This window comes from Perca fluviatilis, chromosome 4, assembly GCF_010015445.1.
Source record: "Perca fluviatilis chromosome 4, GENO_Pfluv_1.0, whole genome shotgun sequence".
NCBI classification, from domain to species: Eukaryota; Metazoa; Chordata; class Actinopteri; order Perciformes; family Percidae; genus Perca; species Perca fluviatilis.
In genome coordinates, this window is record NC_053115.1 from 38,246,653 (window position 1) to 38,365,745 (window position 119,093).

At 39.6% G+C, this 119,093-nt stretch overlaps 18 protein-coding genes and 1 long non-coding RNA gene across 19 annotated transcripts; 11 read left to right on the plus strand and 8 right to left on the minus strand.

Annotated features, from left to right (window-relative positions):
• The first annotated feature begins 650 nt into the window (after nucleotides 1-650).
• Nucleotides 651-1,668, plus strand: LOC120557055. The gene is made up of 3 exons (XR_005638933.1): nucleotides 651-818; nucleotides 1,270-1,338; nucleotides 1,539-1,668. It is a non-coding gene; the product is annotated as an uncharacterized LOC120557055 (long non-coding RNA).
• Nucleotides 1,669-2,334: 666 nt separating this feature from the next.
• On the minus strand, nucleotides 2,335-10,066 carry LOC120557054 (histone H3-like). Its single transcript, XM_039797071.1, has 2 exons — nucleotides 9,683-10,066; nucleotides 2,335-2,698 (listed from the first exon to the last, which is right to left on the minus strand). The coding sequence occupies exons 1-2, from the start codon at nucleotides 10,031-10,033 to the stop codon at nucleotides 2,381-2,383; spliced, it is 669 nt and encodes a 222-aa protein (XP_039653005.1). The 5' UTR covers nucleotides 10,034-10,066; the 3' UTR covers nucleotides 2,335-2,380.
• Nucleotides 10,067-10,400: 334 nt separating this feature from the next.
• LOC120557043 (histone H2A-like) lies at nucleotides 10,401-10,823 on the plus strand. The gene has a single exon (XM_039797060.1). It carries the CDS (start codon nucleotides 10,414-10,416, stop codon nucleotides 10,795-10,797), a length of 384 nt encoding a protein of 127 aa, XP_039652994.1. The 5' UTR covers nucleotides 10,401-10,413; the 3' UTR covers nucleotides 10,798-10,823.
• Nucleotides 10,824-11,885: 1,062 nt separating this feature from the next.
• LOC120557050 (histone H2B 1/2-like) lies at nucleotides 11,886-12,504 on the plus strand. The gene has a single exon (XM_039797066.1). The coding sequence runs from the start codon at nucleotides 11,893-11,895 to the stop codon at nucleotides 12,265-12,267; it is 375 nt and encodes a 124-aa protein (XP_039653000.1). The 5' UTR covers nucleotides 11,886-11,892; the 3' UTR covers nucleotides 12,268-12,504.
• A 5,023-nt stretch (nucleotides 12,505-17,527) lies between these two features.
• Nucleotides 17,528-25,403, minus strand: LOC120557026 (keratin, type I cytoskeletal 50 kDa-like). The gene is made up of 7 exons (XM_039797039.1): nucleotides 24,921-25,403; nucleotides 24,306-24,388; nucleotides 24,042-24,198; nucleotides 23,129-23,290; nucleotides 22,521-22,646; nucleotides 21,520-21,734; nucleotides 17,528-17,737 (listed from the first exon to the last, which is right to left on the minus strand). Exons 1-7 carry the CDS (start codon nucleotides 25,320-25,322, stop codon nucleotides 17,662-17,664), a joined length of 1,221 nt encoding a protein of 406 aa, XP_039652973.1. The 5' UTR covers nucleotides 25,323-25,403; the 3' UTR covers nucleotides 17,528-17,661.
• Nucleotides 25,404-36,335: 10,932 nt separating this feature from the next.
• On the plus strand, nucleotides 36,336-38,960 carry LOC120557034 (keratin, type I cytoskeletal 50 kDa-like). Its single transcript, XM_039797050.1, has 3 exons — nucleotides 36,336-36,620; nucleotides 38,473-38,555; nucleotides 38,791-38,960. The coding sequence occupies exons 1-3, from the start codon at nucleotides 36,354-36,356 to the stop codon at nucleotides 38,942-38,944; spliced, it is 504 nt and encodes a 167-aa protein (XP_039652984.1). The 5' UTR covers nucleotides 36,336-36,353; the 3' UTR covers nucleotides 38,945-38,960.
• Nucleotides 38,961-54,442: 15,482 nt separating this feature from the next.
• On the plus strand, nucleotides 54,443-56,122 carry LOC120557052 (histone H1-like). Its single transcript, XM_039797069.1, has 2 exons — nucleotides 54,443-54,699; nucleotides 55,801-56,122. The coding sequence occupies exons 1-2, from the start codon at nucleotides 54,461-54,463 to the stop codon at nucleotides 56,120-56,122; spliced, it is 561 nt and encodes a 186-aa protein (XP_039653003.1). The 5' UTR covers nucleotides 54,443-54,460.
• An 889-nt stretch (nucleotides 56,123-57,011) lies between these two features.
• On the plus strand, nucleotides 57,012-57,709 carry LOC120557049 (histone H2B-like). Its single transcript, XM_039797065.1, has one exon. The coding sequence runs from the start codon at nucleotides 57,028-57,030 to the stop codon at nucleotides 57,403-57,405; it is 378 nt and encodes a 125-aa protein (XP_039652999.1). The 5' UTR covers nucleotides 57,012-57,027; the 3' UTR covers nucleotides 57,406-57,709.
• Nucleotides 57,710-60,173: 2,464 nt separating this feature from the next.
• On the plus strand, nucleotides 60,174-62,332 carry LOC120557029 (histone H1-like). The gene has a single exon (XM_039797044.1). The coding sequence runs from the start codon at nucleotides 60,883-60,885 to the stop codon at nucleotides 61,507-61,509; it is 627 nt and encodes a 208-aa protein (XP_039652978.1). The 5' UTR covers nucleotides 60,174-60,882; the 3' UTR covers nucleotides 61,510-62,332.
• A 2,869-nt stretch (nucleotides 62,333-65,201) lies between these two features.
• On the plus strand, nucleotides 65,202-65,835 carry LOC120557035 (histone H3). The gene has a single exon (XM_039797051.1). The coding sequence runs from the start codon at nucleotides 65,265-65,267 to the stop codon at nucleotides 65,673-65,675; it is 411 nt and encodes a 136-aa protein (XP_039652985.1). The 5' UTR covers nucleotides 65,202-65,264; the 3' UTR covers nucleotides 65,676-65,835.
• Nucleotides 65,836-66,383: 548 nt separating this feature from the next.
• LOC120557042 (histone H2A-like) lies at nucleotides 66,384-66,832 on the minus strand. Its single transcript, XM_039797059.1, has one exon. The coding sequence runs from the start codon at nucleotides 66,817-66,819 to the stop codon at nucleotides 66,436-66,438; it is 384 nt and encodes a 127-aa protein (XP_039652993.1). The 5' UTR covers nucleotides 66,820-66,832; the 3' UTR covers nucleotides 66,384-66,435.
• A 1,244-nt stretch (nucleotides 66,833-68,076) lies between these two features.
• Nucleotides 68,077-93,763, minus strand: zgc:163040 (uncharacterized protein LOC100038789 homolog). The gene is given in 6 exon segments (XM_039797070.1): nucleotides 68,077-68,778; nucleotides 79,640-79,652; nucleotides 80,083-80,421; nucleotides 83,952-83,970; nucleotides 90,274-90,283; nucleotides 93,460-93,763. Coding segments are annotated over 6 exon segments (987 nt in total). The 5' UTR covers nucleotides 93,753-93,763; the 3' UTR covers nucleotides 68,077-68,465.
• On the plus strand, nucleotides 78,891-79,338 carry LOC120557038 (histone H2A-like). The gene has a single exon (XM_039797054.1). It carries the CDS (start codon nucleotides 78,903-78,905, stop codon nucleotides 79,284-79,286), a length of 384 nt encoding a protein of 127 aa, XP_039652988.1. The 5' UTR covers nucleotides 78,891-78,902; the 3' UTR covers nucleotides 79,287-79,338.
• LOC120557032 (histone H1-like) lies at nucleotides 81,919-82,662 on the minus strand. The gene has a single exon (XM_039797047.1). The coding sequence runs from the start codon at nucleotides 82,645-82,647 to the stop codon at nucleotides 82,048-82,050; it is 600 nt and encodes a 199-aa protein (XP_039652981.1). The 5' UTR covers nucleotides 82,648-82,662; the 3' UTR covers nucleotides 81,919-82,047.
• LOC120557046 (histone H2B 1/2-like) lies at nucleotides 84,723-85,417 on the minus strand. Its single transcript, XM_039797063.1, has one exon. The coding sequence runs from the start codon at nucleotides 85,374-85,376 to the stop codon at nucleotides 84,999-85,001; it is 378 nt and encodes a 125-aa protein (XP_039652997.1). The 5' UTR covers nucleotides 85,377-85,417; the 3' UTR covers nucleotides 84,723-84,998.
• A 2,027-nt stretch (nucleotides 93,764-95,790) lies between the features above and the next one.
• Nucleotides 95,791-97,599, plus strand: LOC120557028 (histone H1-like). Its single transcript, XM_039797043.1, has one exon. It carries the CDS (start codon nucleotides 96,024-96,026, stop codon nucleotides 96,735-96,737), a length of 714 nt encoding a protein of 237 aa, XP_039652977.1. The 5' UTR covers nucleotides 95,791-96,023; the 3' UTR covers nucleotides 96,738-97,599.
• An 80-nt stretch (nucleotides 97,600-97,679) lies between these two features.
• Nucleotides 97,680-98,332, minus strand: LOC120557033 (histone H2B 1/2-like). Its single transcript, XM_039797048.1, has one exon. It carries the CDS (start codon nucleotides 98,238-98,240, stop codon nucleotides 97,731-97,733), a length of 510 nt encoding a protein of 169 aa, XP_039652982.1. The 5' UTR covers nucleotides 98,241-98,332; the 3' UTR covers nucleotides 97,680-97,730.
• Nucleotides 98,333-99,380: 1,048 nt separating this feature from the next.
• Nucleotides 99,381-99,804, minus strand: LOC120557041 (histone H2A-like). The gene has a single exon (XM_039797058.1). It carries the CDS (start codon nucleotides 99,789-99,791, stop codon nucleotides 99,408-99,410), a length of 384 nt encoding a protein of 127 aa, XP_039652992.1. The 5' UTR covers nucleotides 99,792-99,804; the 3' UTR covers nucleotides 99,381-99,407.
• A 350-nt stretch (nucleotides 99,805-100,154) lies between these two features.
• Nucleotides 100,155-100,591, plus strand: LOC120557037 (histone H3). Its single transcript, XM_039797053.1, has one exon. The coding sequence runs from the start codon at nucleotides 100,172-100,174 to the stop codon at nucleotides 100,580-100,582; it is 411 nt and encodes a 136-aa protein (XP_039652987.1). The 5' UTR covers nucleotides 100,155-100,171; the 3' UTR covers nucleotides 100,583-100,591.
• Nucleotides 100,592-119,093: the final 18,502 nt, after the last annotated feature.

A 119,093-nucleotide genomic window follows, 5' to 3' on the forward strand; every position in this document is an offset into this window, starting at 1 on the left:
CATTTATTATACTACATACAGTAGCATAAACTAAGCAATGTATAACGAAAAAAAAAAAAGTGATGTTATTCAGGATTGAGACCAAGTAATCATAAAGTACAGGGTCAGATAGGTCTAAATCAGGTCCCAGACAGCAACCCAACATTGAATAAATATTGATTTTCCATCGGAATCATCATTATGGTTGATATTGAAATTTCAATGCAAAATAAATGTTGAATCACCATTACAATATCGATGAAACCTGACGTTATTAATTTATCAACAAAAATAAAAACAATTTCTTTTTTTCTTTTTTTTTTTTTTTTTTTTCCCCTTTTTTTCCTTTTTTTTAAAATTTTTTTTTTTACCCCAACCAACCCTTTTTTTAAAAACAACCCCAAAAAAATTAAAAAAAAAAAAAAAAAAAAAATTTTTATAAATATTTAAAAAAAAAAAAAAAAAAAAAAAAAATAAAATAGTTGACCGGGAAATATGATTGAAAATGCATTGATTTATAGTTGACCGGAAATATGATTGAAAATGCATTGATATATAGTTGACCGGGAAAATATGATTGAAAATGCATTGATATATAGTTGACCGGGAAATATGATTGAAAATGCATTGATTTATAGTTGACAGGGAAATATGATTGAAAATGCATTGATATATAGTTGACCGGGAAATATGATTGAAAATGCATTGATATATAGTTGACCGGGAAATATGATTGAAAAGTCATTGATTTTTGGTTGACCGGGAGATCATCGGGTGGTAGACCAACGTACTGCACCGGACACATCTCATTTCTGGACTCTTGGGGCGAATACGATCAGGTAAGCTTGCTTAATATGTAATGTTCGATATGAATAAATTGTACTAGCTAAATCAAATACTGTTACTCGTTAACATGATGGTTAGTGTCCATTATGCTTTTGGATTCTGCATCAGACAACTTTTAAAAACAGCTAATGTTAGCTAAGCGCATAACGTTAGCGTTAGCTAACATTCGTTAGCGTTAGCTAGCAGTAACAGTCTTAGAACATGGTACAGATGAAGTTGGAAATGTTTTGGCAAGGAAATTATTGGATATGACTGAATTTCCATTTGTAGTTGCATTATAGCTTTTGGGTTTTGCTGAGGACAACTTTTAGAATTCGGTCATGTTAGCTAATGCTAGCTAACGTTAGCTAGCGCTAGCCTTAGCCTAAATATCCATTTTGAACTGATGTTTGGCAAGGATGTGACAGTATTTGTTGCTCTAATTGTGTTGTAATGTGTTTGTAGAGAGGAAAATGCCAGGCGGAGAGAGAAGAAAAGAGATCACCTGCCAGAGGGACTGAAGCAAGTAAAAAGGTAACCTTCAATTTTGAAAAGTGATTTGAATGTAGGGAAAACATGATAGGCTAGACTACAACACTGGACAAATTGCCTTATATCCGATCATTGAAAAATACTAGGACTAGTGAATTTGTTTCCAAGTGTGTATATATGTGGGTATTATGTTTAACTTAAAGGCTAATTTGTTTGCATTGTGCTTGTATTTTCTGTTTTAGATGCTCATACACAGCAGATGGGGACAGCCAGCGTCACCCAATTTACTTTTGCCCAGGCTGTGCAACAGTTGCTGCACTATGCGTCAGACCGGGCAGGATGGACTGGACAACAAACCAGTCAGACGTCAGAGGACCATGAACTGTAACTATGCTAAAGAGGACAAATAATGAAATAAGAGGCTAATAAAATGAATTTGTTTTTACCTTAAACAGTGTGGTGTGGTCAGTGTTTTTAGGCTAGGCTATAGGCATACAAGCTTTCAAATGTTCAATCACTTTTTACCTTCCTGGCTGTAGATAAAGCAGGATATTCATTATAGGTTATTTAATTTAGGGCATTACATTTTCGTATGCCTAGCAATACTTTTCTATGGCTTAATAATGATTGAAATTCCATTGAAATCACGTTGATCCTTAGTTCAGTTGAAATTTCAACATTGTTTCAATATTCCTGATAATTGAAATACCATTGAAATTCCGTTGATCTATGGACAGGATTTCAACATTGTTTCAATATTAAAACAGGGTGCAAAATGATGTTGAATCAACATCAGAATTTGATGTTGTTTCAATGACTTAATGTTGACAACGCAATGTTGATTTAACATAGTTTCAATGACTGTTTGCTATCTGGGGTGTAACAGGCCCACATGGACGGATAACAGCTTGTAAAGGTCTGAAAAACTTTAAAACGTAACCGCAGTTTTAGATTGGGTGACGAGGAACTATGATTTAGAGCATAATTAACAATAAATAAAATTGAGATCAGGAAATATTTCTCTCTAGAGGTATTGTGGGTGGCTCTTAAAAGAGCCGTTGTGTTTTTGTATAGCCGACCAGGTTTAACCTCCGAAGCCGTACAGGGTGCGACCCTGTCTCTTCAGAGCGTACACCACATCCATGGCGGTCACAGTCTTCCTCTTGGCGTGCTCGGTGTAGGTGACGGCGTCACGGATCACGTTCTCCAGGAACACCTTCAGCACACCGCGGGTCTCCTCGTAGATCAGACCGGAGATACGCTTCACTCCGCCGCGGCGAGCCAGACGGCGGATGGCGGGCTTGGTGATGCCCTGGATGTTATCACGGAGAACTTTACGGTGACGCTTAGCGCCTCCTTTGCCGAGTCCTTTTCCTCCTTTTCCGCGACCACTCATTTTCCACTAGCTGTCGTTAAAACGAATGATTTCACCGCCGTCGACCGGCAGTATTTACATCTTATCTGCGGACGTAAGAGAGGACAGGTGGCGTGAGCTTCTGTGGGCGGAGCCAAACTCAGCAGCCATTTCAAAACTGAATGATTGTTATTCATTTATGTAGGACTATATTTTAATCCTTCGTGTCTACCTGACCTTTGGTTAAGATTTTATTTAATAATATTCACAAATACATTTCTGAGTGAAACGCCAGGGCATCTTTCTCTGTAAATAATTCTTAAAAGTCATGTTAATAATATTTGGACTGGTTTGGGTTATTTTCTAAAATCAATTATTTATTTTTTTCTTGACTGTAGTTCACAGCGACCTGCCATCTTCAGTCTAGTTGCAGGATAAAGACTTTACTTTATATCACCATTGGAATCCAATCAGTTTGAAATGTCTCGATATTATCCAGTTCACACAGAGGTTGATGATGGCTGTAATGTGTTACGTTGGTGAACACCAGATGGCAGCAGGAGATAACATGATGGTGAGCTGGGAGGGAATCATTTCCTAATGGAACAAATCACAGAGAGGAACTCTCACTTTATATGTTGGATCACATCTGAAAGGATACAAACTAAATACTGTAGCCTACACTTACAGTTACAAGTCCTGATAGGGAACACCTAGCTCAATTCAATTTGGTGATTTTAATCAAAGTCAAAGTAAACTTTATCAGTTTGTGACAAAGAAGTAAATTTCCCCGAATACAAACGTTTGACTGCAAGTCTTCGGCCAGTAGTCAGTGGATGGTAAGAATAAAGATAAAGAAGGACATTCAGAGCCAGAGATGATCTTTTTATACCCAATGAAATCACGAGAGTGGGTTTGACATTGGTGTGCAGGGACTAAAGGGCAAAAGATAGTGAAATGTTGTTAAAAGCTCAGAAGACAGCACTATACCCTAAACATCACAGCCAGTGGAAAGGGACCTTAAAACAATTGACAAACTGTCCAAAATGAATGTTCCTGCCACATTTGAACTCCCCAAAATACATTGTCAGAAGATGATATTAGGAACACTGTAAATATACATATATTTAATTTGTTTTACTGATAATTTGTTACACTGCTGCACAACGTTTGAAGACTGAGTGTAACAAGTCATATAGCTGAAAAGGCCAGAAATTATAGAGGCTTAAGTGGGAACATATTTATATGACAGGTCAGTTAGCAAGGTAGATGGCACATGACCATTTTATTAATGTGAATGTTCAATAATATTGTCTTTGTTTTAGTTTTCTTTATTTTTGTCTTTTTAAAATGCATTTGTATGGAGATAAGTGTTGTATTTGAGTATAACACCGTTGTATTTACAACACATTAATTGACTTCCCTTGAAGATCACTTTGCCATTTCATACCCGATTTAAGTTATCTTGTTTCTAACTTTTCTTTATAAAAGAACTGAAATTAGTCAACTGTCAGCAGGTACCTTATCTAGCCTGGTTGGTTAGTGCTCCTGCTGTTGTAACGACAGTCGTTGTGGTCGTTGGAGATCAGTTCCACATCAGGCCAAATGGGAGCGTTTGTTTAATTTCATGTCCCACGCCCAAGTCTGTATCCTTTTGTTCGTGCTGATGGGCCATTTGTCATCAACATCAGTCTCCACTTAGACTGCGCCAACGTTTCCATCTCTATAGACATCTTAGCATAGGTATAGCCCCCACAAACACAGCTAGATAGCTTATCTAACAGCTGGTACAGGCGAAAAACTGGTAAACTCTTAGCAGTCAGGATTCAGATAATCCCATTCCACTGAAAGCTGCCTTTTATATTTAACAGGCCGCATCAGAAAGGAAGTTGATGCAGGTAAATGCTGTAGAATGGTTTAATTGGACCTTCAAAAGGCCTTTGATGCTGTGGATCATGGTATCCTGCTGTTAAACTGATGTTATCATTTTTAGATTCAAGAGTCCAATGAACAAAAATACATTTTTCTACACAGCTGCAGTTGAATGGAACAAACTTCCAGTATTTCTAAAACTTAAAAACTAAAACTTTAAATATTCAGGAATGATATCAGTTAAAACAGTGGAAATGTATCCAGTGGAGAAGTGAGCAGCCTATATTAGGTAGATCACTATGGAGAAAGGGGATAGAACATACTACTATTTAATTCAACAGCTTTTTTGGCCAATGGGGATTAAACTGTACAAAGAGGAAAAGAGGTGGATATGTTCCATTTTGTGATCATTAATATAAGAACTATTACCTATATCTATTAAGCAGAGGAGCTGTTGACGGCAGCAGTTCTGATAGGAAGTGTGGCTAAACTGCACCAGTCTCGACCATCTTCAGTGTGTTTGCTGCCACCAGAAGAACTTCCGCGTCATACAGACTCATCAACAGCAGGTGGTTGCCACCATGGATGTGGTGTACGCTCTGAAGAGACAGGGCTCTACGGCTTCAGAGGTTAAACCTGATCTGGAAAAACAACAACACAACAGCTCTTTTAAGAGCCACACACTTCATTTGAAGACCAGCTTCCTCTTGTCATAATAATAGGCAACATTACAGTAGCCTATAATAAAATTCTGTGTGTCCTTGTACCGGTTCTTCTCTATGCAGACATGAATAAACTGTTAAAATATGTGTCCGTGTGTCACAGTCCACCTGATTTCTTTCTGATTTAAGATACATTGATTGTCAGGTGCCCTGCTTGTTCTTTATTCATAATTTCATCTAATATGTCATTTAATCTAATACTTATTGTGGCACCTTGATAAAAGGACCTTGATTTGACACAGAGAGGAAGAGGTTATTTAATTGGTAAAACTCAGTGGGCAGATCATCGGGACTGACTTTTACCATTGTTTAGTTGTTGATGGCCCCCAGCACCTCATCTATTCTTCTATGACTTTAGGTTCTCCACGCTTCCTACTGCTTCTCCACGTATGTGGAGGGGGAGGTGGACTTCATCCTTTGTTTTTCTGAAGTCAATCACCTCTTCTTTTGTCAGAGACGTTAAGGTGTTCCACCTCAATCCTGGAGCCTTATTGTCTGAAATCAGCCCAACTACTGTGGTTTTGTCTGCAAATTCAATTATGGAGTTGGAGGTTTGATTACCAACGCTGACTTGCTGTGATCGCATTGAGAGGAAGTCCATGAGAACAGCAAAGAACCAAGACCCAGGAAGTCCAGTTTGTTGACCAATTTGTGGGAGATTACGCCATTAAATTCAGAGCTATAAACTACATAAATAAAAGTACGACATGTGGAAATGGCCAAAATCACACTAATTTCAAACTTTGAATTCAAAATGGTGGACTTCCTCCAATGAAGCTTTTTGTACATCTTGACATGTTACATATGTGTACCAAGTTTTGTGAGTCTACGTTAAACACACTGCAGGGGTTACATTTTTTTAACTTTGTAGGGGGTGCTAGCGAGCCATTTGTGTGCGCCTATTCCCAAAACCCTTAAAATATCTACATTTTCACCAGACTTGATGAGACCGCCAATTTTGGTGAGTTTTTGAATATGCTAAGCCCCTCAAAAAGGCAATTAATTTGCAGGAAATAATAATAATTCCTTCAGTTTCAATAGGGCCTTCGACGCTGTCGGCGCTCGCCTAATAATCTCCTCTGTCTTTCATTGGTTCCACCCCAGAAATCTGATGACATATGTGTATGTTTTAATTTTGCTGTCCATAACTGCACTCAATATGAGCAGAGCTTTCATTTGAGCCTAATATTAAGGCTCTTTGACGATTTTGAAAAAATGACATTTAAAGAGCCAAAAATTGGCGGCCATCTTGAATTTAAAGGTCAAAAATAGGTCAAATCAATAAATCTTTATCATTTATGAATTTCGTGACCCAAATAGACTCTGAAACCATGTATTATGCAGCACTGTGGGCAAAACCATTAAAAAGTTAATTTCCAGCTAGGCTGACGGCAGCCATTTTGGATATAGGGCTCCCAAAAAATTTTCCCACGTTTTTGTGAAGGGCACCCCGGCTAATTTCTTTCTTTAACGTTCATAGATGACAAATCCAGTGAGAAAGAAACCTTTCCTCTCCACGGTCACGGAAGTGCTATAAATGACCCAACTAGAAGGGAGACGTAATTCAATGTCGCCTACTGACGAGCAACCACATTGCGCATTGTGAAGTTATTTATGAATTACATACCTGAGGGCCAATTCGGGGACGGTTTGGAATCATTTACAATCCCGTAATTATCTCCATCTGTTGAAAGCCCGACCGAGATTGACTTGCCTTTTCGCTCGTCATCTGTCACTTTTCCCTTTTAGTTGTTCTTTATTTAATTTCCATCTTTTCTGTGATGGGGCTACAAGGTCACCCTAAAACTATCTCTAGTTTTCCCATGCCAGTTAAGATGTAACTGGGGGGTGAAAGTCGTACAGGGAGGAGGAGGTGAGATGGCTCCAAGATGTCTCTTGTATTTCTCTGAATGTCTTCATGTGTATCAGATTGCCTGTAAGAATTGTAGCGTCATAATAATCCAAGTGCGTGTGTGCTGTCACTCTGAAGATGCATAAAAGCCTGGTGTTCTTGTTCACTCATTTGAGAAACTGACTCCACACTTGGCTGCGGCCTTTTGTGAAATCATGTTGCTCCTTTTTGCAAATATATCTTTAATAAAATACAAAAACCCAACTTGGTTTTAGTCTCATCTGTATTTGTTTCACGTTACTAAACTCTGAAAACTTCCCCAGTGCTGCAAAGGAAACTTCCACTACAGTCCTACACCAGTATCAGCCATAACTACAACAGATTACTCCTAGAATAAATAATTAATAAAATACAATTAGTCCTATGTAAAGAAATCTACTGTTACCTTTTACCTGGCTGGATGCTAACACAGGCTTTTCCGGTGTCACAAAGGAATCTGTGACCCTTCACAATGGGTGCTCTGTAGCTCCGTCTACCTGCTGCAAATCATTCTGTGACTTCACGGGAAAAATCGGACCTGGTAGGTTTACATGGTTTGATTTTCAAATATAGTTTCTGATCTTTTGGTTTGTTTATTCTTATTTATTGATACTGTTTCATTTTGCATTATTGTTTATGTTTTATTGTTTTGATGTGTGTGTGTATGTGTGTGTGTGTGTAGAAATGAAGACCAGTGTAGGAGGAAAAGTACACTCTCAGTGTCAATACTTTATTAGATATTGTTTTGATAAGTTGAGTCTTGTAATGTCTGTAATGTAGTCAGTTATAATCAAGAAACCACATAAATGTAACCTTACTTATCACACCGTGGGATCCAGATCATATACACGTCCCACACACCGTCACTTTTGTTTCTGTAAGTTTAACAAGATCCACTGTCAATTATATTTCAAGATTGTTGTTTATTCAATACACATTGTGTTCATGTTGTAATTACGTGTTCATGTTTTAAGCCCAAATTAGGCCCAGCTGACTTATAGAGGAGGCTCTTCTCTCGGTGTGAGGGAGACAGGAAGTGCAGGTTGAAAGCTGTCTTTAGTTTGAACGATGATGAAGTGAAGGAGATGTGAGCGACCAAAAGCAGAAAAGTTAGAACAGCCGATGTGCATCCTGTTTTTGAGCGGAGGAGTTTTCTATCTGAGAAAGACATTATTATTATATGCATCAAACTATACAACTCACCTGTACATGTCTCAGCAGGTAAACTGCAGTCTGGAGGTCTTTTTAAGGCCAGACACTATACAGGCAAAAACATCTTTCAGACTGATGGAAAGAAAACATCCCAAACACATTTACCTGTTTATTTTACACTTTTTCTTCAAAATTCACCTAAAGTTAGCATTATATAATGCCTCATTTGCATATTAAAAAAAATAATAAGAATTGTCTTAATGTTAGTGGGAAGTTCCATAGTGATGTCAACCTTTTTCACCTATTTGGGGCCTTAACTATTGTGTGTTTAGAGGAGAGGATCTTGCAGCAGGACTTTTCTGCTGATGCTTAAAGTGTTCCACTAAACAGGATTCAACTGTTCCTGTTCAACTCCATTTCATTTAATTTGATTAATATTTCAGTATAATTGGCTTTAATCATACATATGTTAGATGTTGGAGTTTTTTTTCTCACATTGTGTTAAATTAAACTGCATATATAGTCTACTAATCAATACACATCTATGCTCTGACTAATATTGGATTGAATTTGGTGGTAAAGCTAATTTTTTATTCGTTAAACATTTTCCACTTTAAATATGCTGTCATTGTGTTTATGTAAACATCAATCTACACATTTGTAAAGATGTGACTTTACCTTCACAACACGGCTTGTGTGAACATTTTCTGAGTAAAATTTCAACATGCAAGTTCTGATTTTTCCTACAAGCACACGTGTCCTGTGACTTCAAATCCAGCTGATGTGTGAATATTTTATATGAAGTACAGATTTTTGTTCAAGGGATGACAATAAGTCTACAAGCACTTTGTACTACATTTACCTTGATACTTGTAACATCACTTCCCTTAGTGTTCCCATTTGCTTGGTAGCAAATCATTTTATAAACAAGCTATGAAAGGAGGTTTTTAAGTGTAGATTATAAACTTTACAAGAGCAGTTCACTGTAAATACTAATGATCAGTTATTGATGGTGAGACATGTTGTCAGTGGAAAGAACCCAAATGAGGACGGACCATTTAAATACAGTCAATATCACTCTACATCACGGTATGTAAATATTATCAAAGTTAAAATGTTAACCGCATACAAGTTTATTATTTGTACAAGTTAGTGTTTCTTTCTTTTCTTTGATTTAAATTTAGCGGACATGGGTCAATATTTCATAATCGGTATGCCTACAGATCGTGCGTTGTGGGGAAAACGCAGAATAAAAATAAAATGGTAATACTCTTTGAGAATGATTTGGTGGCTCTTAAAAGAGCCTTTGTGGTGTGTGGAGCAGCAGCAGACAGTTTAAGCCCTCTCTCCGCGGATGCGGCGGGCCAGCTGGATGTCTTTGGGCATGATGGTGACCCTCTTGGCGTGGATGGCGCACAGGTTGGTGTCCTCGAACAGACCGACCAGGTAAGCCTCGCTGGCCTCCTGCAGAGCCATGACGGCGGAGCTCTGGAAGCGCAGGTCGGTCTTGAAGTCCTGAGCGATTTCTCGGACCAGGCGCTGGAAGGGCAGCTTGCGGATCAGCAGCTCGGTGGATTTCTGGTAACGACGGATCTCTCTCAGAGCCACGGTACCGGGCCTGTAACGGTGAGGCTTCTTCACTCCGCCGGTGGCCGGGGCGCTCTTACGGGCAGCCTTGGTGGCCAGCTGCTTCCTGGGGGCTTTTCCTCCGGTGGATTTACGAGCGGTCTGCTTAGTTCTTGCCATGGTTTCTTCTTTCTGCGATCAAGAGAACTATAAAATGAAATGAAGAAACACGCGACTCTTAAAGTGTGGGACCGGATGTAAGACATGGTGTCCCTGCTTAAGACCTCCGGCTCGGTGGCTCCTGATTGGTGAGGGGTTCCTCTGGAGCTAAGCACCGCCTCAAGGAGCGACCCACCGCCCGAATCTCTGTCGCTTATTGGCGGACAATCCTTTCAAACAGTCCGCCAAAATGTGAGAGCGGGCCGCCCTCTGCTAGAAGCCTCTTTTCTGGTTGGTCTGGCTGGAAATGATCAGCTCCCGCGCTCCGCGGACATAAAAAGGAGGGTTTCAGCTGTTGAGAAAACATTTCTCTGAGTTGTGACTTTAGAGAGCATCTGAAAATGAGTGGACGAGGGAAAACCGGAGGAAAAGCCAGAGCTAAGGCAAAGACCCGCTCCTCCCGTGCCGGGCTCCAGTTCCCAGTCGGCCGTGTCCACAGGCTGCTCCGTAAAGGAAACTACGCTCAGCGTGTGGGAGCCGGCGCCCCCGTCTACCTGGCGGCTGTGCTGGAGTACCTGACCGCTGAGATCCTGGAGCTGGCTGGAAACGCTGCCCGCGACAACAAGAAGACCCGTATCATCCCCCGTCACCTGCAGCTGGCTGTCCGCAACGACGAGGAGCTCAACAAGCTGCTGGGCGGAGTGACCATCGCTCAGGGCGGCGTGCTGCCCAACATCCAGGCCGTCCTGCTGCCCAAGAAGACAGAGAAGCCCGCCAAGAAGTAAAACTGGAGACTCTCTGACTGCTGGAAATCAGACCCAAAAAAGGCTCTTTTAAGAGCCACACACTTTCCTGATAAAGAGCTTTTTTTCCTTATGTATCTGATACAAATAATACAAAATACTAGTCGGAGAACCGTTATCAACCTGTTACAAACAATACAGGGTGGATACGTTACAAAATGCATTTGAGGATGGGACTTTAATAACCCACCACTTTCAATTATGGTATCTCAAGGGCAAATGCTCCTTTTACTCCACTTGATGACTTCATTTCTTTGCTGATGATTAACACCGAATATAATCAAAATAATGATTATCGGATTAAGATACAAATTTATTGTTTCAAGGGGAAATTCCCAAACTACCCCGTAGTTTATATTCTGAAATGTTTTGCCACTTTGGGTTTTACGCATATCCTCACCAACCATTTTCAATATCACTTTTTTATCGGTTACCATAACTTTCTATAAAAGAGGGTATGTTTATTTTTAACGAAAGTAACATCTCATTACCACTAGCATATATTTTATAAAAGTTATTAACGAGCGTATTTGCATCTTCATATCTTATATCATATATTATAGAGTTTTAGCTAACATTTCATCAGTTACCAAGACCTATGAATGTATGTTAAAGATGTTTAGTTGTGGCCGGGTTGGCATGCATGTCTTCCATCCGTCTCTCCCCTTTCTAACCTGTCTTGTCCATTTAAGGCCCAAAAAATAATCAAAATTCTAATTCTAATAATTAAAAAAAAAAAACGATGTGTTTAGGTATTAAAAAGCCAGCTTGTAGTCTAGTGCTTTAAGTTAATTTACATCTATTAATCGTGTAGTGATATTTCTTATGAAGACATCGAGCGCTTTCTCTTAATGCAGTCAATCATAATCACAAGACACATCACTTTTCTTTGATCGCTTGAGTAAATACATCAGCTCACAGCAACGGCTACTTGTTTAGCGCATGCTCAGTCCCGCGCTCAGAAGACAACCAATCCTGTGCGAGCAACAGCACAGTCACATTTGCATCGAGTGGATTAAAATTGAACGTTCGGTGGCGAGTCCCTACATTCGATTAGAAAAACTCTCAGAACTAATTATGCCTGAGCCCAGCGTCAAAGCGCCCAAGAAGGGCTCCAAGAAAGCCGTCTCTAAGGCCGTCAGCAAGACCGGCAAGAAGAAGAGAAAGACCAGGAAGGAGAGCTACGCCATCTACGTCTACAAGGTGCTGAAACAGGTCCACCCCGACACCGGTATCTCCTCCAAGGCCATGGGCATCATGAACTCTTTTGTGAGCGACATCTTTGAGCGCATCGCCGGTGAGGCCTCCCGTCTCGCCCACTACAACAAGCGCTCCACCATCACTTCCAGGGAGATCCAGACCGCCGTGAGGCTGCTGCTGCCCGGGGAGCTGGCCAAGCACGCCGTGTCTGAGGGCACCAAGGCCGTCACCAAGTACACCAGCTCCAAGTAAACCATCCCGCTGCTGTAATCCACTAAACCAACGGCTCTTTTAAGAGCCACGCACTTCATCTAAAGAGGTCTTCCCGTTATCATCGAAACCCTTATTAACGTTTAACACTGTATAAACTAATTTGAAGAATTTTCAGGCTTACAGAAACATTGAACTGCAAAGTAAATGGGAACAGCATAAGGTCCTATACAGTGAAGTGAACACAAGCTCTATATGAGAATAAGATTATCATCACAACGTAAAAGGGGGAACAACTGTAAATGAGATGTCATGATTTTTATTTTGTACCCTATCATATAACTATTCTTCTTAAAACATGAATAAATTAGTGTATCCATATAACTATTGAGACACCTTCACTTAACCCTTGTGTTGTCTTCCTGTCAACCTTGAAAACGTGAACCTTTTTGATGTTTTTGACCCCTTTTTTCCAGTTTGTTTTAAATTGTTACTTTTTTCTTGTACACATTTTCAGCACTTACTTCTACGTCCCATATTTTCTGATTTAAAAGAGAAATTGAAAATGGGTCAATGTGACCGGAAGTCAACACAAGAGTTAAATATAGATATGTTTAATAGTGTGATTCTAATGGTCAAACAATTCATCCATGGAAGTAGATTTACTGTTTCTAAACCACTATTTGTATTGAGACACCTTCACTTAAATATAGATGTCAGTTTAATTTGATAAAATTTGCCCATGAATCTATACTGAAAAACTTTTTTTGAATTATCCAAAAGACAAATAATCCTGTATCCTTAGTAAAACTGATCTTACATTTGTGGCAATATGTGTGTTCTTTACTGGATCTCTATTTTTAAAATTAAGATTTGTTTTCCTTACTGGTTTATGAGTTATTTCAATAAAACAATACATTATGAACCACTGTGTGATATAAGAAAAATAAATAACACATTTTAAAACGGATTGTGTTCTAAGGATGATGTAAAGTCTGTATCCTGAAACTAGACTAAAAAAGTCAGGTAGCTGTGAACTAAAGCCAATAACAATAAAGCTTGATTTTAGAAAATACCTGAAACAAATCTAAAACTGTTATTATCTGGACTTTATTTGCAGAGAAAGATGACCTGACAGGAAGGAGATGTTTCACAAAGAAACATATTTGTTAGCCAGGAGTTATCATAATTTAGGCCCACTAGTTCCTTTTCACCCTCTACACCTCAGACTTCACTCACAACTCCACCCACTGCCATATCCAGAAGTTCTCCGATGACACAGCCGTTGTTGGACGTGTTTCTGAGGGAAACGATCTGGAATACAAGACGGTTATCAGGGACTCTGTCAGCTGGTGCGAGCTCAGCCAGCTTCAGTTTAACACCAGCAAAGACGAAGGAGATGACCAGCAAAGACGAAGGAGATGATCGAGCATCCAGGGATCGAACATTGAGGTAGTGGAGAGCTACAAATTCCTGGGTGTTCACCTAAACAGCAATCTGAACTGCAATGATAACACCCATGCTCTTTACAAGAAGGGCCAGAGTCGCCTCCATCTGCTGAGGAGACTCAGGTCCTTTGGAGTGTGCAGGACTCTCCTCAGGACTTTTTATGACTCTGTGGTGGCCTCTGCCATCCATTATGCTGTGGTCTGCTGGAGAGGGGGCAGCTCGGACAGGGACAGGAGCAGACTCGATAGACTAATCAGGAGAGCGAGCTCTGTCCTGGACTGTCCTCTGGACTCCATAGAGGAGGTGGGGGAGAGAAGGATGTTAGCTAAACTGACATCCATCATGGACAACACCTCTCACCCCCTACATGACACTGTGGGGTCCCTGAGCAGCTCCTTCAGCAGCAGACTGATACACCCACGATGTAAGAAGGAGAGGTACCGCACCTGCACCACCTGATAATGTTGTAGTTTTCTGTTCCTGTTTCAATTACCCACCACTCATCATGGCTCTATGTTTATTGTTATTATCTGTATTTATATTTTTCCATTCCGAGTACTTTCAGTATTATCTATATTATGGTCACACTTCAATGTCATTTATATTATTCCGGTCTGATCTACGAGGAGGTGTGCTGAAGGTGTTCCTGGAGAACCTGATCCGTGATGCCGTCACCTACACCGAGCAAAGAGGAAGACTGTGACCGCCATGGACGTGGTGTAACATCTTTAACAACACGAATGAAGAAAAGTGATAATGCATCGACAAAAGTCAATTTATATCATCTGCAAATGTATTTACGACCTTGCCAAAATATTCTTTTATTGAAGTAAAAGACCAGTTTACAGTATGATACATGCTGTACTGTATGTTTACAAACTAAAGCATGGTCAGAGCCAAAAGTGCAACATGATAAAGTGCATGTAGTCCATGGTTCAGTATAAAGTGCTGGTCAATAGTTGTTATATAGCCTACATCATCTGAAAGCTCGGACCCTGAACTTTTATTTGGGATGCAGCTCAGTGTCACAAGTCACAAGTCTGTAATAAACATTGTGTTTTGCTAAGGTGCAGATTCAAATGTTAAAAGTGTGCCACAGCTTAGGACATTATGTACATTTATGAATGATCTTCCTAGCAAATTTGGGGCTTGATCCCAGATTTGGTGCTAAATGAACACATTTTGTGGCGCATTAGTACACTGAGACTTTAGCCCTATTCGCACGGGATAAGTATTACCTGGTGACCTCCAGTCATTTGTAATAATTGCGGAGGTTGTCTGTGATCTTAATCCCGTGCGAATCGGTCATGTCTGTAATTTGTAAAGTAATAATTCCCCGCAAATGACCTACCATATTTTGCCGAAAACGGAGGTCCTGTGATAATATTAGTCCCGTGCGAATCGGCATCTCTGTGATTTGGGGTCTAACTGGCTGCGTTGTCAATTATAAATGAAAAGTTTTTACATCATATCCGGGGGATAATGTCTGTAAATTTGAGTAAAATACAGACTTCAGTTATCCCGTGTGAATGCGCCAGACGAAATACAGACGTGTGGGGGTAATTTATAAACTACAAGAGGTCCCCAGGTAATACTTATCCCGTGCGAATAGGGCTTTTGAGGAGCACCATAGGAAAAAAAAAACACACTGTGATTTGCTATCAAAAACTTTTTTATTACGTTTTTTATTTGTCCTGTCCACGACAATACGTGTAATGTTCTGGAATAAAACTCCGACACAGCAAAGTAGCTTTTAGACTCGTTAGTGAACTTCTAAATCTCCGTTACAATCCTTTACATTTTCTGTTCCGCCATCTTGGTTTTTCTGACTACTTCCTCGCTTCTGCAGTCTCAACACAACAATGAAACTAAAGCGCCCCCTTGTGGACTCAATAAACAAATGTCTGCTTACAACTTGAGACACATCACGTATGGGAATACTATAACATCATAACGTCCCATGTTATAAATCATAAACATTACATTACGGACAACCTATTTTGTTGGCAATGAAAATGTTAGGTCTCAGGCATCTCCAACACTGCTCAATATCTAACTAAAAAGGAAACTTTAACCCACAAGAAAAAGCTAAATCTTGTATTTAAGACAACAGAATAATGTATTGCAAATTAAGATACAAGGCAAACTGAAATACAAAAAAAGTGAAATTACATAATAAATACATTTGTGTACACAGTAGTGAGATGATTAACATTAAAGAAGTGTATATATGCATGATGAGAAGCACGATGAGTTCAATGGCCTGTGGGATGAAGCAGTGCCTGAGCCTGGAGGTGCAGAACCGGATGCTTCGGGAAAAAAATCCTAATAGATTAATGTGGATTAAATGTGATTCCATGTAGGTGATGCCACAAAACTCCACTTCCAGGTAATGTGTGTACTACGTCCTCCGGCCTGGAGAAATAACAGTGTCTCTATTCAGCCAGCAGAGAGATGGCAGTAAGACCAGACAAGGTCTTAGGGACCATCTACAAACTACAACACCGACACAAAAAGATCTATTAATTTAATGATTAAATAAGGTAGTGTTTCCAATCATATTTTTTAAAAGTAAGTGCTGTAGTACAACTAGCAGGAGACAAGTTATAACTGAGGTAAGTTTGGAGACATTACCTTATTTAATCATTAAATTAATAGATATAGATATATTGTAGTTTGTAGACGGTCCCTAAGCACTCGTCTTACTGCCGTCTCACCGCCGGTTGCTACTAGAGACCAATTTTATTTCTCCAGGTCGGAGGACGGCTCGTTTTGATTAAAATGAGTTTGTAGTTTGTTGTTAACCTTACTACTTTAGGAAAGATGCGTCGTTTGTGATTTAATAACATTTCACTATAGAGTAACTGATCCCAGCATTTCAAAAATGTGAATATCTTTCTAACTTTGCTCACTTTTATAAAACCGAGGGCACATATTATCAATCCGTGCTCACAGTTTATGAAACCGAGGGAACGTATTTTTATTCTGTGCGCACGGTTTCGTTTTATTCTTTTCTCAGCTGACCCCAGGGGGGCTCTGTACCTTAAAGGAATACGCCACCGTTTGTTGAAATAGGGCTTATCACGGTCTACCCTGGCTGTAGATAGGTGGGCCACTGCATTTTTTGTCTCAGTGCAAGTAATTAGGTTGTTTTTTTTGTCTTTTGTTGGCTCACTTTTACTCACAACATGCTAAACTAGGATTCCATTCACTATACTAACTGGCACTGCCGGTGTTGCACCGGACTAAAACAATGCATGCACAAAACATGCGTTGGCCCACCTATCTACAGCTAGGGTAGACTGTGATAAGCCCTATTTCAACAAACGGTGGCGTAGACCTTTAAAATAACTGTAATGTCCGCCGAAACGACCAGCAGCTCGCGGGGCCCTGTACCCAGCTCAAAGTGACCATTTATAGGGTAATTGAACTACCAACTCCTGCTGATACAGCGACATATCACGGAGCTGTGTAGCCGCCTAACAAGAACCTATTCTTGGGTAACTTAACTACCAACTGCTACTGATTCTTAAAGGCTCTGTAGTCTGGTCTCCTATTTTCTTAAGATTTCATTTAAATGTGTGCTTACATTTACGTACCATATCGTACAAACCTGTTTATGAGAATGGGCTTGTCCAGTTATGAAGCTTCAAACAAGGTTAAGGCAACTTTGAGTTTCCAATTAGCTGAGCAGATTTTCGTAGCTTTATATATTTGTTTGTATGTGTTTTTTATCTGACACTCCTGACTGTAGATTACGTTTCCCATTCGTGATTCTAAAGTGACTGAACTCAAAAACCCAAACTAAGACATAAATGCACACACATGGTGTAGTGCTGCATCGGTCAGCTGATACGGTCATGTAGCCTTTATTTAGCCAAGAAAGTCGATAAACATTTAAAAAGTTTCCTCATCAGTTACGTACACATCAGAGATGATTCTGTTTAATAAAGTCAGAGCAGCAGCTGATCCGTTCAGCTGATTCATCTAACTGCTGCTGATCACATTTCCGTATTCGTCCACTTCCTGTGTGATGGTCACCACACTGGAGGTCTTGGTGGTGCTGCAAAACAGGCAATAAATAATTCAGTTCATTTTGACTTTTTAATTTCTTACTATGCAGATAACTTAAGTAACATTCAACAAATTGGATAAAACTACCTTGACATCGTGATTTAAAGGAACACACCGACTTATTGGGACTTTAGCTTATTCACCGTAACCCCCAGAGTTAGACAAGTCCATACATACCTTTCTCCTCTCTGTGTGTGCTGTAATGCTGTCTGACGGCTCCAGCATTAGCTTAGCCTAGCACAGATCCTGCAGGTGAATGGTTCTGTGACGGGGCGCATGGCTGCCGTCAGCGATGCGCTACCTGTTTTTAATCTCAAAGACTGAGTGAAGAAGTTGTTTGTATATGTTTGTTGGACAAGTGTATATGTTCGGTTTGTATATTGGTTTGATATCATCTGTTATTCAGCATATTTCCCATATTAATACCGTAGTTTTGTGCACAATTTTTAACATCTAATACTGCGGTGATTTGTGATCTAGGCCTAGTTATATTCATCTATACATCATTTATTGTTTACAACCGTACAGTTTGTCACAAACATCACCTGTTATAAGAACCACCACAACACTTAAGTCTTTGTTAACTAATGTTTGTTTATTGAGTGTAAAAGAATAGAGCGTAAAATGGTTTGGGCTTATCATATGCTCTTTGTTATTAGGGAAAGGTTGCTGCTGTCCTTGAGTTTGAATGGGTCTGTGACTTCCGGGGTAACAGGAAGTCGACCGACATGTTATGTATTATATTTGACAGCCACCAAGATGTCTTGTGGCTGTGGTTAATTGCATTGACAATTGTATGAATTATATGTTGTGTCTGTCTAGATTTGTAGCTACATGTATTTTGGCTGTATTAAGCGTTATTGGTGTACTCACCTGAGCCACCCCTGTATGGTGTATGTTGGTATGTTCCAATTTGAGGGGTTGGCGTCAGGCTATATAGAGTGGCCATGGTATTTGCTCGACACAGAGGTGGTGTATACTTGGAGGGAGTAGGACGTAAGTCTGCTAGATGTCCTCTACGTTGTAACCTGATTTAAGGTCTATTAGTGAATAGTTGTGTATTTATATTTTTGATTGTTTTGATTCAAGTCAATTTTAATTTATTTTCTTGAAAGTGCTTTTTAGTTACTTTCCTTAATTTTGTTAATTATTTTTATTATAATTTTTGCCTATGGGCCTTAATTGGGTCATTTATAATAAAAGCCCATCATTTTTACATCATCTTGGACGCATCCTGAGTGTTAATATCTGCTCACGACTACTCACCGCATCTACCCTCAACAGGTTCCAACTAGCCTACTGCTTTGAATAAGTGACTAAATAACGCCAACATGTTCCTATTTACATGTTGTGATTTGTAGAGTCACAGCATGTATAAAAAAACAACGTAACATGAGACACAGACATCTTCTAACCGTAAACAAACCGGGAACTATATTCTCAGGCGGAAGAATATAGTACTTGGGCGGAATGATTTGCTTTGCAACAACCTATCTGAGAATATAGTTCCCGGTTTGTTTAGGGTTAGAAGATGGCTGTGTCATGTTACGTTGTTTTTTTGTACACGCTGTGACTCTACAAATCACAACATGTAAATAGGAACATGTTGGTGTTATTTTGTCACTTTTGTCACAATTCGGAGCAGTAGGATTACTGGAACCATTCACCTGCATGTTCTGTGCTGGCTATCAAGCTCACAAACGTATGGACCCACAATACACAACTCAGGTACGTAATTACAAATGTTTATTGCAAAAAGTCAGTATAAACTCGCAGGCAAAAGTGTCCAAAAGTGGCAGGCAAAAGGGAAAATCTAAACACAGGCAGAAGTCAAAACCAAGGAATAAACAATCAGATAAAGGACTCAGGACACTAGGAAATAACGCTCAAAGGCTGTACACAGGGGAAGCAGACAATCTCGCACTGGGGTAAGGGGAAGACCAAACTTAAATACACTAAACAGAAAAGACAATGAGACACAGGTGCAAAACATTAGGGCGGGGATACACAATCACTAACAGCGGGAATGGAAACAACAGGGAACCTTCACAATAAAACAGGAATTGTGTAAATACTCTGAAACAAATATGAATCTCTAACAAAACAAAAACTAGACACAGGAGCGGCACATGACACTGGCCTGATGCTGCTGGCGGCGTCAGACAGCCTTACAGCACGTACTGAGATGAGAAGGGTATGTATGGACTTGTCCAACTCTGGGGGTTACGGTGTATAAGCTAAATTGGGTTGGTTATGTTGTGTAACGTGTTTGGTACTAACTGAGCAGCTTTGTATGAGATAACTTTATGTTCTGTATTTTTACGGTAGCTACACGCACATTTTCTGTTTTTAATTACGAGTCAAAGTCCACGTAATGAGCTGCCAGAACGTTTTCTGTTATTTTACGGACTTATTTCTTAGAGTATGATTTTTCGCTAATGTTAGCATGCTAACAGGCTAAGCTAAGCTACGTTGTGAGTATTTGTCCCCGGTTTACAACTACTCTGCTTCCACCAAAGCATTTTGAGGGCCGGTTCGGAGCCGGTGCCTAATCTCAAACCAGTTCTTTGAGATTTGACGGCCAAAGAACCGTCTCTCGGCCAAAAACTGGTTCCAGAGCTGCACCTCGGCAACTCTTTGCTGGTCTCCAACAAAGTCCTGCTTACGTCAGGGGCTGCGGGTGGGATTATCGGGACCAACAAGACAAACTATGAGTCTCAGACACCCACAATGCACCAGACGCGTAGTCAGTAATGGGCCAGGGCGGCACTGTCCCACCCACTTTACTCACTGGCCCGTCCAGTCAAGTTTGATCAAAATACGTTTTTGTTGTGAAAAATATTCAAATGCACTCAAAAAAAGAGAGAAAAGAAATAGTAACAAAACTAGTTGTGTGTGTTTAATGTGTCTTCTCTTCTGATTAAAACCAAACTGTTTAAACCATAGAATAAGGATCAAACAATTAGGAAGCCTTCGGAACGTAATTGGTTGCTATGGTAACAAAAGGCAGACTCTCCGGGCTACCTTCAGCAGCTAACGTTAGCTAGCTGGCTTTTTAGACAGTGTACCATGGATGTGTTAAGAATGTATTGTTAAAAGATACCGCGACAACAATGGCTTCTCTTTGAAGTTTTCTTGGATGGAATACAGTGTAAATAAGGACGAGCTCTTCTGCAGCATGTGCAGACATTTCCCCAGCAGAGCTGAGAGCCCATCAGCCAGAGAGGAGTTTGTCTGAGTGCTGCATGGCCCTCACAGAGGTAACATTAAGTAAAACATGTCTCAATCTTCTTGCGTTATTGTTTAAATAACCTTCCTATTTACTAAGAAATGGTGAACACTGATGATGGCTTCTAGCTGAAACGTGTTTGTGTTTTGCCCACATTAAATAAGAAGATAACTTATCTGTTAGTGATGAAGTTTTTAGTTTTCTTTGATCCGGTCACTGCCGTGGACTCGATTTTTATATTCGTTATTATTCACTGCTGCTACTTACAGTATATTCACACTGTACTTATTTATGATCGTAGGGCCTACTGTAATTATGTTGACACTGTACATTATGTTCACACTGGATTACAATCCATTGTTTTAGAAACAATCTGTTTAGCCTTTACTTATACTTAACATTTGTATTCTTTACTGTAGCTATGTTACTTTATACACTTATTGACTCTCTCTTTTCTAAGTATTCTGATTCTGATTCTATGTACAAAAGAGTTAGCAGCAGCAAAAACACACCAAGCTCATTGAGCTTTCCCCCCAGCTCACCTCTCTCCGTCCAGCAGCCTCCTGTACTCGGCGATCTCCAGCTCCAGTCTGGTCTTGATGTCAAGCAGCTCGCCGTACATGGCCTTCTGGTTCTCCAGGTCCACCCTGAGGTGGGCCAGGTGCTCCTCCAGACCCTCCACCTGCCTCTGGAAACCTGCCAGCATGTTTGCGTAGTGGCTCTTGGTCTCAGCCAGAGTCATCTCCACAGCTCCTTTCTGTTCAGGAGGAAGAGGTACGAACAGTCAGGTCAGCTGTGTTCAACTCTTTTACTGTCACTTCGACTTCCCAGTTAGACAGCCCTTTATGGAGAAAATCAAATATCACGCTATTTTTGAACAAATACATTGATGTCGATATTGTGGCGATATTGTAAGGTGGACTATTGGCGCTTTCACAAAATATTACCAGAATGAGAGTTTTCATAAATAATCACCAATAATGTGGATATATTGACTAATTGGGTAAAGGCAAATAACAGAACAGCTACTAAGTCTGGTAAGTTCAGAAAATGGCATCTCTTTAGTGTAATGCAGCCTTTAAAACCAGGAAAACGACCCTTGTGTCATATCATGATGTTACGATAATCAAAATTTAAGACGATATTTAGCCTCATAAATCAATGTCGATATAATATTGATATATTATTGATATATTTCCCAGCAATACCTTTACTACTACTATTTTATAACACATCAAACCTTTCACATTCAAATAAATACGGAAGGCCAACTCTGCCAGAAAAATACCAAATTAATGAAAAGTTAAAAATAAAACTAATCATCAAAGTCATTCAAGCATTTATTTTATTTTATTAGCTCTAACCTTTCCTCACTTTTCTCTCTTTTGCTGGCAGAAATGGGCTTCGTTGATTAGCTCAAGAATGGGTAATTTAATGGTTAAAATTATTATAATTAATTAAGATTTGGAAATTGATCCCAGAACGCTTAAACAATCTAACATTTGATGACTCGATGACGTTGACAGATTTAGTGTTTTCTTACCTTGCTGATCTCGGCCTGCAGTCTGATCTCCAGACTCTGATGAATTCTTCTGAGCTCTGAGATCTCAGTCTTGGTCGTCTGCAGAATATTGGTGCTCACAACCACCTCTTTGTTCAGCTCGCCTGACTGTGAAGAACAATCAATGATGATATCGATAACATATCAGCAGAGTGATGTAGCGTTATCTGCCAAACTAGAACTAGAAAAATGGGTTTTCCAAAAACTTTAAGTTATAAAAGTTAAAACAATGAAAGAAACTAAAAGGGTTTGTGGTCTGGAACAGCAGAACTTCAGAAAGAAAAACGTTTAAAAAAATGTAAAACAACAAAAAAACTAGTATAAAAACTTCCTAAGTCATGAAATACACTGAAATTCATTTTGCTATCCCGAGCTGCTCCACTAAAAAAAAAGACAAAATAAAAATACACAGAGTTAGACAACACTTACACATATAGTACAAAGATTTAGTTAAAATACTAAAAAGTTTCAAAACTGGAAATCATAAAACTTAAAAAAAAAACAACACATAGTTTTAAAACTTCAGAATGATAAAACAGGGGGCAGCGATGAGCCCATTCAGGGCAGGAGACAGGACTTTGTGGTTTTACCTTGGCCTGGAACCAGGACTCCAGCTCTCTGCGGTTGTTGTTGACGATGGTCTCATAGTGTTCTCTGATTCCGGCCATGACGGCAGACAGGTCCTCCTGTGGAGCGGCGTCTACCTCCACGTTCACCTGGCCTCCCACCTGGGCCCGCAGAGCCAGCAGGTCCTGCAGGAAGACGCCGGGTTAAAATTCTGTCTTTTTAAAGCGCCCATATTATGCTCATTTTCAGGTTCATAACTGTATTTTAAGGTTGTACCAGAATAGGTTTACATGGTTTAATTTTCAAAAAACACCATATTTTTGTTGTACTGCACAGCTCTTTCTCACTGCTGCAGATCCTCTTTTCACCTGGTTTCTGTTTTAGCTACAGAGTGAGACCTCTTTTCATCTTCTTCTTCTGTACTATCTTTGATTGCACTCGCACATGCGCAATAGCTCAGATGTAGATCATGTCAGCTAGCTAACTCTAGAGACAGTAAAAGAGAGCCTGTTTCTCCAACTTCGGTCAGTTACAAGGCAGGATTAGCTGGGAGACTTCTAAATGAGGGCGCACATGGAAGTAGTTCTTTTGTAGATTATGGTGAACTTGTGTGTGTTGTAGCAGTGCTTTGCTATAGAGAACGAGGTAGCATGCTAACGCTACGAGCTAACGGTTGTGGTTAGCCAGCTCGTTTCGGATTGTGACGTCACAATCCGGGCCGATTTTGAACAGCTCACCCGGAAAACTGAAGGCAGGACACATTCAGAAACCGTATCTCGCTCAAAACAGCACGGATGGATTTTTTTCAAAGTTTGTATGTGTGTGGAAGCACCAGAGACACAAAAGAACATCCCAAATCCCAGAAACTGTTTTTTTTCATAATGTGGGCACTTTAAGCTTTGCATTTATCTTTCTGTGTAGTTTCAGTGGTCTCACCTCCTCATGGTTCATCCTGAGTTCAATCAGTTCCACCTTCAGACCATTGATCTGCTTCACCAGGTCCTTCCAGCTCAGAGTCAGCTCCTGCAGGAGTCTCTTCAGCCCGCTGATTTCCGCCTCCACCGACTGATGCGTGGCCAGCTCGTGCTCAAACCTGATAAAACACGACAATGACTTCCAGAGACTCGCCGGAATGTTGAAATGACTTGGTTGATAGTTGATGATGTTTCGATCTTACAGGAAACAAAGTCTCACACGCACTTGACTTTGAAATCGTTGCCAGCCAGCTGGGCATCGTCGATGGCGAGAACAAGGCCGGCGTTTTCACGAGCAGCAAAGGTGATCTAATAAGTTAAAATAGTTAAAAACTTTAAACTTAAAATGATTGAAAAAAGAAACAAAAAGTTATGAAACTTAAAAAACAAAATGTTAAAATGATAACCCTCTTAGGACAAAGGACGCGACAACAGACACTCCTACTCATAAGCAATTGCAAAATTTTATTTTAGACGTTTATTATACACCATCTGTTTAATATACAGTATATTACACTACTTTTGTGAACCTTAACATTTGGTTTACTCATTTCAAGCACCAAAACATATTGTTAACATGATTAAAGGTTTGTTTTCACAATAAAGAGATTTTAAGGAATTCCAAAAAGCGAATATCACCTTATCAGCATTAGGGCCAAATTATCTCTTTACACATTGCTCTAGGACAAGTTTGGCCTCCCCTTGCAGAAAGCTGATTTTGTTCTGGACAATTTGGTATGAAACACATGGGGATCAGTTACATGGAAGGTGAATTTAAGAAGATATATAAACATCAAAAAAATATTCCAAAAAACAAAGAGTTCTGAGTTTCTGTGCTCACCTTGTCCTGCAGGTCTTTGATGCGGATGAAGATTCCGAACCCCAAATCTGCGGCGCACGACTGGACCGCAGGTTTGGTCTTGTTGTCCAGGAACAGTCTGATCTTAAGCTCCAGGTCGGCGTTGGCCTTCTCCAGGCTGCGCACCTTCTCCAGGTAGGTGGCCAGGCGGTCGTTGAGGTTCTGCATGGTGGCCTTCTCGCTGACGTTCACGCCAGCCAGGCTCAAGGCCCCGCCAGTTGGGGAGGAGAAGGAGGCCTTGGAGACACGGATTCTAGTCCCTCCGGCTCCTTCGTACACGCTGCCGGCCCCCATGCCGCTGACCCAGCAGGAGGAGGAGGAGGGCATGGTGGAGCTCCTCGTGGGGACAGACACGTAGCTGCTGTCGCTGGAGAAGGAGGTCATGGCTGAGTGACGGCGGCTCTGAGCTGCTGGGACGGGGCGGCAGTTGCAAGGCAGGTAGGGTTGCCAAACATGCCAGGTGGGTTAGTCCTGGGGCATGGAGAACAAACCGGTCTGAGCGGAGCAGGCGAGGTCTAGCAGGTTGGGGCGGTCTGCACTCCGACACGTTCTCTTATGTCTCTCTTGGCTTGAGAAAGGAAAACAATTGCATGCAGAAAAAAAAGACATTTTCAGCTATTAAAGCGCCATATTATGCTCATTTTCAGGTTCATAACTGTATTTTAAGGTTGTACCAGAATAGGTTTACATGGTTTAATTTTCAAAAAACACCATATTCTCTCACTGCTGCAGATCCTCTTTTCACCTGGTTTCTGTTTTAGCTACAGAGTGAGACCTCTTTTCATCTTCTTCTTCTATACTATCTTTGATTGCACTCGCACATGCGCAGTAGCTCAGATGTAGATCATGTCAGCTAGCTAACTCTAGAGACAGTAAAAGACAGGCTGTTTCTCCAACTTCAGTCAGTTACAAGGCAGGATTAGCTGGGAGACTTCTAAATGAATGGAAGTAGTTCTTTTGTAGATTATGGTGAACTTGTGTGTGTGTGTTGTAGCAGTGCTTTGCTATTGAGAACGAGGTAGCATGCTAGCATTAGCATTAGCATGCTAACGCTCCAAGCTAACGGTTGTGGTTAGCCAGCTCGTTTCGAATTGTGACGTCACAATCCGGGCCGATTTTAAACAGCTCACCAGGAGACTGAAGGCAGGACACATTCAGAAACCGTATCTCACTCAAAACAGCATGGATGCATATTTTCAAAGTTTGTATGTGTGTGGAAGCACCAGAGACACAAAAGAACACCCCAAATCCCAGAAAAAGTGTTTTTTTCATAATATGGGCACTTTAATGAACTGCAAGTCGGACGGTTCACACCTCGCTGCCCCATTAATACCCTTACATAATCTCTAGTTTCTTCAATCCTCTGTGACAGTTAACTGAATATCTTTGAGTTGTTGACAAAACAAGACATTTGAGGACGTCATCTTGGGCTTTGGGAAACACTGTTTTTTTGACATTTAATAGACCAAACAATAAAGCCATTCATCCAGAAAATAATCTAATCATTAATCCACGACATTAATCCTTACCATTAGCTGCAGCCTCACTAAAAACACCCACGTGAAGAACCTTGGTGTAATCACTGATGAAGATCTAAAGTTCAGTGGTCAAAGGCTGTAACCAAATCATCATTCTGGCATCTTCAAAACATTAAAGATTTAAAAACGTTGTTTCCAAACCAGATCTAGGGCAGATAGAGATGCTAACACATATAAAACAATGGATAAATGTCACATGTCATTCTGATTTGACATTCCAGGATGGAACCATATGGCAGCCATCTTACCTGGGTTAAGTTTTATTCTGCGTCTGAAATGTTTAGTAAGTGTCCGAAACCTTCGAATGAAACCAATAGTATGCCAATTGCATATTATTTCTGGTAAAATATTACAGTATGCAATACTGCCAGCATAAATATACCACAATACAATGCCGTTTTAACGACAACGTTCATAATAGACAAACGGACAGAAACCAAGGCAGCTCTGTAACGTCAAAAACGCTGTTATTTAAATGTCTATATATTTTAAAGACTGTCTGTCGGTCTAGTTATTCACCTCCTTTAGTAATTTAAGCATTATCTGGCAATGCAGCTAGAGTGGAGGTCGGCAGGGGTTACCATGGTTACGCTTCTTCAACAGCAAGGAGGCTTTTAGGAAGCTCCCTGCTTACAGCTTATTGCGTCCGAAAAGCTACACACTATTTACACAAAAGTGTGTAGCTTTAGTGTTAAAGTGATGGTTCGGAGTAATTTCACCCTAGGGTCCTTTGCACCATGACCTTGAGCCAAACACCCCCCCAGAAGTTTTTTTCACCTGGGTCGAACATTGGGAGAGTTAGCGTAGAGTAGCGTTATCAGCTGAATAGCTTAGCGCAGGGGCTAATGGACCCACGTTTGTATCTCGTAAATGACCCCACTAATAATGCCCGAAATTATATCAAACGTCTAAAAGTAGTACATATAGGTTATGTACTCATAAAACGATGGATTGGAAAGTTTGTAGGTACACCAGAAGTTTATGTAAATAACACTTGCCTGCTGGCTTCTGCTCTCTGCTGTTGTTGTTGCTGCTGTAAGACGAGTGCTTAGGGACTAGTGATGGGTCGTTCGCGAATGAGTCGGCTCTAAGAGCCGGCTCTTGTAGGTGAACGACAGGAGCTGGCTCGCATATCCGAAGAGCCGACTCTATTTTTAAAAATATAGCCTATAGAAATTAAATCATTATGTAATAATGAAATAATGAGTGAATTTTATTTTATTTTAAATAATTGACTAATTCAAAGAACAAAAAAATAATTATATAGGCACACATTAGTTTTGACTGTCTGATCAGCCTCACATTCTGTTCCTGTCAATCATACACAAGATGTCAACCAATTATACGGCATGAGGGAGGGGCCGAGCCATCACACACACACACACACGCACGCGCACACACACACACACACACTGTCAAACTCGGAGGAGAGGACAGAGGAGAGGAAAAACAGCTCTGAAAACAATACAGAGAGAAAAAGAGCGACCAGTTTAATCCTTTCAGTTATTTATTTTTCTTTAATATGGGTTCTATTATGTTGTTCAGATTCAGATTGTATTTGTTTTGAATGTTGTTTCTATACATTAAAAAGTTGTAATTTAAATGCAAATGTTTAATAGCATTCTTTTTTCATAACAAATCAATGCATTTTTAAAGAAATTGTGAGACATTGTGATTATGATTTCATTTAATAATTTAATTATAAATGTTTTTCACACCTATCATAGTCAAAACATAAATGTTTTTAAAGAGCCGTTTGTGAGCCAAAAGAGCCGGCTCTTTTCAGTTAGCTGAGTCAAACGAGCCGGCTCACGAAAAAGAGCCGGAATGCCCATCACTATTAGGGACGTCTACAAATTACAACACCGAAAAGAGATGCAACAAAAATATTTTTTAATTTAACTTTTTTTTTTAAGTAAGTGATGTAGTATAACTAGCAGGAGACAAGTAATAATTGAGGTAAGTTTGGAGACATTACCTTATTTAATCATTAAATTAATAAATATTTTTGTTGTATCTCTTTTCGGTGTAGTAATTTGTAGACAGCCCTAAGCACTCGTCTAACTGCAGGTAGCAGCAGCAGCAACAGAAAGCAGAAGAGAGCAGGCAAGTGTTCATGTGTACTTACAAACTTTCCAATCCATCGTTTTATGAGTGCATAACCTATTTGTACTAGTGTAGATGTTTGGTATCATTTCGGGCATTATTAGTGGGGTCATTTACGAGATACAAACGTGGGTCCATTAGCCTCCGCGCTAAGCTATTCAGCTGATAACGCTACTCTACGCTAACTCTCCCAATGTTAGACCCAGGTGAAAAAAGCTTCTGGGGGGGTGTTTGGCTCGAGGTCATGGTGCAAACTCCGAACCATCACTTTAAGGAATTATGATTCCTCGAGTTTTAATAATTATCATTTGTACATTTCTCTGTATGCACTGTGTTCAAAACTGTCTCACACTGTTCTCTGAGCTGTGACGTTGAGAAACAGTCAGTGGCCCATGTAGAGGTTTTGCTTACTTTGACGGGTGCACGTACATTCCTGGGCTACAGCCTTGGGACCATTTGTGGAAATCTGTCTGTCAACTGAGAAAACATATATGACAGCCTGTCATTGATGAATAAGAATATATCTCTAAATGACCATTAAAGGACAAGCCATATACAGTATATGAAATCGTATGGACACGCAAAAGCTTGTCATTGGTTATTGAGCATGGTTATTGTAAAGAAATATGTTCATTGCTTTAGAAAAAGATTAATTGGGCTGCTTTCCAATAAGCATACTTCTTGTCTTGTAACATATATACAGTCGCTACTTTTCTCTATGTTCTTTGGGAGCTGTATGGAGTTTATTTTCTTCTTTTCTTTATAACCCAAGCAACAACAAAAAAAGGTCTGAGAGCATTTTTCTCTCAATGCAATCAAAAACCAAGTTTCTGTTTTTGCAGCACAAAAAGATCAGATATTTTAATCAAAACACTTTGATTTTAATCAAAAAGGTTTGCTTATGAATGAAAACGTTTTGAGTCTAAAAGTTTTGAGTCAAATAGTTTTGTGAGTCAAAGTTGGCTTAGAAAAGAGTTTTTATTGGTGTGTGTCCATGCCCAGTCATACAGGTACTGACCGAAAAACAACCTGCCAAAATAGGGCTTCACCCGACATGAAGGTGCAAAAAGGCATCCTCAATTTATATTTTTTCACTAATGCACTCATCTGTGCAAACATACTGCACCCGTCACATCATGCAACTGTGATTTAACGTTATACCCGGCAGCAGCAGCTCTTCCATGGGCTATAGGAGCTGAGCTCCGCGGCACTGCTTTTAGTCGGTTTCTATGACTGACAATCCACAGGCTGCACCAACCCAGATAACGTGGTGAACCTTAATTTTCCAATCTCACACAAACACCTTAATTTCAACAGTATTATCACGCTACATTTTGGCACTTGTCTATGTGTTTGGTGCATGACGGTTTGACGTTACTAACAGTGGCTAACTTGGCTCCCATTAGCTGGGTAACATGCTAATAACGCTAATTTAAAATAAAATAATACTGCGTTCACCGAAAGAACTGGAGTGTAGACTTCTTGGAGGGTCTCTTAGCACAGTTTATCTACAAAAAAAACATTCTCCGAAAGTGTAGTTTTAAGTGAAGATACTGGACTCTGCCTACCAGAGCTGCAGCCATGTATTGGCTGCAGTGCTGGAATGTGGGTGTGGCCATGCCCAGTCATACCCACCAATAGAAACTCTTATCTAAGCCATCTTTGACTCACAACATTTTTAGACTCAAAACCTTTTGACTTAGAACTTTTTGACTTGCAAGCAAAACTTTTTGATTCAAAAAGGAAAACATTTTGTGATGCATAAAATACAAACTTAGTTTTTGATTGCAGTGAGAGAAATATGCTCTCAAATTCTTTTGCTTTTGTTATAAAGAAACAAAAATAACTCCATAGAGCTGCCGGGGAAAACTGAACTGATAAGACCTTGTTACTTATCCCTGGTAACTGCCCTGTGATTAATTACATAAAACATTTGCAATATTCACCTTTAACCATCTCTGTGTTTTTCTGTGCTTTGTGTTTGAATATTGAGTATCTCTGGAGAGCTCAAAGTCTCCATAACAATAGGGTACATATGGAGTATGTATTGCAGAGTATTCGATTTTGGAAGCAACCTGTAGTCTTGCTGCAATTGGAACTTATGGTGTAAGACGGTCATGTTGTCTTTATAATCCTTATATTTTTCTACCAACACATCAAAAATCAAGTAAAATGATCTCCGTTCGCAACCGTCGCTACAGCCCATTGTCTTTGCATGTTTGTGTTTCAGGCAACCCATGTGTCAAAATAGGAGAACATATTTGTACCAAAAGGTATTCTCACTGAAGACATAGCTGAGAAGTCAAGGCAGCCATAATCAACATAAACCTGCGTGTTTACATTTGATATTCGTTTTACTTGTATAGTATCTGGATGGGCTGTGGTCTTCCTGTATGTGATTACCTACCCAACTAGACACATTTGCTCGAAGTTCACGGATCACCCCGCCCCAGCTGCTGTACTGCGCTGGGTGGGCACACACGCACAGAGATATCCCAATTATTAGATGGATGGCAAAACATGCCAGGTGGGTTACACGAAGCCCAGGGGCTCGGAGAGCTAACCGGTCTGAGCCGAACAGGCAAGGTCCAGCAGGTCGGGGAGGTCTGCAGCTGACAGAGAAAGTCTCTTAGCACCCTGAAGAGAAGCTCCGGGGCTCATTGGCCTCCGGGCGACATCAACAGCTGTCTGAACCTGGACGGTCCTGTCCTGTCAGAGCACCCAGGGCCCCAAGGACCAGACATCTAGTTGGACCACAAACACCTCACAACCCACAGCTCTGTCCAAAGAGATTTAATGGAAGGGGCGGAGCCAGACGTTCAAAACATTCTGGGCATAGCCCACACCTTAGGAGGCCTGCTCCTTATTATTTGCTATTTGCACTATTTTTCAAGCAATTTGTTGATAGAATGCCTAATAATCTGTGAACCATTTGTAAATAACATTAAAATTTGCCGAGGAAAAACAGGATTTGATTGGAAGTGTGCATTTCTGTAAAGCGGAGACTCGTGTGTACCCAGAAAACCCATTTTCATTCAGATATCTGGAGGTTAGAGGTCATGGGGCCCCTTTGAAAATGGCCATGTCCAAAATTTAGCTTCCCTTTGAAGCATTGTTTAGTTTCACATGAAACCAATATAGTTTCTCCGTAGCTTTAAAACCGGGGCCAACTAGAGCTTCTGAAAAATTCAGGGCTGAGAAAACATTTGAGACTGTAGCCCCTCATTTCTAATTTTTCTTTTTAATAATAAAATTATGTATAATAATTTTTGACTTTACCCCCATTTTCCCATGAAATACTGAATAAAAGAAAAATATGATTATTTGTTACCATCGGTCTCCTATAATTAAATTCCTATGCAACTAAACTGAATTCTTACGTATGGATGTAGTCAGGGGGCCAATTCTGAAAAGGGCTTCTGTTAAGACTTTTGCGGACATGATTTGGTTCAAGCTGTCACCCTAGTTTTTTAGTTAGAAGACACCCATAGGTAAGATATTAGGATGGTTGTCAAGCTGAATTTTTATTTTTGTGACTTGTACAAGCAATTTCAGGCCAATTTTGGGGTTTTCTGCTTAACACGACATGCCAACAATAAATGTTGAATATCCCCACAACCACAAGGACCATATACATAAAAATGGTATCAAATGAAAGCTAACACTCATGGGATGTCTGCTGAAGTGTCGGAATGAACATTTATTGTACAGTGTAAGAGACTGAACCAGGGCTGGACTGGGACAAAAAATCGGCCCTGGCATTTTTGGGCCAGGCGGCCCACACCCACCGTGATTGGTCAGACACATTCCCTGCAGACAGTCCTCTTAAAATATGCGTGCGTTCCATTAAATGAGTTGCCTAGTGTTCAGCGTTCATGTGATCATTTTGGATCCTTCAAGAGGGGACTCAAGACTTACACTTAAATAATTCATTCATTCTGTAGTGCCGGGGCAACATAAAACCTTTCAAACCTGACAACGCCACTTCCTATCGAGGGTTAGGAGGAAGCCTTTGAACCCTTACTATGTTAATTAGTATGTCGTGTGACCAACTCTAGTTCTCCCCCAATCAAGAACAATTAACAGGAGGCAAATATTGTACAAAACTAAGTTTGGTTTTATTACAAAAGGTTTAAAAGAATTCCAATTAAAATAGCAAGGGCAGATTAATAAAATAATAAATTAGACGGCAGATACATGTGGTCTTACTCTCCTCAAAGTAGGAAGGTCGGGTCGGCACGCGCACACCACTTCCAGGAGATGACTGTGGGAGACAGAAAGAGGAGACAGAAGGCCCAGCACCGACAAGGACATGCACTACACGCTAATTTCTAAACGATTCACTACAAATATCATGCAAATCACTACAAAATATCATGCAAGTCACTACAAAATCTACAGTGTCGAGGCTACATACACACCATAACATAGTGTCACCCAGTACAGTCTCACAACGAGGAGGCAGTGTGTCGACACGGACCCAGCCTTGTACAGGATCAAGCTGTGAGCATACATAAATTGAGGAGAGAAACCTATGTCAAAACTTCCATAAAAAGTATATCTAAAGGCCACTTGTAAATGAAATCACAAGAAAATAATCAACCAAGGCAAATAACCAAAAGAAACAAAAATGGTAAAATAACCGTAGAAAACAGTGACTGGACTGGTCCCCTTTGCAAGGACACAAACTTCTATAGCACAGTTAATGCGGGAGGAGGAGTATTTTCCGGAGCTCTACAGCCACAGCAGCTCATTTGTCAGTAGTAAACGTCAATCTGCCCCATTTCACTCCGTGAAGGACGAGAACTTGTGCCTATCAACCTGGAGAATCAGGAGAATCCACACAAAAGCAGTGCACTCAGTGAGAGGTAAGGGACTATTGACTGCACCTGGTGAGCTTTTTATCACATGGCACATGACCACATGCCCAAATCAACTGGTTTCCCACACATATAATGTGGCAAAACTCAATAATAATGATGTGAGTACCTGAGTATTATTGCACCAAGCTGCACAGGCACACCCACATGCCCCACTGCAAAATATTCCACTTTTTCAACATCAAAACTGCCACTTTCCTTGCATCCACATATCGTCAGCTCCAAGCTCCTGGCCTGTACAGGTTCTTAGGTTAAAAGCTGGGGACAAGCATTCCATCCTTGTGCCAACCACAACTGGTTGGTGAGGGCAACTGTGGATGGATCACTAGTGACTGTTTCCAAACCTTTGTTTGATAGTGGGCCCTCATGAGGTGCAGAAAAGAGGCATCCTGAGTTGGTGGTAAAGTATCCACATTGGCTTTCACTTTCCGAAACAGGGCACAGCGAACATCATGGATTGAAGTGCTGGTCGTTTTTGGATCATACAGTTTGCAGACAAACTGTTCTGCTGAGGATAGAATAGCTGGACTTGGTACTTAATCCTCATCAAAGTTGTGGAGAAGATGAGGGCATTGCTGGAACACTTTCCACGCCTTCCTTTTCCTATTCCAGTAAACTGACTGGTAGTGTCACATCCAGTGATGACATTAAAAGCCAACAGACCATCCAGAATCTCATTTGACATTTTAATATCATGAACTTTAATGTAGCGTGAAGCAACAACAGTACATCTGTGTCTCTGCACTGAATGATGAGCCTCTCATACCCTTTGGTTGTGGCATCAACAGCATGTAGCAATATGCGGGTATCTGCTTCTTCATGTGCAGCCCGTAGGTGGGAAACATCAATCCAAGCTGCCGTTGCCACTTTTTCAGCATCATCAAATCCCCCACTTATTACAATTTTAAGACTATACTGAATGACATGCCTTTCAAGTTCAAATATCATGATGGAATCAGTTGGTTTTAATGATTGAACAAATAGTGCTTTTCCCTAAAGCAACTTTTCAAGCTTTGTCTTGAAACGCTGACCTTTGTATATTCCTGGTTCCAAATCAAAGTCTCCCAGAAATTTACAGTATCTTTCCCAAACTGTTTTCAACGAGTATATTTCACCTCTGGCAAGTCCTGCTCTAAGCTCATCTGCCACATTGTGTAAGCAAATAGAATATGGATCACCTTCTCTTGATGAAGTGCTCTGATACTTCCTGAGGAACTCCCTGTAGCAGATAAGATGATACTTGCCTTGTGCAGCAATCAACTCATTGACTCCTGCAAGCCTCAGTTGCAATTCTGTCTTGTTGAGCTAGATCAAGAATCTTTTTAGATGTAGTCATGACTTGGATGTTTCGAAGTTTGTCCTCAGGTTTGTCTTTCTGATAGAAAATTAATTTTTCCCAAGACATTGAAGGCATCAAACTCCTAGTGGTGATCGGCTGGCAGTTGCTTGCAAGATTTAGTGACTTCTTTTCACTTTCAAAGTGTTTCTTCAGGCGGGAAATAAAAGTCACATTTGTAAAAGCTGCATAGCATGTTTTGTGCCATTTTATGGAGCTAGTAATTATGAAAGTAAATTAGCCTAGCTATCTGTCTGGGAAGTATAACTAGTTGGAAAACAGTTTAGCTTACCTGTTTCTGGCAACATTTGATAGTCGAATGGTAGAATCTTGAGGTAAATGTTTGTGTAGACAAATAGACCAAGATAATCTGTTTTATAATAATAATAATCTTTATAAATCATCTTCTCTGGATCTGCTGCCTCATGTCAAATCACAGCTGTGCTGACACAACAGTGCCCCTTGTGGTGGGATACTCTTGTGGTATTTATTGATTATTATGATCTTATGATCATGCTTGCCTATAAGTTGGATTATATTGCACATTTGCCCAAAATTACAGTAGGTAACATGGAAGAAAATGGAAGCACTTTGGAAAAGAAATCCACTTTTACCACTTTTAAGAATATAGTGTTAAAATGGACAACAAAACATTTTCTAAGCTGACAACCTGGCTAGAACACATGTTGAGGGGTTAAACATTAATACTGGATAGGTTGTATGCTTGTACCAAAAAGTGTCTGACAAAGTTTTAATATCAGTTTTGGCCTCCTGACTAATGGAGGAGCAGGAATGTTCTCCTGTCCTTCCCTGGATGACCTGACGGTCCGGTCCTGTCAGTCCACACGAAGCCCAAAGGACCAGAAATCCAGTCCTACCACAAACGCCTCACAGCTCACAGCTCTATCCTCAGGCAAGGCAATTATGAAACAGTGGTGGTATGTTGGGATTTTATCACAGCTAAGTCAGATGTCAGCCATGTCAGAAAATGTGAATCAGTGTTTCCCAAAGCCCAAGATGGCATCTTCAAATGTCTTGTTTTGTCCACAACTCAATTAAATTCAGTGTACTGTCACAGAGGAGAGAAGAAACTAGAACAATATTTACATTTAACAAACTGCAATCAGAGAAGTTTGACTTTGTTTTAAATAAAAAAATACTCAAACCGATGAATCTATAATCAAAATAGTTGGTAATTAATTTAATAGTTGACAGCTAATCCATTATACGTGGAAGCTCAAATTTTTTAGTCTTACTTTTTTTATTGTTGAAGAAAATCATTTAATTTGATTGATGAACTTTTTTTTTCTGCATCCAATTGTTTCCTTTTCCAAGGCAAGAGAGACATGAGAGAAAGTGTCTCACCTGTTCAGCCTTGACAGGTTTTCTCTCTGGCCTTTCATGTGACCCACCTGGCATGTTTTACATCCCTACCTGCCCTGCGGCCACCGCCCCCAACCCCCCTCCTCCGCCTCAATTTAAGGCATAAAAGTAGCCTCGGCCCCATCAGCTCTTCACTCTCCACTCAGAGCCGACAACCAACCGACCCTCAGCCATGAACTCCTTCCCCAGCTACAGCAGCTACAAGTCCGCTCCCGCCCGCAGGGTAAGCAGCATTGGGGTCGGCAGCGTGTATGGAGGAGCCGGAGGGACTGGAAATCTTGTCTCAAAGGACTCCTACTCCTCCTCTGCCGGCGGTGCCTTCAACTTGGCCAACGCCGTCAATGTGAATGTCAGCGAGAAGGCCACCATGCCGAACCTCAACAACCGCCTGGCCACCTACCTGGATAAGGCCCACGACTTGACGGACCTGCAGGATCATGTGAGAACAGAAACTCAGAAATCTTTAATTTTAAGAGCATTTTGTTGTATTTACATATCTCCTTAAATTCAAATTTTAAGGGTATTTGCATATAACTGATGTGTTTAATATCAAAATGTTTGGAACAATCTCAGCTTTTTGTAAAGTGAGGCCTGAATGTGTCCCCGAGCAATGTGTGTCACTACCCAAAGTGAGTAGAGTGCAGTTTTGAGTTGCGCATGCGTCACTTTGCGACGAGTGCAGATGTGAGTTGCGCATGCGTCACTTTGCGACAAGTAACCTACAAGATGCTAACGGCGGTTTGAGCTAACGTTAGCAATCAAGTAGCCTACTAGATGCTAACAGCGTTTTGACCTAACGTTAGCAATCAAGTAGCCTACTAGATGCTAATGGCGTTTTTAGCTAACGTTAGCAATCAAACAATCATAGATAGCTAGCTAAAACGTTTTTGAAATGACTAGCAATCAAACACAACATTGGCTGTCACTTGAATGGCGTTTTGAGCTAACGTTAGCAATCTAACAATCGTTAGCAATCTAACAATCATAGAGAGCTAAAACGTTTTTGAAATGACTCCTAGCTACAAGTTAGCAATCAGACACAACAAAGGCTGTCACTTGAATGGCGGTTTGAGCTAACGTTAGCAACCAAACAATCATAGCTAGCTAAAACGTTTTAGAAATGATTTCCATCTTCTGTTATTGTATGTAAAGAGAAAAGTTTATTATTTTGCAGATTTCACAAATTTCAGTAAGACACGTTATGCCGTAAACAGTTTAAATCTGAGCATGCGCAACTCACATTTGCACTTGACCAGAGCCGGTCTGACTCGGCTAACATCGGGTATGACGCGTTATGCCGTAAACCGTTTAAATCTGAGCATGCGCTCCTCAAATCTGCACTCTACTAACTTTGGGTAGTGACAATGTGTAAAGAGATATTGTGTCCCTGAAAAGTTGAAACCTTTACTCATGTGGAGGCAAGGGCGTATCTTTGGGTTCAACATCGGGGGGGGGGGGGGGTGGGTGAGATCTCCACTTTTGAGCAATTTTTTTTATTTTTAACATCAAAACACTTCATTTTCTGCAACATTTTGTGCCTTTTCTGCATCAATTTATGGTTCACGTTTTTATTTATGTAAAGGAAATTATAATTGTTTTTGGGGGAAAGCACTGGCCAGTTTTGATTGATGGGGGGGTTGTAACTCCCCCATTCCAGTTGTAAATAACACCTATGTGTGGAGAAATTGTTTTGGTGCTGTGAGTATACCATAGTCTTAGCTTCACAAAAGTGGTTCCCAACCTTTTTTCCTTGGCGCGCCCCCTACTTATGTCTAAGAAAAGCTGAGCCCCCCCCCCCAAAACCAAAGTTGAGGTAACTCTCGAGATGGAGCCTTACTTTCTTTTTTGATACAGAGGAGTTATCAGCACTTTTACGTTTCTCTGCCATGTTTCATTCATAAAGTAGTGATGCTGTGGTGGCAGGAAAGACGAGGATGATAGCAGCTAGCAGACTTGACCAACTGCCACTTTGCTCATTTGAAATCCATGATGTCTCTCTCTCATGGGTGGGCCAAATTCTCTGGGCGGGAGAGAAAGGGGAGGTAACCTTGCTCCTTATGACCTAATAAGGAGAAGATTCCAGATCGGCCCATCTGAGCTTTAATTTTCTCAAAGACAGAGCAGGATACCCAGGGCTCGGTTTACACCTATCACCATTTCTAGCCACTGGGGGACCATAGGCAGGCTTGGGGAACTCATATTAATGTTAAAAAACTCATAAAGTGAAATTTTCATGCCATGGGAACTTTAACATTTTGGTTTAAAGTTTTTAACTTTTTTTACTTTTTCAGATTAACTTTCCTGCCTGTGGAAACGCCGGCCTCGTCCTCGCCATCAATGACGCCCGGATGGCCGGCAACAACTTTAAAGTCAAGTGAGTGTGAGACTTTGTTTCCTTTAAAAGGTGCAGTAAGCGATGCAGGTATTAGTTTGGCATTTCCCCATACAAGCTACTCTTTAAAGCACAATGTCAAAGTAGTTTTATCCACTTTGTCGAATGTTACTTACTTTATCTTCATAGTAAGAAAAGCCATCAGTTTAAGTCTCAGACAAATAGAGAAATTAAAAAGTCAAAACAAAATGAATTATTATTTCTTTCTGTTCTGCAGCACCACCAAGACCAGCACCATGACCAGCACCATGACCAGCATCATGACCTCCAAGGTGGTGATCACGGAGGAAGTGGACGAACACAGTAAAATTATCAGCAGCAGTTACATGACAAGGAAACCAGAACCAGCTGTTGTAACATTTCTTCAATAAAGATGAAGTCTATTGATTTTCTTTGCTCGCACAATATTTTTTTTTATTGCAATTGGGTTGAATCTGTAGGAGGAGTTCGTTAAAGTACAATCCCTGTAAATGGACTAAAACATTTATAAAGGCAAAGTCAATTTAAAATGGCTGTCTTTCTGTTGGGTTTGGAGGATGGCTCCAACAGGCGTTGTTGTAGGTCTGGTTATGATACAAATGCCTTCCAAATTTTATCCAGCTAGGTGAAATGTACTACAGGGGCTACTTATTTGAATAAGATTTTTCACTGGTTTTTGATGCGTGTGCAAATTTTCACACATTTTCACGCAGCTTCGTGATTAAGAGGGATAATGTCCCTGCCTCGCCTGCCATGTTAGCATGTGTTAGCATGTGTAAGCATTCGTTAGCATGTGTTAGCATGTTAGCATCTGCTACCACAACTCAGATTATTAATTAAAATAGATACTAATTCTTTAAAAGCACATACACACTACTCATCCATACATACTGCTAAAGTACCGACCATATTCAGATGCTTAAACAGAGATGCTACTCAAACATAAGAGCATAAATAATAAACTAATATTCTATTTCCTATTCACTGATCAAGTTCCTGCTGTTCTGTACCACATTTTGTCTGTGCTGAAACTATTTTACAAATCTACATATCAACAGGTTTTTGGTGAACAAACATTGCAACGACGACCTTTTCAAAAAGGTGGTTAAAAGAATGAAAGAGGGATGTTGTGTTCGCTGCTTGAACACTTTGACAAAAATCCTATTTTACATAGCTGCATGCTAAAGCTATAGTGTGTAGTTTCTGTCGCCCCCATGAGGAATTCTAAGTAATGACAACAACACTGTCGCCGCGTCCACATGATACAAGCCTTCTGTGATCGCACACCACCCTCCCCACCCCTCCTTCACGCAGTTACTAGTAGCCAAGGAGGACACGGATGATTAAAAAAACATGATGGACTCTTCAGAAGAGGTCATTATCTTCATTGAGTTTCTGCGCGGGAAAGTCACCAGACAACACAATCTTCTGAACATAGTCATACTGAAAAATACAGAGAGAGTTGTCTGAAGCTGATAGTCTTAATTATCTTTGTAGTAACTCATGAATGTAACAGACATCCATTAATATCAAAAAAGTTACGCTCTAAAGCTTTACCAGGAATGTTACTGAAATATTTATTTTCATTAGCCAAAATTCAACTAACATATTTTCAACTTTTCTTTGGGTACCCGGATATTACATTTATACATTACATTTTGCATCTAAATTTGGTTATTTGAATTAATTAATGTTGAGTTTGTGAACTAAATATTCAGTACTAGAAATTCAGATTTACGTACAAAGCCTTGATGCAGCGTCATTATGATCCCACTACACAGTCAAAAATATCAGGACGATATTCATAACAACACACAGGCACGTGCACACATAGACATCAAAAGGGGCTTGAGCACCTGCCCTATTTCTTACTCAAGAGAAAGTGCCCTTTTTTCTGGATGCATGTTTTTTATAGCATATATATATATATATATAAAATATCAGGTCGGGAGATGAGCCTGCCTGTCTCTGTGTGTGCGTCGCGCAGTGCTGCAGAGGAGCATTGCAGAGAGAGAGAGCGAGAGACAGAAAGATTTTTATTTTGAATAAATATTGAATAAATATTTTACTTTGAAAAACACCCAAATTAAACACACACAAAATTATACTTTCATTCCTTAGCTGCATCAGGAAATTTCAATAAAGCCATACATTCACTCAAATAAAAAGCACACAGGGCAATGTATGCATTAAAAACCAAGCTGTTCGGCATTAACATTCCAATTAGAATCTGCACTAAAATATTTGATAGAATAATTGTACCGAAGTCAAATTTGGGTCCCACTCAGTAGATTGGAGCATGACTCCTGGGACAAACACCTGATAGAGACCCTACACACGGAATTCTGTAGAGGAGTTCTAAACGTTCAAAGGAAAACACCAAATAACGCCTGTTACTGCTAAATATACAGAAACCAGCTATTACATTTTGGACACATCTTAATTTAAGCCAAAAAGACACACTTCATTTTAAAGCACTAAAAACCCAAGAGCTGAATCCTGAAAACAGTCCCCTCAGTCAGCTGATGGTGAAGCTAACTAAGGCTCCCATCAGCACTGGTTCAACACAACTCAACAGAACAACACAGATTATGAATCATTCAAAAGATCAATATTTAGAACATTGGAAAAATCTAACAAAAACACAAAGTAGACTCTTAACAGAGAATATAAATTGGCTGAGTGTCTGCACACTGTCAGAGATCTGAAGCAGAGACAGATCCTGACTAAGTACAAGCTCAGTGACCACCAACTGGCCTAGAGACAGGAAGACTCAGACAGACAGGTCAGAGAGAGAGAGACAGGCTCAGTGACCACCAACTGGCCGTAGAGACAGGAAGACTCAGGGGCCGTCCACACGGAAACGTTTTTTTGTGCAAACGCACATGTTTTGCATCGTTTGGGCCGACCGTCCAGACGAATCCTGCAAACGCACTGCCTGAAAACGCACTTTTTTGAAACCAGGTCTCAGGGTGAAAAAATCCGAAAACGGCTCTCGTTTGGCTTCGTATGGATGGTGAATACGGATCCGTATCGATGATGTCATCGCCACACCCCTCTTTTACACCCTCTCCCACAGCCGCTGACGCAAACAACTGCGGTGAAGCTAAGCGAGCATGTCCCATCTCCATGGTCAAACCAGCTCACTTCATCTAAATACTCTGCTCCCTGACCCTTTCCTCTACACAAGATATATTGCTAACGTTATGTAGCCAACGTTAAACATCGCTAAAGTAGCTGACCGCTCCAGCAGCGAAGTAACGTTAACGTTAGCTGCTATGGCTATCTGTTTATAAAGTGGAAGTAGATAACTTATCAATTAGCTAGCTAATCTGTCTGCTACGGTGGCCGGGAAGTGCAATGCAACATTACAAAGAATGAAACACTTTTACATTTTGGAAAACAAAATAACATTTTGGAAAACAAATTTACATTTTGGAAAACAAAATAACATTTTAGAAAACAAATTTACATTTTGGAAAACAAAATAACATTTTCGAAAACAAATTTACATTTTAGAAAACAAATTTACATTTTGGAAAACAAAATAACATTTTAGAAAACAAATTTACATTTTCGAAAACAAATTAACAAGATGCAAAACACTTTTACCAGTCCCGAAACAAATTTACAAATGACAGATTCTTCACGGAAAGGGAATGTACCACATACCGGAAGTGATGAGGTTTTGTATACATGTCGCCTTGACTACGGCAGTTATGGATCGAATGCGTCAATAGAGCCGCCATCTTGGAACAGGGGAGGCACTGCCTTATATACTGTCTATGGGCCGTCCTTAATGCATCAGCGTCAATGTAGGCAAAGGTCTAACGGAAATAAAATCACTATAAATCGTCAAAATCTCATGCGATGTTCTTGTTTTTTTAAACAAAAAGACAAAGAGACTAATTAATGTGTTAATACAAAGAATATTTATTATAATCAGTTCACAGATATGAGTACAAACGGAAACTTCACCCTTCTGAACTAAGAGGTTCTGCTTCAAAGTGAAGTTTAAACAGACTGAAATGTCCAGGCTCAATCCCCCACTAATGATTCATTTATTTCTGCATGTATTTATTTATTTTAACGGACTTTAAGTCGTGTTTCCGTCGTCCACAGTCCGAGTCCCGCCAGACTCCCTTTAGGAAACCTGTGATTTAAACTTCAGCAGGCTGTGACAGTCCGCCTCCGTTTAGTCCTGGATCTGATTCTCCCGGGCTTCCCTTCCCTTTAGCGGGCCGAGCAACGGCCTGGGTCTCCAGCTGCGTGGTGTCGGTTTTGGCTCCCAGGAATGGGCAGTGAGCTCCAGGTCCTGCAGCTGCAGACGGACTCAGCTGCCCCCTGCTGTAGCTCGATCCGGCGCGGCTGTCGATACGTTTCCCTGTTTTTCCAATGTTTCCGTCAGGTCCGCGCGTCATATAAAAACTCCAAACACCGACCAAACCGTAAAGTCACCATAAACTTCATTCACGCCATATACTCACTCACAACAACACAAATTGATCGGGGCTCACCAACAACACCTCATCACTTCCGGTATGTGGTACATTCCCTTTCCGTGAAGAATCTGTCATTTGTAAATTTGTTTCGGGACTGGTAAAAGTGTTTTGCATCTTGTTAATTTGTTTTCTAAAATGTAAATTTGTTTTCTAAAATGTAAATTTGTTTTCGAAAATGTTATTTTGTTTTCCAAAATGTAAATTTGTTTTCCAAAATGTAAATTTGTTTTCCAAAATGTAAATTTGTCTCGAGCTTTGTAAAAGTGTTTCATTCTTTGTAATGTTGCATTGCACTTCCCGGCCACCGTAGTCTGCTTATCAACTCCCTGAACGGATTATAGTAACTTTTACCACGGCTTATTGTAGAAAGGCTACTGCAAGAAAAACGTATAGATTATTAAAAAGACATCATTCATGGATCATTGATGTTTGTTTGACTGCCGATGTTAGAGCTAGCGGTTAACGCATACGTCGTTACCTCGCTGCTAGCGCGCTGCAATCATGCAAAATAAAAAGCAATCCAACAGCACATTATACAACGTAAAGAAAGACACGTTTTCTTGCGGCAGCCTTTATAAAATGAGCAGTGGTGAAAGTTATTATAGTCCACGGATGTATTAAGAGAAAATGATAATCTAGCTAGTCATGTTACACTGTAACCCTTTGATGTAAATTTACAGCTAAAATCTCACAGTATCTTACTGTTTTAATGTTATACAGGATCATACTGTAAGTGGCAATGCATTCTGGGAGAAAATAATGATATTACAGCACCATCACCAGAATGTTGCAGATTACAGGGATTTACTGTTAATCGTGGCATTCCCGGAAAATAAAGAAAAAGCGGGAATTACACTTTGAATTTGAACATATTTATTTTTCTGACCAGTCTATTTTAAGACATGCAGCACATTTCACTGTTGCTACTCTTTCCAAATTATGCTTTAAGGGAAAAAAGTGTGATTAGCAGCTAATAATTAGTGAGAAAATATTTAGTATAACAGGACTATATCTTACGGCAAAGAGTGTGTCTATTATTTGTATGTGTATTCGTGTGGGAGGGGGAGGGGAGGGGGAAGAACTTTTTCTCACGGTGACTGGCTCGGACTCGGTCGGTGATGCGTATCATCATTCAGTCTCTGAAGGAAAACGCATGGACAGTAGCAGCTGGCACAAGAGGACGCGATTTTTCAACATTCATGTAAGTTTCAAAATCTTTTTATTTGCCTGCATGCCTTGAAATGTTATTAAGGATAGTTTTATCGATTTATTTGTTGTCAGATATGGCAGCAGATCACTCAGTAACATTAACGTTAAGCTAGCTAGCTAGCTAGTAAAGTTAAGCATCAGTTAATGTTGGCTAACGTTAGCTGACAGGTCACGGTCACTAACGTTACCACTAGCTAACACAATTAGTTATCGTTAGAAGATTTCCTCAAGGAGCCTAACGTTAGACTGTACAGACATTTTGGAGCGTGATCTTTAAAAATAAAACTGAATCTCATATTATCTCTTTTTTTTCTTCTTAAACTAAAGTTACTGTAATCTTACAGACTTTTTTGTGTTCTCATATTTACTCCTAAAACTATAACTTTAGCTAGATAACGGACTTTTTGTGCAAAAGAAGAGAACGTTATAATATTGACGTGTCTCTATCTATTTTCGGACGGTTTCATTGTCAATTTTGTGGCTTCATCTTTGTAATTTTTTTTATACTTTAGGCGGACTTTTTTTGCTAATGAACATTGTTTAGTCATATTTGCTTAGTTTTACTTCTAAAACTAGCTATAACTTTAGATTACAGACTTTTTTTGTGCAAACGAACATTTGAAACTGTTCTATTGTAAACTCAGTGGCTTCATATTTGCTCCTTTTCCCATCTAAAACTAACTTTAGTTAACAGGCATTTTTTTCTTCTTTTTTTGTATTTGTTGGATAAAGCCACAATGCCTAATATTTTGTTTTATATTTCTAGTCACCAAAGTCTAATTCTACCATAGCCATACGCAGGGGTTACATTGGGCCGGGATCCGGGCTCAGCCGCGGCACATACCATCTAAATATGTCACATACAATTTGATGAAAGTGATGCTTTTGACAACATGATATTGCTGCCCAGAACTGCAGACAATTCACCACTTGCGGGTCAACTACATAACGCCAACGTGTCTACGTCGGTAGGATTAACAGATAAAATGCCTTCTCCTTTTTTCTCAGCTGTTGCTATTGTCATAAGCTGCACTGTCTCTTCATGTGACACATTATGTTTGGCACATTGTATGGGTCACTTCTTATATCATAACAAGGTAATACAGTGTGTAATCATTAGTGATGACTGATTAACAGTAATGTAAATGCTAAATGCCCTAATACCTGTTGATACTACAACAATGCAGAGTATAGTATAGGCTCTTAAAGCCCATGTTGCAAGTTAACCACCACTGTTGATTAATAGGTACATATAGCACTCAATATATGTATATCATTGTTAAAAATGTCTCCAAATAGTGTTAAAGGCCAGTTTTTGTCAGGTTTTTGTCGTTTTTGGTATTAGTGGTTTTTTTTCGCAATTCGGTGATGACATCACGTTGGGGAGGCGCGTATCAGCCTGGTACTGTAACTATGGGGACTGACTGGGATGAGGAAGAGGGTTTTTTACTGTCCGTGAATAGCACCAAGTGAAAGTCAATGTTTTATTTATATCTAGTGACAGTGATCATGTCGTTAGTTCAGATAAGTACCGCTAAACTTATCTAGATCTAGAAAATACAAGGCATCATGCTAGCTATGTGCTAACTTGCCAGTCCCACCTGTGAAATCCCCCCGATGGTTGTAAACACATAGATATGATTGATATCATGATTAGATATCTCACGTTTTGATGGTAGCCTACTAGCTCCAGTAACAACATATTTGCCTGGTGTTTATTTATTACTTGGACGGGGATGCTGTTCAGCTTCTTACAAGTTTAGACAGCTAGCTAACGCTACGCCGAAGCTTCGCTAACGTTAGCGCAACAGCATTAGCCTAGCCGGCTAGGTAAATATTACGACTGCCTTCGGAGTTTCCTATATCTCGTGCGCTTAGTCAACATAAGACTTGTGGCGTTAGTGTTCTTTTGTACCATAACTTTATTGAATGAAACGTTAAACTTCGCTCCTACGAGATGTTTTTTGTTAGTTAGTTAGTTACACACAAAGCTAACTGGCTATAGTTAGCCTGTACGTATGCTAGCGGACATTAGCTAACGTTGCATAGCCAGCAAGCAGCTTTGGCGAGCTAACCTCGACAGCTAACACATCCATGTGTCTCCATTTCAAACATCACTGCAGATTGACTGCTTTTAACAGCAGAGGTTAATTGTGGGCAACATACTGTCGCGGTTAGCTCCCCGAAACTACTGCCGATTGCCGAACTTGCTGGCTGGCTACGCAACGTTAGCTAATCCCGCTTAGCACGCATAGGCTAACTATAGCCAGTTAGCTTTGTGTGTAATGTTACAAAAAAACACCTATATCGTAGGGAGCGAAGCTTAATATTTCATTAAAAGTATAATACAAAATTGTGACAATTGATCGACCTGACATTCACGTGGCGTATCGTTAGCTAGCTGTTTAAACTTGTGAAATGCCGAATAGCATCCCCGTCCAAGCTGCCTTTCACTTAATATTCACATAATAAAGACACATTGACTCCGGTCGAGACCAAAAGCCATATTTTGCCAGATCAGTGGCAGCAACCGCGGACCCGGACAGTGAACCGAGACGGGCCTTTCGCATATCGTCTCCCCAACGTGACGTCATGCAATGCATTGTGGGGAAAGACAAACCGCTGTAAAATAGTACCTACTTTTTCGTGTTATATTCTGTTTTGTGATACCTAACAACATCAAATACATGAATACCAGTTTAAATGTTTATTACCAACAAGCAATTACCACAAATTCGTTGGAAAATTAAACTTGCAACATGGGCTTTAACATTACAGTTTTGCACATATCATGTAAGACTCTATCTCGGCATACCCCCGGACCCCCTAGTGAGAGCACCCTCACATAACAAATCGCAATTTAACCCCTGGCCATACATATGAAGACATACAATCAAATTGTGTGGATATAAATAAATTCAGATCAAATTAATTTGAACAGTGAAATCATATTGTTGCCATTTCGATTAACTATTCATATTTTTTTCAGGTCCAGCTTTGCTCAGCGGTGGTTTGTGAGCGTGGAGGGCTAGATTGTCAGTGAGGGAGTGTCCTTTGTGCTGGGGCTTGCTGGTCTAATGTCAACTTTCTACAACTTTAACCTGCAATACCAGGACTATGCTGCATGGCGTGTGAAGTTCATTCAGAGGTAGGAGATTTCCACACATATTACACACCTGGATTGACTTTTTATTGATTAAGTTCTCCGAGATTAGAATTTCAGTAGCTAAAGCTGCTGATGTACTACAAGCATATACATTTACTAAAATGTAAAAAAATAATAAAAATACTTAGGGGTTTGACATCATTTCGCGACACCAAATCTGGATCAGGTGAAACCAAACCAAAACTATAGGTCTGCTTGTGCACAGCTCATTTGGTGTACAATGTGCAGCACACAATAGGCTGTGAGTACCTATCGTCACCCGTCATGCTGTAGCAGCAGCTCTGTACTAGAGATGCACCGATTGACCGGCTGGTGACCTGCCGAATTGGGCGATTTGCACGTGATCGGCCCGGTCGCGGTGTGAAGCGCGTGTCCGCTCTATTCTCCGACATGCACTCTCACTCTCTTTGTTATTTATATATTATTGTATAGCCATTACCTGTTTTCCCTGCTAATAAATCACATATTTTTAGTTGAATATTGGATGTGAAAAGAAGGAAATGGTTCTAACATTTACTAACTTTAGATGTGTGTGGATTACCCACACCAGGAGTAATTATATAGTTCTATTTTATAGTGATCCATTATCTGTTCAAAACATGTTCTATAAAAGAAAAGATAGAAAATAAATATTTGCGTGTGCTTTAAAGTGGTTAGAATTAGTTTTTATCGGAATTGCCTAAAATTGGTATCGGCAGATCAAACTCAATGAAAAATCGGAATCGGCCTAGAAAGTTGTAATCGGTGCATCTCTAGTAACTACCTACCATTAAGCAGCATTGTTACATTTTGTGACATTTCAAAATAATAGAATGTTTTTTCTCATTCAAGTTTTCTAAAATAATACTGTAAAAACACAGCTCTAATGTTCATGAAATATTCTCCACAAATGCAGGAGGAAAAAAGTCTACTTAATAATTGTATTAGGCTTTAAAATATGTTTTCCAGAAATGACATACTTATGGAGATTTCTTAATTATTGGTAACTGTATTTATTTCCTATGGAATGTGTACTTATACATTGGTATAAATATTATACTGTTTTTAAACAGTAGCTGAATACTACTTGTATAAGAAAAACACAAATTAAGCTGTAGCTCCTTTAACACTGAAAGACTATATGTTCTCCAAAATTAACCGTTTCTTCACTAACCTATAGCATTTGTGTTACATTGTCATTTAGAATCTGCATGGGGATTAATCCTGAGAGAGGATCAAAGGCATACAGTGGACAGGCACCCAGCAGAAAAACTGGAAAGATGGTCCAGAAGAAACCATCAACAGTGAACCTGCATGTCTGCACCCTAATCAGGAAGCTCAACGACTTCAAGTGGGACTTTGTTTGATCTTCTCTCATAGCATTGTATTGTTTAGGTGCAGATACCATTTGTCAATTATCAATGAACAATATATGCCGATAAATACTGATCGATTTTGTGTTGTTTAGTTTAGTTATTGCAGCTGATAGAGCTGTATTATTGTATTGGCCAGTTTCCCTGTTTGCAGTGTATTGGGATCGTGACTGGCTATATAATGGTGTGTGACTCCATGGAGCTCAACAGGGACTTCTCACTTTTTTTTTTACGGTGGTTCCAGAAGTGTTTCATTGACATTTCAAAAATTGCTCATATATAGGTTTAACCCTGGAACTGAGCCAACCAGCTACAAGATGAGTTACTAGTTTTGGTGATTATAAAACATTTGATTCAGCACTAAAAAACATTTTGAAAACAAGTTACAATACTGAGAAACTATCATAGATGTTCAATGGTAGAGGCTCGCTCTAGCCGTTCACGGTTTTGTGGATACGGTAAACGTGTCTATGGTAACGAGTTGGGCCAATCAGAGACATTACTGTTACACTTAGGATTGTGGGTAGTGTAATTTCTCTCCATAAGATCACACATAAAACATGTTTTTCTTAATGCAAGTTTGATTTCATACGGACCTCTTGCTTTTACAACCTTGTAGCTCGGGGTCAGTCTGCCTCGGATGATTTAGATTGCTAATGATAGACACATTTTCTATTGTATGCAGACGAGTGCGTATGTTGGATGTCACGAACACGCCGCAAAACGGGTGTTAACTTTTTCTGCTACGGCATTGATACAGTTCACAAAACTGCAAACTGCTGTACCTTTCTTTAAACGTGCTGTATACTCGCATGATATTTACTATACAGTATAAATAAAGAGTTAATTAGATTTTGAATCTTGCCTTTTTTCATTGTTATTTAGGACTGATTATTTATTGCAGTCTTCCCTAAGGTAGAATTTAAAGCTGCAGAATTTCTTTTTCTGCATCAGTATTCTGAGATTTTTATAATAGTATTACTTTATGCTGCCAACACAAGTGTATACATGTAAAACAAATTAAATAATACATTTATTTACAGTAAATAAAAAAAGACATGAACATAAAAGGATATTTTAGATTTACAGTGTAATATTGGCGAAGTAGCTGCCAGTAAAATACAGTAAATTAAAATAATACAGTAAGAAACTGTATGTCTATTTACAGTAAAATACCTTAAATTTAAAATACAGTATGCCTACTGTAAATAAACAGTAGTTTACTGGCGAAGCTGCTGCCAGTATATTACTGTAAATTCATATAATACAGTACTTAACTGTATACCTGTTTACAGTTAAGTACTGTAGTTTTAAAATACAGTATGCCTACTGTAAATAAACAGTAATTTACTGGCGAAGCTGCTGCCGGTATATTACTGTAAATTCATATAATACAGTACTTAACTGTATACCTGTTTACAGTTAAGTACTGTAGTTTTAAAATACAGTATGCTTACTGTAAATAAACAGTAGTTTACTGGCGAAGCTGCTGCCAGTATATTACTGTAAATTTACAGTAAAAAGTTTTACAGTGTATGATGGGAAGTGGAAGTGACTATGCTCTTCTTCTCCCTTTTTTTTGGTAAATTTCTGTAGCAGAAACAGCGCCGCCTATAGGCCTGGAATATGAAGTAGCGTGTTGAGTCATTTACAAGTGGATTCGTTTGGACGCAACTTTTCTTGAAACAAATCCAGGGAAGACGGGTAAAAAAAAGATAGTTTAGAGGAGAAGGGACAGCAACTAAATTGAATTGAATTGAATTTAATTGAATTTAATTGAATTGAATTGAGAGAGAGAGAGAGAGAGAGAGAGAGAGAGAGAGAAAGAGAGAGAGAGATTTTTTAATCCAATGAATACATTTGCAGTCCCTTCCAGAAAGTTTTTCTTGTCTTGTGTGGATGGAGTGTTGATGAACAAAAGACTAAGCAGCCAGTGTCTCGAGTTTACAGCTAGTTAGCCAAAAGACAAAACAAATGGTTATCATCTGTCTTGCTAACATGCATGAGCTACTAGCTAATGTAATAAGTTAGCTAAGGTTTAGTTGAGGCATCATGGCCATACAGACTAATGTGATGCAAATGTGAATGCAAATTAGGCGTTAACTAATTAAAATGCGCTAATTTGCATTCATTTGACAAGGGCCAGTTAATAGGTTATGAGTCTTTCCCCCTTAATTGTCTCATTTAAATATGTAGATTAATTTAGAGGATATCTACAGATTTAGCCTAAAATAAATACCGTCTTAATGTTTATTTTGGAAGTTTCATTTCCATTAGAGTAGAAGAAGACGCAACATAGACCAAAATCTCTAAATTGACCACAACATGAAAAAGTGTCCTGCAGTAAACAGTAAACTTCATCATTTGGATCGTAGGCTCATCATCTAATAATAACAATGTTTTCATTATTGGTGTAGTGTTTTTTCCAGTAAAATTAACACAATTGCCGGAGCAACCTTTTTCAGTTTAGTGTGAAGATTTAGGGTTGAGATTTTTCTGTGTTATTTATTCCAATAGCACCAAAAGAATTAAAATGATTAATTACCATTTGCAAAATGACCAAATTCTTACTGAAACTATGTCCGTCTCCTTGGTTACTCTCACTCTCTCTCTCTCTACATACACTTGAAACTAGCATCAAACACGTAGCAGAGTTTCCTTTGGTGTTTAACCTGGTGAATACTAAAAAGTCTCTGTGTGAAATGATTATTTTGAGTATTTATGAAATCTATTGAACAATTGTGTAAGTGAAATAAGATAAATTGGAAAGGTTAAGGTATAATATATATAACGTTTTGTTTAAATTTCAAATGATAATTATTTATTAACTATTAGGCCTTTTTTTCCCCTTGAGCCCCTGCTGCCCAAAATGTCTTTGCATGTCCCTGACAACATGGTTAAATAACAAAACTACAGAAGTACAGTTTAAAGTCAACATAGGCAGTGAGACATAATTTTGGCACAAATGGAACCCCATAATAACCAAGAGGAAAAATAATATAAAATATGTGTTAAGTGGGACATATTGAGCTGTATGAAAAATACCTTATATGTAGTTCATCTTAGCTCGGTAGAATGTGAACTGCTGTGTTGATCTGAGACTTTTGAAGGAAATCCAATTGCAACTTAATTAAGTTTTTTATAATTAATCGAACTAGGCTACTAACCAGGGTTCGAAATGAGGGGGGTCTGGGGGGGTCCCGGACCCCCCATAAGTCATTAGGGACCCCCTATAAGAATTTATTTTTAGATTTTGGGGGGTCCCTGACAAATATTTTTAACATTAAAAATGATTGTGAAAATTATAGGTCTTTAGTGACGTTTTATATTTATAACAATAATTTATTTATTTCCTAGCGCGATTGGGCAGCAATCAGGGCAGCTAATAGCATCACAGATTGCTGTTGTGGTCCTCCGGCGCATACAGTACAGTCTATGGCGCAGACACGTATGTTATTGTTGAACGCGGCAAAAACGAAGCCTCACAAAGAGTGAAATCCCTAATGAAAATCCTGTAAGTGCTTCGATTATGTTTATATCTCCATAATAATTGCTTATTATAGTAAAATATTTGGAGTTGGTGTTCCTATATCAAAAGTTGCATTAACTAACTTAGATACCCAGTGTAACGTAATGATTAGAAGAGTGCGTTTGTCAACGTTTCTTGCTAGCTGTATGTGTATGAAGCATAGGTATGAAGCCAAATAATCTGCCAGCTAACAGCAGACATATAGCAGTTAGACTAGTTATTCAAAGCTAGCATAACAACCTAATTGTCCAGTAGGGTTGGGTACCGAAACTCGGTGCCAATAGGGAACCGGTACCGACGTAAACGGTAGTAACGAGACCGAATAAGAACAAAAGTTTTGGTGCCTCATTTCGGTGCTTGACTTTACACCACACCTGACAGCATGTAACGTTAGCCTACCTTTAGCTAGCAGCTGGATTAAACACCGGTAAAATGCTGACAGCTAACGTTAAACAGTGTAAAGTGCGACTGTATTTCACTGTGGAGGACTTCAACAGCGGGATGTAACAGTCTGCACTGCAGCGCAGCAGCAGCCGTTGTCGGAATTAAACAACACAGACGGTGCGTTCACTCGCAGCTGCCGTTGTCGGAATTAAACAACAAAGACGGTGTATTCACTTAAAACAGGTAGCCTCGTGGTGCATTCACAGTATTTGTAAAATACCCTTTTCCCATCTGGGGTTCAACAGCAATTTACTGGTGAAATAAGTTATTGTTATTGTTATAGTTATTACATTATTATTAAATCTTTAATTTTGACCATGGCCTTAGCAATAAACAAGTCACTGACTGTTGTTTACTACCCTTATTTTTTTTCTTCTTCTTTTTATTTTTAACTTTATTGAAAAGTACCGGTTCAGGCACCGTTTAGGCACCGGCACCGTTTTAAAAGTATCGATTTAGCACCGGAATCGAAAAAAAACCAAACGATACCCAACCCTATTGTCCAGTCAGTGATTTTGAATAATGTGGTTCTTCTTTTTTTTTTTAAACGTGTCCCTAAAGATTTTAGTTCAGGTTATAGATTGACTACTTTAAAACAAAGTAAACCATCTAATACAGTCAATAGACATCATTATTATTCAATCCAGCGGCTAGTTGTTTTACAAATTCCATTAACATAAGGGATGAGAAATGCCATTTGTATTTGATCAAACCCTTTGAAGGTGCATGGTGCTGCCATAATGAGTACACCTGCTGGATTTAGGTAACTTAGTTAACTTCCTTGCTCAAGGAAAGAATGACCTGTTATCCACTTTGTCATGTCAGGGATTTATATAAGGTGCTGTAACTTTGTTGCTCCAGAATTAGAGGATTACCTGTTAGATTATAGCCAATCCACTTCTCCAGACACCACTACAATACTGGGACTAGCCCAAACCATGAAAAACATCCCAAGACCATTATCCCACCTTCGAAATATGTCAATATAATTTTGCCTGCAGTATATAGTGGAGCAAGGTAGTCTTCAGTATCTTTTATAATTACATTTTAGGGGACCCCCCAAGAGTCCTAAGTCATTTCGAACCCTGCTACTAACTATTTATATTAAACGTATTCCTCAGCAGAGGAGCTGTTCACAGCGAGCAGCTCTGATAGGAAGTCTAGCTAAACTCGGCCATCTTCAGTGTGTTTGCTGCCACCAGAAAAACTTCAGTTTATTACAATCTCACCAACAGCAGATGATTGTTTTAACGTCGAGTCCATGAACAAACATGTGGACCAGCTGGAAAACTGCTTTAAATGGGGCTCTGATGTATTTTAAATACTTTTAAGGGAGAAATGAGAGGGAAAAGCCGCTGAGCAGTGCTGTCCACGGCAGTAAAGAGGTGAGGTTTGGAGGCTCTAAAGACAAAATGCAGAGAGCATCAGAGCTCTGCGGGACTTCAACATGAGGACACACGAGTCCGCTATCAGCCCCGTCACTGTCAGACTGCAGCACTTCTCCCACATTTAGTTTGGAGGCTTTTATCAGTGAAGAGACTACACAAAGTGGCATCCAGACTGCTCAGAGGAGACACCGACCGGGATGGGCTGAGTCTCCACGGTTCTCATGGTGTGTTTAAGTGCACCACCCTGCTATGTACTTTCCATCAGTCCAGTCAGACTCTCTGTTTTGTGTTGAGAAGAAACAGAATCTTGATTAGAAAATGGCAGAAGTAGCTCCAGCCGCCTCGCCGGCCAAAGCAGCCAAGAAGAAGGTTTCCAAGCCGAAGAAGGCCGGCCCCAGCGTCAGCGAGCTCATCGTTCAGACTGTGGCCGCTTCCAAGGAGCGGAGCGGCGTGTCTGCGGCCGCCCTCAAGAAGGCTCTGGCTGCCGGAGGCTACGATGTGGACAAGAACAAGGCCCGTGTTAAGACCGCAATCAAGAGCCTGGTGGCGAAGGGGACTCCCCAGACAGCAACCCAACATTGAATAAATATTGATTTTCCATCTGAATCATTTTATGGTTGATATTGAAATTTCAATGCAAAATAAATGTTGAATCACCATTACCATATCGATGAAACCTGACGTTATTAATGTTGATGGCAACAACATTGGAACAACATTGATCTATAGTTATCTTTATGATTGATTAAGCATTGATATTTGGTTTACCGGGCAATATTGCCAATGTGTTGAAAAGTCATTGATTTAGAGTTGACCAGGAAACGACCTCTTGTTGAAAAGCCATCGAAATATAGTTGACTGGGAAATATGACTGAAAACGCATTGATATATAGCTGACCGGGAAATATGATTGAAAATGCAATGATATATAGTTGACCGGGAAATATTATTGAAAATGCATTGATATATAGTTGACCGGGAAATATGATTGAAAATGCATTGATTTTTGGTTGGTAGATCATTGGGTGGTAGACCAACGTACTGCAACGGACACATCTCATTTCTGGACTCTTGGGGCGAATATGATCAGGTAAGCTTGCTAAATATGTAATGTTCGATATGAATGAATTGTACTAAATCAAATACTGTTACTCGTTAACATGATGGTTAGTGTCCATCATGCTTTTGGATTCTGCATCAGACATGGGGAGAGACGTCATGGCTTTCAAACGAGCAAAGTGTCAGTTGGTCAAGGCCAGGCTAGGCTATAAGCATACAAGCTTTCAAATGGTCCATCACTTTTTAACATCCTGGCTGTAGATAAAGCAGGATATTCATTATAGGCTATTTAATTTAGGGCATTACATTTTCATATGCCTAGCAATACTTTTCTATGGCTTAATAATGATTGAAATTCCATTGAAATCACGTTGATCCTTAGTTCAGTTGAAATTTCAACATTGTTTCAATATTCCTGATAATTGAAACACCATTGAAATTCTGTTGATCTATGGACAGGATTTCAACGTTGTTTCAATATTAAAACAGGGTGCAAAATGATGTAGAATCAACATCAGAATTTGATGTTGTTTCAATGACTTAATGTTGACAACGGAATGTTGATTTAACATAGTTTCAATGACTGTTTGCTATCTGGGTCTGGTCCAGACCAAAGGGGCCGGAGCCTCCGGATCCTTCAAGATGAACAAGAAGGCTGTTGACACCAAGGCTAAGAAGCCGGTCAAGAAAGTCGCTCCTAAAGCCAAGAAGCCCGCAGCGACAGCTAAGAAGCCAGCAGCCGCGAAGAAGTCCCTGAAGAAGGCCAAGAAAGCCGCTGCAGTCAAGAAAGCAGCCAAGAGCTCCAATAAGGCCACAAAGAGCCCCAAGAAAGTGATCAAAAAGGCCCCAGCAGCAAAGAAAGCCCCCGCTAAGAAGGTTGGCAAGCCCAAAGTGAAGAAGGCAGCACCCAAGAAGAAGTGAGCTGTAGTCAGTCTCATTAAGAAACGGCTCTTTTAAGAGCCACCAAATCCTCCTCAAAGAGCTTTTTTCTTTTTATTCTAATCCTGTCATTAACAGCACACTTTAAATCAGAAGTAAACACAATGGTTATAATTTATTACGTCTTTACAATAAGAAGCCTGGCCTACTTAAACGAGGTATTTGTTTACCCTTTAAAATCCCTTTTTTTTTTTTTTATATACATCACAATTGCTTCAAAATCCGAGTGAAAGTGAGCATCAACTTGTCTGTGGAAGTGCATTCAAATCTAAATTAAAATGGTTTCACACATGACTGTAAAAATTATCGTTTTATTAAAATAAACCAGTAAGGAAAATAAATCTTAATTTAAAAATTAGAAATTAAACTTCATTTTATACCAAAACAAGAACACACTTTAAAAATGTTTAACCAATGTGTACGCACAATTTTGATAATCCAGTAAAAAACACACATATTCAATCAATTTAATTAAAAAATGAAACTGGATTATTTGTCTTTTAGATAATTCAAAAAAAGTTTTAGTTTTCAGTGTAGATTCGTGGGCAAATTTTATCAAATTAAACTGACATCTATATTTAAGTGAAGGTGTCTCAATACAAATAGTGGTTTAGAAACAGTAAATCTACTTCCAATAGAAAAACAGTTTGGCCATTAGAATCACACTATTAAACATCATTTCTTTTTTCAAGTTACAAGTCTGATATCTAAAATAACATCAGCCTTGGGACGGTTACTTTGTGTAAGCGCATGCGCAGTCTCAGTCACAAAGCTCAGCCAATCCTGTACGAGCAACAGCACAGTTTTATTTGCATCACGCGAATATAAAGGAGGCGTCCGGAACGAGATTTTGTTATCCGTTTCAGGAGCTCCGATCCGAAGCGAAGATGCCAGCAGAAGCCACCGTGAAAGCGCCCAAGAAGGGTTCAAAGAAAGCCGTGACTAAGACCGCCGCCAAGGGCGGCAAGAAGAGGAGAAAGAGCAGGAAGGAGAGCTACGCCATCTACGTCTACAAGGTGCTGAAGCAAGTACATCCCGACACCGGCATCTCCTCCAAGGCTATGGGCATCATGAACTCTTTTGTGAGCGACATCTTTGAGCGCATCGCCGGTGAGGCCTCCCGTCTGGCCCACTACAACAAGCGCTCCACCATCACTTCCAGGGAGATCCAGACCGCCGTGAGGCTGCTGCTGCCCGGGGAGCTGGCCAAGCACGCCGTGTCTGAGGGCACCAAGGCCGTCACCAAGTACACCAGCTCCAAGTAAACCATCCCGCTGCTGTAATCTACTAAACCAACGGCTCTTTTAAGAGCCACGCACTTTTTTCTTAAAAAGCAAAGTTTCATTTAAATTCATAGATTTGTGATCTTTGATTTATCAAATTTCCTGTTAATATTTAATTAAATATTAAGTAACATTCTTCATAATTGTCTTAAATATAAACTGCTGTCTTGATTTGTTGTATCTCCCTTCTTTCAATGGGTCAGAGAAATATTATTTCAGTTGTCTAGCACATAATGCAGAATTGACATTAAAGTTGACCTGCCAATAAAGGAAAATCCCCTTGTAATTTTCAGAAATGTACTACATAAAATTGGGTTTTTATAATGGGCTTTTCATAATTACTTTGTCTTACAGTGCTTTGAGTCTTAGCCTTGCATTGTTCTATTATTGGTAGACTTCACGTTTAGGCTACTAGTGTTTTAACTCTATAGCTGTGAACAGATACACCAGAGGCCTGTACTACGAAGCAAGATCAACATGCCCTGGATCTCTAAGTTATCCAGCTTCACCTAACCTAACAACCGCAGTCCCGCATAAGCTGTAACGCGACGCTGTTTATCAACTAGTTCAGTCAATCCAGTGGCGCGCGTGCGTTCACATAAAAGAGGTGGTGTTTGCACAGGACAACCAATCGCAAACATCTACCAGAGCCGCATATTTTATATAAGAAGAGCAAATTATAATTCTACATAAATAAGAACACAGACACGGTTTTACAGATAAAACGCAATACAGTCGCTGCTTGCTAAAACAGGAGGAAAGCTTGCAGTACGTAGATGCGTAAATCACAACACTTATCAATATCACTTCCTCATTAGTCATGACAAAGATCTGACCATAATTACACTTGTGCTTTCCATAAACTGTCGTTGCTTTAGCCTATTATTTCAGTTGCAAACCTGGCAGTGGAAGCGATCGTGAGAGCAAATGAAACATATAAAAACATGAACCTGAAATTAGCTCGCTATCGCCAAATCCTGCTTCGTAGTACAGGCCTCTGCTCAAAGTAAACCTGCTATCAAACCAACAACACAGCTCTGTTAAAATGCTCATATTATGCTTTTTGGATTTTCTCCTTAACCTTTGTTATATACCTTTTTTTTGGTACACCTTTTATTAAGAGCCACACTTCTTTTAAGAGCATAGTTTCATTCAATCATGCCATTTTTTAACTATCTACGAATATTTTTTGATGTAGTGAAAGTTCCTTAATATCTCCATAGTCATGGGCATGATAATGTCTTTGTTATTGCTTGTGTCTTACAGTTCTATTACACCATAGACTTGACAATAGTATTATTTTACAGCAAAGCACACAAACGGTCCCCCAGCTGTGATCTACTAAACCAACGGCTCTTTTAAGAGCCACGCTTCTTCTAAGAGAGCACAGTGTCATTTAATTATGTTTATATGAAAACAAAGTACCCATGAATTGTGTCACTAAATGGTTTTACATGTACAGTAAAGAAAGGTCATTGTAATCTCCATAATGTGCAATACTTAATGTGTATTTATTAATATAATGGGCATTATTTGGTCTATATCATTGCTTTTGTGTCATACTTGGTTCTACTTCTTGTAGACTTTACATTTAGGCTACTATTTTGTTTTTACTCTATAACTGTGACCAGCTTGCCGTGTCCGAGGGCACCATGAAGGCCGTCACGATGTACACCAGCTCCAAGTAAACCGTCCCGCTGCTGCAGTCCACTAAACCAACAGCTCTTTAAAGAGACAGACACGTCTTATTAAAGAGCAATTATGTGTTTGGATACAAAGTATCCAAGAATGTTTTCAGTTATCGCTTTTTACATTAGTTTTCTATTGTATACTTTGTTTTTGCCCAACATTTGTGCTATTATATATTGTGTATCTTATCTTTCTTAATTGTATATAATACTATTTGTTTTTATAAATGTTGTACCTGTCCTTATTACACATATGTACCACTTACAGTTGGGTTTTTATAATCATAATCTTACATGGTCTTTATCATTGCTTCATTGCTTTGTGTCTTACTTTGTTCTATTACTTGTAGACTTTACATTTAGGCAACTATAGTGGTTTTACTCTATGGCTGTCAACAGATAGACCAGCTTGAAGTAAACCTGCTGTCAGACCAACATGTGCAGGATGAATAGTACGAAGAGCAGTAGAATCTGGCTATGTATAGGTGTAATTACAGTATGCACATCTGTAAATAAATAAATAGAACAGTATGGGTGGGGTAGGGTAGTGCAATTTGTGCATAACTCTGCTGTTTAATTGACAACACTCAGATTAAATTGCACACTGATCACAACCTTCTGCCAACAAACATTGCCTCCATAATTATTTATTTAGGGTTTATTCAGTTCCTTTAAACTCTGCCCTCATGTAGAGTAAATGTAAATACATTGCATTTTAGTCTTTACTACTTCTCATTATTTGGAGAAAGTTATTCATTATTTTGAGATACAAAGTAATTATCTTGAGAAAGTTCCTTATTATAAAGCCGTCCAAGATCTTTTTTTCATCACATTGTCAGAAATGGGCTTCCTTTCTTTTTAAAGACCTTTTAAGTTTAAGCTAAACAAGTTTATACATAGCCTACAGAAGACTACATGTTATATTAAAAAATTACATGTTCAAACCAGAAATGCATAGGCATAGGCCTACGATCTGAAATCTGAAGCTTTCATGTTATTTGTCATATTTAACTATTTTTGCAATCCCACATAAACGGACAAATTGACTAGGCCGATTATGAATAACAGGGACCAGATCATATTACAAAAAGATTTTGATGCAAACTATAGCTGGTTGCAGTGATATCACGTAGTCAGGTTTGTGGACAGCAGAATTTGGAAATATGAACCTGTGTTTGGAGGCCCATCATGTCAAATCCATCATGTTAAGGATTAATGCCAGCCGAGAAACCTGTGTCAGGTAACCGCTTATAGCGTCACACCCAGCACCCAGTGTGTTTACCACCACTGAAAACTTCCCCAATTTAAACTAAATAAAACACAATAATGCAGTTATTTCACTTTCGTTATATCATAAAATGTCTCTGCTTACTTGAACACCACTGTCACATTTAACACACATTACTTTTAGATATTTTTAAAGACAAAACGTGAGGAAAACTCGCTGCGAGTAGTCCGAAATGACTGTGTATCCGAAAGGTTTGAAGCCTCCTGGAATCAAATTAACGAGTCCTCGTCGCCAAACATGAGCTCAGTTTGAAGGGGAGAAGGGTTTCTCACCACTAAAATAACAATTTTGTTTTAAAACGTTTATCTTCTATGAATTTTATCCTCAAATTGTGGAAGAGAAAACACAAAGTGTCGCCACATTTTCAGCAGGTCAGCGGAGCGGCTGTGGATTGACTCTCCACGGTTCTCATGAGCTTTATAAGTCCCGCCTCCTCTCCGAGCAGGAACAGCAGACTGTAACGCGACAGAGAAAGACACAGACATGGCAGAAGAAGCACCAGCAGCTCCAGCAGTTCCCGCGGCGAAAGCCCCGGCCAAAGCTCCCAAGAAGAAGGCAGCTCCCCGGGCAAAGAGTGACGGACCCTCCCTTCCGAAGCTCATCCTCGACGCCGTGACAGAATCCAAGGACCGTAAAGGCACCTCGCTTCCAGCTATCAAGAAGACGTTAGCCACCAAAGGCATCGACCTGGAGAAGTCCAACAAACGCATCAACACCGCGGTGAAGAAGCTGGTGACCGACGGAAAGCTGGTCCAGAATAAAGGGATTGGGGCTTCCGGATCCTTCAAGCTCCCCAAGGCTGCGCCTAAAGCTGCCAAATCAGGCAAGAAAGCTCCCGTTAAGGTGAAGAAACCCGCTGCCAAGTCCCCGCAGAAGAAAACCGCCGCCAAGAAAACCGCAGTGAAGAAGACCGCAGCCAAGAAAACCGCCGTTAAGAAACCAGCAGCCAAGAAACCAGCGGCCAAGAAGTCTCCTGTGAAGAAAGCTGCTAAGAAGCCAGCAGTGAAATCTACTCCCAAGAAGGCTGCCCCTAAAAAGGTCGCAAAGAAGAAGACTCCTGTGAAGAAAGCTCCGGCAAAGAAAGCTGCAGCGAAGAAGTCCAAGAAGTAAAGTGGCTCTTTAACCTGCACTCAGTGCACCAAAAGGCTCTTTTAAGAGCCACCACACATTCACAAGAGAGCTGTTTTCCTACCACATTCCCATGTCTGTTTCCATTGTTTTTTTCCATCATTTGTTATATCGAAGCACTTTGATCGATATGGAATGTGCTGGTGAAGAGTAATTTAATGTTTACTGTTAGTGTGCCACATTTAAAAGGGGAAAAAACAAGTGAGTAACGTTACCTCCTCTTACATTTCATGAATCTACCTCTAAATCTCGTTTAGCTGGAAGGATAGGCCCTTAAGATGGAGCATTACATTTTCAATGGGGGTCCTATAAATACAAAATAATTAAACCTACAAATCGAACAGTGTTACAAGTTAAAACCGCTTGCTCATAAACTACCCAGCTGTTTCAAAAGAATTAGACACAGCAACACAAATAATTAATCAATGAATCACCAAAAGAGCAATTGCAGCCGTTAGTCTTCAGCACAAACTATACATTAAAAGCATGGGGTTGTTTTAAGATGAGAAAATAAAGATGTCCAGAAGCAGTGGTCTTAAGTAGATCTCAGAGAAAAGGAAAGATCATTCCAATAGGAAAGAGCTTATTTGAATGATCTGCATCCAACTTCTTTGAAAATTGGAGGGACAAAGAAACATGGATGTTGCAGATATGAAGATCTACATGGAAACCAAAAAAGAAAGAACAATTGAAAATGAAATAAATGAAGATGAACTGAATAGGTGAAGTTGACTCAGGCTGTGGCCAGTTAATTTATTCAAACAAAAGACAATATAATAAACCTTTAAGTCCATCTATATCTCCTATAACGTGGATGAACTGGGTGACAGTGTCACAAATCAGGTATGTTATGATAAAAGAAATATTGCATCAGTTTTTTTTGTTTTTTTTAAAGAGCTTTATTTAAGGTTTTACAAATTACAAATTATAGGCTATACATTTAAAACATACAGTAAGCAAAAAAGTAAAACAAATGTGCAAATTGAGCTTAAAGTGTGTCCAGAGTATGGAGAGTCTCATAAAGTGCATATAGTCTTTTGTAAAGTGCATCAAGAGTCTTTCATAAGGTGCTAAAGTTGACAAGTTCAAGGTGTCCCAAGGAAGGAGCTGTTTTTTATCCACGGTTCTTCTTCTCCTGAGCTCAGTAAGAACTTGTTTGCACACATCGTCACTGTTAATGGGTTAGGGTTATGCTGTATGATCTGTTGTGTAATCATACAGCATCGCGTTTTCCACAGCTTGATGCATACAATACATATGATTATTTGTAACAGTTCTTTTTGATTCTCTGATAGAATCTCATCAATAATACAGTAGCCTACATAACAGATTTATAAGAAAGCTCAATATTTACACTATACACTTTTAGCTTTTCCCAGACTTCTTTTGACCTGTAGCAGTCCATTAAGAGATGCTGTTGAGTCTCATCTTCGTCGCAGTAAATCATGGGACATTTTTGTTGTTGTTACATAACAACTCCATGAGACTACGGCTCTAACAGCAAGTCCATTTACCGACATCAGCCATCTCATATCGCGAATGCTCTCAGAGGTTCTTATTTTTTTTTTATTTCAGGAACAGAGTTCCTTCGTTGTACGTTAAATTTTTATAATTAATATATCCACCATATTTATAATCATTGATTTTTTTTTAAATCATTTTACTCGGGAGGCCATTCCAGTCAATTTTAAGATTGTCATATTCATACATAAAATCAGCGTAGATAAGATTATACTCAGGACCTTGTCTGGCTCTCCCTCTCCGTTTCCTCCACTTGGAGCGATCACCAGTCCAGAGAGCATTCCTTGAGATGGCTGCTGACATGTTTTTAACAAAAGCTATGTACAATTTAATTTGCATATCTACTGCCCCTAGCCCCCCATATTCTTTACTTTTATACATGATTTCTCTTTTTGTTACTTCCCTGGTTGTACCCCAAACCAAGTTTACACACTGTTTATTCAATTTCATTATCATTTTGTGAGATGGAGGAAAGATATTTGCTAAAAACAGGAGTTTGGATAAGATGAAAGCTTTTACAATATTGACTCTTGATTTATAATTGGTGTTTTTATTTTCCCATTTTTTACCTTCTTCTTCAACTTCACACAGTTTATTTTCCCAGTTTTTTACAGTCTTGATTACAAATGGTCAAACCCAAGATTTTAATTTCATCCTTTACTTTAATATTGAGGTCACGTTTGTTACTTTCAGCTCCGATCCAAACTCCCTCTGTCTTATCATGATTTCATTTAGCCCCTGAAGCCAGTTCATATAGGTTCAGATGATTAATTAACACATCCATCTCCATCTGGTTCTTAATAACAACAGTGACATCATCTGCGTAGGCCATGGCAGTGATTTTGGGCGCGAGCCCAACACGTGTACCAGATATGAGCCTCTCAGAGTTTATAATTTTAATAAGGGGGCTGATGGCCAGGACATATAGAGCAGCACTAAGAGGACAGCCCTGTTTCACCCCTCTCTCTACATTAAAAGATTCTGTTAACACACCATTTACATTAATACACATACTAGACTTAACATACAGACATCTGATCAAATGAATAAAATTTTCTGGGAAGCCATAAGACTTCATTACAGCCCATAAATAGTCTCTAGAAATATAATCAAAGGCTTTTTATTGGTCCAGCCCGATTATATAGAAGTCTTTTTTTATCAGGTTTATTTATCATTTCTCTCAGTGTGCAGAGATTGTCCCACATTAAACGGCTTTTAATGGCACATGTTTGCTCTTTTTCTATAATTTCATCTAATATATTATTTAATCTATTCATAATTACTTTGGCTAATGTTTTATAATCAGTATTCATTATAGTCAGATGTCTGTAGTTATCAATATCGTTTTCATCACCTTTCTTATATAATAAACACATTACACCCTGATAAAAGGATTCCCCCAAACAGCCACTGTTCACACCTTCATTATACATCTCTGTGAGGACGTTTGTTACATCATCGATATTTAACTGATAAAACTCTGTAGACAGGCCATCAGGGCCGGGCTTTTACCAACGTTTAGTTGTCTTTCTTATATTTCCCTCAAGCTCTATAAAATTCAGAGAGCTGTATGAGGGAAGCCTATCTAAAAACAAACTTACACAACCTCTATCTATTTCTATATGTTTCTATGCATTGGCACATAATTCTCTGATCACTTGTCTTTTCTGTTTTTCATCAAACACTACATCACCGTCCTGTTTCTTTATGGATTTAATAAATACTTTGAGTTTGCTGTTGTCCAGCTTTAATGGTATGTATTAAATTTCCTCTATTATCTGTATTTGTTTGCTTATAAATGTTATACAATATATATCATTTTTTTTCCACATCCACTCAGACAAATAATGTTCTGACATCACAGTGAGAATTAAACAGTGACTCGATTTTACTTTGAAGTGTTCAATCTAGACAACAAGCAGGAATTTTAAAAGTGTTATAAAACAAATATTTACATAATGTAAACCTAAGCCTACTTGTAACCGTTTATTTTCTACATGCACCATTGTTGAGACAGCAGCCGTTATCTAGCCACTGTGTGAGTGTTTAAATTTGAATTCCTTTTGTCTAATAGTTATTCAGCTACAGCCCGCGTGTCTCCCGGTCTGGACCAATCAGCGCTGCCCTGGCTCCGGCAGTTCCTTTATAAAGCCGCTGTTCACTCCGAGCACTATTCCTTCTTGAACTGTGAGCACAGAGAAGACTGCGAAACAGAAATGGCAAGAACCAAGCAGACCGCTCGTAAATCTACCGGAGGTAAAGCCCCCAGGAAGCAGCTGGCCACCAAGGCTGCCCGTAAGAGCGCCCCGGCCACCGGCGGCGTGAAGAAGCCTCACCGTTACAGGCCCGGTACCGTGGCTCTGAGAGAGATCCGTCGCTACCAGAAATCTACCGAGCTGCTGATCCGCAAGCTGCCCTTCCAGCGCCTGGTCCGAGAAATCGCTCAGGACTTCAAGACCGACCTGCGCTTCCAGAGCTCCGCCGTCATGGCTCTGCAGGAGGCCAGCGAGGCTTACCTGGTCGGTCTGTTCGAGGACACCAACCTGTGCGCCATCCACGCCAAGAGGGTCACCATCATGCCCAAAGACATCCAGCTGGCCCGCCGTATCCGCGGAGAGAGGGCTTAAACTCACAACAGATCGTCCTACAGTCCCACAACGGCTCTTTTAAGAGCCACATACAAACACTAACTGAGCAACAGTCCCGAAACAATATTGTGACAATGTTATGTACTATTATAAACTTATGCACTTAAGTAGTGCAGACAGAAACTTACAATAAATGTCTACATTGCCTATCCTGGGTGGCTTCAACAAGAGAACTAATAATAAAGGTTTAATAATGGCAACATAACCTAATCCCAAACAGAGCAGTCCGGAATCAATGCATTTCACCCTTTATATTACAAGGAAAACCATATCTAGCTATCCTGGATGGCTTCATAAATAGTTTGCCTAAAACTGTCGTTTTATCCGCCGGTTATAAAGTGGCGGGGTTACTGAAAGGTTTGACACTGCATTCTATCTTGTAATGGCGAAACAACTACATTACGTACTAATCGGGCCTTTGGCGTATATGTTAATTATGCTTTGTCGGCTCGAGTGGTGCTCTGCCCTGATCAAGGGTGGCGTTCGTAAGGTTATATTCCTTTATTTATTCTTAAGTCGATTTTTAAATATACAAAAGACGAAAACTGCTAAATTTATATCTACTTACACTGTTTAAATGAGCTCACAAGCTAGATCAACATACATGTCGTTTGTAGATATGTGGGGATTCATTGTAATAGTTGGCTCACAATAGTATGTAAAAGGACTGGTCTTTAGTTGGATGTGTGTGGCTCTTAAAAGAGCCTTTGTTGGTTTGGTTGAAGCCAGTTCCGGGTATCTATTTCTTGGCGGGCTTCTCGGTCTTCTTGGGCAGCAGGACGGCCTGGATGTTGGGCAGCACGCCGCCCTGAGCGATGGTCACTCCGCCCAGCAGCTTGTTGAGCTCCTCGTCGTTGCGGACAGCCAGCTGCAGGTGACGGGGGATGATACGGGTCTTCTTGTTGTCGCGGGCAGCGTTTCCAGCCAGCTCCAGGATCTCAGCGGTCAGGTACTCCAGCACAGCCGCCAGATAGACGGGGGCGCCGGCTCCTACACGCTGAGCGTAGTTACCCTTCCTCAGAAGCCTGTGGACGCGGCCGACGGGGAACTGAAGCCCGGCACGAGAAGAACGTGTCTTCGCCTTTGCCCTTGCCTTGCCGCCGGTTTTCCCTCTTCCAGACATTTTCGTGTTTGTTTTATGGTCGAGTTTTCAAGAAAAGAACTGAAATATTGCCGAACCCGACTTTATATTTACCTAGCTGCTTCGTGATTGGCCCGAGTGAGCGTAAGTATAATCGTCCAATCAGAAGAAAGATCAGTCAAGTTGCTGTATTCACATCAAGACTTATTTTTTACACTGCACGGCGTTTCAAAATAAAGCGTGGTAGATTAAACCGGTAAAGAAATATCTAATTTTTATTGTTCCCGTAAAATGCCTTTGTTTTGTTGATAACACACGTTCATGGGTTACACATAACAATGTGAACACAAACACACATTTCTAAATATTAGATGTACAATTTCCTTTGGCACTATATTATCTTAATGTATTCCTTCATAAAAGTGGAGCTGGCTTCCTGTATCATGCCGCAGATTAGCTGTTTGGGTCAGACTTTCAGCAGTTTATGGAAAAATTAAAACTAGGGATTATGACAGCTGAGACCAAATGCCAATTTATGTACCAACCATATTTATGATCATTAATTTTTTTGAAAATCATTTTACTAGGGAGGTTTTGTGAAGGTTTTCATATTCATACCATAGACTGATTCATTCATAAAATCACCATAAATAACATTATATTCTGGACCTTGTCTGGCTCTCACTTGCCTTTTTCACCGACCCAGAGAACATTCCTGGAGATGGCTGCTAAAACATTTTTTAACTAAGGCAATGTGCAGACATACAGTAGGCTACCTGTCACAACAATCACAATATAAACAATACAATTACAAAATTTAACTAATGAAACAAGATGTGCAAATCGAGTTTAGTAATGTGTGTCCAGTGCATAGTCTTTCATAAAGTGCTGTAATTCACAGGGTCAAAGTGTTCCAAGGATTTTTTTTGTCCAGAGTCTCCTGAGCTCAGTGAGCACACGTCATCACTATTTATAACAGTCTGTTGTAGAACCATACAGCATCTCGTTTTCCACAACTTGAAGCATACAATACATATGGTTATTCGTAACAGTTCCTTTCTCTGGTAGAGTCTCATCAATAATACATTACAGATTTATATGAAAGATCAAAATGTACTTTGTGTTATGGGTTTATAATTTATATACCCACCATATTTATCATACATTTTATTTTAAATCATTTTGCTCAGGAGGCCATTCCAGTCTAAAAATCACCATAAATCAGGTTACATTCTAGCTCTCTCCACTTTACAGAGCGATCACCGACCCAGAGAGCATCCCTTGACATGGCTACTGAAACACTTTCAACGAAAGCAATGTACAATTTTATACCCATATCTACTGCCCCTAACCACTCATGTTCTTTGCTTTTATACAGAATTTCTCTTTTTATACCCCAAACCAAGAATATTTGTGCAGCTTTAAAGAGCCGTTGTCTTGTTGTAGTTTGCCTGATAAGGTTCAACCTAGTTTAAAACAAAATACTGTGGTAGTGGGGGTTCTCTGGTTTAACCCACTAATGGATTTAATTTACATTGATCTAGTGTAACTAAACAACGGCATTTACGTTAGTTGTAAATACTGTTACCAGTAATTTCTATAGCATTTTGACTAAAAGAAAATTGGTCTTCAGAAGAAGTGGGTGGCTCTTAAAAGAGCCGTTGTGTTTTATTTTATCCGGATCAGGTTTAACCTCCGAAGCCGTACAGGGTGCGGCCCTGCCTCTTCAGAGCGTACACCACATCCATGGCGGTCACGGTCTTCCTCTTGGCGTGCTCGGTGTAGGTGACGGCGTCACGGATCACGTTCTCCAGGAACACCTTCAGCACACCGCGGGTCTCCTCGTAGATCAGACCGGAGATACGCTTCACTCCGCCGCGGCGAGCCAGACGGCGGATGGCGGGCTTGGTGATGCCCTGGATGTTATCACGGAGAACTTTACGGTGACGCTTAGCGCCTCCTTTACCGAGTCCTTTTCCTCCTTTGCCTCTTCCGGACATTCTGAGTTCAGTTGTTGTTGGATCGTTAGAAACGAATGAGTTCAACGTTACCACACCGGCTGTATTTACATCTTATCTGCGGACGTAAGAGAGGACAGGTGGCGCCAACTTCGGTGGGGGAAGCCAAACCCAGCAGCCCTGCCCACATTCTTTTTCAAAACTTAACGTCTTTCTTTCCTTTTGACGATTATGTATTCATGTATTTGTTTTAGCCTTTGTGTCTCCCTACTTCTATAGTACTTTTATACTTCTTTGTATTCTTTTGAGCTACTATGTTATAACATGTTTTCGTTCATCTAAAGTACAATGACAGAAATATTTGAGATTTGTTTTGTGATTAAAAATGTAGTTTGAACAATGTGTTTTCTATTTTTTGGTGTATTGCTTACTGACTGCTTGATAGTGTATATCATTTTTTTATGATTAGATTTTGAAGATTCATTTTGTGAGAGGAGTGTTGTGGAAGTTTTCTGCAGTGGGGGTGGATTTTAGAGAGTTAAAGAGTGAAACAAATAAGACGGTCAAAGACTTAACCAAGTAAGGTTTTTGTATTTTATTAAAAATATATTTGCAAATATAGGAAGAACATAAATTTCACAAAGACAGCAGCCCAGTTTCTTCAACAAGTGAACAGAAACACTGAGCTTAAATACATCTTCAGAGTGACAGCACACACGCACTTGGCTTATCATGACTCTACGTTTCTCACAGGCAATCTGATAACACATGAAGACAATCGAAAAACACAAGAGACATCTCGGAGCCATTTCGTTCTTTCCCCTCTGCCTCTGAATAGGCAGAGAAAGATAGTTTACTGTCACCAGACAGTGCTCACAGTATGTTCCAGACTTTGTGATTCTCACTTAGTTAGAATCAGAATCTACATGTGGGAATGAGATAAACTCCCTTTCAGCATTGTGAGAGAAAGCTAATAGAGAAGAAGACAAAAATATAAAGAATCATGCTTAAATGTAAATTTGCCATTACAGGAGTCAGAGGTTTTGTAAATAGTGCTTGAAGATGAGGTTTTGTGTTTTCAGAAAATGGAGCAAGGTTTCAGAAATTGTGTTTTAATGGAGAAAAAAATGTATACGTCCTTTCTTTTCAAGGAATTAGTGGGCCTAAATTATGATAACTCCTGGCTAACAAATACGTTTCTTTGTGAAACATCTCCTTCCTGTCAGGTCATCTTTCTCTGTAAATAAAGTCCTGATAATAACAGTTTGATTTGCTTCAGGTATTTTCTAAAATCAAGCTCTATTGTTCTTGACTTTAGTTCACAGCTACCTTTTCTTAATCTAGTTTCAGGATAAAGACTTTAAATCACCCTTAGAATAAAGTCAGTTTTAAAATGTTATTTTTTTTATATAATCACACAGAGGTTCATAATGTAATGTGTTACACTGTTGAACACAAGATGGCAGTAGGAGATAACATCATGGTGAGCTGGGGAGGGAATCATTACCAAATGTAACAAACCACAGAGAGGTACTCTGACTATATATGTTTGAGACTGATCAGAAACATCAGGGGAACAGATTTGAAATGATAAAAACATAATAACCTATATACTGAACAGTTACAGTCAGAAGCTCACATAAGGAACATATAGGTCAATGGAAGAAACTACATTTATTTATTTATCTATCTATCTATCAACAGTTTATCCCACTTTTGTCACTAAGTAGATCTCATGCATCATGTTATCCTTTTGTGTGTGCTGATTGCACATTTACATATCATCAGTCACAGTCACATTCAAGCTGTACCAACATTTCCATCTTTGTAGCTCAACATTATCATCTCTAAAGCACAACATTTCCATCTCTGTAGCCGCAACTTTTCCATCTCTATAGCACAGCAAGGCCATCATTTAATTTCACAGGCCCCACACGCTATTCACAGCAAGATAGCTTATCTAACGGCTTGAACCAACAAGAGTTGTTGGGTCCCTCAAAGGAGTGTCCTGGGGCCACTCTATCTTTAATGGCTTCAGGGGTGCCTGTTCAGACCTTTTTCTCTTCAAGCATATGCTGTTCTTGTGTCTCATAGAGCTTTAGCAGTTGTGTGCAAATAAAATGTCTTGTTCTGGATCCAGAATTTGATTTAATGGAAAAGAGCAAAGAGATGAAAGTAAATGTAGGTGACACTATCAAATTATAAAACAGTGAACTATTTAGGATGTACATTATAACAATTATCAGGCACGGCCATGGCTTTGAAAGGCCTCACTAAAAATTGCCAAAAGACCAAACTCTTGACAAGAAGATCAGGGTTGCTTTGAGTTGAGTTTGTGAAAAAAGACGAAAAAAAAGAAACAAGGAATTTGACTCCGGTTAATTTTTGCTCTCTGAGTACAACACTCACTTGACCTATAAGAATAGAAAAACAGAATATATATATATATATATATACACAGTATAACAATGCAATAGATTTTAGAACATTACAAAAATATACAATAAGAATTGAAGAGAGGGAAGGAATAGTGCAATATCAGTATGGTCTGAGATTTAAGATTTAAATATAAATATAAATACAGTGCAGGGCAGTTCAGTGCAATGGTCAAATATTGATAACAATTGTGTAATCGTAAGATTGAAAAAAATCCTAAAGTCCATTGTCATCTCCACAGTCTTCTTGGGGTTTAACTCCAGGTGGTTCTGACTGCACCACTGGACCAGCTGTTCCACTTCCTGTCTGTAAGCAGACTCATCACCATCCTGGATCCAACCAATGACGGTTGTGTCGTCTGCAAACTTCAGGAGTTTTACATACGGGTTCTCTGAGGTGCAGTCATTGGTGTAGAGGGAGAAGAGCAGCGGGGAGAAGACCAGTGCTGATGGACCGGATTTTGGATGAGATGCTCCCCAGTCTGACATGCTGCTGCCTGTCAATAAGGAAGCCGATGATCCACTGGTGGAGGTGGAGGCAGGCACTGAGAACTGGGTGAGCTTCTGATGTAGGAGTTCAGGGATGATGGTGTTGAACGCCGAGCTGAAGTCCACAAACAGGATCCTGGCATACGTCCCTAGGAGTCGACTGCAGGTTGTATTGCAGTCCCATAGTCCAGCAACGGTCCGGTTATGTCCTTCAGGTGGCTCAATACCAGTCTTTCAAAGGATTTCATGACCACAGACGTCAGGGTGACAGGCCTGTAGTCGTTTATTCCTGTGATGGAGGGTTTTTTGAGGACTGGGATGATGGTGGAGCATTTGAAGCGGTAGGGCACTTCACACAGCTCCAGGGACCGGTTAAAGATCTGTGTGAAGATTGGCACCAGCTGTTCAGCACAGACTCGCAGACAAGAGGGGGACACACCATCAGGTCCTGGAGCCTTCTTGATCTTCTGCTTCTGGAAGAGCAAGAAGATCAAGCACCCATCCTTCTCGCAGATCGTTAGCGCAGTTGGGGGGAGGGGGATGGGTGTTGCGGGAAAACCTTTTGTGCGTGAAGGGTGTGAAAATGGGTGTTTTTCAAACCTGCAGTAAAAGTCGTTCAGGTCGTCAGCCAGTCTGGGGTTTTCTGCAGGGTGGGGGGGATGGTCTTTTGTAATCCATGACCTTATGCTGTTTTTTTAGTTTCTCACTGTAGTTCCTTTTGGCTACTTTGATCTCCTTTGTCAGCTTGTTCCTGGCCTGCTTATATAGATCCCAGCCCCCACTCCTATAGGCCTCCTGTTTGGCATGACGCAGTTTCCTAAGATTAGGAGTGAACCAAGGTTTGCTGTTGTTATATGTGCAGACGGTCTTGGTTTGCACACAGATGTCCTCGCAAAAACAGATGTAAGAAAATACAGTGTCAGTGGGGTCATTGGGGTCTGTAGCTGCAGCTTCAGTGTTTGCCACAGGTTTAGAAGTTTTTAGTTTTTGCTTGTAGGTTGGGATGAGATGAAGCAGGCAGCGATCGGAGAGTCCTAGAGCTGCTCGGGAAACGGCTCAATAGGCATCCTTTAAAACTGTCTAACAGTGGTCCAATGTGTATTTAGGGAGTTCCTGATTGAGTTTAGCGCTGTTGAAATCCCCAACAATAATGACGAGAGAGTCTGGGTGTTTTCTCTCTGTGTCTGCTATTTGGTCGGCTAGCTGTCGTAGCGCGTCTGCTATGCAGGCTTGTGTTGGAATGTAAACACAGACCATAACAAACGAGGAAAACTCACACACACACAGATTAAATATGCGATCTGCACATATGTCAGGTCGAAGTCATGGAATCACCTCTGCTCTAAGCTAAAATTGGTTTGACTTCTTATGTGTGACCAATGTTTTCACATGTCTGTGTGCATCATGAGTGAAAGCACATGGTGAGCAACCAGATATGTAGTGTACATTATTTTGTGATGAAATGTATGATTGCACCTTTGAGAAAGACAAAGAGGATGGAATGTGCAAATTATTGACCATGAATGTGCAATTATTCACAATAACAACACAACTGTGTGTGCGTATGTAAGCAGAGATCATCTGCACTTTATATGATAGATAATGTGTACTGTGTGTATGGGGAGGGATGTGGATTTAAGGCAAACTTTCATATATTTCATATATTCTTCATTTATTTTGTTGCAACATTGCAGCTTATGCACAGGGGTTTTAAGGTTAAAAAAAGAATGTCATTTAATTAATTAAACAGATTCTGTTTCTAAATTGTGTCATTGCCATGAAATCATCTGTACACTGTTGTTCTTTACTTCAACCTAAAAAGTTTTACAAGTGTATCATTAAATATATTTGGAAACCTGTGACAAAGTATTTTTACAAATAATTTGTTTTCATTTTTTGAATGAGGTTGTTATTTGTGTGTGTGTGTGTGTGTGTTGCACAGATCCAGTGGAAAAAAACATTATGCCTTTATAAGACCTAAATAAAAGTCCTGTTTATCACAAAATATTGTATAGTATAAATGCTGACGTAGGTTAATATCCTGTTTATGTTTTTGGCTTTGTCCTGTTTCTGAGGTGGATGTTGTTTTCTTTATTCAAGTAGCTTATAAAACACTTATAATGCACATGAAGGGAATCTGAAATCATTGTATGCATGGGTTGTATTTGAATGGCAAACTTTAAATGTAGATTCATGCGGCACAATTTGTTTTTCTGGACCTTGGACACATTGGACTTTAGAGTCAACAAATACTGTAAGTCCAGAGGTCTGATTGGCTGCTGGAGTTGTCATCCTGGTTATATGTGAGGGGAGCGGGCTGGATTTTATCTCAGTGCATTCGGATTATAGTGTTCAGTCTGCTGGTCGGGGTAGGCCTACATCTGAACTTTGTGTGACCGATCACAGATCGAGAGGAAAAATCATGGGCTCCACGGAGGACTATGACGGGGCTGCTCTTTTGATTTATGTAGATGTTTTACAGCATCAACCATGCCTCCTACCAGATGTAGGCATAGATGAGTCTCTGCTGAAATATTCTGGTTCCGACTCTAACGCGGTGCTGCAGGCTTTCTCTGAGGAGATGCTGTCAGAGACACTGGTTGATAAAGTGCCCGAATACATTGAGAAACTGGGATCTGCTATTGGTTCAATGAATCCAGTCCCGAATGCTGTTAGACTTGGAGCTTTGGTTCCTCTAAGAGCTTTTTCCTTTATAATCTTATTCTGTAATTAACAGGAAACTTTGGGATCACATTTAATGCAATAATTTACAATAGTAATAAACCTCACAGATGGCTAAATACTGATGATAAATACTGTCAGGTATTGATGACCATTTGTTTTACCTGTACTACTGTAGGTGAAATACTGGACTTTTAACTGGGTCTTCACTTTGCAACAAAGAAGTTCTTGTCATCCTTATGTTCGAATTATATAAATATCAGAATTGTTTTAAATCCAGTGGATCATACACTTCTCTGGAAACTCAAAATGAACAATAAAATACAAACATGATCATTGTTAACATTAATATATAGAGAATCCACTAAGGAACACAGATCTTGTTAAAATGTACAACTCAAATTTCATCTCTTAACATGGAACAATTCTAAAACATGTTTTCAGTTTGTCATGTTGAGTGTAATTTATAGGCAAATGGCAATTGTATCTAATGAAATGACAGTGACATATCACAACTATTATATATCAAACTAAATGTGGCCCTGAATCAAATGTTTTTCATAAATGCATGTGAATAAATTCATGATTAATATGAAACACTCCTGTAATACCAAGTTATTAAAAAAGTTAATTCATATTCTTGTTCTATTCGTGCAAAGAATACTTTCACAAACTTTAACGAATTTCATAATGCCATTTCAGGGCTCCACACTAACTTTTTGCCTTGGTTGCACTGGTGCGCCTAACTTTTTTTATTTAGGTGCACCAGCACAAAATTTAGGTGCACCCAAATTTTTCCTGGCATCGCCGTAACGCTGGATGGCGATACACGAAATATATAGCTCTGTATTTTTTCATATTATCCTAAACAAATTTGGTCAATCTGAATTTTCTGATCATGTACTTTTCTTTTTCCCAGTGGGGAAACTGAAGTCGTTATCTCTGCTCTCTTCAAAGCCACCAGACTTCTTTTTCAAAACCATTTTACCTTGCACAACGAGGGAGTTGCTGCTCTGCCGCTGCCTCCATCTGTTAACTAGTTTGTGCTATTGTGTGACTCCGGTGTTTTAAACGGTCAGTTGGGATTTAGCCAAGTCCCACAATGAGACTAACTAACTAACCGATGAGCAACTCTGGTGTTCTGCGAGGGTAAATTACTGTTTTTTTTTCATTTCAAAGGAACAACATTGTTCAATCCCAGGCTCATCCAGCCACATGTCAAAGTGTCCCTGAGCAAGACACTGACACTTAACAATAACATGTAGTGTTACGTTTGCTTAGATGACAGCAACATCTAGGGTTTAAACCAGGGGCGATTCTAGGAGTAGACCTTTACGGGGGCTCAGCCCCTAATGAGAATCTGACACGGATACAGTGCCTTGCAAAAATGTCCTTGAGTGGGTTACAGGTGCTTGGCTTTGACGACAGCGACACAGGATATTAAACCTGTTTCTTTGAACCTGTAATTGACAAGACAAGTTCGCAAACTCTACCTTGAAGCTATAAAATTGATTAAAAAATGAATTTGTTTTTTATTATTATAATTTTTAGGGGGGCTGAGATGAAATTTAGGCCACTGGTTTAAACTTAGATGTGCAATGTATATAGAGTGCAATTTATAATATCCTAGTTTATCTAAATTCACCCTGGCATTTAAAAATTAGGCCATAATTTGATTGTTTAGGTTCCCAAACTTTTTCACATCAAGGACCACTAGACTGATACCTATGGAAGAAATTATAGGGAAAATAAAATATTCCCCTTTTGGCTGGGGACCCCCTGGAAGCCCTTGGGGACCCCACTTTGAAAACCACTGAACTAGTCAAAATACAGAGATAAAATGTAACAATAAATCAAATGTCAGCACTAAAACTATTATGTATGTGTTCTTTTAGTTGCAAGTTTAAACATATGTTTTCTGTTGGTATGACATTGAGATTTAACTTTAACTAATTTTTTTCTTGTATTTGTTTATTCCATGAGATGATAAACTGAAAGTCTGACCGAAAAAATCCCTCTTTGGCGGAATACAGGAGGCCACAGAGAAATTTAACGTTTATATTTTTAAGTGTGTTTTACACACTGTTTACATAATTGTGTCTAACCCTTGAACGTGCTTTAACAAAAAAAAAAAAAACTACAAAGGCAAATTACAGAATAAGAAAAGGAACAATAACAATGTGATGGGGATAATTAGTGAACATCAGGGGGCTGTTGCACAAAAGTAGAATGAAAAAATCCAGGATAACTGAAAAAGCGCAGCTTGACTTAGCGTGACACGCTCATCGCGGCTTAATCGGTTGCACATTTGCCAAGCCAGGATAAGTAGGTGAAGCTATGTCAAGCCAGGAGTAGATAGCTGGGATAAGTGCACATTCACCGCTTTCTAAAAGAGACCACGGTATCGATCACAGATTTACTACAGATGCTAAAATGGAGAATACGCATTGTGTATTCTTTACACAGAGTGAGCAGCAGCTTCAGCCTAAAAATATACATTAACTGACTGTTCTGAATTGAAACTACCATACCATCCAAGAAGTTAGGCTAAGTATTTGCACAAATGTTGTGAAGCGTACATGTCCCTCTCTCTCACTCTGTCTCTCTCTCTCATATGGGCTAAAATATAAACTACCTAAGGAATATATTTACTCCCACTGCTCGCTTTTCAGGCAAAGTGTGCAACAGTTTTTTTGTGGAAATAATTAAACTAAGTTCTTAAATGGTTTCATTTCCAGTTTTTGCCTATTGCTTACACACTTTTTGCAGAATTTGGCTAGTTATGTCAAAACTCTACACACAAGCCAATCAGACATAGCACTTGGAGATTAACAACTCCCATCTGTGCCAAAATGAAACACTGCAATCAAAACGTAACACTCCTTTCTAAAAAATAAAATTCTTGCAACAAAACCATACACACAAGCACCATTTGAATTACTCTTTCATATCACCAGCAACACACGGATGGGCTTTATATAAAAAACTGCAGTCTTTGTGTTTCTATTTTTATTGTCATTTTCTCAGACTCTGTCTTCTGTAAAACTCAAAAGTAGAATTTCTGCGGTAATTATGGATTCTGCCTTCGGTTCGGATATGGCCACAAGACCTTGTCAACATCTCAGGCGATGCCTCTTCCACTTCCGACTCCTCTCTCTCACTTTGTCCTCCTCTTACTCTGTCTCTCGTCGCCTCCATGCTTGCAAAGTTCTCAAAATGGCTTACCTGAGGCCTATTTGTAGTGCTAAGGCTCAGACTGATTGGTGTTTACAGGTGTTTTGCATTTTGAACAGAGTGTTTTCCTAATGATAACAGGAGATTTCATTTTTGAACAAAGTGTCTAATTTAAGAAAATGTGTGTAGTGTTTCGCAATAAGTGTGTTACAGAATTGCAAACAAAGTGCAAAGTTGACAATGTGTTTAAGCTATGGTTACACTGTGTATGCTACAAGAAGTTTAGGTATTGAGGCTTTGGTCGAAGCAGTCATTTAATTGGACTCTAAAATCTAGAAACTATGAAGATAATTAAGTGATATATTTAATGCACACTTTAAACATGACTGTAACAGTGTATTCATCAGTTATTTCCCCCCAGCAAAAGGTTAAAAACCATCGAGGTGTCCTCTCCCTGTTGTTTTATGAATGTACAGTAGCCTTACTGGTCCAATGAACTAAGACTATAATAAGGGAGGTCTGTACAATTATAACAACCTATAATAATTGTTCAATCCTCCCAAATTATAGTCCCAGTTCACTGGAGAGAACACAAATTGTGTGCCAAGAATGGCAAATACAGTGCAAAAGGAAGAGGAACATTTCCTTTGTTAAAGAATACTAAAAGAAATAATCAACTAAAATAGTTAAAGGTGTTTGTTCCTGACCAGTCTGCTATTGTTAGAACCACTAACACATGTACAGCACTTATAGTATCCTTCATCACTGACTTCATTTAAAACACATTTGCAACTGTATCAGCCTTTTCTAATTATCTCAACAACTGCCGTAATATATTCATCAAACTTCTAACAACAATGTGAACAGCAGTTTTCATACAACAATATAACAGTAACATGAATAATTATAAAAAATAACGGTCACAACTTTATATAAAAGCGCTTTACTGAACAGCAATATGCACCTGTTGTATTTTAATGCAGACTGATAATAATAATAATAATAATAATAATAATAATGTAAAAGCACTGCTGAGTGAACAGAATAGGCCCCAGGATTAATAAATCCTGGCTGTTAGCCTGGTGAGGAGCAGGCTAGCTGCACAGTAAAAAATCCCCATGGTAATTTAGGTGCCTCTGCTTTTGTGCAACCAAATTAAGGCAAAATGTTCCCGCCCGGTTTAATCTGTCACGCTTTATTTTGAAACGCTGTGCAGTTTAAACGGAATATTGTTGTGAATACGGCTCCTTGACTGAACTCTTCTCTGATTGGACGATCATACTTACGCTCACTCGGGCCAATCACGAAGCAGCTATGTATATATAAGGCCGGTTTAGGTAACGTAAGGTACTTATTCTCGTACTCTAAGATTTAAGAAACACGAAAAATGTCAGGAAGAGGGAAAACCGGAGGAAAAGCCAGAGCGAAGGCTAAGACTCGCTCCTCCCGTGCAGGGCTCCAGTTCCCAGTCGGACGTGTCCACAGGCTGCTCCGTAAAGGAAACTACGCTCAGCGTGTAGGAGCCGGCGCCCCCGTCTACCTGGCGGCTGTGCTGGAGTACCTGACCGCTGAGATCCTGGAGCTGGCTGGAAACGCTGCCCGCGACAACAAGAAGACCCGTATCATCCCCCGTCACTTGCAGCTGGCTGTCCGCAACGACGAGGAGCTCAACAAGCTGCTGGGGGGAGTGACCATCGCTCAGGGAGGCGTGCTGCCCAACATCCAGGCCGTCCTGCTGCCCAAGAAGACTGAGAAGCCCGCCAAGAAGTAAACACCCGGAACCGGCTTCAACCAAACCAACAACGGCTCTTTTAAGAGCCAGACACATCTAACTAAAGAGCGCTCCTTATTTATCTATATTGTGAAAATCCTTGTTTATGGTAATTCACGTTGTTTTTTGCGTGTCGTTAAGTGAGACTATGTTGCTTCATCAATTTGTAGATGACATTTGACGAATATGAATCTAAAGTATGTACATAATAACAAACCGCGTCTCCGACTCTTCCCCATTGAAGAAAAGCCAAGAACCTATTTAACGTTCAGTTTATATTTTGGATTACTTAAATACAGATCCATGGTACGCACTGAGCACTTCTTTAGAACATTTAAACTGGTATGTCAAACATTACTATTATAGCTAACCCAAGTGTTACGCAAACAACTCCGTTGTATTTGTGAGCTTGCCTGAACAGTTTTAGGCCATTTAAACTGAGTCACGGTTTTATAGAGCCTCCCGGTACCATTTGTTTTCATATTTAATACAAATGATAATACAGTATTTGTCTTAATGAAGCCTCAGTGGATAAACTAAACACTGTTATTGTAAATCGTTGTCAATAAATTTGTAGCTGCAGGATAGAATACAATTCTATGATAGGCTCATCATATACAATGACACAGTATTGTTTCAGGATTGTTGCTCTGCTAGTATTTGTATGGGGCTCTTAAAAGAGCCGTTGTGTGATTGTAGGTTGGTCTGTGGTGAGTTTAAGCCCTCTCTCCGCGGATGCGGCGGGCCAGCTGGATGTCTTTGGGCATGATGGTGACCCTCTTGGCGTGGATGGCGCACAGGTTGGTGTCCTCGAACAGACCGACCAGGTAAGCCTCGCTGGCCTCCTGCAGAGCCATGACGGCGGAGCTCTGGAAGCGCAGGTCGGTCTTGAAGTCCTGAGCGATTTCTCGGACCAGGCGCTGGAAGGGCAGCTTGCGGATCAGCAGCTCGGTGGATTTCTGGTAGCGACGGATCTCTCTCAGAGCCACGGTACCGGGCCTGTAACGGTGAGGCTTCTTCACTCCGCCGGTGGCCGGGGCGCTCTTACGGGCAGCCTTGGTGGCCAGCTGCTTCCTGGGGGCTTTTCCTCCGGTGGATTTACGAGCAGTCTGCTTGGTTCTGGCCATTTTATTTTCTTCTCTGTGCTTACAGCTCAAGAATAAATACTACCCGCCGTGAACAGCGGCTTTATAAAGGAACTGCCGGAGCCAGGGCAGCGCTGATTGGTCCAGACCGGGAGACACGCGGCCTGTAGCTGAGTAACTATTGGACAAAGTAAAACTCACACAGCAGCTGGAGAACGGCTGCTGTCGCTCAATGTTAGAAATATACGGTTCCCTTAATACATCCATGGTTGAAACAGTAAAGCAATATGTTGATGTTGATGCCTTGATTACTTTAATTTTTTTTTTTTTTTTTTCCTTTTTTTTTTTTTTTTTTTTTAAATTTTTTTTTTTTTTTTTCTTGAAGAAAAATGAATTCTCTCATACATAGTTTTAACTAAGTTACAAGTAACTTTCAGTTTCATATTGTAATTCATTTGAGAAATCTGTAGAATGTAAAAGCCTAATGTATCATTTTATTGCACATTTTCATGTGTAATCTGGGATGATTATAGTTCATTTCTTTGTAAATCTGACTACGTTACACAGATTACATGTAAACCATCCCTTTTTACAACAATATGTCAGAACACAAGTTGTCTACGTGGACGTTGAAAACGGTTAATAAAATATTTCTTCATCAAAACACACCTGGTTACTTACACCGTTACATAGTTCATCCACACTGTGAGAGTTATAGTACAGAATGAATTAAAACTCTAAATGATTTCAAATCCAAACAGGCACATTTAGATTCACTGAGATGTCATTGTTCTGAAGTGGACCAGGTTATGCAACTGTTTGTTTTATTTCATTTTCATTTCATTACCTATGCTTATTTTTTTAATGTTTTAGCTAAGTCTTCCTTGGAAAAACTGTTAAATAGCTTACAGGTTACACCTCCAAATTAAATAAAGGTCCCATTGAGATCACAAAGTCTGATCTACAGAAAATCAGATATCTATAGAAAAACAGGTATTAAGTTGATAAAACAGAGGGTTGGTTATCAATTGTTTTTCTCCTTTTGAATAGAACAATAATTTTAAATGTGGTTTTAAATGTATGCTGTTGCCTGTCTTGTCTTGGCTCGCTCTTGAAAATCAGGATTCTTAATCTCAGTGGGAGTGTAATATACATATTGAAAAAGGTGGGCCATAATCTGATTTACAATCAGAAAAAGATATGGAGTAGTTGATAAAGTTGATAAAACATTAGTGTTGATCATCAAATGCTTTTTCTTGTGAATATGGACCTATGCAAAATGTAAGTCTTCATTATCCGCACTTAAGTGATAACCTTAATAAAGTTTTAGGAATAATTCTTTTTAGAATCAGTGACTAAATCCAGAAGAGGGAGTGTTACTCACTTCTTGTGTGTTAGCGCCATCCTGTGGTGGCCAGAGGACAAAGCACTGAAGGACTAATGATGGAAATCATATTCAATTCCTTTTGTTCTTTGAAAATGCAGCACGTTAAATTTAACTGTAAACAAATTACTCTTCGCCAGAATATTTTACGTAGACCAATGCATTTTGGTTGAATAAATAGAAAAATAAACAATGGAAACATATAATGTTGTAGGAAAACAGCTCTCTTGTGAATGTGTGGTGGCTCTTAAAAGAGCCTTTTGGTGCACTGAGTGCAGGTTAAAGAGCCACTTTACTTCTTGGACTTCTTCGCTGCAGCTTTCTTTGCCGGAGCTTTCTTCACAGGGGTCTTCTTCTTTGCGACCTTTTTAGGGGCAGCCTTCTTGGGAGTAGATTTCACTGCTGGCTTCTTGGCAGCTTTCTTCACAGGAGACTTCTTGGCCGCTGGTTTCTTGGCTGCTGGTTTCTTAGCGGCGGTTTTCTTGGCTGTAGTCTTCTTCACTGCGGTCTTCTTTGCGGCGGTTTTCTTCTGCGGGGACTTAGCAGCGGGTTTCTTCACCTTAACGGGAGCTTTCTTGCCTGATTTGGCAGCTTTAGGCGCAGCCTTGGGGAGCTTGAAGGATCCCGAAGCCCCAATCCCTTTATTCTGGACCAGCTTTCCGTCGGTCACCAGCTTCTTCACCGCGGTGTTGATGCGTTTGTTGGACTTCTCCAGGTCGATGCCTTTGGTGGCCAACGTCTTCTTGATAGCTGGAAGCGAGGTGCCTTTACGGTCCTTGGATTCTGTCACGGCGTCGAGGATGAGCTTCGGGAGGGAGGGCCCGTCATTCTTTGCCCGGGGAGCTGCCTTCTTCTTGGGGGCTTTGGCCGGGGCTGGTGCTTCTTCTGCCATGTCTGTATCTTTCTCTGTCGCGTTACAGTCTGCTGTTCCTGCTCGGGCAGGAGGCGGGACTTATAAAGCTCATGAGAACCGTGGAGAGTCAATCCACAGCCGCTCCGCTGACCTGCTGAAAATGTGGCGACACTTTGTGTTTTCTCTTCCACAATTTGAAGATAAAATTCATAGAAGATAAACGTTTTAAAACAAAATTGTTATTTTAGTGGTGAGCAAACCTTCTCCCCTTCAAACTGAGCTCATGTTTGGCGACGAGGACTCGTTAATTTGATTCCAGGAGGCTTCAAACCTTTCGGATACGCAGTCATTTTGGACTACTCACAGCGATTTTTCCTCACATTTTGTCTTTAAAAATATCTAAAAGTAACGTGTATTAAATGTGACAGTGTTGTTCAAGTAAGCAGAGACAGTTTATGATATAATGAAAGTGAAATAACTGCATTATTGTGTTTTATTCAGTTTAAATTGGGGAAGTTTTCAGTGGTGGTAAACACATTGGGTGCTGGGCGTGAAGCTATAGGCGGTTACCTGACACAGGTTTCTCGGCTGGCATTAATCCTTAACATGATGGATCTGACATGATGGGCCTCATAACACAGGTTCATATTTCTCTCTTCTGCTGTACACAACCCTGACTCTGTGTCTATCACTGCAACCAGCTTCAGTTTGCTTCAAAATCTTTCTGTAACATGATCTGATCAGGTCACATTTTTTTTATAAAAGCCTATAGACTAGGCATTTTGTCGGTTAATAAAAATGCAAGGAAATGTGGGATCGCAAATGTGTTTTTGTAAAATATGACACTTAACATGAAAGCTTCAGATGGTAATGTAGGTCGATGGAAGCAACTTTCCGCCAATGTGATGAAAAAAGACTCAAAATAAGGGGTTAGTGCGGGATAGGCCTATACATCATTATTTTGAGTGTTATTTTGAGAATGACTTAAAACAGCTTCCTTTGGTTTCATCACATTGGCGTGAATGGGCTTGAGTTTATTTTTTTCGACTCTTCAATTTCCTTTCCACATCTGTTTTTATGTGTGAGCGATTACAGTGTGTACAATCCATGACCAAAATAGTCAGTGTCATGGTGTTACTTATGGATGGAATTATAGTAAAAATAAACATTTCCACTTTTTCTGGGGATTTCCCTGGGAACCCCTCAAGGATCCACTTTGGGAACTACAGTTATAGTAGTAACTCTAGCTTTGAGACAAATGTAGTGCAGTAAAAAGCACAATTATTTCTTTTGAAATGTAATTAAGTAGTAGAAAGTAGCTTAAAATGGAAATAATCAAGTACACCCTGACCTCAAAATGATCTGAAGTAGCCTACAGTGCTTGAGCATGTAAACTATCTGATTAAAAGCATGAAACGACACAAAACTATTACTAATTACCATCATGTTTCTTCTCATGAAGGCCATCATCAAACCACCTAACTGGAAGACTCTGAAAAGACATCTACAGACAATCTGCAAAATATTACAGTCTGTGACTCAAACCTCAGTGACATTATGACAAAGACTGGGGATCTTGCAAGTTTACAATTTGCAAGACTCCTACTGGATTTTTGGGGAAAGAAATTAACAAGAAACGAGCAGAAACAGAAACACTGTCCTTGTGTGTGCAGTGGTTTGCTCTTTGTCGTAAAGACTAAAATGCAATATGTTTACAATTACTGTCCATGAAGGCAGAGCGATGTTACTTAAAGTAACTGCATGAACCCCAAATAAATAAGAGGTTCAAAGCACACACTTTTGAATGGGTAAAGGTGCTTCCAAAATATTGTTTTAAATGGCCTACTCTGCATGCAGATGCAACAACCATATACATTTTTAGAAGCATAGCTCTTGGATGATTACAGGCAGTTAAGCTTAATACATTTTGCAGCAAAAAAAAAAAAAAAATCTTATTCAAGTCATTGTGTGGCTTTTAAGAGAGCCGAGTTGTTTGTTTAACAGCAGGTTTACTTTGACACACTGGTCACAGCTATAGAGTAAAAACAAAATGGTAACCTATACTGTCTACATAGGGGAGTTAATTGTTAAAAAAAATAAAGTGGCTTTAGTCATTTCAAGGCAAGTAAATTTTAATGTAAATTCTGCAATGTGTCAGTACATACAGAGGAATGTAGAAGCGGTTTCCCTCTGACCCACAGTGAAAGAAGGCAGTTACAGAAAGTATGAAGATGGTAACCTAGACACAAGTCCCATACAAGGGAAGTTACAATAAGAAGAAAAACAAAAAATGATTGTTTGTATCCAAACATAATGAAACTGCTCTTTAAGAAGTAGTGCGTGGCTCTTAAAAGAGCCGTTGGTTTAGTGGATTAGAGCAGCGGGATGGTTTACTTGGAGCTGGTGTACTTGGTGACGGCCTTGGTGCCCTCAGACACGGCGTGCTTGGCCAGCTCCCCGGGCAGCAGCAGCCTCACGGCGGTCTGGATCTCTCTGGAAGTGATGGTGGAGCGCTTGTTGTAGTGGGCCAGACGGGAGGCCTCACCGGCGATGCGCTCAAAGATGTCGCTCACAAAAGAGTTCATGATGCCCATGGCCTTGGAGGAGATACCGGTGTCGGGATGTACTTGCTTCAGCACTTTGTAGACGTAGATGGCGTAGCTCTCCTTCCTGGTCTTTCTCCTCTTCTTGCCGCTCTTGGCGGCGGTCTTAGTCACGGCTTTCTTGGAGCCCTTCTTGGGCGCTTTCACGGTGGCTTCTGCTGGCATCTTTGCTCCGGGTTGGTGTTCCTGAAACAGATAACAAAATCGTGTTCCGGACGCCTGCTTTATATGCACTTGATGTAAATGAGACTGTGCTGTTACTCGCACAGGATTGGCTGAGTTTAGTAACTGAGACTGAGCATGCGCCAACACAAAGTAATCCTTTTTTATTTTTTTTTAAAGAGCTTTATTCAAGGTTTTACAAATTACAAATTATAGGTTACATTTAAACATACAATGGGCCACGTTAAAACAATCAATATAAACAATACAACAATTACCAACATTTAACAAAATGTGCAGATTGAGCTTAAAGTGCATCCAGAGCATGGAGAGTCTGATAAAGTGCAAATAGTCTTTTGTAAAGTGTGTAGAGTCTTTTATAAAGTGCATGGAGTATTTCATAAAGTGCATTTAGAGTCTTTAAAAAAGTGCTGAGGTTCACAAGTTCAAGGTGTCCCAAGGAAGGAACTGTTTTCTATCAAGGGTTCTTCTTCTCTTGAGCTCAGTGAGCACTTGTTTGCACACTTCATCGCTACTTATGAAAGTCTGTTGTATAGTCATACAGATTTCCACAGCTTCAAACAAACAATACATAAGATTACTTGTAGTAGTTCCTTTTGTTTCTCTGATAAAGATTCATCAACCATACAGAACATCACATATTTATATGAAAGTTCAAAATTTACACCATACACTACTAATTTGTCCCAGACCTCTTTAGATCTATAGCAGTCCATTAATAGATGCTGCTGTGTCTCATCTTCATTACAATTAGTCATGGGACATGTTTTTGTTTTTACATAACAACTCCAGGAAACCGTAGCTCTAACAGCAAGTCTATTTATAGACATCAGCCATCTCATATCACGGATGCTCTCTGAAAGGTTTTTATTGTTTAAAAATGTAAGGAACTGGGTTCCTTCGTTGTGCGTTAAATTGTTATAGTTTATACATCCACCATATTTATAATCATTAATTTTTTTTAAAATCATTTTACTTGGGAGACCATTCCAGTCAATTTTAAGATTTTCATATTCATATATAAAATCACCGTAAATAAGATTGTATTCTGGACCTTGTCTGGCTCTCCCTCTCCGTTTCCTCCACTTGGAGCGATCACCAGTCCAGAGAGCATTCCTAGAGATGGCTGCTGACATGTTTTTAACAAAAGCTATGTACAATTTAATTCTCATATCTACTGCCCCTAGCCCCCCATATTCTTTACTTTTATTCATGATTTCTCTTTTTGTTACTTCCCTGGTTGTACCCCAAACCAAGTTTACACACTGTTTATTCAATTTCATTATCATTTTGTGAGATGGAGGAAAGATATTTGCTAAAAACAGGAGTTTGGATAAGATGAAAGTTTTTACAATATTGACTCTTGACTTATAATTGGTGTTTTTATTTTCCCATTTTTTAACTTCTTCTTTAACTTCACACAGTTTATTTTCCCAGTTTTTTTCACTACAGTTTTGATTACAAATGGTCAAACCCAAGATTTTAATTTCATCCTTTACTTTAATATTGATGTCCCGTTTCTTACTTTCTACTCCGATCCAAACTCCTTCTGTCTTATCATGGTTTAATTTAGCCCCTAAGCCAGTTCATATAGATTCAGGTGGTTCGTTAAAAAATCCATCTCCATCTGATTCTTAATGATAACTGTGACATCATCTGCATAGGCCATGGCAGTGATTTTGGGCGCGAGCCCAACACGTGTACCAGATATGAGCCTCTCAGAATTTATAGTTTTAATAAGGGGGCTGATGGCCAGGATGTATAGAGCGGCACTAAGAGGACAGCTCTGTTTCACCCCTCTCTCTACATTAAAAGGTTCTGTTAAAATACCATTTACATTAATACACACACTAGACTTAATATACAGACACCTGACCAAATGAATAAAACTTTCTGGGAAGCCATAAGACTTCATCATAGCCCATAAATAGTCTCTAGAAATATAATCAAAGGCTCCCTTGCCTCTTCCGCTCATCCTGAGATCAGTCGATGTTGGATCGTTAGAAACGAAAGTAATCCTTCCAGAGCCAGAGCAGTTACTGAACGGCTCTGAACCTCTCATGAAGCTTCCTTTGAGGAAGCTACAAAGAAAAAAAGAGCTCGAGCTACAACTTATAAAGACAATAATAAACGCCTGGATGATAAACCAACGCCATAGTAAGCCTATAGTCTCTCTCCAACCACCATGTCCTGTCTTAAAGTATCCACATGGGTCGCACGCGGCATCCAGTCGAGTACACTCAGAGCCAAGAAACTGAGATTTCTATTAGACACTGACTTTGACATTCTGTGTACTCAGGATCTCAGACTGAGCACCTATAACGATGTCGCTGATGTGTGTAATATGTGGAACAAAGGACAGAGTGTAATATAGTCTATTGGGGAAAGTAAAACCAATGGTGTTGGTATATTTTTTTAAACGAATGAAGTTATAAAGAAGAGATTTAATTTCAGGTAGATTACTAATCATTGACTGCTATTATAGGGGTGAAAAATATCAGGTCAAAAATGTGTACACTGCTCCGGAATGAGTCATTAAAAAAAAAAGTCAACTATTTAAAAGACTTTGAGAGCTTTTGACAGTTGGCTACAAAACATAAAGAGCTGATACAACAACAAAAAATTGTTTGTCTAAAACTGTGGAAGACCAGATGTAGGCCTAGAATGTTTCTACAGCAGACTGTAATAGACAGCCACACTGTATAAACTCACAGCACTTTATGAAAGATCTTACACTTCACATATTTGATACATACTATTATATTTTGCACATTATGCAATGGTTTGCACGTTTTGTCTTGTTTTTGTATGTTATTACTTCTACTGTATTTATAAACTCGTATTGCATAAACTTTAATAAAGTACTTTTCTAAAAATAAATATAAAAGAATGGCTCTGAACCGTCCTAAAGCTGATGCTATTTTAGATATCAGACTTGTAACTTGTTTAATAGTGTGATTCTAATGGCCAAACAATGTATCCATGGAATTAGATTTTCTGTTTCCAAACCACTATTTGTATAGTATATCCTATTTAATGTTTAGGAAAACATGCACATTTTGATTCCTGACTAGACCTTTATTTTGTTAAGTTTCTCATGGTGTATAAGGTATTTAATTTCATTATTTGAAGTTAGTATGCTCTTGTATGTTTGTCAAATGCTCTATTTTCTATAGTCACTATTTTTGTACTTACATAAACATGAATATGACTGTTTTGGTTGGTACACAATAAAGTTATGATATGAATGTATATTTTCTACTTTACATTTCACGTTCGTAATGAAGGAGAAATAAAAATCTTGTAACCGAGGAATATATCGACCACATAGTGAAAGGATGTAATAAGTTGTATGTAGGTACTTGTACTTATAATTCAACGTTCTGTTACATACACAATTATTCAAATGCTGTACTTTTACTGGTTACTTTGCAGATAAACTCCCCCATTACCTTGACCAGTTGCATTAACAATAAAAAGCTGATTTTCCGTTTCCTTTGAAAAATCATCAAAATCCGCCACATTGGAGATGTTTACTGGAGTTTTTAATGTGTCAGGACTCTGATAAAGTTTCTATAGCTGCTTGGCTCTTTACACGTCAACGGATATCAGGAAGTGTGTCAGATATGAAGGTGTAAAAACCCTACTTTATCATTAACGGTCAGTGTGAAAAACTGAATAATGGAACCTAAACATAAGGAAGAGCTGCAGTCTCCATGAATTAATAAAAAAACTGTTTGATATAGAACAGTGACCATATTGGGAGTGTAATGTAATTTGAATTCATGTTTTTATATGTTTCAATACATGGGTTATTATAGGACACATTGTGGTAGGCCTGTCATGTATTCCTTATTCAGTTCATTGGAAAGAACATGTGTAATTCCATTGAATAACATGTTTTACTGTCAGACAGTTCAGATTAACCAAATTCGTAGTATTAAGTAATCAACAGAAAAACAAAATAAGCCCAGAGCTGACTTCTTGCTAGGAGGTTTGATAACCATAAGGTTTCAACCACGTTGTTGCCTAATTGGCAATACATTTATATTTCAAGAACCCAATGGATCTACGATCGCATAACTTAGGACATACGGAAGTGTGTCTTTAGATGAAGTTTGTGGCTCTTAAAAGAGCCGTTGTGTTTTCTGAAAAGTTATGTTTAAATTTGAAAATGAGGCATTATCTTATGCTAACTTTTGGGGAATTTAGGAGAAATATACAGGCACAAACAGACAAAGTGTAGTGAAATAAACAGCTGGCTGTGTATTTGGGTTGTCTGAAAAATGTTTTTGCCTGTAGTGTCTGACCTTAAAAGACCTCCAGACTGCAGTTTACCTGCTGAAATTTAAGATTTTAAACTAAAGTCATGCCATCGCTTCTCATCGTTTGAGGTTATAGTGAGTATATTTCCCTTTCTGCAAACGGAGTTACACAGTATGAAGTAAAGTGACAACAAGTTCCAGTTTGTCACATGTTTGTTTGTTTGTTTGTTTGTTTTATTTGGATCCCCATTAGCTTCAGCATCAGCTAAAAAGCTATTCTTCCTGGGGTCCTAAATTGTACTGTCCTAAATATATACTGTCTCCAACCTCAACATCCAGCTGTGAGTCCCTGAGTTAAAGCCCTCAGAGCCCAGGACAGAGAACTGTTTATCAAACCTCTCTGGATTATCAGGAAGCTGCTGTTGATCTTCTCCTCGTCTCAGACTGGTCAGATCTTCAGACAGGATTAGGTCTGGATGAGCAGTGTTTGGATCCAGAATCACAGGAGTGTAGGAGACCACGCCCTTCATCTTGTTCCAGATGTTGAAGCTCAGGTTGCCCAGGTGTTTGGCCTCGTCTATCAGAGCTCCTGAGAGCAGCTGTGGATCATCCACTGCTGCTGGACTCTCTCCACTGCAGCCTTGTAGTTGATCAGGAATGAGACGTCTTGAGACCTCAGCTCGTCCTCTGTGGCTCTGACTGTGTCTGAAAGAGCCGATATCTTCTCCTTCATCCTCTGACTCTTCTGCTCCTCTTCCTCCATCAGATTAGCCATCCTGGCCTCCTCTTCCTCTTCTAGAAACTGGTGGAATTTCTTAAACTGCTCCTTAATCTGCATCTCTGTGCTTTTGGCCTGGACCTTCATGTGTTCTGCTGTTTGATCACACTTCACCTTAACTTGTTCAAAAAGCTTTAACTTCTCCTTTAAAGTGATGGTTCGGAGTAATTTCACCCTAGGGTCCTTTGCACCATGTACTCGAGCCAAACACCCCCCCAGAAGCTTTTTTCACCTGGGTCGAACATTGGGAGCGTTAGCGTAGAGTAGCGTTAGCCGCTGAGTTAGCGCAGAGGCTAATGGATCCGAAGTGTCTCTTAACATTACCCCACTAATAATGCCCGAAATGATACCAAACGTCTACAGGAGTACAAATAGGTTATGCACTCATAAAACGATGGATTGGAAAGTTTGTAAGTACACCAGAAGGTTATGTAAATAACACTTGCCTGCTGGCTTCTGCTCTCTGCTGCTGCTGCTGCTGCTGTTACTACCGGGCAGTAAGAGTGCTTAGGGACATCTACAAATTACAACACCGAAAAGAGATGCAACAAAAATATTTATTAATTTAATGATTAAATAAGGTAATGTCTCCAAACTTACCTCAATTATTACTTGTCTCCTGCTAGTTATACTACAGCACTTACTTTAAAAAATAAGTTAAATTAAAAAATATTTTTGTTGCATCTCTTTTCGGTGTTGTAATTTGTAGACGTCCCTAAGCACTCGTCTTACAGCAACAACAACAACAGCAGAGAGCAGAAGCCAGCAGGCAAGTGTTATTTACATAAACTTCTGGTGTACTTACAAACTTTACAATCCATCGTTTTATGAGAGCATAACCTATATATACTAGTGTAGACCTTTGGTATCATTTCGGGCATTATTAGTGGGGTAATGTTAAGAGACACTTCGGATCCATTAGCCTCTGCGCTAAGCTATTCAGCGGCTAACGCTACTCTACGCTAAATCTCCCAGTGTTAGACCCAGGTGAAAAAAGCTTCTGGGGGGGTGTTTGGCTCGAGGTCATGGTGCAAAGGACCCTAGGGTGAAATTACTCCGAACCATCACTTTAAGGGCTCCAGAGTTTCCTGAAGTTTCTTCTTGTGTTGTCGTGCAGCTTCATCGACGGGTCTGAATCTGTGGTTGGTGTGTTTTTCGGAATCTCTGCAGACGACACACACCGGCTGCTGATGGTCCAGACAGAAGAGTTTGAGTTTCTCAGAGTGCAGACTGCAGAGAGCCTCTGCAGCTCTCTGATCTCTCTCCAGTAAGAAGGCCTCACACAGGTTCTTTAACACCAGGTTACAAGGTGGGAATTCTTTTGTCTTACCTCCTCTGCTAAATGTTGTAGCTTCACATGTAATACAGGGGGGTGTTTCAGGCCAACGGTCTGATTTATAGCTGATATTTAGGCTGATAGTGTGCAGCAGGCTGAAGCAGCAGTTATGTTTATGTTCAACAGAAGGTTGAAAGTAGGTTGAATGTAGTGGAGGAATTACAATAAAATTTAGTTAAATTGCAGAACAAACTGAATTTATAAACTGACAGCGCTTTATACATTTTTTACACATTCATTCACTGGCTACGCTTTTAATATTTGGCAGAATATAGCGTAACTAATTTTTGTATTTGCAAACTTGTCTTTTACTGTAAAACTTGAATAAAGACTTTTAAAAGCGGTAAAAAATAAGTTGAGAAAATTCCACATTTTATTACCATTTTATAAAAGCTTGATTGAACAGAAATGTAATGAACAGAAAAAAAGAATAATCCCTCAGGTTTAGCAATACTTTGGTAAAAACATACAGACATTTGTTAAAGTGGCTGATGCATTCAGCACTTTTCTTTATTCACGATCTTACATTTGTACACACGTTACCTGGCAGTGGAGTTTTGTGGCATCACCTACATGGAATCACATTTAATCCACATTAATCTATTAGGATTTTTTTCCCAAAGCATCCGGTTCTGCACCTCCAGGCTCAGGCACCGCTTCATCCCACAGGCCATTGAACTCATCGTGCTTCTCATCATGCATATACACTTCTTTAATGTTATTCATCTCACTACTGTGTACACAAAATGTATTTATGTAATTTCCCTTTTTTGTATTTCAGTTAACATTTAGCCCTGTATATTAATTTGCAATACATTATTCTGTTGTCTTAAATACAAGATTATGCTTTTTCTTGGTAGTTTCCTCTTTAGATATTGAGCAGTGTTGGAGATGCCTGAGACCTAACATGAACAAAATAGGTTGTCCGTATTGTCGTGCACATGACTAATAAAGAACTTTGAAGTTTTTGATAACAAATCAGTGTTTTTTTTTCCCTATGGTGTTGCTCAAATTCTCAGTGTACTAATGCGCCACAAAATGGGTTCATTTAGCACCAAATCTGGGATCAAGCCCAAATTTGCTAGGTAGATCAATCATATACGTAATGTCCTAAACTGTAGCACACTTAACATTTGAATCTGCACTTTACCAAAACACAATGTTTATTACTGACTTGTGACACTGAGCTGCATCCCAAATTAATTTTCAGATGATGTAGGCCATACAACTATTATTGACCAACAGAACCATGGACATGCGCTTCGTCATGTTATTGCACGTTCGGCTCTAACCATGCTTTAGTGTATAAAAATATATAGGCTAGTATAGCACAATGTAAACTGGTCTTTCACTTTAAAACTTCAGTAGATATATTTAAAGCCATCATCACTGGTTTGGCAATAGGGTTGCACATATTTTCAAAAGGTATAAATTACCCCTTGTTAATGCATTATCACTTCTTTATTTTATAGTTGTTCCAAATATCAATTGGTAGTAGATTAAACCATTTACACTGATTTAATCTATTAATTAATTCTAATAAAAAAATACGCTATTGTAACGTTAGTTAATTTCTACAAAGCAGCTACGATAAAAGGAAATTGGTCTTCAGAAGAAGTGGGTGGCTCTTAAAAGAGCCGTTGTGTTGTATTTTATCCGGATCAGGTTTAACCTCCGAAGCCGTACAGGGTGCGGCCCTGCCTCTTCAGAGCGTACACCACATCCATGGCGGTCACGGTCTTCCTCTTGGCGTGCTCGGTGTAGGTGACGGCGTCACGGATCACGTTCTCCAGGAACACCTTCAGCACACCGCGGGTCTCCTCGTAGATCAGACCGGAGATACGCTTCACTCCGCCGCGGCGAGCCAGACGGCGGATGGCGGGCTTGGTGATGCCCTGGATGTTATCACGGAGAACTTTACGGTGACGCTTAGCGCCTCCTTTACCGAGTCCTTTTCCTCCTTTGCCTCTTCCGGACATTCTGAGTTCAGTTGTTGGATCGTTAGAAACGAATGAGTTCAACGTTACCACACCGGCTGTATTTACATCTTATCTGCGGACGTAAGAGAGGACAGGTGGCGCCAACTTCGGTGGGGGAAGCCAAACCCAGCAAGCCCTTCCCACATTATTTTTCAAAACTTAACGTCTTTCCTTTTGACGATTATGTATTCATGTATTTGTTTTATCCTTCGTGTCTTCCTGCCTCTATAGTAGTGTTATACTTCTGAGGTTCAGAGTGAAGGTTTACAGCCTCATATAGGCCTACCTGACCTTTGTTTAACATTTAATATAATAATATAAAGTCCTTTGTTTTCTAGGAATTAGTTAGCCTAAATTATGATAACTTAGGCATCTCCTTCCTGTCAGGGGAACAGATATGATAAAAACATAATAGCCTATATACTGAACAGTTAGACTCAGAAGCTCACATAAGGAACATATAGGTCAATGGAAGAAACTACATTTATTTATTTGTGGGATAAAAAAGAAAGAAGTCAATCATCAGTCCCAGTCAGATTCAAGCTGTACCAACATTTCCATCTTTGTAGCTCAACGTTATCATCTATAAAGCACAACATTTCCATCTCTGTAGCCGCAACTTTTCCATCTCTATAGCACAGCAAGGCCATCATTTAATTTCACAGGCCCCACACGCTATTCACAGCAAGATAGCTTATCTAACGGCTTGAACCAACAAGAGTTGTTGGGTCCCTCAAAGGAGTGTCCTGGGGCCACTCTATCTTTAATGGCTTCAGGGGTGCCTGTTCAGACCTTTTTCTCTTCAAGCATATGCTGTTATTGTGTCTCATAGAGCTTTAGCAGTTGTGTGAAAATAAAATGTCTTGTTCTGGATCCAGAATTTGACTTAATGGAAAAGAGCAAAGAGATGAAAATAAATGTAGGTGACACTATCATATTAGAAAACATTTAGGATGTACATTATAACAATTATCAGGCAAGGCCATGGCTTTGAAAGGCCTCACTAAAAATAGCCAAAAGACTAAACTCTTGACAAGAAGATCAGGGTTGCTTTGAGTTGAGTTTGTGAAGAAAAAAAAGCCTGTTTCATATCCGGCTATACAAAAAGAATGCAGTACCGAGGAATATAGCGTTGCCGAACAAAAGGAGGTTTCTTTTCAAGGGGGCAACAAATGTCGCCCTAATGTGCAGTTTGACTTGTTGTTGTGCCAAGGCCAATACCATATGACGAAATCCTCGATGCAGCGTTATTATGGATCCCACTACACAGTCAAAGACATCAGGACGATATTCATAAGTACACAGTTTAATAACAAGACGACAGAAGCACAGTTTAAAGTTAAATTGTTTCTTTACATGTTCAGTTGAGCGTGTGACATCATTTGGGCACAAATGGATCCCCATAATAACCAAGAGGGAAAATAACAGAAATTATGAAAGAACTGACAAAATAATTGGGTCATATTGAGCTGTAAGGAGAAATGCCTAAGTTCATTTGAGCTCTGTAGAATCTGAGCTGCTGTATTGATCCGAGGTTTAATTAAAAGGAAGTCCAAATCTAAATTTCAGTCAGTCAGTCTTTTCCATTTTCAACCTCAGCAGCATACACAGAATAACTTAATGTAGTTTTCCAATTTTCAGGATTGGTATTTATTCTTATGGGGTTTGGTCTGATGGTGATTATACTGTAAATTGACAAAATAAGATGTGGATATACTAAATTTTTGTCCGTGTGATCAGAAGAACTACTAACTATTTATATTAAACGTAGGCTATTCCTCAGCAGAGGAGCTGTTGACAGCGAGCAGCTCTGATAGGAAGTCTGGCTAAACTCGGCCATCTTCAGTGTGTTTGCTGCCACCAGAAAAACTTCAGTTTATTACAATCTCACCAACAGTAGATGATTGTTTTAACGTCGAGTCCATGAACAAACAAGTGGGCCAGCTGGAAAACGGCATTTAATGGGGCTCTGGTGTATTTTAAACACTTTTAAGGGAGAAATGAGAGGGAAAAGCCGCTGAGCAGTGCTGTCCACGGCAGTAAAGAGGTGAGGTTTGGAGGCTCCTCAGACAAAATGCAGAGAGCATCAGAGCTCTGCGGGACTTCAACATGAGGACACACGAGTCCGCTATTGGCCCCGTCACTGTCAGACTGCAGCACTTCTCCCACATTTAGTTTGGAGGCTTATATCAGTGAAGAGACAACACAAAGTGGCATCCAGACTGCTCAGAGGAGACACCGACCGGGATGGGCTGAGTCTCCACGGTTCTCATGTTGTGTTTAAGTGCACCACCCTGGTGTGTACTTTCCATCAGTCCAGTCAGACTCTCTGTGCAACCCCTCTGTGTTGTGTTGAGAAGAAACAGAATCTTGATTAGAAAAATGGCAGAAGTAGCTCCAGCCGCCTCGCCGGCCAAAGCAGCCAAGAAGAAGGTTTCCAAGCCGAAGAAGGCCGGCCCCAGCGTCAGCGAGCTCATCGTTCAGACTGTGGCCGCTTCCAAGGAGCGGAGCGGCGTGTCTGCGGCCGCCCTCAAGAAGGCTCTGGCTGCCGGAGGCTACGATGTGGACAAGAACAAGGCCCGTGTTAAGACCGCCATCAAGAGCCTGGTGGCGAAGGGGACTCTGGTCCAGACCAAGGGGACCGGAGCATCCGGTTCCTTCAAGATGAACAAGAAGGCTGTTGACACCAAGGCTAAGAAGCCGGTCAAGAAAGCCGCTCCTAAAGCCAAGAAGCCCGCAGCGGCCAAGAAGCCCAAAGCAGCGGCAGCTAAGAAGCCAGCAGCCGCGAAGAAGTCCCCGAAGAAGGCCAAGAAACCCGCAGCGGTCAAGAAAGCAGCCAAGAGCCCCAAAAAGGCCACAAAGAGCCCCAAAAAGGCGACCAAGAGCCCCAAGAAAGTGGTCAAAAAGGCCCCTGCAGCCAAGAAAGCCCCCGCTAAGAAGGCTGCCAAGCCCAAAGTGAAGAAGGCAGCACCCAAGAAGAAGTGAGCTGTAGTCAGTCTCATTAAGAAACGGCTCTTTAAGAGCCACCAAATCCTCCTCAAAGAGCTTTTTCTTTTTTAATCTTATTCTGTAATTAACAAGAAACTTTGGGAGCACACTTAATTATATCAGGAGTAATCACTACAAGAAAGTAGTTTACCTTTTAAAACCAACTAGCTCCTAAATTTGTTCTTTTCATATAAATATCACAATTGCTTCAGAATCCCAGAGAAAGCAAAAGGTTTCACACATGACTATAAAAATAATCGTTTTATTGAAATAACTGATAAACCAGTAAGGGAAAATAAACCTTAATTTAAAATTAAGAGAAAAACTTCATTATTTATACCAAAACAAGAACACTTTCACTTCTATCCAATGGAAGGACGTTACTAGAATTGTTGGGGCTTTGTAAAGTATAGTGTGGTCTAGATCTACTCTGTAAAGTGTCTTCAGATAATGCTTATGATTTGATACACACATTGCTACAAATTTAAGATAAGATTTTTATTTAAAAAAGACAGGATTATTTGTCATGGAAAATTCAAAACATTTTAGTTTTCATTGTAGATTTGTGAGCAAATTTTATCAAATTAAACTGACCTATATTTAAGTGAAGGGGTCTCAACTTATATCATGGATCCGCTTAGTTTTAGGAAGAGTGGTTCTTTAATATGGTTAAAAAAAAGAACAATGTGTGCTTAAATCATGCTATCTCATTTACATTCCCCCCTTTTTTTACATTATGTTTGGATAGTCATACACATCTCTTGTAGCCTATATCTCGTCCTGTTTCACTGTATGACTTTATGTTGAGCTGTTTCCATTTACTTTACGGTTAATCCTCAGTTACTAAAGATAGTCTCAACATCCCTGAAATTACTTTATATAGTGTTAAACATTGATAAGTTCTTCGATGATAACGGGAAGACCTCTTTAGATGAAGTGGGTGGCTCTTAAAAGAGCCGTTGGTTTAGTGGATTAGAGCAGCGGGATGGTTTACTTGGAGCTGGTGTACTTGGTGACGGCCTTGGTGCCCTCAGACACGGCGTGCTTGGCCAGCTCCCCGGGCAGCAGCAGCCTCACGGCGGTCTGGATCTCCCTGGAAGTGATGGTGGAGCGCTTGTTGTAGTGGGCCAGACGGGAGGCCTCACCGGCGATGCGCTCAAAGATGTCGCTCACAAACGAGTTCATGATGCCCATGGCCTTGGAGGAGATACCGGTGTCGGGGTGGACCTGTTTCAGCACCTTGTACACGTAGATGGCGTAGCTCTCCTTCCTGGTCTTTCTCCTCTTCTTGCCGGTCTTGCTGACGGCCTTAGAGACGGCTTTCTTGGAGCCCTTCTTGGGCGCTTTGACGCTGGGCTCAGGCATGATTAGTTCTAGGAGTTTCACTAATAGAACATACTGACGCACCGCCGAACGTTCAATTTGTATGCACTCGATGCAAATATGACTGTGCTGTTGCTCGCACAGGATTGGTTGTCTTCTGTGCGCGGGACTGAGCATGCGCTGAACAAGTAGCCGTTGCTGTTAGCCGATTTATTTAATCATTAATTAATAATGTAATGTGTCTTGTGAAAATGATTGACTGAATAGAGAATGTGCTCGATGTGTTCATAAAAAATATCACCACAGCATTAGTCTCGCTTTGCTACACCATTAACACGGTTGTAAACTATATAGGAGAGATCTTTTTCTAAAAAGCATTTGACTACTATTATGGTTTTTTAATGACTTTAATAAAACATAGGCTATTTGTGATGATGAGTTACTTTGTTTAGAAACCTGTTTTATTATAACCTTTTATAGACAGTTATGTTAACTGGTAAAAAGTGATAGCCTAAAACAGCAAAAAATCAAGACATGGTTCATTTTAGGATATGAAGATGAAAATTACCGTACCATTACACGTCCTGCATCATCATCATCAGTAATTTATATCAAGATTTGTGTTTATTCTAAAATGGGAACTAAATTCAGGTGCTTAGTAAACTTGGAAGTCCAGTGGACACTCCTGAAGGAATCAAGCCACGGTCTGTTAGTTGAGATCTGGTTTTGAGGGATAATTTAAACTAATTTAGATTTTGTATGGCTATTGTTGCAATGAACAGTGATGATACTTGGCCCCCAAAATTCTGTTGAGTTTACAGTGTAAGGAAACCAGTGAATATAATTGTTCCTATTAGATAAGTTTGTTATCCTCTTTTAGGACTTACCAAGAATTTAAATAAATCATATTTAAACATAAGTGATTAATTGACCTAAGTACAGGACGTTTTCTTTATCTATGGTGGTGAATTAGAGTAGGCAAAATCTCTCATAAAAGAAACGAATAGCCTACACAAATGGCGTAAAAATCAACGAATGCCTGAGATAAAGTGGAGTAGAAAGCGTTATTCAGTTAAATGCTCATTGAAGTAGCATCCTTAACAATAGTAAACTTCCGAAATGGTGACAGCACTGTAGGTTGTTTCCTCAAAGTTATAGGCCTAGCCTATGCATTTAATTATGGTATACAACTATCCATGATGAGGTTTCATAGTAGGCTTAATGACTTTTACAATAACTAGTTTTCTTTCAGCGACACAAAAACAGCTCTTTATCAGGAAAGTGTGTGGCTCTTAAAAGAGCCTTTTTTGGGTCTGATTTCCAGCAGTCAGAGAGTCTCCAGTTTTACTTCTTGGCGGGCTTCTCGGTCTTCTTGGGCAGCAGGACGGCCTGGATGTTGGGCAGCACGCCGCCCTGAGCGATGGTCACTCCGCCCAGCAGCTTGTTGAGCTCCTCGTCGTTGCGGACAGCCAGCTGCAGGTGACGGGGGATGATACGGGTCTTCTTGTTGTCGCGGGCAGCGTTTCCAGCCAGCTCCAGGATCTCAGCGGTCAGGTACTCCAGCACAGCCGCCAGGTAGACGGGGGCGCCGGCTCCCACACGCTGAGCGTAGTTTCCTTTACGGAGCAGCCTGTGAACACGGCCGACTGGGAACTGGAGCCCGGCACGGGAGGAGCGGGTCTTTGCCTTAGCTCTGGCTTTTCCTCCGGTTTTCCCTCGTCCACTCATTTTCAGATGCTCTCTAAAGTCACAACTCAAAGAAATGTTTTCTCAACAGCTGAAACCCTCCTTTTTATGTCCGCGGAGCGCGGGAGCTGATCATTTCCAGCCAGACCAACCAGAAAAGAGGCTTCTAGCAGAGGGCGGCCCGCTCTCACATTTTGGCGGACTGTTTGAAAGGATTGTCCGCCAATAAGCGACAGAGATTCGGGCGGTGGGTCGCTCCTTGAGGCGGTGCTTAGCTCCAGAGGAACCCCTCACCAATCAGGAGCCGCCGAGCCGGAGATCTTAAGCTGCGACACCATATCGTACATCCGGTCCCACACTTTAAGAGTCGCGGGCCTCTTCATTACACTTTCCATTTCTCTTGATCGCAGAAAGAAGAAACCATGGCAAGAACCAAGCAGACCGCTCGTAAATCCACCGGAGGTAAAGCCCCCAGGAAGCAGCTGGCCACCAAGGCTGCCCGTAAGAGCGCCCCGGCCACCGGCGGAGTGAAGAAGCCTCACCGTTACAGGCCCGGTACCGTGGCTCTGAGAGAGATCCGTCGCTACCAGAAATCTACCGAGCTGCTGATCCGCAAGCTGCCCTTCCAGCGCCTGGTCCGAGAAATCGCTCAGGACTTCAAGACCGACCTGCGCTTCCAGAGCTCCGCCGTCATGGCTCTGCAGGAGGCCAGCGAGGCTTACCTGGTCGGCCTGTTCGAGGACACCAACCTGTGCGCCATCCACGCCAAGAGGGTCACCATCATGCCCAAAGACATCCAGCTGGCCCGCCGCATCCGTGGAGAGAGGGCTTAAACCGTCTGCTGCTGCTCCACACACCACAAAGGCTCTTTTAAGAGCCACTCACTCCAAACTCAAGGGCTCATTCCTCTGTCAACACATTTTCACCTTCAATAATCGATCAATAATATTTTCCAGTAAAATGCCGTTCTCTCTACACCGTAAATAATCCGTAGGTTATGCTACGTCTCCAGATAACCGGTCAATATACTGCTTTCCTCAAATCCTAAACCATCGTACAAATGACTGCTTCTGTTTTAATTTTATACAGTATAGGTTAGCAAGGAGTTGAGAAAAGCATTTTTCTCTTCCTAGAATGGAACTGTTGAATTTTGATTAAGCATGTTGAACTCACTTGTAAGCAATAAGCAAAGTACTGTCAAACAGTTGAAATAGTTAGCTGAAAATAATGGATAAACAAACTTTCATCTATACTGCCAAGTAGTATTGCTGACCAACCAACCTAAATATTGACAGCTCAGTTGTATGACAACATAACAATATCCACTTTCATATAGGCAGAGTTAAGTGTTATGTGTGTATACATTTGGAACAAACATGAATTGATGAAGTACGCAAGTTAATGTGACAGAGCTGTGGGGGAACCAAAGAAGAACAATAGAGTTGAGAAACAATGCTCTAGACTATAAAGAGATTGTTTCTATGGTCTACTCTTGGCTGCTAAACTCTGAGCACAATTTTGTTATTGTCACTCAAATAGAGATTCTAAATCAACCAGAACTGAAATCTCAAGGATTGCTGCATTAAAGGTACATTTCTTAATTAAAATGTCTAAAAACGACTATACCCAGCAAGCAATTTTGCGTCTAATAGACGTCTAATAGCCGTCTAAACACAGCCCAGACGTCTAGGCTAAAACGAGGCTAATTTTGGGCTGTCAGTGAAAATCTAATAGACGTCTAAACATAGCCCAAGAATAGACGGCTATTGAATGACTACATATATACGTCTAATAAACGTCTAACCATAGCCCAAGAATAGACAATTAGACAGCTATTGAACGACTATATATATACATCTAATAGACATCTAACCATAGCCCAAGAATAGACTAGTCATCATTTAGACGGCTATTAAACGACTACATATAAACGTCTAATAGACAGGCAATATGGGTCTAGGTTAAAACAAGGCTAATTTTGGGCTGTCAGTGAAAATCTAATAGACGTCTAACCATAGCCCAAAAATAGATCAGTCATCAATTACACTACATTTAAATGTAATAGACAACAAAATGAAGCATAAGGATTCTTTTCACTCAAATATAACAGGTTCTCAAATGAAAATCCATCCAAACTAATTGAATATAAAGGATTTATTTAGAATATTAACAACTTAGAAAACAAACATAAAAATGATCAAATAAAATATTGTAAAATATGTAAAACAACTTAAGATGCAAAAATGTATTATCTTTGTCCATATCCACCACCCCCTGCTCTCCCTGGTGCTTGTTTGAAATGTCCAGAAATTGCATTTTTAATTTCCCATTCATTTGCCGATGGAAAGTTGGTCATCACTGCGTCTGCCAAATGAAAAAAGAAAAAAAATGACTGCTCAAGAAAAGCATTGTTAACAATCATTTTTAACTAATTACAGTCATTCACTTTTGCTTGTATGCACACTAGAGCTGACCAATATAGAGTTAACGGAATATAGATTCAGAATATATAATTTTAATCAATATTATTAATAAATGAATATCAATAATTGAAATTTTTTGCCTGCATAATGGTGATGCAAACACTTTTATATGTGTGTGTGTGCATGCGTGCGCGTGTGCATCCCTAAAATATGTGTGTATATTGTCTAACAAACAGTTCCTTTTAAAAATCCGGACTGAATCGAACCGAAAGCCTCGTACCGAATGGTTCAATACGTGTATCGTTACACCCCTAAAATATGTGTGTGTGTATTATATATATATATATATATATATATATATATATATATATATATACACACATACACATATATATATATATATATATATATACACACACACACACATACTTCAGATGCTAAATCCTCTAAATGCCAATTTTCTTCTAAAATGAACATTATCAAACTCTTATATTTTGGATCAGTAATTTCACATTAATGACAATAGTTTTTTTTTTAATTGACATTAAAGTGAAAAAAAAAAAAAACACACACACAGAGAGAGAGAGAGAGAATCACTGTTATTTAGCATAAACAGACACACATACCTCTGATGACTGAGAATAAGGCAGTTGATTGAAAAGATCTTTTCTGTAGTGGACCTCCTCCTTTCATGTTAACGTCACGTGGACATCAGGGAATTTGTGAAAACACTAAAGTATAATACAAAATAAAGTGGTTAACAATTGCAGTTAAAGCATTAACATTTCATAACATTTAAATCTCTGATTTGCGTAGTGACTACATGAAATTCTTATTCAGTATCGACACCAGAAGGTTTGATAAATGTTGCATAATATGTTGGCTTTACCTGTCCAGCATTCTTCTTGTGCTATCCTTTAAGTTTTTCCCTCCAATTTTACATAACTGTGTCACCTGAACAACACAAGCCAATGTCAGTACTTTGCAGGTAGTATTACAGTATATGCTTCATTTTACAAGTATTTACCAACCTTAAAGGTTGATGCCCATTAACCTACAATTTTTCCATCACTGACCCTATAAAACTCTTATTTCAGCAGATACAATTTTAATACTGCTGCATACTTTTTATAATTGTTCAAATTATATCAAGCATTATTCTATAATTATTGCCAAGTCAAATAGAATTGTTTCAACTCAATCTTAATGTACAAGGATATTGTGTTTTTTTTTTGACTCATAGTCTCTTAGTATGCACAAAAAAAAAAACATGTTTCAGTCATAAATTGCATATTATATTTCAAATTAATTATAGAATTACAAATATGAGCATTTTACTGTGGAAAAATTGCTTTGGAGTGTTTTTTTTTTTACCATTGCTGCCTGTGTATTCCCACTTTCCAGCTGCCTCTCTAGGTACTTAAACTCGTCTTCACTGCCCAAGGTTGACAAGTGGAACCCAGTTTCTGGTTCCACAATTTTCCCTATTCTTCGCATTTCTTCTTTTATTTCTAAAAGTTGTGTTAAAACCTTTTTTTGAAATCCTAAATTCAACAAAGGCATTGTGTTAATTTCAAGTACCATACAAAACAAATGATTAACAAATCACTTCCTCCTCATCAATAGTGGAAAACAAAGAAAAGAACTGTGGCCATCTATCAACCAGAAGATTAAAGATAAAGTGGAGAATCTTTATTTACTCCCACGGTCATTATTCCGGAAAATTGCAAAAAATATTATAGTAACAATTTATTTATACTTACTTTTCTCTGTCATTGGAAACCTGTCTTGCTTTTCTGTTAAAAAACACAAAAAAAACAAGTAAAAGATATGCCCAAAAAAAAAAACACATGATTCTCCTAATAAATTGGGAGAAATAAGTTACAACCATAGATATAGAACAATAGATATGACATGACGTCATCATTTATGGCATAACTGTCCGCCATCTTACTAGGGTACTGTTTACAATTGTCACCTATGGCAGCAATATGGTTATCAGCTGTGCAGCACCTAACTGCTTTACCAGAAGGACCAAAGAGACCCAGGAGGCTGCCATCACTTTCCACACGTCAGTAGGAGTAGATAGAGTATTTTTTCTCTTCTTTTTTTAATTATAAATACAGAAAAGTTGGTGAACTAGGTAGCTAGCTAGTTACGTTGCCTAGCAACTGTTAACAGACCGGCTGAGATGTCAGTTATTGGTGATTGCTAGCTAGCTCTTAACATCATTTATGAACAGCAAACATCGTTTTAGTTGATTGATTTTTACCTCAAATAAGACATTTAGTAACGTTAACGTTATAACAGTTTTTTTAACACGTTGTTAATATTGACATGACTGCTGCGGCTGATTTCACTCAATCTGTGTTAAGTTTTCAGTTAAATTAAAGTTAACGACAAGTACTGTAACGTTACACGTAGAGTAAAGTTACGTTACACAAATCAACAGTAGCCACATCCAGCAACACGGAGCCTAACAGACCAGCCGCACTTAACGGTACATTTTCACCAGCTGACGTTAGCTCCCCAAACATTAGCCATGTTGAATCCTGCTGTCAGTCATCGTATATTAACTATTCTATTAACTATATATTGTTGTCAGCTTACCTCATGCCTTTACACGATTTTCCTTTCAGTAAAGCAAATTAAAACTTAATAATCCATGTCTTGACGAGGTAAAGTAACTTCCAGAAAGCGTTCCTACTTCAGCAGCAAGTCTCCGCATTACTATCGTAAATGTAATTTCCATAACGTTAGCGCAAAGAAAATTGCGACAAGTCCATCAGCAGTTCTGGTAAAGTCATTATAGTCTTTATCAACAAAAACTCATTGAAGCTAGCGAAGCTCTTCAACTACTCCGCTCATCGTCAAAACAAACTCCATGCCGGCCGGTGACAGTAAGAAAACAAACGCTAAACAGGAAGTAGCGGGGTTGATGGGAAATGTGGTCTTATAGTTGAGATTGACATTAAAAAATATTGTTTAATGTATATTAGCCATTCAGAATACCAAAGACAGTTTTTACATATTAAGTTCATGCAAAATTGAAAAAATAAAATTATTACCTGCAATATAAATGCAAAATTATGAGATTATCTTCATAATTGAACACATTACTTGTTCTCTTGGAGCTATATCAATCAAAATTCCACCCAAATCTCTATTTTTTGTTTCTTTCTAGAAAGGCACAGTTGTCTTACAGTCATTACTTTGAATTAAAACCACTATTGATGTATTGGTAGAAAAATATAAGGATAATAAAGACAACATGAGCCTCTCTCCCCATTGATTCCAATGGAAGCAATTCTAAAACTTAACCCTGGTAAGATGGCCGCCAAGTGCTTCCATCCTGGAATGGCAAGTCAGAATTACATGTCATATCTATTGTTCTATATCTATGGTTACAACGCCCACATAAATGTTCAATCATTGACACATTAAAAGTAAGATGTTATTTATGTTATTTTAACAGATGCTCCTTGACTGAGCTTAACGGGCATAAGCTCACCTCATAAGTATGTCCATACTAACCTTGGGTGTTTCTGACTTGAGGACTTTGGTGCTCTGTCCTGGAAGCTGCTGTTAAGTAACAATATATTATTATTTTAACTATTCAGGTCAGAATCTGACAACTTTGGAAAAACATGTCCATACTAACTTTGGGGGTTTCTGACTTGAGGACTTCTAGATTGGCGCTCAGTCCTGCAAGCTGTAATTAGTACTAATATATTAGTATTTGGATTATTCAGATCAGTATCTGACAACTCTAGAAAAGCATGTCCATACTAACCTTGGGAAATTCTGATTTGAGGAGTCCTGGATTGGCGCTCAGTCATGGAAGCTGTAATTAAGTGCCAATATATTAGTATTTGGACTATTCAGATCAGAATATGACAAATCTAAAAAAAAAAACAAGTTCCTACTAACCTTGAGAGTATCTAACTGGAGGACTTCTAGATTGGCGCTCAGTCCTGGAAACTGTAATTAGTACCAATATATTAGTATTTGAACTATTCAGATCAGTATGTGACAATTCTGGCAAAACATGTCCATACTAACCTTGGGAAATTCTGATTTGAGGAGTCCTGGATTGGCGCTCAGTCCTGGAAGCTGTAATTAAGTGCCAATATATTAGTATTTGGACTATTCAGATCAGAATCTGACAACTCTAGAAAAGCATGTCCATACTAACCTTGAGGGTTTCTAACTTGAGGACTTCTAGATTGGCGCTCAGTCCTGGAAGCTGTAATTAAGTGCCAATATATTAGTATTTGGACTATTCAGATCAGAATCTGACAACTCTAGAAAAGCATGTCCATACTAACCTTGAGGGTTTCTAACTTGAGGACTTCTAGATTGGCGCTCAGTCCTGGAAGCTGTAATTAAGTGCCAACATATTAGTATTTGGACTATTCAGATCAGAATCTGACAAATCTAAAAAAACCATATTCCTACTTACCTTGAGGGTTTCTAACTTGAGGACTTCTAGACTGGCGCTCAGTCCTGGAAGCTGTAATTAAGTGCCAACATATTAGTATTTGGACTATTCAGATCAGAATCTGACAAATCTAAAAAAAACATATTCCTACTTACCTTGAGGGTTTCTAACTTGAGGACCTCTAGATTGGCGCTCAGTCCTGGAAGCTGTAATTAAGTGCCAATATATTAGTATTTGGACTATTCAGATCAGAATCTGACAACTCTAGAAAAGCATGTCCATACTATCCTTGAGGGTTTCTAACTTGAGGACTTCTAGATTGACGCTTAGTCCTGGAAGCTGTAATTAGTACCAATATATTAATATTAAAATTATTCAGATCAGTGTGTGAACACTCTGGCAAAACATGTCCATACTAACTTTGGAGGTTTCTGCTTTGAGGAGTCCTGGATTGGCGCTCAGTCCTAGAAGCTGTAATGACATAAAAAAAAATGACTAGTGTACCATTGCACCACCCAAAAAATAAAAATAAAAATATCTTTAATGCTTTGTCCTGACTTATCAGTTTTGTTATTTTCCATTTACCTGGAGTTGAGGTGCGTATTGGTAAATCCAAAAATCGACCCCTGAATGCCTGCTTAGTCCCTGAAAAAAACATTTGAATTATAAATACATCAAGATTGTATTGCATTCACTTTATAAAATATAAAACTGCTTTGTTTTTGTGAATTACATAGAAGTCATTGATTTAGAAATACCGAGCTCTATTTTTCTAAATAAATGAGTTTGTTAATTTCTCAAGTGAATGCAATTTATCTCTACAGGATTTTTATAGTCAACAAACAATAATAAAAGCACATCTTACTTTTTGGCGTTTCAATTCTAGTTGAATCCATAGAGTGTGGAGTGCCTTTATAGTCACAGAAAGCATAATGTATTAAAATTTAAAACGGCTATGGAGGAAATATCTCTGAAGGTTTTTGTGATGTCTTGAACTGGTATTTAGTTATCTTGTTTGTACACTAGAATCATAACTACTTATACTTCCTTGTAATGATTAAAGCATTATTATTATTATTATTATTATTATTATTATTATATTTGAATATTTTTCTTTACTTTGTTCAATAATTGGAGAGAGGAGTTGTGGAGTTTGACAACCTAAAAAAAATAAACACAGTCAGAATTCATTTGTAAGTGGTCAATGCTTGATTTGAAATTTAATTTATACTTCATATTTGATGAATTGAGAAATGAGTAAAAGGTAGCTGAGTGTAACATATAAAGCTAACTGCACCATATCATAATAAACAGAATTTACAGTTAGGTGTGTCTATATTATATATCCTACTTGATAGACATTTCGTGGTCATCCAATGGTCTCAGAGCACCTAATGAAAGATTTCAGTAAGTAATTCTTTTCAATACTACACTTCGGTTACATTGTGGATATTATGCAAGCAAGTTTAAACTTTAAAACTATTTTCTAGACAAGAAAATGTGAAAAAATTACTAATTTATATTTGCAACAAGTCTACTTGCAAGGTTTTGTAGTAGGTGGAGTTGAAAAAAGGTCCTCAGAAAAGATTTCTGCTGGATCTAGCAAAATAAGAAAATTCATATGAATTTTTTTTAAAGTAAAATGATTTACACAGAATGCCTAAAATTCACCCACTCAAAATTAGAGACTTTAAGCTTTTGTTTGTTATTGTTCTTGGACATACACTATTTACAATTTTAAGACAAGTGATTGAAGCAGCAATGAGAATGTCTTATAGGGCAAACACAAATTAATGAAATGGCCAATATCCATAACCCCTTAATTTACAAGTACTATTAATGACCTTACCCATTTTTGAATGGACCATCTTCATTGGCTTACTCTCCTTATTTTTTAGTACTAAAAAGAATAGTATTAGCATAAATTAATTTTAATTTTTAAAAATACACAATCAAAAATACAAGTTAATTAATTAAAATTAAACTTCTGTGGACATGGCCAAAATAATAAATATACTATAATGTGTTTTGCGTACCTGAGGCAGTGCTAGGTTTGGAGGCTGTATCATATTTTTTGGGTGGCTCAGGGAAAGTACAAACTATAACATGAAAGGAATATATTAAAATAAGGTAAATGAGACATGAAACAATTATGTTTTATCTAAAATATAGTATTTCTTAAAGCAATCATATATTATGCAAAAACATTCAATGGAACAGCCACATAATTCTGACTAACAGCACAGAACATGGACCGTTATTGCTCGTGAAATGTTCACATGCCACCTGATGATCTTTAATAACAAATAAGGTGATTAAAAATGGCCTATTTTGAAATTTAAATGTATAATAATTTGGTATATTACATAATATGTAATCATATTAATAATAATAATAGAAATGGTGTTAAAGAAAAAATAATAACAGCACAACTACCTCGTCGGTTCTGTGGTGGTGGTGATGGGATCAAGGACTCTGATGAGCTCATATCTAAAAACAATTGTAATATGGCCATGGTATTAAATTAATTCTGAGATTTTGACCTGCATCAACAAAGTTGTAGAATAAACTAAAAGGTGAAAATGGCACTTACCTTGGATGTAGTCTGCATAATTATTCTTTTTCGGTGCACGCCTCAGTCCTTGAGACATAATGGCCTGTGGATTGGACAAATTTAAAGATTAATAACCTTAATCAAATACAAGAACGATGAGACATGTATTTTTTTTTTATTTATCTGGCATATAAGTCAGTATTTTAATTGACGTCGGCAATATTCTCACCCATAAAAATTAACTGACAAGACCGGATCAAGCTTCAGTTCATTTTAAAGACATGGAGAAGAGGGAATATGGCAAATCCCTGTGCATGTGGTAAACACACAGCCTTCCTTTGCAGATGCTTTGCCTTTAAAAGCTTCCTCTTTGCTCTGCTAAGGTCATTGTCCATCACATATATGATGTTAATCAGCTTTGACTCACAAGGTAGATCAAACAGCTGCATTGTGAACTTTGGGTCGATAACATCCACAACCAACATCCCATCTTGACGCTTTTCCCTCACAAACACAATTTGCTCAGTCTCTAACAGGAAGCAGTGATTTGGTGCCTTGGCTGATATGGAGTACGGTTTGCGCTTCAATTGCTTCATATATTCCCCTGTATTTGCTTTTTCGGCCAATCTTTTACTGACCTGGGCGACTGGATTTTTGCTATTTCTAACCATTTTTTTTATGGACTGCAGGTGGTTCTCAAATGGAAAGCAGGACAACTCATTCAAGGAGCATTTGAAGTTAAAAACATCATCAGCAATGTGTTTGATGGAGTGTATGTTGTATGTTGGGAAAGTTTCCCCATATAGTTCAGAACAGGTATCTACAAAGTGTTCCAGCAGGTTTTGGGCATATACCAGGTAGTGTTCTCTTCTGGCATCATCATCATCCAAGAGAATAGACATACCAATTGTTAATGACAGGAAATGATGATAATGGTCCTGAGACAGAACATCCTGCAACACAAGTGGTCCTGTGTACAGCAGAAATTGCCGTAGTTCAGTTGCTTTCCAGCGATCAAGTTCGGTCAGAGATCTTGGCTGCCTGGCAAACTCTGCCGGCATTGCACCTTTCAGTTGTACCAACTTATTGTTGATTTTTTCACTCTGTTCTTTTTTCAACCTGCAAATAACTGGGCCTCGCAATAAAAATGTAAGTAATCTTTTCACAGCTCCTAGAAAAATTAGGTGCATGTGGTCTAGAGGAAATTGTGTGACACATTTGATTCCAAGTTGGGCTAGAGGTGTAGGTTCCTTCTGATGGTTTGGGTACTGCAACTGACTGAATTTATCATCAGTGATTTTCTCACAAGACACTTTATTTAAGTGGACAACCCTTCCCTCAACTGATGTGGCCACTGACAAACAACGCTCACATCCATGCAATGCATTATGGCCTTTGATGCACTTCAGAAATGCTCTTGCTGGAGCATCACATATGAATGCTCGCAGAGTTACTTTGTGCACTGTGGTTTTGTGTGGGACACCATTTTCCATAAGCACCTGCAATTCTGCTATTAAATCATGCAGATAGTCATGAACAGGGTCGGGCTTGCTATTTCCATAATATAGAGCCACCAGAAATGGATCAAAAGTAGAAAATTTAGCTAGAATGGGCCAAAAATGGGTTTTACTGGACTTGAATATTGGCAGACCATCTATATTGATAGTAAGGTCAACAGCGCCTGCAAACCATGTGTTTTGTGAAAGGAACTGGAGAATACCCAGCTCTAAGCCATGGTATGTGTACTGGCCACCACATATGTTTTTAATTTCAAATCCAGAAGGGGTTTGTAGCAGTGTTCTGCTATCTTTTGGAAGTGTATGTCCATGTGTTCTCAAAATTCCTAGCAGTGCATTTAACGCAGCATGTGTCTGACTTGTTGTTGTTGCCCATTCAGCCAAATCAGTGTGTAATGATGGTGTGTCATCGCAATCAGAAGAATCAATCTCTGTATTAGAGTCACTGGAATCAGCAGTTTCCTTGTATCCGTAATCTAAATTTGATGGATCCTCTTCATCTACAATCAAAGAAGGACACTCCCCAGACACATCTCCTTGTGTGAAAGGACCCTCCCCAAACACATTTCCTTGTGTGGATGGACCCTCCCCAGACACATCTCCTTGTGTGAAATGACCCTCCCCAGACACATCTCCTTGTGTGGATGGACCCTCCCCAGACACATCTCCTTGTGTGGATGGACCCTCCCCAGACACATCTCCTTGTGTGGATGGACCCTCCCCAGACACATCTCCTTGTAACGGTACATCCAAATCTAGATATCCATCCAAGTTGCTACTTGATGCAGCAAGAGCATTAACTCGATCTCTCAATCGACGCCATTCTCTTAGATATTTAGGATCCATAACTGTTGAATATGATAATAAAATTAACATTATAATTGATTATGTAACAATGTTATCCCAAGATATGTCTGACTACTATCATAATGTGTTTTGAAACTGAAATACAGTATATTTTTAATTATTCTAATGAAGGTGAAAACAGGGATAGTTCACTTTGAAATTAAATTTTGGTATGTTTTAGCTTACCTTAAGGGCATCCAAGATGTTTTTTTTTCTGCAGTAGTTTAAATTGATGATATTTTTAGGTCAAACTGTTCTTGTCAGTCATGTATTATGCAGGTCTAGCCTATATGGTCACTTTCTGAAAGAGCATGCACAGAGAAGTACAAATTAAACAATTCCCCATCGTAAGTACACATTGATGGCCTAAGAAAATGTGCATTAAATCAACTATTATCTCATCTAAGAACAAAAATATATTGGTATCTTTAATAATAATAAAAATTGTAATGATAAGTTTTATAGTTTCATGCTTACCACCTTGAATTTAGATATATTTTAAATTAAGGGCACACAGTTGCAATAACACGTGCTGGTAACGTTAACGTTAACTTGCTGGATAAAAATAGTAGCCTAACCTACTCTGCAATGCAATGTTAATGTTAAAATGTCACGGTTTCTACACATTCTAAAAACTAACTAATGAATTAGTGATTAAACAATAAAAATAACAAAAAGAACACGCATACTTACAAGATCGAAGTAGAAATTTTCACAGAGTGCCGCTCGCCCGTTGCTCTTCTCTCCGACAGCTGCCTCGTGTAATAAAATTTAAAATGGCGGAAATGTTTATCGCGAGATCTGGCTAAAGTGATAGTCGCGCAATGCCAATGTCATTAGTGTTTCGATTGTGCCATCTAGCGGTTGAGAAATGCAATTGCATTTAATTTAAAATGAAATGATAGTCAAATAATATCGTAGATTGTGTATGAATGTTACGTTTATGTGTGACAGCAAACATTGCTGTGTGAGCAAAAACATTTTTGAGACTAATATTCTTATACTATTCTTTAACTATATTGCTGGTCTGAATCAGGGCTATAGCCAAGCCGTAAGTAGACCAGATGACTCAGGTGGGCTAAAGCAGACCGCAGCCGTCCAATTCAGAGCTAATACGTGACTATAGATCGACTATGTCGTGAAATGACGCATTGAACTTTGTAGATATCATTACCAATGCGAACATGATGGGATATCAACCATTTCATGCACTGTCTGGGCCAAAACTACAATTAATAATGTTTGACAAAAGTGGGCTACAATATAGCCGGTCTGAATATGAGCTAAATTCGTGGCTCACGAAGCCTACACATATAACATGTAAAATAAAGCAAACAAACAACTTGTAATCGCAGTTGACTTTGCTTACATGATGGAATATCATACATCTCACAATTTATTTTTGAAAAAAATACATTTATTCAGATTAAATGTTATTTGGGCTAAAAGTGGGTTACACATAGCCGGGCTATATCGGGTCTATATTTAACCGAGACGTTGAAATGACAGCTATTGCTTGCTGGGTACCTATGTTATATATTTTGTTGAGTTGTGTACTTAACACTATCCTAAATGTTTCCAATTTTATTTTAATGACACAGGACGTTTCATTTAGTTGCCTCTCAGTGGCGTCATAAAACCTTTGACCCCTCTGTCAGTACCCGATCCGTTCCACCGGCACAATCCGTTCTGCGCATGCGCAAGATGTTCACGCATGCGCTGTGGTACGAGGATTTACGATACTACCCAATCTGTTCCCACGCTAGCTAACTTTAGTTTAGCTAATAGCTAATTCGGCGGACCGCTAGGTGATTATAGCGGTCTACCGTTAGCCTCCACCGGGAAGCTAACGTTAGTTTAGCTAATGGTTAATTTGGCTAACCGCTAGCTGATTGTAGCGGTCTGCCGTTAGCCTCCACAGTTAGGCTAACATTAGTTTAGCTAACAGCTAATCCGGCTAACCGCTAGCTGAGACAGTATGTAAACTTTAAAAGACCCTCAAAATAAAACTTGAAAATAAACGTTAAAGGTCCCATGGCATGAAAATTTCACTTTATGAGGTTTTTTAACATTAATATGAGTTCCCCCAGCCTGTCTATGGTCCCCCAGTGGGTAGAAATGGTGATAGGTGTAAACCGAGCCCTGGGTATCCAGCTCTGCCTTTGAGAAAATGAAAGCTCAGATGAGCCGTTTTGGAATCTGCTTGTTATGAGGTCATAACAAGCAAGGTTACCTCCCCTTTCTCTGCTTTGAATTTGGCCAACCCATGAGAGAGAGACATCATGGCTTTCAAACGAGAAAAGTGGCAGTTGGTCAAGGCCACACCCCCACCCTCCACCTTGCCACTCCCACTCTCCTCCTCAATAGCTACAGACACAGAAATGGCACATCCTAAGGAAAGCTCATTTTGGGACTGGCTCTAGTGGCTGTAGTTCTGCACCAAAGCTGAATTTCGGGAAAGAGACTTCAGATACAGTATTAGGGGACCACTAAGGTCTATATAAAAGCATCAAAAGAGCACCATGTCATGGGACCTTTAACATATATGACAGCTGTTACGTCAGTTCTACTTGTGCTCATTTAAAATACAATCACTCAATACTTGTCTTTATTGTTATAACTGTAAAGTCTTAATTTAGCTGTAACCTGCTTTTCCCATTATGTTTGACTTAACGTTATTTTAGACTGAATCTAGCTGTCCGTTCTGCCTGCACGATCCATTCTGCGCATGCGTTATTTTAGACTGAAGGCTGTCGGCTAGCGGTTAGCCGAATTACTGTTAGCTATCCCGGTGGAGGCTAGCGTGGAACAGATTGGGCAGGTCGTAAAACGGTATTATCATCTGCGCATACATCATGGCATATGTGTCATCTTGCACATGCGCAGAACGGATCGTGCCGGTGGAACGGATCGGGTACTGACACCCTCTGGTTACTCTAAGGGCCGTTACAGAGTCAACGCGAGCAACGCGAGCAACGCGAACAAGCAACGCGAACAAGCAACGCGAGCGACGCGCTCCCTTTCATAGTCTAAACAGTGGACGCAAGTGGACGCAAGTAGACGCAAGCGTCACGGACGATGCCTGAAATGCAATACACCGCCCACGCAACAGGGGGTAGCAGAGTGCTCCACGGTGTTCGGACGGCAGAGCCAGACCCTCCCGGAGAGTGGCTCTTGTCAGGGAGCAGCTGGCTGGCTGACTTCTTTTATCAGATGCTGGCGTGTTTCAACCCCAGTACAGTGTGCTACGATTGGGTAGCACTGACCAATACATGAATAAAAGGTCGCTTAAACATGGTTTAGCAGGTTTTAAAAATATATAAATACATTTGGGTTTCTCTCTCTCTCTCTTTTTTTTCTGTTTTCCTGCGCGCTATTTCAGCCTCTTGAGGAGGGCACACAGCATAGTCACACACACACAACGTTGATACATACCAACAAATGTGACTCAGTAGTCCTATGTTTGATGAATTTGCTCAGCTAAGTTGATTCAATATTTTTGGATAATGTACAATATAGTATCCTATATTTAAATATAGGGCACTACTACAATGCGTGCAGTGTCGCCCCCACCGACAACGCATAGTATTGTATGCGCACCGCGTCCGCCGCGTATCAAAAACTAGGACGAATTAACGCATCCGACGACGCATAATATGGCGGCGCGGCGCGAAGCGTAGCGTCCTATGCGGATCGCGAGCGCGTACCGGCCGTTGACTCTGTAACGGCCCTTAGATCCGTCAAAACACGGGCACCCAGATGATACGTTCGAGTGTAATCATAAATCATACAATGTCACAGAAAAAATAATTCTCTGTAACCGTAATACAGCTTGCTTTCTGCCGTACAGCATCACTTTGCCATTGATTACATGCCACTTTCAACATAGTAATACAGCAGAGATCTTGTTTGTTGGTACATTTCAATATCGATTGATCCCGCTTAACATGCTACGTTGACAAGTAACGTTAGCGTTAGCTCATCGTAATGCTCGGTGGGGAACGTTAACGTTATAAGGTTAAAAACATTGTTCAACACGTTCATGGAGTTATTTTAAGTATAATTGTTTTGATCAAGGTAAAATTAACGTTAAACAGCACTGGGCTAACCCACGATTATGTGTATAGATAGAATACAAATCTACGGTAATGCTAATATAGCCAGCTATTCCACCCTAAACCCCCCAACCATTTCCTGGTTCTCCCTCTCCATAAACAACATGAACTCAAGGAGAGGGTTAACTTTTCCTGCTAAAGACTTCCCACCTTGGTCAGAAAACACAGGGGAGACACTTTGTTTCTCTCACTATGACTCTAGCGTCGGTACTCTCCGAAGCTAATCGCCGTCACTATCTCAGTTCTCCCTCTCTCTACCAAACAGAGTTTAGCGGTCTTCTTTACAGTTACGTCTGACCCACAAATGGTGACTGTCCTGTGGACAAAAGGTGAAGGTGGGGAGAGTCCGAAAGCAACACCCGGCAGCCATCCTCTTGATGTGGGCGTATCCTCTGCCGGTATCTCTGGTGCTGAGCAGTGGCGCCGGAGATACTCGGCTACCAGCCCCAGCAGCAAAGCAAGTCTCTCAGCGGTTTTGAGTAACGTTATAACAAGCCATTATTCCCCCGGTGCTGAAAACATCCAAAAAGTTACACTGACGTGAAATATATTACAATATTGTGGTTTTAGCTGGTGTTAGCTTGCTTGCTCGCTAACTGGTCAACTAGCCAGCTAACATTAGCTACCAATACAAATTGAATCAAGATAATGTAATTATGTGGGGGAAACTGCAGCAATTTTATCATGACATGAATAAACATTACTAAAGGTAACATGTATAAAAAATGTAATGGATAAACCTATCCATGAACAGATATATTTTAATCAGCAATTGTGTTAAACTACAACTCCCATAATGCCACTACAGGACGTCATCAAAAGTCTGTGTTTACATCCATTGTTTTGTTTGAGAGACCCCTAGCAGCAGAAAATTACATATTGTACATTTAAGTAGACTATTGTACTTTAGTAAATGTACGTAATTACATTTCACCACTGCTTGCCCAGAAATTTTTTTTTTTGTAAACATGCTAAAATATCTGGTCTAGCCTCTACTTGTATTTGTCTCTAGGACAGAAATAAGTGGTCTATTTTTATTTTTTTATTTTTTTTTAACTCTTATTGAGTCAATATAGTGTCAAATCCCTATACATGTTTTATCACTTTCAAAGCACCGCTGATCTAATTTAATTCCCTAACTCTCTTTGCTAATCTTAATTTTAGCGGCTTTAATCTGTGTAGGTTTAATTCAACCAGTTTAGAGCAGATTAAGTTGAAGAATATGCACACAATTGTAAAAAAAAAAAACTCGAAGCTCATGTGCATGTATCAACAGTAAGACTCCAGACCAAAGAAAGAGATTCATTTTATTTACAGTACGTGCTCCAGACTGCTAAACTCTCAGCACAACCCCATTGTTTTCCCTCAAATAGACACTCTAAATCAACCTTTTAAGGAAGGATGAAATTAGGAAAGCCCAAGTAAATAAAGAGACAGTGGTTGCAGTGTTTTTTGATGTTGAGAAAGCCTATGATATGCTTTGGATTGAGGGGCTGCTAATAAAGTTACATCAGATCGGAGTTGGGGGGAATATGTTCAATTGGATAATGTTTTTTTTGGATAAAAGGACCATACGAGTGAAGATAGGTTCTGAGGTATCCAGCATGTTTGTTGTTAAAAATGGGACACCTCAGGGGAGTGTAGTGAGTCCGACGCTTTTCTCTATTATGATAAATGATGTGTATGTGAATATTCCGATGGACATAGATCACTGTTCGCTGATGACGGAGCTATGTGGAACAGAGGGAGAAATATTGACGATTAAGAAAATGCAAGATGCAGTTACGCGAGTTGCAGACTGGGGAACACAATGGGGTTTTAAATTTTCAGTGGAAAAAACTAAATCTATGTTGTTTACAAGGAAGAAACTACATGGTTGTAATCTGACATTGTATGGAAATAATTTGGAGAGAGTTGATACTTTTCGGTTTTTAGGTGTGTATTTTGATATGAGACTGACGTGGAAAGAACATGTTAGACAGGTGGTTAGTAAATGTAAAAAGGTGATCAATGTTATGAGATGTCTTGCAGGATTGGAGTGGGGGGCTGATTTTACATCAATGAAGTATATCTATCAAGTCTTAATACGATCAAGGTTGGATTATGGCAGTATTGTATCTGGATTTGCAACTAAGTCTGTACTCTCTGACCTGGATGTTATTCAGGCCCGTGCTCTGAGGATTTGTTTGGGGTCGATGAAAACTGCTCCAGTTTGCGCTCTGCAAGTTGAGACAGGTGAAATGCCGTTGTGGCTTCGTAGGAAACAGCTTATGGCCAATTATTGGATAAATTTAAAAGGCCATGATGAATGGCATCCTACAAAGAGGGTATTGGAGAATTGCTGGGAGAGGGGTAAAGAGCGAAAGGCAAGTTTTGGATGGATAGGTGAGGAAATAGCAGAGCAGATGAAAGTCCAAGGAATTGAATTTTGTTCAACTGTTCTGTGGCCTGTTATGCCAGCCTGGATGCTGAATATTGCTTGTGTAGACCTGGAGTTGCTGAATATCAAGCGCAGGAATAAGACTGTAGACATAGTTCAAGAATATTACGACTATAGAGATGGAAATTATGGTGGTTATGTACAGGCTCGAAAGATTTACTGACAGGAGCAACGGGGGCTGCAGTGGTGATTCCCAGTTATCAGACTGGAGTCAGTAGGAGAACTTCAGACTATTTAAGTGTGTATACAGTTGAAATGCTTGGACTTTTGTTAGCTGTACAATGGGTGGAAGAGGTGATGGTGCGCAATGTACTCATTTGTAGTGACTCAGTGTCAGCGCTGTCGAGTATCAAATCAGGATCAGCCAGGAATCACCAACAATTAGTGTATGAAATTTTGTTTACAAATTCAAGGTTTGTTGATCAGGGTGTGAATGTGGTGTTCATGTGGATTCCTGCTCATGCAGGAATACCAGGTAATGAGCGAGTGGATAAATTGGCAAAGGAGGCGGTTAAGAAGGGAAATGTAGAACTGAATACTAAATTATAAAAACCAGAGGGGAAAAGCATTGTGTGGGAAGAAATTTTCAAACAGTGGCAACAGTATTGGGATGGTGAAAATAAAGGGAGGAAATTGCATATGATTCAGGCTAAAGTAGGCCAAGGAGGGGTGTGTTACAGTGGGTTTAACCGACAAGAACAAGTAATTATCAGCAAACTGAGAATTGGTCACAGTAGGTTAAATATACTCTTTTTATGTTGGGAAAACATCCGACTGGCCATTGCAGTTTTTGTGAGGTAATGGAGACAGTGGAGCATGTCTTGATGTCATGCAGGAAATATATTCGAGAAAGAGAGGTTATGTTTGCTGGATTACGGAAATTAGGTGTAGTTGAATGCAGGATTATAGATGTCCTTGAAAGTGGAGTTATCATGAATGGAAGGAAATATTTATTTGCGTTTTTGAAAGGCACTGGTCTATTTAGGAAATTGTAGTTTAGGTAGTGGT

Excerpts from the sequence above, each read along its gene's own strand:
- LOC120557054 (XM_039797071.1), bottom strand. The coding sequence starts at position 10,033 with ATGGCAAGAACTAAGCAGACCGCTCGTAAATCCACCGGAGGAAAAGCC. Across the intron at positions 2,699-9,682 it reads GCGCCATCCACGCCAAGAGG|TGGAAAATGAGTGGTCGCGG; the intron begins GTCACCATCATG and ends AACGACAGCTAG.
- LOC120557043 (XM_039797060.1), top strand. The coding sequence starts at position 10,414 with ATGAGTGGACGAGGGAAAACCGGAGGAAAAGCCAGAGCTAAGGCAAAG.
- LOC120557050 (XM_039797066.1), top strand. The coding sequence starts at position 11,893 with ATGCCTGAGCCCAGCGTCAAAGCGCCCAAGAAGGGCTCCAAGAAAGCC.
- LOC120557026 (XM_039797039.1), bottom strand. The coding sequence starts at position 25,322 with ATGACCTCCTTCTCCAGCGACAGCAGCTACGTGTCTGTCCCCACGAGG. Across the intron at positions 24,199-24,305 it reads GGCAACGATTTCAAAGTCAA|GTTTGAGCACGAGCTGGCCA; the intron begins GTGCGTGTGAGA and ends GTGTTTTATCAG. Across the intron at positions 17,738-21,519 it reads AGGCTGCTGGACGGAGAGAG|CACCACCAAGACCTCCAGTG; the intron begins GTGAGCTGGGGG and ends CCTGTTTTGCAG.
- LOC120557034 (XM_039797050.1), top strand. The coding sequence starts at position 36,354 with ATGAACTCCTTCCCCAGCTACAGCAGCTACAAGTCCGCTCCCGCCCGC. Across the intron at positions 36,621-38,472 it reads TGACGGACCTGCAGGATCAT|ATTAACTTTCCTGCCTGTGG; the intron begins GTGAGAACAGAA and ends TTACTTTTTCAG. Across the intron at positions 38,556-38,790 it reads GGCAACAACTTTAAAGTCAA|CACCACCAAGACCAGCACCA; the intron begins GTGAGTGTGAGA and ends TCTGTTCTGCAG.
- LOC120557052 (XM_039797069.1), top strand. The coding sequence starts at position 54,461 with ATGGCAGAAGTAGCTCCAGCCGCCTCGCCGGCCAAAGCAGCCAAGAAG. Across the intron at positions 54,700-55,800 it reads AGCCTGGTGGCGAAGGGGAC|TCTGGTCCAGACCAAAGGGG; the intron begins TCCCCAGACAGC and ends TTGCTATCTGGG.
- LOC120557049 (XM_039797065.1), top strand. The coding sequence starts at position 57,028 with ATGCCAGCAGAAGCCACCGTGAAAGCGCCCAAGAAGGGTTCAAAGAAA.
- LOC120557029 (XM_039797044.1), top strand. The coding sequence starts at position 60,883 with ATGGCAGAAGAAGCACCAGCAGCTCCAGCAGTTCCCGCGGCGAAAGCC.
- LOC120557035 (XM_039797051.1), top strand. The coding sequence starts at position 65,265 with ATGGCAAGAACCAAGCAGACCGCTCGTAAATCTACCGGAGGTAAAGCC.
- LOC120557042 (XM_039797059.1), bottom strand. The coding sequence starts at position 66,819 with ATGTCTGGAAGAGGGAAAACCGGCGGCAAGGCAAGGGCAAAGGCGAAG.
- LOC120557038 (XM_039797054.1), top strand. The coding sequence starts at position 78,903 with ATGTCAGGAAGAGGGAAAACCGGAGGAAAAGCCAGAGCGAAGGCTAAG.
- LOC120557032 (XM_039797047.1), bottom strand. The coding sequence starts at position 82,647 with ATGGCAGAAGAAGCACCAGCCCCGGCCAAAGCCCCCAAGAAGAAGGCA.
- LOC120557046 (XM_039797063.1), bottom strand. The coding sequence starts at position 85,376 with ATGCCAGCAGAAGCCACCGTGAAAGCGCCCAAGAAGGGCTCCAAGAAA.
- LOC120557028 (XM_039797043.1), top strand. The coding sequence starts at position 96,024 with ATGTTGTGTTTAAGTGCACCACCCTGGTGTGTACTTTCCATCAGTCCA.
- LOC120557033 (XM_039797048.1), bottom strand. The coding sequence starts at position 98,240 with ATGCTCAGTCCCGCGCACAGAAGACAACCAATCCTGTGCGAGCAACAG.
- LOC120557041 (XM_039797058.1), bottom strand. The coding sequence starts at position 99,791 with ATGAGTGGACGAGGGAAAACCGGAGGAAAAGCCAGAGCTAAGGCAAAG.
- LOC120557037 (XM_039797053.1), top strand. The coding sequence starts at position 100,172 with ATGGCAAGAACCAAGCAGACCGCTCGTAAATCCACCGGAGGTAAAGCC.